At 41.2% G+C, this 117,873-nt stretch overlaps 6 protein-coding genes across 10 annotated transcripts; 4 read left to right on the top strand and 2 right to left on the bottom strand.

The window, feature by feature from the left end:
* The first annotated feature begins 1,167 nt into the window (after window positions 1-1,167).
* LOC101738534 (acyl-CoA Delta(11) desaturase-like) lies at window positions 1,168-7,535 on the top strand. 3 transcript variants are annotated; one of them, XM_038019616.2, is made up of 4 exons: window positions 1,168-1,715; window positions 2,262-2,460; window positions 3,001-3,337; window positions 6,064-7,535. In XM_038019616.2, the coding sequence occupies exons 1-4, from the start codon at window positions 1,713-1,715 to the stop codon at window positions 6,506-6,508; spliced, it is 984 nt and encodes a 327-aa protein (XP_037875544.1). In that variant the 5' UTR covers window positions 1,168-1,712; the 3' UTR covers window positions 6,509-7,535.
* On the top strand, window positions 6,982-9,388 carry LOC119630463 (uncharacterized). The gene is made up of 2 exons (XM_038019973.1): window positions 6,982-7,768; window positions 8,157-9,388. Exons 1-2 carry the CDS (start codon window positions 6,982-6,984, stop codon window positions 9,386-9,388), a joined length of 2,019 nt encoding a protein of 672 aa, XP_037875901.1.
* A 4,484-nt stretch (window positions 9,389-13,872) lies between these two features.
* LOC101735379 (glutamate receptor ionotropic, kainate 2) lies at window positions 13,873-53,148 on the bottom strand. Of its 2 annotated transcripts, XM_062675760.1 has the most exons (22): window positions 52,935-53,142; window positions 45,965-46,075; window positions 44,136-44,297; window positions 41,626-41,760; window positions 40,921-41,046; window positions 40,039-40,205; window positions 38,542-38,595; window positions 37,565-37,726; window positions 35,864-36,007; window positions 33,715-33,927; window positions 32,754-32,957; window positions 32,411-32,515; window positions 31,068-31,204; window positions 30,293-30,416; window positions 28,721-28,918; window positions 28,181-28,381; window positions 27,109-27,292; window positions 26,666-26,793; window positions 25,541-25,651; window positions 21,115-21,247; window positions 14,736-20,865; window positions 13,873-14,628 (listed from the first exon to the last, which is right to left on the bottom strand). In XM_062675760.1, the coding sequence occupies exons 2-20, from the start codon at window positions 46,035-46,037 to the stop codon at window positions 21,194-21,196; spliced, it is 2,682 nt and encodes an 893-aa protein (XP_062531744.1). In that variant the 5' UTR covers window positions 46,038-46,075; window positions 52,935-53,142; the 3' UTR covers window positions 13,873-14,628; window positions 14,736-20,865; window positions 21,115-21,193. The 2 variants fall into 2 exon arrangements, with proteins under 2 accessions (XP_062531744.1, XP_037875952.1); XM_038020024.2 differs by having other exon boundaries at window positions 13,873-20,865; window positions 52,935-53,148.
* A 3,339-nt stretch (window positions 53,149-56,487) lies between these two features.
* LOC101743932 (complex I assembly factor ACAD9, mitochondrial) lies at window positions 56,488-68,928 on the top strand. The gene is made up of 10 exons (XM_004926276.5): window positions 56,488-57,068; window positions 57,768-57,991; window positions 59,431-59,592; window positions 62,056-62,199; window positions 62,452-62,602; window positions 63,636-63,787; window positions 65,858-65,973; window positions 66,292-66,449; window positions 67,803-67,874; window positions 68,686-68,928. The coding sequence occupies exons 1-10, from the start codon at window positions 56,635-56,637 to the stop codon at window positions 68,897-68,899; spliced, it is 1,827 nt and encodes a 608-aa protein (XP_004926333.2). The 5' UTR covers window positions 56,488-56,634; the 3' UTR covers window positions 68,900-68,928.
* Window positions 68,929-70,119: 1,191 nt separating this feature from the next.
* Window positions 70,120-80,518, bottom strand: LOC110385213 (uncharacterized). 2 transcript variants are annotated; one of them, XR_009976469.1, is made up of 4 exons: window positions 80,435-80,518; window positions 72,070-72,103; window positions 70,691-70,844; window positions 70,120-70,234 (listed from the first exon to the last, which is right to left on the bottom strand). XR_009976469.1 is itself a non-coding variant. In XM_021348090.3 (4 exons), exons 1-4 carry the CDS (start codon window positions 73,118-73,120, stop codon window positions 70,142-70,144), a joined length of 330 nt encoding a protein of 109 aa, XP_021203765.1. In that variant the 5' UTR covers window positions 73,121-73,147; the 3' UTR covers window positions 70,120-70,141. The 2 variants fall into 2 exon arrangements, 1 of the variants encoding a protein (XP_021203765.1); XM_021348090.3 differs by lacking the exon at window positions 80,435-80,518 and adding an exon at window positions 73,072-73,147.
* Window positions 80,519-80,533: 15 nt separating this feature from the next.
* LOC101744175 (uncharacterized) lies at window positions 80,534-112,147 on the top strand. Its single transcript, XM_004926278.5, has 29 exons — window positions 80,534-80,674; window positions 82,249-82,360; window positions 83,755-83,957; window positions 84,577-84,651; window positions 84,829-84,951; window positions 87,117-87,257; window positions 88,602-88,726; window positions 90,686-90,842; window positions 92,289-92,380; window positions 93,175-93,343; window positions 94,071-94,317; window positions 95,931-96,097; window positions 96,628-96,851; window positions 97,686-97,890; window positions 98,644-98,787; window positions 99,824-99,917; window positions 100,701-100,799; window positions 101,546-101,654; window positions 102,480-102,623; window positions 103,170-103,296; window positions 103,728-103,828; window positions 104,559-104,771; window positions 105,040-105,181; window positions 106,188-106,409; window positions 106,946-107,053; window positions 108,535-108,661; window positions 109,933-110,050; window positions 110,746-110,865; window positions 111,947-112,147. Exons 2-29 carry the CDS (start codon window positions 82,330-82,332, stop codon window positions 112,098-112,100), a joined length of 3,981 nt encoding a protein of 1,326 aa, XP_004926335.2. The 5' UTR covers window positions 80,534-80,674; window positions 82,249-82,329; the 3' UTR covers window positions 112,101-112,147.
* The last annotated feature ends 5,726 nt before the right edge of the window (window positions 112,148-117,873 follow it).

Here is a 117,873-nt window from a genome sequence, read left to right as displayed (position 1 = left end):
CTCACAGCCCACCTGGTATTAAGTGGTTACTGGAGCCCATAGACATCTACAACGTAAATGCGCCACCCACTTTGAGACATAAGTTCTAAGATTACAGTTACAACGGCTGCCCTGTCCTTCGAACCGAAACGCATCACTGCTTCACGGCAGAAATAGGCAGGGTGGTGTCGTGGAACGTGACTGTTTGACGGGGGAGGGAGGAGAGGAATTAGGAGGGAGACCCAGTGAAAAGGTGTTCGCCGCCGCCCACTGGTCAGTAGGGGATCTGAACCCAGGTGTCACTACTAAACTCCGCCCCGGGAAGCTGTTCCTTCAACCGGTGTAAAATCCTGTCGTGCGGTCGTCGTGCCGGAGTCGGAGACCGGAGTGGATCGCGGTGATCGTACGCAGGGTGGACTGGGGGCCCTTCCAAAAGGGTTTCACAGGTGGATTCCCCATTCCACGTTTGATGTGGATTTCAGCAATGTCAGGCGCCTACATAGCAACCTTGATGCCGTACACCACCATCTTGAGGCGGCGCAGCCTGCCCTGCTTTTTTTAACGGTGTCGCAGATATCTGCTCCGGATGATACCTCGTATCTTGAATATCCCAGCTACGTATTGGAGCACAACTTCCTGCATAAAGCCTGTTGTCGCCGTCTACGGGGTCTCGAACAACGGGACATGTCCCTCTTGTGGCTGTGCGTAGATCACGGGAGTTGTACCCGAATCTACGCCTGCCTGTACAGGTCCCACAGCAGTGACACAGGTTCAGCTCTGATTGAGCACGTGCAAGAGGGGACTAACCGCGTGCTTAAGCAGTGCCCATTTGCGGAGGTGGTAGTTTTTGTAGGCTTTAACGCTTACCACCAAGAGCGGTTGGGGTCCAGAACCACTGACCTCCCGGGTCGGGTTGCCTACGATTTTGCCTTGGCCTACGGCTTCTTCCAGCTAGTGACACAGCCCACCATACCCATAGGGGCGGGTCTGCTCTTCCTCTGGTGATCCCGACGTTTGTGCGGACCGTTTTAAAGACGAGGTGTTCCCGGGGATGGAGTAGCCAGTAATAATGCCAGTAGGGATGCTGTACACCTCAAGTGGTCCGCATACGCGGCCTGGAGTGATGCCAGGAGACGTCGAAATCTGAACGTCTCAGAGGGAATGCGGAAATATAACGCCGCCTCCAGGTCCTACAAAAGGGCTATAGCCAAGACGAAGTTGGAACAAATTTCTAGAGTTGGCGAGAATGGGCTAGAGCGACTTAAGAGATATCCCTCCTTTCTTCTTTCTTTCTTTTTGGTCGCTCGCTAAAGCTGCAGAAAGTCGGTCTAGTTTCGCACCACTGCGCAAGTCCGATGACAGTCTGGCCCATAGTGCCAAAGAGAATCATTGTGGCCAGGGATGGCGTAAGGCGACTAAAGAATCCAACACAGAACGGACAAGACCTTGGCTGAGCTTTGTACTGACTTCTAGTGTTGGCGGAGCGAGTATTGTGATCAGTCACGTCGCGACATCACATTTAATATCTGGTGGAAAACAAGTGCAGCCGCGGGCGCCGCTAGTGCTTCCAACAATATGCTTCCAACAAACAAAAGTGGAATTTAAATATTGAATTTTTTTTATTGCATTCATTCAGCCAATAGCAAGCGATTCAATAACACGTAAATATCGAGTTTTATAATAAATTTAGAAGTGATTACAAAATTTTAAAACCACTTGTTTCGTGTTGTGCAATGGTGAGTTCGATGCGTGGATATAGTTTGAAGGGCATTCGCCTTATTGACACGCTTTTATTAGCTTGGTCGTTTGTGTGTAATGGAATCATTCAACATCATTTCCATCAACTCCAAGACGTCAGATTAACTTGACAATTCGCACGCGCGTCAAGGACCGACAACTGTACTATTTCATTGGAAAAATCGGTACCCGCCTGCGGGATTCGAACACCGGTGCATCGCTACACACGAATGCACCGGACGTCTTATCTTTTAGGCCTCGACGACTACAAATGCTTTCATAAGTCCTGATTTATTCGCATCGGGAATATCTGTAGGGCACTTCTTCAAAGGCACATATTTGAGTGGTGTTCAAGGATGCTCAATGATAGAACAGGAACCACCAACTTGCGCCAGTAGCTGCCAACATCAATAATTTGTAATTAGAAGGGTGGGGCAGCCGTGACATATACATATATATACATTCATAAGCATTCACATTGTCCACTTAGGGTCTCTAATAAATACTTAATATCCGGTGGATTGTAAGCGATGTCACGATTCCAGGCGCCCTCGAATGAAGACCGCGATGACGTTTTCTCTGAAGAGGAGACACGATTGGAGAAGCTGATCGCCCCTCAAGCAGAGCCCAGGGAGTTCAAAGTGGTGTATAGGAATATAATAGTGCTTCTTTACTACCACATGGCCGGAATATACGGCCTATACCTTGGACTGATCGCAGCTAAATGGGCCACAGTAATTTCAGGTATCAGTTTTGGTCTTAAAAATTTTGATGTTGCGTTTAGTAATGCGTCTGTGGTCAGACACCACCAGACTGAGCTATGTTGGGGGTAGGGTGCTCCTTTATTTGATAAAGCAGTAGAAATGGTCAACGCCACTAAAGATTTATTTTCCAAGTGATGCTAGCAAATCAATAGTTGTTAGAGTCCAAGGTATCTGAGTTACGTGTGCATTTCCTGATAACTGGATCGGTAGTGGCACTGTATGGACATGCGGCTAGATTCATGATCTTCCAGAAGCGATTAAAAGATCCAATAGACGCCTTCAGTATTTCTTGATGGCTTGGTCTATCGAAGAATGTGGCCGTTAACTGGCGACAGGGCGTCATGTGATCCTCCTACCTATTTCTGCCGTGAAGCAGTAATGTGTTTCGCTTGGGATAACCGTTGCACTATAAAACTGAGGCTTAGATCTCAAGGGGAGTGGAGGCATTTACGTTGTCGACAGCCCGTTAGCACGTAGACCGTGTACTTGCTGATCAGAAACTTCTCATGTCCTTTTACAGCATTCATTACTTACTGCATTAGTGGTATTGGAGTGACGGCAGGAAGTCACCGACTCTGGTCCCACAAGTCGTATAAAGCAACAAAACCACTGCAGCTATTCCTGATGCTGTGTCAGTCGGTGTCCAACCAACATTCGGTGGCGTATTGGGTCATGGTCCATAGACTACACCATAAATACAGCGATTCCGACGCTGATCCGCACAACGCGACCCGTGGGCTCTTTTACTCCCACATGGGATGGCTGATGGTGAGGAAGCACCCTGAAATAGAAAAAAGGGGGAAGCTGCTGGATTTGTCCGATATTTACGGAAATCCCTACCTCAAATTCCAGGACACGTATGTGAAGTTATGAATTAATTAAGATTGGTACAATCACTTGTTTGCCCATCAAATAAATAATAAAAATAGTGTAAGCAAAAATGGTTATATTATTAAAAAAAGCGTGGCGTGCATGGTATCAGTAGTTATAAATATTTTATGAACAGATATGAGTAGAATGATTATTTTGATAATATCCTGAAAAGCATCCCACGCTTTTTTACAATAAAATCATTTTTGTTCTTACACTATTTTTAATTCAAATTTATTAAAATTTATTTTCTACTTTTTAGTGGGATTTTCTATAAAAGCGTATTTTGTTAGTTTTTATTAACTATTATTTATTTTTCATTTTTTAGTTGAATTTTAATTTTTTCAAGAATTTTTTTATTCAATTTTTTTTTTTATATTGTATTGTCATCGGTCCTTATTAAATATACCAAAGGACAATGCCCATTTTCTATGGGCGTTTGGGCCCCTAAAAATTGTCGTGTGATGATGGTTTTAACTTGATTTGATAGACAAAGAAATATCGTTTCATATTCAGAAAACGATTTTGATATTCTCACCCAGGTTTAAGAGAAATCTGTTTTTTTCTGCAGCTAAAATTAAGTTGTTAATTGTTTTCTTCGAAATCAATAATTGCTCTCATCATTATTTACAGTATTAAATAAGTTAATTGTGGTTAATGTTGCTAGAAATAAGCCCTTACGTACATTTTATTATTATTATATCCTCATAATAATAATAAAATGAAATGAAATCTGGAAGCCGGCAACGATATTGTTGTTGTTGTTTTTAAATTCGCCAACAAGCAGGCAAAGAGCGTAGCCTATACAGCCTAATCTGTCGTAGTTATATATTTTTTATGTCAATAAAAAGCCGATGTATCTCTTTTTATTTCTTTTTGGGAGTTTTGACGTCAACTCGATAAATAGCACATTGAGTGAGCGTGAATTTCCGCAGACCTTTTGTCTTGAAAAAAAAAAAACAGTCACTGCTATGTTAGCCACAGTTTTATTCCAATGCCTATTGAGGCATTGGATTGATTGAATTGAATTTATTGAATCGTGAACAACGATTATTGACGTTTAATACACAAAACAACACCCAATTTGTATATTATACATCACAATAAACTATTAAAAAAACATTAAAATAAAACTTCAAGTGACGCTTCACTCGGGTTGCTGCCAAAACTCTCTGATCATATATAATAAGAATAGAGTAATGATAGGCCATTGAGATTTTTACTAATGGAATCATTAATATCTAAAAATATTAAATAATTCATGGTTTTAAGTAATAATTATTATTACAATACATAAATATTGAATTGAACAACAATAAACTAAAAAGTCTGTGAATTATAACCATTAGCTATTTTTTTAATTTGTTGTTCAAGTCACAGACATCTCTTTCGTTTGTCAGCATATAGGTTTACTATAAGGCTGTATGGGCTAATTTGCCCTTTGCCTATTGACCAATTTAAAAACTATGGCACACAGTTTTGGGATGTTATCAAATAAGTAATTAATTTTTTTGTAAAACAACGCCAGGGTGAAAGAAATGTTGATACATAAACTAAACAACATGAAAAAATAAGGCATAGTTTTTCAAGTACAAATAGTTTTGTCATGAAGTTGGCCCACTTTTGGGCATTGTCCTTGCGAGTAAATCCTACGTTTTGAAGGGGGTCAAAATCATGTTCAAAGATTCCGTTACAAACATATTTTAAATACGTCTGAAGCTAATAAAAGCGTATTAATAAAAAGATTATTCGTCATATTAAAATAAATGGATAGTATATTTTGTTCATGAATGATTTCGGTGATGAAGGCGTATCATGTGCCAAATAGCAAAGCTGGCTAATTATAATTTTACATGATACTTTTAGAGGGTTTTCCGTGCTATTATTTTTATGTTGGTAATGTCAATAGCTATGAATGAATGATTTATTTTATTTCAGACAACAACAAGTCCATATGTGTACATAGTATCATTGAAACATACTTTTAAAATTAACAAAACCGATCAAATAAAAAAGATACATTTATTAAAAATAATTATCAGTTGAATACATTTCAAATATTCCATTCAACTGATACTTACTTCGAAACAACCATTATTATTATTATTATGGGTTGTGGATATATTTTTTTTCTCAGCTAATGCTGGTAAGTGTGAACCTAGCACGGGCTTACGTCAAGTTAGTTGGTTCATTGTGTAGTGTTGTAGGGGTTTGAGTAGTGGATGTAAGGAATCGTCGCACTATGGTACAGGTGTCGATTATTACAGATTTTTGTAAAGCGATGTATGAATATTTTTATTAAGGTCAAGTTCTGAGAGCGATGTGTGTAATGATTTTGGAATGAGTCCGGTTGATGAAATTATTATGGGTATAATTTTAACGGTGTGTTGATGCCACATTAAATTTGTCGTATTTCATCTGCTAGTGGTATATATTTTTGTATTTTCTCAGTGTATTTTTTCCTTATATTTTCAGAATTAGGTATTGCAATATCTATTAAGTATGTAATTTTTCTATATTTTAGTGTTAGTGTAATATTGTTATTATTATTATTATTATTTAGTCCGCAAGTGAACCGCGGTACAATGGTTCAAGTACGGACAGTCATAACGGTCTGCTAATGCCTTCAGGATGTATGTCACCTATGTCACCATCAACTATCTAGAGGACTAGTAAACGATATGAAACCACTGTAAATCACATTTTGTTTCAGGCATTACTATTGGTTCCTTCCGCTAATGTCGTTTTTATTGCCGACGATCATTCCTATGTACTTCTGGGGGGAGACCTGCAGCGTCGCGTGGAACGTCAACATGTGCAGATACGTCATGAACCTTAACGCCATTTTTCTGGTGAACAGCGTGGCCCATATGTGGGGATACAAGCCTTACGACAAGAACATTGCCCCTTCACAGAACCTTTCGGTGTCTGTGCTGAGCCTGGGCGAGGGCTTTCACAACTACCACCACGTCTTCCCTTGGGACTATAAGTGCGATGAATTGAGCTCGTTCAGGACCAACCCTACCACTGTATTTATAGAGCTGTGCGCGAAATTGGGGCTGGCGTATGATCTGAGGAGCGCTTCGGATGACTTGATCGAGGGTAGAGCCAAGCGGACCGGCGATGGAAGTTATCTGACCCTAAAAAAAAGTAGATAGACAAGCGTTTTTAATCTCACACGATATATATATATTTTTTATTGCTTAGATGTGTGGACGAGCTCACAGCTTACCTGATGTTAAGGGATTACTGGAGCCCATAGACATCTACAACGTAAATGCGCCACACACCTTGAGATATAAGTTCTAAGGTCTCAAGTATAGTTACAACAGCTGCCCCACACTTCAAACCGAAACGCATTACTGCTTCATGGCAGAAATAAGCGGGGCGGTGGTACCTACCCGTACGGACTCACAATATACACACAAGGTAATTGCCCACTGAGTTTCTCGTCGGATCTTCTCAGTAGGTCGCGATTCCGATCCGGTAGTAGATTCTGCGAAGCAGTGCTCTTGCTAGGGCTAGTGTTAGCAAATTCTCTCAGGTTGAACCCGTGAGCTCATCTTATCATCCGGGTGTAGCTAAAATAGCCCCTTAGACGGAAAAATATTCCCATAACAATATAGTAATCATGGGAGACTTCAATGCTCAAGTGGGCGTTCGAAAAGCCGGAGAAGAACATATAATAGGGAAATACGGAAAGGGTAAAAGGAGCAAAAATGGAGAAAAACTGGTAGAATTTCTGCTTGAGAAAAATTTAACACTTCTCAATTCAATGTTCCAAAAAAACCCTAAAAACAAATGGACTTGGATATCTCCAGATGGAAATGTTAAAAATGAAATTGACTACATAATAACCAACAAAGTTAGGCTATTTAGTGACACAGGAATAGTACAAAACCTAAACTTCAATACTAACCATCGTATGGTGCGCAGCTGTCTCAGTGAAAGTGATATAAAAAATTCCAGGCCGAAAGCAATTCAAACAAAGTACTTGCAAATAAATAGTAAAAACAGGGAGCCAAACGACACTACGGAAGACCTGATGGAAGTTATTACTTCAGGTATAGACTTAAATGAGAAATACAAATTAGTGGAAAATAAACTCAAAGAACAAGCAATAATAGAAAAAAAGAAGGGTAAAGAATTCTATCTAAGTGAAAAAACTTTAAAACTAATTGAAGACCGAAGGAATCTGTTATCAAAAAGGGATAAGAAAGAAAATCAAAAAGAAATATCCAACCTTAGCAAACAGATTCGAGAAAATATGAGAAAAGACAGGAAAAATAGAAGAACAAAAACCCTAGAGAATCACATAAATAGAACGGGAGGCACTAGAAAAGCACTCAAAGAACTCAGAGAAAAGGGAAAAGAATGGATACCAAAGTTAAGAGACAAAGATCAGACTATTACTTCCCGTAGTACAATCCAAAACATAGCAACAAAATATTATCGTTCACTATATTCAAATCAGCAAAACATACAAGTTCCCAATAGAGAGTATATAGAAAAGTCTATAAAATAAAATACTGAAGTCGTACCAGAAATATTAATATCCGAAGTTGAAAAAGCTATAAAAAGTCAAAAGATGGAAAAAGCTCCCGGTCCAGATAAAGTTATAAACGAATTTATGAAAGGGACAATCAAAGAAATAAGCCCAATACTAACAAAGGTCTTTAATGAGATTCTATATACGGGCAGTATCCCAGGCCAGTGGGCAGAATCACACATAATACTCCTATATAAGAAAGGTTCAAAAGATGACATAGGAAATTACCATATGTCTCATCTCAAATGTATACAAAGTCTTCGCTAAAGTAATTTTAGACAGAATATCAATGAGGCTCGATGAAAATCAACCTGTGGAACAAGCAGGGTTTAGGAAAGGTTTTAGTACAATTGATCATATACATACAATTAAGCAGGTTATACAGAAATACAATGAATACAACAAAACTATTTACCTAGCTTTTATAGATTACTCCAAGGCTTTCGATAGCCTCAAACATGAATTTGTATGGCAAAGCTTGATAGAGCAGGGGATTCAAAACATTTATATAGACATCATCAAGAAGATCTACAGCCAAAGTAAAGCCAGTATTAGATTGGAATCTATGGGAGAGGTTTTTCCAATCGAAAGGGGCGTCCGGCAAGGTGACCCACTGTCACCAAAGCTGTTTACAGCAGTGCTAGAACAAATGTTCAGAAAATTGGAATGGGAACATCTGGGGCTAAATATTAACGGATCGAGATTGAACCATCTAAGATTTGCAGACGACCTAGTTCTATTAGAAGAGGATCCGCTACTATTGGAATTCATGGCACAAACCCTAGCAGAAAAAAGTAGAGAAGTGGGTCTAGAAATTAACTCGAGCAAAACTAAAATGATGACAAATTCAATACCCATAAATATAACCATAAATGGACAGAAACTCGAATATGTAGAGGAATATGTATATCTTGGACAGATAATATCACACAACGACCAAATGTCTAAAGAAATAGACAAAAGAATTGCAACCGGATGGAAACAATATTGGGCCTTGAAAGAAATTATGAAAAGCCAGGAATTGGGCATTAAGATCAAGAAGAAGAAATTTGATACCTGTATCCTACCCTGCATCACATATGGTTGTGAAACCTGGGCTTTGACGAAACATCATAGGGACAAACTAGCAAGATGTCAGAGGGGTATGGAAAGGAGCATGCTAGGCTTGAAACTAAAGGACAAAGTTAGAAGTGTAGACATCAAGCGCAAAACGAAACTAACAGACATCCTGTCACGTATTGATCAATTGAAATGGAGATGGGCAGGGCATATGCTCCGCTGCAAAAAGGAAAAATGGAGCAAACAGGTGACAGTATGGTACCCAAGGGATGGAGCGAGGAGCCGAGGTCGCAAACCAAGAAGATGGGAGGACGAACTTAAAATTACCTGTGGACCCCTTTGGGTTAGAATAGCAGCAGACAGAAAGCAGTGGAAAGAGTTGGAGGAGGCCTTTGCCGAAAGGCACACCGAGATAAGAGACATTTTGTAGTTTAAGTGTAGATTTTATTTTTATATTTTGTTTTAATTTGTTATATTGTTTTTAGTTTTTTTTTAGTCTACTTAAAATTATTAGCTTAAAATGTAAAATTTTCGGGAAATAAAGGCTTTATTATTATTATTATTATTATTATAAAGCATTATCTGTGAAGGTGTTTCTAGAAAGATGATATTCATCCTTATCCAAATAAATACGTTATTCTTTACAAGTATTAAATTTTTTTTAAAATTGCCCTTTACGTCATTTGATTTTATCTAATACTAGCTGACCCGGCAGACTTCGTAGTGCCTCAATCGAGAAATAAAAGACCTAAACTTTTGTATAAAATAAACTTAAAACAAACAAAAGGAATCCGTCGGACGCGAGGCACATCAAAGGAAAAACAAAATTGTTATTTTTATTCAATTCCGAGCATTTTCATATTTATCTACCTTTTAAACCTTCTCTGGACTTCCACAAATAATTTAAGACCAAAATTAGCCAAATCGGTCCAGCCGTTCTCGGGTTTAGCGAGATTAACGAAAAGCAATTCATTTTTATATACATAGTCTGGCCATAAATACTGTTACAAAGGAAAACAAAAAAAATCTATGGCAGATAACATTTATTACTTTTACAGTGTGTTAGTTTAATACATAAATATAAAACAATTTAAAGTATAAAAAGCTTATTCGAAGTGGCTGCAATACAGTCCTTTAAACGTTGAGGCCTGAGGTTGATCAATAGAAGTACGCATTCTTTCCACGGGAAAATTTTTCACTGCCAATCGTACGGATTGTTTTAGGGACTCCAAATTATTATGGCGTTTAGAGCAAGCCGTACTCTCTAAAACTGACCATAAATCATAATCCAGCGGATTAAGTCGGGACTAGACGACGACCAGTCTTCAGCTCTGATGAAGTCCGAAGCGTTCGTTTCCAACCAAGACTGCGTAGACCGAGCTTTATGACCTGGCGCCGAGTCTTACTGGAAGGACCATTCTTGATTATTGAACATGGTGTTGTTAAGGGGCTTCACTACCTTCTCAAGAATGGTATCTTGATACACTTGTGCTGATGTTTTGATACCTTTTTCACAAAAGTATGGCTCACTCACTCCTTCATAGCTAATACCCCACCAAACCATCACTGAAGTCAGATAGTGGCCACGTTGCACTCTGTCGACTAATTGGGAAGTTTCTTTAGAGCTTTGAGCATAAATACGGTCATTTTGTTTGTTAAAATGTTGCTCAATTGTAAGAATTTTCTCATCCGTAAATAAAAAATTTCTATGACCTCCCTTTGCGTGCCGCTTCAGTAGTTGTCTCGATTTTACCACCCTATTCTTTTTTAAATTATCAGTTAAAAAATGACCAGTACATCTTTTATAGGCTGCAAGTCCTAAGCCATCTTTTAAAATACAAAACATGGTTCTAGGTGCTATCTTCATCTCCCGAGATAAAATCTTTTGCTTTCGGACAGGATTTCCTCGAATTCTTTCCCTTACTGCTTTGACCACCTTTTTCGTATGAACACTAAGTACGTGGACGGCCAGATCTTTTTCTGTCAAACAGCCCGGTACACAAACATTTTACTAATACCAAGCGCATGGAGAGTTTTAAAAATTGCATTTGGCTCCATACCTACTTTGTGTATTGCAATCACAGCGATTCGGTTCTCTTTATCACTCCACTCCATTTTAATATCGCAAAATATTGTACAATGTATTGGCGCCAAAATGAGAAAACTCAATGAGCAATCATATAAAAATTACAGATTCCAAATTCAAATGTAATATTTTGTTTATTTTTAATTGTAACAGTATTTATGGCCACACTAAATATATATCGTCAGATTTGAGCTCCCGAATTCACCTACTAGTTAAGGCTATCAGCACAGGTAGGGAAAAAAAGCACCTAAATGCAGAACATGTTTATTCCATTCAGTCGTATACAAATCCTAAAAACGGCCAAGAAATTACGAAAGTAAATTCTCTACCTGTTTTTGCTCATTTCTCAGTGTTGCCTTCGTTGTATGGTGTCTGCATTCGGGTTATCAAATAACTTTCGTCAGCAATAATCATTTACAGCAACGGATAGTAAATAATTCTTTCAACCACCAAGATGGCGATATCATTTGATTGTAATGTGATGGTTGAATTGGCATACGGCATTGATACATCGAGTTACCAGATGTTCTACAGGAACAGATATTAATTAAAGTAATTTAAGATATGTATTTTCCAATAGACAACAGCCCACTGAGTTTCTGACCGGATCTTCTCAGTGGGTCGCGTTTCCGAGCCGGTGGTAGATTCGGTTTGAACCCCGAGAGCTCACCTACACGCTAGGGTAAAGCTGAAATAGCCTCTCAAGGCTATCAGCATAGGTAGGAAAAAAAAGTATGTAAGTATTCATATAGTACTCAAAGTGATTTTTTTCCCTACCTCTTTTAATAACCTTGAGGAGTTATTCTAGATTCACCGAATTAGTAGGTGAGCTCACGAGGCTCAAACCTGACGACGTTGCTAATACTAGCCCTAGCAAGAGCAACGCTTCGCAGAATCTACCACCGGATCGGAAACGTGAGCTACTGAGAAGATCCGGCGAGAAATTCAGGTGGTGACGCAATAAACTTTGAATTTATTTATTGCATAAGTTGGTGGACGAGCTCACAGCCCACCTGATGTTAAATGGTTACTAAAGCCTATAGACATCTACAACGTAAATGTGGCCACCCACATTGAGATATAAGTTCTAAGGTCTCTCAGTACAGTACAACGGCTGCCCCGGCCCTCAAACCGAAACACATTACTGGTTCACGGTAGAAATAGGCTACTCGTGTGGACTCACAAGAGGTCATTGTAAAACCTCCGATCCCATTCTAATTAAGCCCCAAGGCCCGATTAAGGGTTGGGGGCTTCCAAAAACACTTAAATCGTTTTCTTTTTAGCAATATTTTTTGTAGAAAAGACGCTAATACTAACTTACATGCTAGAGATTAAATATGAGGGATATAATATTGAAAACTTATGTCTAGACTACATTCTACGAACAGCTAAACTATTACGGGGACATTTAACCGTACTGGGAGAAAAGTGATAGCGCGATTCAGAAGAAATGTTCAGTGACATCTGTCGATGGCTTAGTTAAATTGATTTCACGATAGTATTAAATAAAATTTTTATAACAGCGCCATCTGTTGACTTTTAAATGGTATTTTAACGAGGTCTAGACGCCACGTTACAGCGCCATCTCGTAGTACTTGACCTGGTACCTAAGACCTTTAAGTCAGGTCTTATTTTAATTTATATTCTTATTTTTATGAAAAATCTAAAATGCAGTGAAATGAAATGAAATGAAGGTGATGAATTTGAGATTAAATGGGATGAAATTAAATGAAATGAGATATGATATGATATGGGATGAAATATAATCTCAGTATAATGGTGGTCATTTACTGAGATTTTTTTAGTGGACTTTTTGGAAGATACCGAGAAATTACGTCCAGCGGCTTTGTTTAATTTTCCCACATTTGTGCACTTTCACAGATATTAAACGGTTAATAAACCACCGTTACTACACATTTAAACCTGAAGGAACACTGTATAGACAAAATTAAAAAAAAATCATACATCTTCACTCCTCGCATTCCCGCCAAAAAGTCTTTTATCTTCACATGCAGATACACCAATAATACACGTAATCGTATACTAGTTATACATAAGCAACTCAAGCAGTCAGCAAAAATATTTACGGGCGTCCGCCACTAGATGGCTTCGCTTCGATTACTTTCTCATTGCTCCTGTAGATGGCAGTAACATATTACCTCTTATCCTATATTTGATTTTAATTTTTTTTTGTAAATATTCAGAAACCACTTAAATTTATAAAATTTAATCAATTTGTCTAGAACAAATAAAGGCTTGTAAGATTTATTATTTTATTTTCTGTGTTTAGTTACACAATAATTAAACGTCTTAACTTTACAAACATGTAAGTTTAGGGGCATCCGCTACAAGATGTCGCTACTTTCCATACATTTTTTTAAAATCTTAAAGTATCGCAGTTTCAGAGCCCTGGACACCATGGCCAGGAGGGAAAGATAGTACTGAAGCGTCCATTAAATTTGTAATATCGAAATAACACAGCTGGTGGCAAGTCTTAGTGGTCTTGCGAGCCGGTGCGGTAGCCTTTAATACTATCAAACCGATACTTAAGTATAATATCTCAAAGAGAGTATCGGCATTCACGTTGTTGTTGTCCACGGGCTTCGGTGACCACTTAACACTAGATCGGCCGTGCGTTCGTTTACTATTTATCTTCATTAAAATAGGCAGACATAGTTCAGTACCTACGTATTTCTCCTTTTGATTCTAGCTGTACTGTTATGAAAATCATAAATGAATTTAATTCTTGAGGTTTGAATGATTATGGTCGATTTTCGGCTGGACCAACCTTAGTTGATGTACTCTATACTAGTTCAATGAATCAACGCTTCTCAAAATTCGCTCATTTTTATTAAGAAAAAATTTATAAATAATACTTTTTATACAAACACACATAAAAGAAAATATCCCGACAAATTGGTGTACTATCGGAGACGAACGCAGATGTCTCTTTCGATGACAGGCTAGATAGACAGAGACAAAATACTGCGATGGTCTTAGAAACATTATACAGTGTGCTTAATGCGAATTTTTTAACGTTCTCGATAGCGTAAAAGTTAACTCAAATTTGTATTGAGTTGGAATGTTTACCTACGTTTGCCGCTAGGGGCGCTGTTCCAACTGCATACAATATTAAATATTACGCTATCGAGAACGAACGTTAAAAAACTCGCACTAAGCACAAAGGTAACCCACCTATAACGCGGTAGATACGTTCCTGCAAAGGCACGTGTTGTGCAAAACCGTGGTTTATAGGACTAGAAGCTAGTACAAAAGTGAGAGTAATTTTTCTGAACGAAACATCTTGACTTGTATGTTTTTTTTTCTCATTAAAAATAAAAAATAGGCAGTAAAATTTCAGTTATTCCCATATATTGCCTGTTCATAGTGAATAATGTAATGTTCTAAATAATTTAAAACAAAAATCTCGTTATCGCGTTGTAGAAGTACCGTGTTATATAAGTGGATTTTGAGGATTTTATATTTTCGTGTAATAGTGGAATCGTGTTGTAAAATACCGTGTTATATAGGAAGGTTACCGATACTATATGCACAAATTACGGTGTACCTTCATAACAGTGTAACTTCAATGCAGTTTTAAATGCCGGATACCGATTTAAAAGTTAAATGTTTATTTTATTGCTTATATGGGTGGACGAGCCCATAGACATCTACAAGGTAAATGCGCCACCCATCTCGGTATAGTTACAACGGCTGCCCCGCCCTTCAAACCGAAACGCATTACTGCTTCACAGCAGAAATAGGCAGGGTGGTGGCACCTACCCGCGTGGACTCACAAGAGGTCCCACCACCAATAAATTGCACATCCTCCGAGAAGTTCTCCTTCCAAATTCGGAGGTTTAACAACAATCAATCAAACATAACAACGCGTAACGATTCGAATGAAACAACAGTCAATATAAGTTTTTAATAAAATACAATTTTACATATTATCAACATTATTGAACAAAAGACAAAAAAAAAAAAAAAAAAATCAAGAGTCGAAAGTTTGGGAGCCGTTGCAATCGACTTTGAATGATGAGACATTGAGGGGCGAAAGGTTATTTGGTTTAGCGACATTTAGCTTAACACGCGACATTTATCTTTGTAATTGAATATGCAATTTCGAAAGGGGCACATTTCGCATATTTTTTGTCAAATACGTTTTTTCATACACATGTAGTTTTGAGGCTTACCTACACCCATTTTATAATATTTCCAGTAATTTTCAATTGCTAATTAACACTAAAATATATCTCAAAAATTAATAGTTTAAATTTTACACTGCTTTAGAAAATAACCAGTTTTTTTCATTTCCTGAACATTTTACATTTTCAGAGATGTGCCCTTTTCGAAATTGTATATTCAAATAAAGTTACGTTTTATTTAGTACTAGCTGACCCGACAGACTTCGTAGTGCCTCAATCGATAAATAAAAGACCTGAACTTTTGTATAAAATAAACTTAAAACAAACTAAAGGAATCCGTCCGACGGGGGACACATAAAAGGAAAAACAAAATTGTTATTTTTATTTAATTCCGAGCATTTTCATATTTATTTACTTTTAAACCTTCTCTGGACTTCGACAAATAATTCAAGACCAAAATTAGCCAAACGTTCTCGAGTTTTAGCGAGACTATCGAACAATAATTCATTTATATACTTAGTCTGGTCATAAATACTGTTACAATTAAAAATAAACAAAATATTACATTTGAATTTGGAATCTGTCATTTTTATATGATTGCTCATTGAGTTTCCTCATTTTGGCGCCAATACATTGTACAATATTTTGCGATATTAAAATGGAGTAGGGTGATACAAGAGAACCGAATCGCTGTGATTGCATTACACAAAGTAGGTATGGAGCCAAATGCAATTTTGAAAACTCTCCATACGCTTGGTATTAGTAAAATGTTTGTGTACCGGGCTATTAATAGGTGCAATGAGACCTCCTCTGTTTGTGACAGAAAAAGATCTGGTCGTCCACGTAGTGTTCGTACGAAAAAGGTGGTCAAAGCAGTAAGGGAAAGAATTCGAGGAAATCCTGTCCGAAAGCAAAAGATTTTATCTCGGGAGATGAAGATAGCACCTAGAACCATGTTGCGTATTTTAAAAGATGGCTTAGGACTTGCAGCCTATAAAAGATGTACTGGTAATTTTTTAACTGATAATTAAAAAAAGAATAGGGTGGTAAAATCGAGACAACTACTGAAGCGGTACGCAAAGGGAGGTCATAGAAAAATTTTGTTTACGGATGTGAAAATTTTTACAATTGAGCAACATTTTAACAAACAAAATGACCGTATTTATGTTCAAAGCTCTAAGGAAGCTTCCCAATTAGTCGACAGAGTGCAACGTGGGCACTACCCGACTTCAGTGATGGTTTGGTGGGGTATTAGCTATGAAGGAGTGACTGAGCCATACTTTTGTGAAAAAGGTACCATCAAAACATCGGCACAAGTGTATCAAGATACCATTCTTGAGAAGGTAGTGAAGCCCCTTAACAACACCATGTTCAATAATCAAGAATGGTCCTCACAGCAAGACTCGGCGCCAGGTCACAAAGCTCGGTCTACGCAGTCTTGGTTGGAAACGAACGTTTCGGACTTCATCAGAGCTAAAGACCCGATCTTAATCCGCTGGATTATGATTTATGGTCAGTTTTAGAGAGTACGGCTTGCTCTTAACGCCATGATAATTTGGAGTCCCTAAAACAATTCGTACGATTGGCAGTGAAAAATTTTCCCGTGGAAAGAGTGCGTACTTCTATTGATAACTGGCCTCAACGTTTAAAGGACTGTATTACAGCCAATGGAGACCACTTCGAATAAGCTTTTTATAATTTAAATTGTTTAATATTTATGTATTAAACTAGCACACTTTACAGTGTAACAAATGTTATTTGCCATAGTTTTTTTTTTGTTTTCCTTTGTAACAGTATTTATGGCCAGACTAAGTATAGATACATTAGCATCAACAATTCGATGTTTTTATTTGAACTTCAATTAAGTTTCCCCATTCAAATAGCCGAAGAAGTTTTTTGTCATGATACTTTTCTCAAATTTTATCCTGTAAAGTTGAAAAATGTCGCGTAAACCAAATACTTAGCCATAATGTGCGGAATTTACATTACGAAATTAGTGTTATGCATGTTGAACTCAGTTTCACGAAAGTAGCGTCGATATATGCGAAAGTAATTTCGTAAAAAAATTAGTGTCGCGAAATCCACAGTATCGCAGTAACCATGGCACCATCGGTCAAATTACATACCCGACCCAGTAGACCGAATGGTAAACCGTCGACGTCGCCCAAAGCACGTCATTACGGATCCTCCTGATCCATTAACGGTGCTTTTAGGCACCACAAGCACCGGTCACCGTCCTCGTCGAACCCGTCGCTTGCGACGAAGGGCTCGACGAGCGAACTAACCCATAGACACAGCCCACTGAGTTTCTCGCCGGATCTTCTCAGTGGGTCGCGTTTCCGATCCGGTGGTAGATTCAGCGAAGCACTGCTCTTGCTAGGGTCAGTGTTAGCAACTCTCCGGTTGAGCCCCGCGAGCTCACCTACTAACGTTAGGGTGAAGCTGAAATAGCCTCTCAAGGCTATCAGCATAGGTAGGAAAAAAAAAAAAAAAACCATCGGCATCAAAGCTATATTTTGCTATATTCAATGTATCTAAAGAAATGCTTATATATAAACTTAAAAAAGACTATCAAGAAAAAAAAAAGACGTTGGTAGATTCGAGGATGGTTAACAAGAAGGCACTTAGGTGCAATGAAGTTAGTTATAAAAATTGTTTTCGAATGAGTGAAGATAATTTTATTTTTTTACTGTATGTGTTTCGGGTCCCAGAGACACCCTTATTGCTGATATTTATTAATAAGATCTAACTTTTTTTTCTGTACTCCATCGTTAGTTTGCCATTTTCAAGGCTTGAAGCGCGTCCGACATAACAATACTCCGCTCAGCGCAGGCCCTTTCGCGACATTAGTTTCACGTCGCGTTTACACTATGAAATTAGTTGCATGACACTAATTTCACCAAAAAACCGCGCAGGTCACGAAACTTATTTGCATGTATGAAATTAATGCATGCATTACGAAAATATTAAATTACACGTGAAACTATTGGTAAAACTAATGTCACGAAATTAATTTCATGCCACTAATTTCGTAATGTAAATTCGCCCTTACGCTCTTTGTCGACACAAAATTATAGAACAAAAATATCAAACCAAGTTACCTGGACATGGTTCCATGCCAAATTACATATTATAATTCGTACTATTTAAACAACTTGATTTTTCTCGTTGATAAAAACTCAATTTATTCAGTCTTAGTTCGATCGCAAATTGTGGGAAATGAAAACATTTTTATATAATCAAAACAAACTAAAGATATTGCTGCCGGCAAATCTCACAATAAGCGACCGAACTTGTTAATTTAAAAATTATTTTGTCAAAATGTACATACACATAACCTTAAAATTCACTTTTGGCACTCTCTAGAAAATCGAAGTCAAAACAACATCTTACTTAATACGTACAATCTAAATATCACTATTACACTTATTATTTGTTCGTAAAAAATCTTAATTATTTTTAATATTATTATTAATAAAATATACGCGCGTGACTAGACTGTATATAAACTATAATATTATTAATAAACAGACAGTTGACAATGTAATGTAGTTGCATTAGTACAATTTGCCAAACAAAATTATTTTAGGCGCCATTTTGTACAAAATTTGGAACGCCGATTTTTTTTTAATTTCTTTTTGCCTACAAAGTTTACGAACATAGCGATTAATACAAATAATTGTTTAATACGAAATTTTAAGAAAAATAAAGTTTACCGACTTTTATAAAATAGAACGGGAGCTCCATCAATGTAGCCGAAGTTAATTAAAATATAATATGTATTATTAACGATAGCTCAGAAACTACTTCAAACTTAAATAATAAAGCAAGGAATAAATTCGTAATTGTATTTTTTTTTAATTAAACTGATTTCGTGATAAACCTTGATTCTTGTTATTTGGAAGCCATTGCATCTAGTGTGGTCCCTTTATGTTAATTTTGTAAAGATCCGACCGGTTGTTTCTAAGTTATCCTTAATAATGTATTATTAATTATCTATTTAATTAGCTGCGACTGTGGTGATGACACTGTCATATCGTTTAACAAAGGGTAAATCAACATAATTACTTCAGTGCGCCGCGTAGGGCACCGGTGACCTACACGGCAGTCAAAGGCTTAAGTCGGCCATTTTTCTTTTCAAATAATGCAGAGTAAACAATTTTACGAAATGGCAGTTTTTTTTTTTTATTTAAGTATTTTCAGTGAGATGAATGAAACGGCAGTATAGCTTTTAAAAAACCAACTAGAATATACATATATGGACAGAGCTTTTATTATTAACATGATCATTAGTGTACTAATGCCAATACGATGTCAGAGGTGAACAAAGGTCAATGTGTAAGGTCTGAGAGTAAAGTGCAATATGAACTAGCATGGAATGTAAAGAGTACAATTCTGGAATCCGAAAAGGGGAAAATGTATCTTATGGCATGCCCAATACAGCATTTATTTGCAAAGCATCCATTTAGGATTGATCAGCAACCTATGATCGAAGATATTTCGATGTTTTCTTAACTAGCCGAGCGCACGCCGCAAGTCCGCACGGGTAGGAACCACTATCCTGCCTATTTCTGCCAAGCAGTAACCCTTACCAGTTTGAAGGGTGGGGTAACTATAGAACAGACACTTAGAAATCTTGTTTCTGGCTGGCGTAATTTACGTTGTTTATGTCCGTGGGCTCCAGTAGCAACACCAGGCGGGTGATGGATAGCAAAAAGAGAGGATGGACCTCCGAGCCTGGTGTTCTAAGACCGCATAATCCTCCCGCGAAACCTTATAGGGGTGAGGAAGCCGTTGCCCAATATTAATTCCTTATCCTGCGGACCGAATGGTAAACAGTAAACAGTCGACGCCACCCTAAGCACGTCATTTCGGATCCTCCCGATCCACTAACGGTGCTTTTAGTTACCACAAGCATCGTTCAGCGTTCTCGTCAAGCCCGTCGCTTGCGACGAAGGGCTCGGTGAGAAAATTAACCCACAGACACAGCCCACTGAATTTCTCGCAGGATCTTCTCAGTGGATCGCGTTTCCGATCCGGTGGTAGATTTTGCGAAAAACGTCTCTTACTAGGTACTTCCATATTTTCTTACTTTCATATTTTCTGTACTATTTTTAATGAAAAATAATACGAAGAGAAATGAAATCAAGTTGATTAATATGAAATATTGCATGAAATTAAGTGTAATAAGATGATAAGAGACGAAATATAATCTCAGTAAAATGGTGGTTATCTATCGAGACTTTTTCATTGGACTTTTTTAACGTCTTCGTTTTGACGTCTTTGTTTCATTTTCCCACATTTGTACAATTTCACAGATACTAAACAGTTAATAAACCACTCTTACTTTTATACACATTTAAACCTGTAGAAACACTAAATAGACAAAATAAAATAATACACACAACGTCGCTTTTCACGTTCCTGCCAAAAACTTCCAAGAAGGCCTCGAGGCCCCTTTTTTAAATGACGGCTGTCAAATTTGACGTCTGTCATTTTTGGTTGATTTTTCTTTTCGCTACCGGACCTCGTGCTCCTGGATCTAACGCTAAATAGAGGACTAGTCGAATTATTTAGACAGAGACGGCTATATAACAATTTGAACGTGCTTTTTCGTTTCTCTCGGCTCTTTGAGTACGTAGGACATTGTCCTTCTCAAGCTGCCCGTCGGATCTGAAAGGGACAGCGATAATATTTATGTTCCGAAACTTGATACTTCGTTTTTGGAATTATTGAAAAAAAAAAACTATGAATTAACTGACTCGAAGGTGCAGTAGTTAGAGCCACTGACTGTCACGCCGAGGGTCGTGGGTTCGATTCCCGCGCCACCACTTAACCACTTAACACCAGGTGGGATGTGAGCTCGTCCACCAATCTAAGTAATAAAAAATAACAAATGTGATGACGTCAGAGGGTACTCACGGTGCGCGGGGGTACAGCGTGGGGGCGGGCGGGGCGCGGGGGTGGCGGGGGCCGAGGAGGCTCCCCGCCGCGACTTGTGCTACGACCACCGAAGCTCCTTCAACTCGACCGAGCTACTGCCTCCGTCTTGGATCTAAACAGGACAACTCGTTGTGAACAGTGGTGGATTTACACTAGGGCAGCGGTCGGGGAACCGGGGTAAATTACCCCAAATGGGGTAAAATGAAATTTTGGGGGGTAAAAATGAAACTTTTGTGAGTGAAAAGTATATATTGAAGTGAAACTTCTTTGGAACCGTTAAATTTATAGTTATTGTTTTCTTTTCAAAATTATTAAGGGGGCTATAATATGGAAGATGCTAAAAAGAAGCGAAGCGAAAGCGAAGGTAATATTAACTTACACAAAAATATTTTGGGGTAATAATTAAAAAAGATTGCGGCAACATTTTGAAAGTAAAAAAAATTTTTTTTTAGTCTTATCAAGATTGATAAATTTAATTAATTAATTCAATTCATTAATAATTTTCTGTTTAATTGATTATTTGACAAATTCAATTCATCCATTATTTGTGTGAATTATAATGTTGGCACTTTTGGTAAAAATTAATAGGTAATCAAAATGATTTAATTTAATCAATTAATTTGTTTGAACATTAAAAATAATAATCGATTTTTCTATTTTCTGGAATTAAAGAAATTTAATGTTTTTTTTATGTAATATAATAATGAGTCACCCTTTGTGCAAAATTTATAATTGTTAGAAAAAAAAACAAATATTTATTTATGTTTTTGGAATATTTATAACATAATATGATAAAGTTTCTGCAATAAATTAGTTATTTTAATTTTGAAAAATAAAATATATAAACTATGAGTTTAGGTAAAATTCCAGTATCGGGGCAGTCTTTTTTCCGGTGCCCAGGAGCGGCATTAAGTCTAAATCCGACCCTGATTGTGAACCACTAAGCTTCAACATATCGACGCTTGAAAGGCAAACGTGACTAAGCGACAATGCGTGAACTTTACAGTAGACTAATTTAAAGTTGAAATACCTGAATAAATATATATTTTAACGAATCTAGCTGTAGGATTGAAATGATTTTAATAGACCTAGAAATATATATTTTTTTTGCGCATCGAATATGGTTATTGCCTATCATTTATGTACAAAGCAGTTATTGTCGCTTAGTCACGTTTGCCTTTCAAATGCTATATTGGCACCACCACCCTGCCTACTGCTACCGCTGGAGCCGCTTCACACAGGGTGAGCCGCAAGCCAACGGTCGGGTGACGTTAGGTCATGCCGTTTCAAACAAATATTAATAAACTGCAGCTCTGATCTGTAACGTTCTTTTCTGCCACTGCTAGCCACTACACCCATTGACGGAAGGCGGTGCTAGCTACTCCTACCTACGACTAGTTGAGGATCCAGCTTACATCATACATACTTAAAGTCGTCGTGGCCTAACGGATAAGACGTCCGGTGCATTCGTGTGTAGCGATGCACCGGTGTTCGAATCCCGCAGGGGGGTACCAATTTTTATAATGAAAATACGTATCTTAACAAATGTTCACGATTGACTTCCACGGTGAATAACATCATGTAATAAAAATCAAACTAGCAAAATTATAATTTGCGTAATTACTGGTGGTAGGACTTCTTGTAAGTTCGCACGGGTAGGTACCACCGCCCTGCCTATTTCTGCCGTGAAGCAGTAATGCGTTTCGGTTTGAAGGGTGGGGCAGCCGTTGTAACTATAATTGAGACCTTAGAACTTATATCTCAAGGTGGGTGGCGCATTCACGTTCTAGATGTCTATGGGCTCCAGTAACCACTTAACACCAGGTGGGCTGTGAGCTTGTCTGCCCATCTAAGCAATAAAAAAAATACAGCTGGCGTCTCACAGCAGTCTACGCATACACTAATGACGAGTGGTCAAATTCCCCCACGGACGTCATCTGCTTCGCTACCGCTAAGTATGATGACCATCCCGCTCTTCAAGCCACTTGGAATCTCCCTGATCGGACTGGACGGTACCACCTTTGTATTTTGCTGTAATCGCGTCACAATAGGCCTCGAAGGCCATTGACCTCGAAGATCAGCTGTCTTATTCCATAGCGCCGTATTGCCCTAAACATGTCATTACGGATCCTCCCGATCCATCAACGGTGCTTTAAGGTACCTCAAGCACCGATCACCATCCTCGTCGAACCCGTCGCTTGCGACGAAGGGCTCGACGAGCGAATTAACCCTCAGACACAGCCCACTGAGTTTCTCGCCGGATCTTCTCAGCGGGTCGCGTTTCCGATCCGGTGGTAGATTCTGTGAAGGACGGCTATTGCTAGGGCGAGCGTTAGCAACGTCGTCAGAGCTCACCTATTTGTTAGGGTTACGCTGAAATGGGCTCTCAATACTATTAGCTTAGCAATATGTGGTGGTTTAGAATGACACCAGCAATCTAATTCCGCTCCGATGGGAAAGAGGTCGACCGAAGATGACATGGATGGAGTGTGTGAATGACGATATGAGAGAGAGAGAGAGAGAGAGAGAGAGAGAGAGACGAGTGAGTGTTGAGATGACGGCTGATAGAGGAGAATGGAAGAGAAAAATTCGCAAGTGCGGCCAGTGTTAGCAACAGCCCGGTTTGAGCCCCGTGAGCTCACTTACACGTAAAGCAGAAGCTGAAATTTATTTATTTTTTGCTTAGATGTGTGGACGAGCTCACAGCCCACCTGGTGTTAAGTGGTTACTGGAGCCCATAGACATCTACAACGCAACTGCGCCACACACCTTGACATATAGTTCTAAGGTCTCAGTATAGTCACAACGGCTGCCCCACCCTTCAAACCGAAGCCTCTCAAGGCTATCATCATCTGATGGATACCCTAAACCACAGGCGAAAGTTGCATCTACTCGTACATTATTGTTCTTTATTACAGAATAGAGTCAATAATCCCTTGGCACTACGGGAAATGACACTGTTCGTCCCGCAATAGTGTGCGCGGGCGGGAGTGCGTCGCCGCCGCGCCGCCACCATCACTTATTCGCGGCGTTGGCGGGGCTGAGGACCCGTCGAGCTAAGAACTGTCCAACGGCCGGGACAATTGCGCTGTTAAACGAATTTCTGTCCGAAATCCAGGATGCTGACGTATTTGCTGATAGTTGGGGAATACGTTTTTTCCAAAATAATGTTATTTTTAGCATAATAATAGTACTCAATAAATTTAACTAGATGATGACCGGTTTTTTTTGATAACGCCATCTTGTTGTGTCTTTAAAGCGGTTAGTTGCGCTCAATTAAGGAAAATAGTATTATTATTCGCCAATAGATGTCGGGAAGAGTTGATTATTGAAAACACGAATAAAACAACATTTTCTGAAAATAAATCGTAGCTATATCGATTTATCGCCCCCGAAATCCGCTGTATACTAAATTTTATGAAAATCGTTGGAGCCGTTTCCGAGATTCAGATTATATATATGTCGTGGATAACGACTTTTAGTAATATTAAGACGGTGGTTTTGATTATTATTTTAAATGAGGAAATGTTGTTTTGATAAATATCACAAAATGAAGGGTAGACTCCGTAACGCCACAGTATAAAATGGCGGTACGTGGACAGAGTCGTGGCCACGTCCTTACGGATCCATCAGATCCAATAACCTTTGCATTAGATGCCTTCAGCTCTAATACTAGGGGCAGGCTTAGGGACCCCGGTAACCGTACTCGTCGAACTCGACAAAGAGGTCGACGTGCAACCTAACCCATGCATCAGCCCGCTGAGTTTCTCGCCGGATCTTCTCAGCGGGTCGCGATTCCGATCCGGTAGTAGATTCATTCGCGAAACAATTGCTCTTGAGTTGTTAGGTCTCCTTCGGAGGCGCTCGGGCAGTTGTTAGCAAATCCCACCCCTCTTGGCTGAGCCTTTGCTCGCCCACCTGTCCTGGTGAAACTGGAAAGGCCTTCGGGCCACCAGTAAACTTTCAATCATAAAAAAAAAAAGTTAGTGAGTCTCAGTCAGTGAGTCTCTGGCAGTCAGTCAGTCAGTCGGTCTGTCGGTATGTGCAATGAAACTGTCGGTTTATCCTGTCATTGTGGAAGTTGTGTGTGTTGAGTTTCGATAATTATTATTCAAAAGGTTTTATTGACTTTTTATAAACTGAGTTCAACGAAATACGAGTGATGACGGAAACTACCGCTCAGCCATCCCTGACGTGAACCAACATATATATATATTAATAATATACAAGAATTACTCGTTTAAAGGTATAAGATAAGATAAGCTGATAATGTTTTTTGTCTGACTTTGTATTGAATGGAATAAATAAAATAAAATAAATCGGCACAGGAAGGAAAAACAAAGGATGTAGTATGGGTGACGTATGAGTGGACCTCGCTTCTCAATCGTAGCTGAGTAGCGCCTACCTCGTATCTGGAGGGCGCCGGGGGCACGTGCGTGTTGGGGGAGCATCGCGAGCACCCCGGCCTCAGCACGGTCCGGCTGGAGGAGCGTCCGCGCATCGCCGTGCGCAGCTCCTGGAACAAATTCCGGTTACAAGGAACGTCAGAGGTCCAGTTGCATCATAACTTATATTTTTATTTTACTGCATAAATCATTGGACGAGCTCACAGCCCAACTGGTATTAAGTGGTTACTGGTAAACGCCGCCACCCATCTTCAGATATTTAACAGTACAATTTACAATTTAACAGTCTCACTTTTAACAGTACAACGCCTGCCCCACCCTTTTTAGCATTACTGCTTCACGGCAGAAATGGGCGGGGTGGTGGCACCTACCAGTGCGGACTCACAAGAGGTTCTACCACTAGTGAAACCTCCTCCCATGTTGAGCACGTGAGCTCACCTAGCTGGAATATCCCCTTAGGCTGCCACCAAATTAGTGACTTCCAGTGCGATGATGATGCCAGGACTTGATTTTTATTACACGATGTTATATCCCTTCACCGTGGACGTCAAATGTAAGCATTTGTGAATTACGTTTTCGTTTAGAAAAATCAGTACCCGCCGGCGGGATTCGAACGGGTTTCTCACCAGTAAGACCACGCACGCTCGTGCAACAATAATAATATTTTTAATTGAGCACTAATTAGCTTCATCCATAACTTTGGAAAGTTTTCTACAAACCAGTCTAAATAGGAGTGGTCTCTACTTTTTTTTGTATTGCCCTTGTAGGCAGACGAGCACACGGCCCACTTGATGGTGATTGGTTATCGTCGCCCATGGACTTCAGCGATACCAGGGGCAGAGCCAAGCCGCTGCCTACCGTTGAGTACTCTCCACAAGCCTCGTTTGAGCAAGGACATTTCATGGCGCTCGGGAAACACCGTGGAGGGGGGCTCATTCTAAAGCCAACGAACGACCACCTTCAAAAACGTAGCCCGAAATAATCCTTGTTCCACCATCAGAACTGGAGTCTCGAACATTGCAATGCAACAGAACCTTTCTCTTACCATCAGGACCGGAACCGAGCATTGCTCTACAGCAGGATCAGTCCTATCACCTGGAAACGCTGCACTGATCTGAACTCACCTGTCCCATTTCGCTGCAGAGGGACTGCCTCCCCTGGGACGCGTTCTTCCTGGTGTTCCAGCAGAACTCCAGTATGGCCACCACTATGGAAAGCGCCAGACCACACAGTAAAGTAACGAAGACACCCCCTGAAATACATGAAACACATGACCTGGTGATGCAGCAGTTAGCGCCTCCAACTCCTGGGCCAAGGGACATGAGCTTTTTTTATTGCTTAGATGGGTGGACGAGCTCACAACACCCGGTGTTAAGTGGTTACTGGAGCCCGTAGACATCCACAACGTAAATGCGCCACCCACCTTGAGATATGTTCTAAAGTCTCAGTATAGTTACAACGGCTGCCCCACCCTTCAAGCCGAAACGCATTACTGCTTCACGGCAGAAATAGGCAGGGTGGTGAAAGTAGTAAAGTGGACCAGCCTGGGCTACTCTACCAAACCCACCGATGTTCTGCACACCGAGCGGATTGGCCTTGCTGTCCTTCCCGTCACGGTTGCAGACGTCCCCCGTGTTCTTCCACCACTTGTCGTACAGGATCTGGATGACGCCCTTCTCTTGGAGCTCGAGGATCGCTAGTGATATCTTGTCGCGCCACGGGCTGCCCTTCCAGGTTGCTATTCCGTAGCCCTGGAATACAGAGCGATTTTGAAGCTCCTCTCGGGACCTGAACCTTCTATGAGTTTCCAGTGTTTTAAGAGTATAAGGGACTTGACGGCCCAAAAAGTTAATAGGGTCCCAATCTACTAAAATACTTCTCAAGAACTCTTTCAACGACATCCGATCTTAGTCCGGGGTCAGAAGCCGGGCGAAGTAGGGGTCGTCCCGAAGCTCTCGAGGTTATAGTCCACGAGTCTTCAGTTCTCTTCAAGTCTTCAGTATCGATGATCAGACCGCACTGGCCAAGATATCTTACACATATATCGGCCTATGACAATAAATATCTTATAGGGAGGTGAAAGTCTGCACGGTTTAAGTACCTTGGCACTTAAGGTCATCATCAGCTTATAGCAGTCCATTACTGGACACAGGTCCCTCCAATTGCTCGCCAGTGAGTACGACCCTGGGCTTCCCTCATCCAGCTTTTGCCGAACACCATAGATCATCACTCCACCGTACTTGAAGTCTATGCTAGAGTTCAAATCATAGCTCTATAGTAAAACGGCTGCACCACCCTTCAAACAGGAACGCGTTAATGTTAAAACAAGGTGGTGATACCTACCCGCGCGGACTCACAAGAGACCATACCACCAGTAATTACGCATATCATAATTTTGCGGGTTTGATTTTATTACACGATATCATTCTATCACCGTGGAAGTCAATCGCGAACATTTGTTAAGTACATATTACATTAGAAAACTTGGTAATTGGATTCGAATATCGGCACAGTCGCATCGTTTTGGATAAATTTGCTAAAGATCACGGCTCCCAGTTATTTCTCGCCAGATTCCTCGGACCAGACGCGGCATTGGCGAACTGACCTAAGGATATAACTGACACAGCTAAATACCATACCTTGGAATCTAAAAGGCCTCCGATCTGCGTCAGATTACAGTCCCTCTGTACTCTGTGGTCCAGCATCGTGGACTCCATGAGGAACGCGTAGTTCTCGGTCAGGACCTTCCTGACGCCCTCCTCGTACGAGGAGACCAGGGCGGGCGGGGATGCTGTGGACATCTGTTGCCACATCCTCTTGTATATGTCGATATTTGAATCCTGGACGAAGAAAACGTGGAGAGGGAACTTAAAAAAATATTCAACTGCTTAAAGTTTGATTTATTTATTTATTGTCGACGAGGTAAGAGCTATTTGAGGTATGAGGTCGGATTTTGTGTTGTGTAATGTCTCACCCTTCACATAGACAGTTGACATCAACAACTTTAGTGACTTTGAAACACGAGTTCTAAGTCTTAATTTATAGTTGCCTCGCCCCATTTTTCAAACTGGAAAGTACTACCGCTTCGCGTCAGAATTAGATAGGACGATGATATCTACGGCTTTACAACTCTAATAACCAATACAAACATCCCATTTTCGGAGACCACCCCGGCTTACCCTGAAGAAGCTCATGGTGGAGCCGCCGTTTAGGGTCCCGTACTGGATGGTGCTCTGGGCGGCCAGGTCGGCAGCGCTCTGGATCGGCAGGACGGTCTTGTCGACCGTCAGGAACGCGGCCAGATTCGCCGTGTACGACGACAGAATTATTAACGTGAAGAACCACCATATTCCACCGACTATCCTCGTAGAAGTCGCCTGGAATTGTGTCAGTTCAAGGATCCTTGAAGCATAGGTGTAATTATTTTTTTTAAAATTATAATATGCACGTTGGAACATTGCGTACTTGAGTGGACGGGTTCATGGGAATAGCAAAGCGAAAGTCCTTCATCTTGAAACACAAGGTCCCAGTTTCTTTTTTTTTCATTTGCTACAACGGCTATCTCACTTTTCAAGTTAGAGGGTAGTATTGCAGAAATAGGCAGAACGGTCCCCAGCACCTATCTTTTGGGGGTCAGCCGTCTCATTTTATGTTCTTCAACAGCTATCCCACTTTTGTAGTCAAAAGGAAATGCCACAAAAATAGACAGGACGGTCCCCAGCACCTATCTTGTGGGGGGTCGGCCGTCTCATTTGTCATTCTACAAAAGCTATCCCACTTTTGAAGTCAAAAGGCAATGTCACAGAGATAGGCAGGATGGTCCCCAACACCTATTTGCGGGGACGAGTGAGAGTACACGGGATTCGCTTAGTGGGTGAGCCTGATTACCATCTTCGACCGTCGAGTCCTGCATGCTACACATACATGAGGATAGCTCGGAGATAGCTGGTCGGGTCTTGATGACATTGAAATGGGAGCACATTAGAATCGCCAGTCCTCGAATACAAAGTCGGTTCGTCTAGAATAACGTATCAATGTAACACACGAATAATAGTCGAATTGATAAACTTCCCGTTTCTGTTTTTAAAGACGGCTAAAACCTAAATTTATTCATTTTCAACCCTTTCCCGCGATCTCGCTTGTGTTGACATAGAAATAAACCTCCCGGAGCTAGCAATTGTCTGTTTCCCGGATGAAACATTGTACATTGTATTCAGTTGCTAATCCTTGATTTTCCCACCAAGTTTCTCGCTGGATCTTCTCAGTGGGTCGCGTTTCCGATCCGGTGGTAGATTCAGCGAAGCACTGCTCTTGCTAGGGCCAGTGTTAGCAACGTTTTTTTTTATTTTTTATTGCTTTGATGTGTGGACGAGCTCACAGCCCACCTGGTGTTAAATGGTTACTGGAGCCCATAGACATCTACGACGCAAATGCGCCACCCACATTGAGATATCAGTTCTAAGGTCTCAGTATAGTTACAATGGCTGCCCCTCCCTTCAAACCGAAACGCATTACTGCTTCACGGCAGAAATAGGCGGGGCGGTGGTACCTACCCGTGCGGACTCACAAGAGGTCCTACCACCAGTAAGACGTCCTCTCATGTTGAGCACGTGAGCTCACCTAGCTGGGATATCCCCTTAGGTTACCACCAAATTCTGTGACTTCCAGTGCGGTGATGATGCCAGGACCTGATTGGCCATCTACAAGTCGAATTCAACTGCAAGCGAGTCTCCAATTAAGCGCACGGTTACCTTGGGGTTAAGCCCGGAGCCCTGCCGCAGGAACGTGCCGGTGATGAACCAGAATGAGTTGCAGACGCTGAACTGGTTCGTGAGGAGTTTCGTCTCGTGACCGCACACGTGCGTGGTCGTGGACCTTAACGCGAGGGCGTAAAGCACAAAATTCAATTGTTTTTTACTTTGACGTTCACGGGGGAAACTGACTGGACTAATCCAATGAATTCTAGGACGAGGCTATACATATTACTGTTATTGATTAGATGTTAGCTCTGAGGGATTGTTTGAGATGAGTCCATCATCTCGTTGCCACTACGTTCATCCACAGTGCGTTTCCAGAGATCTTTTTTGCCACGCACCATCCGGCTTTGGAATGAGCTCCCCTCCACGGTGTTTCCCGAGCGCTATGACATGTCCTTCTTCAAACGAGGCTTGTGGAGAGTAGTTAAAAGTAGACAGCGGCTTGGCTCTGCCCGTGGCATTGACGAAGTCCATGGGCGACGGTAACCATTCACTATCAGGGCCGTATGCTCGTCTGCCCATAAGAGCAACAAATAAAAAATAGATAGGTGAACTAGTTCACGCACCAGCTGACGTCAACTGGTTACCAGGGTTCATGGACATCAATAAAGTTAGGCAGGGCGGTGGTACCTACCTATGTACCACCAGTCCTATGTCCTACCACCAGTAATACGGTATAAAACAACTGTCTGGGCACGTTTTAAAAGCCACTGTCACTGTTATTAACCGATCTTAAAAAGCCACTGTCACTGTTATTAGCCGAACTTACCACTCGTACGGCGAGAACCTAGCCATAACGAAGAGCGTGAAGGAGACCAGCACGTAAGCCGCCAGCACGTACAGCCATATCTCGATGGCGAGGGGGTTCAGGAAGCTAAAGAGTCTTGTGGGCTGCGAAGTCGGGACCTGGACAACAAGCGAAGCTGCACACGGAAATCGGAAGATCTGTTGTAGCGCTCGCGGGAGCCGTCAGAGTTGATCTTCTTCATAAGAGAAAAAGTGTGTGTGTGTGTGTGCAAGTCACACACGGTAGAAGTGAAACTTATAAATAAGACATAGATATACTGACTATCCCACTACATAGGAGCATACATATGGACAATGCTTAGTAGACGATAGTGGGGATGCTACGAAGAGCCGCACAAAGAGGCGGAACGTCTAATGTGTTCTATCTCATTCTCACGCCGGCGGAATCTTATACGTTTATGTGTTTGTGTCTCTATGGACTTATTTTTTCGTTTCATTGAGTTTGAAGTCACAACGATTCTAAAGAAGTTTCACTTTAAAAAGTATTGATGTATACCTTCCTTTGAACTAGTGTCTACATCTTTAAGCCAATCCTGATCGGTTGCCCCCTTCCATAATGACAATGAAGAAGTGTTCCTCCTACTACAACGGGAGTAGCAACCACCAGTTTTGCTAAAGACTATTGCACATTGATGTGCCGAGTATTTCAGGGTTCTATTCTCACTGGCAATTGAACGAGTTCACAGCCAACCCAACCATCGCTCATGGCTGTCAGCAATGCCGTGTGCTCACCGCAACCATAATTTAAAGAGTATCATAGCGATCAAGAGACATGCGGAAGAGAGTTCATTCCAAGCCGGACGGCTCGTGGCAGAAAAGATCTTTGGACAGTGTGGATGAACGCAGGGGTTCTAGTATGGTTGGACTCTGTTCATCCAGTGGTGGGCGGTGTGATGTTAAGTAGAAAATAGATCATAACTGAATGCTCAGAGCGCTCGCCATGGATTGTAGAGAACAGCAATTTCTTCTTAGTTCCAAACCAGTGGAAGCCGGTATTTAAGAGCTTCATCTTAGGTATGGGAGCAGAGTCCCAAACGCCTAAAAACTTGGCATTTTGACATTTTGCTGCGCCGTCCGAGCGACTCTGCTAATGGAAGCCCTTGGATAATCATTCGAAAACGCCCAAAAAGGCTACAGTTTTGTTCTGATATCGTGATCCCAGGGCCAGCGCAACCTTCAACGAGTCACCTCGCCAACTCAAATCTTCATTGCGACTTCAGATATAGACAAGTCTCCTAAAGAAAACTCTTAAATGTTGAAGCTTCTTCGGTTTTACCTTTAAACCACGCTACTCTGAATGCTCACCTTGAAAAGTATTCCGATCCCGAGGTTCATGAAAGGCTTCGTAAAATCTATGACCGCCTCCCGCGCATAGTTTATCGTCATGGACGCAACGGCAATGTCAGCTTTCTGGAAAGTAAATTGATAATGTTTATATCTAATCTACACTACTACAGACACAGTCTTCTGCAGCTCTGTACTGATCCCGAGCTCTTCTCGTACACAAACAGATACAGATCCGACCTACATCTAGCCTCTAGTCCTATACTACACTACTACAGACACAGTCCTCTGCAGCTCTGTACTGATCCCGAGCTCTTCTCGTACACCAAACAGACACAGATCCGACCTACATCTGGTTACTCACCCTGTCCATCAGTTCCCTCACGATGCCGTTCCACTGGCCCGTCTCCGGGTCCCTAGCTCCGTACATATTGTCCGGCACCAGACGAAGCCGGTAGTGAAAGCCAGCTCTGGCAGCCACCCTCGCCAGGAGATCGATACAGAACCCTTCGAAGCGGGCGTTCCCTTGTAAGTTCCAGCCTTCCTTAACCATCACGTACGGTTTTTCCTGGAACGAGACCGGTTTTTGGGAATTTTGTAAAGCGATATTCTTCTTCTTCTATATCGTTCCCTCGCTGCTGAGGATCGTGACCACATGTGACGTTCTTCCACTGTGTTCGATCATGGGTGGCATGGACCGAGTGGTACAGACTATCACCAAGTGCTTCTCTTACTAGATCTTACTAGATCTGACTATTTATATACCGACTCTTTATAAGAATCATTTATATATTAGCATATCGAGGGGTGCGACCACATCAGTCGTCCCACTGACAATCGGTGGGGCACAAAAATACCAGAATGGAGAATTTGTACTGGACGTCATAACGTTTGAAGACAGCCAACGAGGTGAACCGATGATCTGGTCAATGTGGCTGGTAAGGACTGAATGTGAATGGCAAGAGACCGAAGAGGATGGGGTGCTTTCGAAGAGTCCTACACTCAGCATTGGCTGGACACGGGTTGAAGAAGATATCGAGGGGTGAAACGCTATTTTTTTTATTGTCCTTGCAGGCAGACTACTATACGACTCACCTGATGGTGAGTGGTTACCGTCGCTCATGGGCTTCAGCAATGCCAGGGGCAGTTATTATTACCCCTCGATATTAATCTAGTGTGTAAATCGGCTAGTGCAGCTATTTAGTGTCTATGTATGTCTATCTATGAATTTAACATGAAATTGTATTTTATTGCGGACGAAACCGCGGGTGCAGCTAGTATATTATAGGTTAAAAGTTACTGTTTGTGCGTTTGTCTATACTCACTTCAACGGTGACCACAGTGAGCGTGACGTTAGGAGGAGGGTCCCGTCTGTAAGCCGCGGGATCAGTGATCACTAGACCCTCGCCGGGTCTCCATTCACCAGCCAGCACTGTCCCTCCCGTTTCCCCTCCGGATAACCTCATGAGCTGGAGGCTAAAGTTGGTCCGGATACCGTCCTTGAGCTGTATCGGTCCCGTCAGGCCGTGGGCTTGAACCTGAGCAAGAATATGAAGACTCCTGGTACTTCGTATCACCGCGGCAAAAAATTTATGGTTAGCAATAGTAAAATTGCTCGTGTTTTGGTAATGAAATTGCATAAATATTCGAAAAATATGGAAAAGCGAATCAGAGCACCCCACTTTCCACCTGGTCTTGTCTGCCCTACCCCTAGAGTGTATATAAAAAACCGGAGGCGCGGAGAGAGATCAGTCCTCGCCCGCTGTGACGGAGCACGGAAACAGTGCGAAGCGGAGCACCAGTGACCGTGCTTCGGCACGCAAGGGTGAAAGGGCTGCTCTTCCCGCAGCGTCGGAGATAAGGCGGATTCAAACTTAAGCTCAAAAATCAGCAAACAATAAGAAAACCAAAAGATAGGCTACTATATGAAAACATAAAGATTGCTTTTTATCGGCTTTTTAATAAAAATTTTGCCGCGGTGGCGTTAATACGTAAGTACCAGACTCCTTATTGACAACATAGGCAGACCAATCAATGAGGTGGAACGAGGTCCTGGTCATATTTTTCTATTTTTATTTATTGCATATATGGATGGAGATCTCACAGCCCATGGACGTCTACAACGTAAATGCTGGGGGCCCACCTTGAGATATGAGTTCTAAGATCTCAGTATAGTTACAACGGCTGCTGCGCCTTTCAAACCGCAACGCACTACTGCTTCACGACTGAAATAGGCAGGGTGGTGGTACCTACCCGCGCAGACTCACAAGGTCCTACCACCAGTAATTAATTACGAAAATTATAATTTTGCAGGTTTCATTTTTATTACACGATGTTATTCCTTCACCGTGGAAATCAATCGGGAACATCTGTTAAGTACGTATTTCATTAGAAAAATTGCCACCCGCCTGCGGGATTCGAACACCGGTGCATCGCTACACACGAATGCACTGGACGTCTTATCCTTTAGGCCACGACGACTATAGCATAATATATCTTTAATAGCTGGTAGGGGTCGAGAAAGGCAATATACCGAAAATAATGGAGTGCATTTGAGGAAACATAAACTTAGCATTGGGTGAATACGGGTTGAAGAGTAATAGTCGTCGTGGTCTAAGGGATAAGACGTCCGGTGCATTCATGTGTAGCAATGCAACGGTGTTCGAATCCTGCAGGCGGGTACCATTTTTTTAATGACATACGCACCTAACTAAATATTCTCAATTGACTTCCACGGTGAAGGGATAACATCGTGTAATAAAAATCTGTTGGCAGGACCCTTGTGAGTCTGCACAGGTAGGTACCACCACCCTGCCTGCTTTTGCCGTGAAGCAGTAATGCGTTTGAAGGGTGGGGCAGCCGTTATAACTATACTGAGACCTTAGAATTTATATCTCAAGGTTGGTTACGCATTTACGTTGTAGATGTCTATGGGCTTCAGTAACCACTAAACATCAGGTGAGCTTTGAGCTCGTCCACCCATCTAAGCAATAAAAAAAACATCTATTTCATCATTTAAAATTAGTTCAGTGCAATCAGACAACACCGAATGAACATTGACGGAGACCGCGCTACCGTGGACATTATTGTAGTCTCAAAGGATTCTATTTAGGGGAGAGCAAGCGCCCAAATTCGAGTGCAAAGGTTGTGAGTGCAGAGATGACTTAAGCCTGAATGGATAAAAAGCTATCCTGTGCCGATGAGGAGTGGGATAAGGCATGAAGGCTCTAAGTTCTAGAGGAAAAAGTTAGGTTGCAATAAGTCTAAGAGGTCGTTAAGTCAGGAGATGGAAAGATGACTTGAAACAGACAGGGGGACCATTCTGGCTGAGAGTAGCAAGGGACAGGACCCATTGGAAGGAATTGGAGGAGGCCTATGCCAAAAGGCACACCAAACTTAGGGATCTCTTGTAACCCTATGTTTAGGAATTAAAAAGCTATTATAGTTATAACGGACAAGTCATCCCTCACTGACCGTGTTGATGTTCTCCAGAAGGCCCCTTCCGTGCGGCCAGGGACTGTCCTTGTCGCAGGAGACGTTCTTCGTTTGCACCAGCTCCGTGGAAGACATCGCCAAGGCTAGAACCTGGACGGCGTCGTATAGCAGTGCTGGTGCTGTCTGGAACGTGTAAACGATAGGATCTCAGGGTTTTATTGCCCTTGTAGGGAACTGGTTACTGATGGTAGGACCTCTTCTGAGTCTGCGCGGGTAGGTACCGCCACCCTGCCTACTTTTGCCGTGAAGCAGTAATGCGTTTCGGTTTGAAGGGTGGGGCAGCAGTTTATGGGCTCCGGTAACCACTTAACATCAGGTGGGCTGTGAGCTCATCCACCCACCTAAGCAATAAAAAATAAATAAATAAAAGGCAGACGATCATAAGGTCCACCTGATGGTGACTAGTTAAAGTCGTCCATGGACTTCAGTAAGCCAGGGGCAGAGCCAAGCCGCTGCCTACCGTTAAGCCTTGTTTGAACAAAGACATGTCATAGCGCTCGGGAAACATTGTGGATGAATGCAGTGGCTCCTGGAATATTTGGTTAAGGATATATTTGAAGACCTCATGGCCTAATGGATAAGATGTCTGGTAGATCAGTATCGATGCGACTGTGTTGGTTTTCTCACCCCGACGCAAGTGCCAATTTTTCGAAGATAATCCATGATGCTTACACAGAAAGAAGAGATGAAACTTCTCGTGACGGAGCCAAAGGTACTAAGAAAGATACTAGAACCAGTTCAGAAAGATGACGATTCTGGCACGTCCCGAAAAACAAGGATGTGGAGAGGCTTTTTGGTGAGCCAAATATTCTGGAGATGTAGTTTATATGGAGCAAGGATCGGGTTGTGAAACGGGTGTACGCGAGTGCACCGGAGGGACGCTATCCCGTAGGGAGGCCCAAGTACCGCTGGACTGACGCTGTAGAGGGAATTTACGTGAGCTCCAAGTATCGGACTGACAAGGTGTTGCGCAGCGTCGGGATGAATGGCGACGTTTATTATCGGAGGCCAAGACCCAATTCGGAGACATAGCGCCAGCGCAGTAGTAGTAGTGTGAGGTTTTTGGAGAGAAAAGGAGGAGGCGTGTTTTGGTTGTCTTTTGGTTGTCTGTTGTGCGTTGTCCTCCGGAAACCTCATCGGAGCGGTCAATAAAACATTACATATGATTACATGTTTATTCGCGTCAGCGACCACGGTGGGTTGCTGGACGTTAACCACTGACTGACTAAGGTATGTTGCTCATTACTATAACTGCACAGTAAGCTAAGCGGAGCGGGGTATCATTCGCCTACAGTAGTAAAGATACTTTGTAATTACTGTAGACCGTATTGTGATTCACTAGGGTAAGTACTACCGTCCTCCCAATTTCTGAAGCGAAGCAATAACGCCCTCCGGCTTGAGGGGAGGGAGCACTCGTGTTACCATAGAAGTGAGACTTAGAGCTCATGTCGCAAGATGAGGGACATCGTTGGCGTTGTTGATGTCTATGGTCTTCGGTAAGCAATTATCATCAGGTGGGCCGTTAGCTCGTTCATCCAAATAAGCAATTTAAACAACCGTTACATATAGTTACGGTAAAAAGAAAGTCCCTAAGGTAGAGCCAACATTAAACACAAATGAGCATCTGTGAGCATTCTTGAGCACTCGTGAGCATCGACTTAAGAATCACTAATCGGTTACCCTGATGTGTCCTCCACTTAGTATTGAGGCTCCGATCGGATGAAACTTTTCCATGACCTGTAGAGCGTCCTTTACTTTATCTGAGTCCCGATCCACCAGCCTCCATCCGCTCATGTTCACTCTGTTGTAATAGAAGTCTTCGAGATCGAAGAGCTCCATGTCCTGGGATAGAAACGGTATCCTTATAAGGATGCTAGTCAAATGAAGCCCCTAGGTCTAGGAAGGGACTTCAGTTCTCTATGTATTCTGTACTGTATATTCCACGCGGAGTGTTTTTTTTTTATTGATGCACAGAACCAATTACAATCATTACAGTGCATATCAGCTAAATCGTACAAGTAGAACCTAGATCTAATCTGGATTGCAATCTAAATAGTATGTGCACTCGGCAAAACCATATTAATGTGCATAGCTTTGGCTATTGAAAACACAATTGAAATTACAAATATTGATATCTAGCCATTGTTAAATAGGATATCCCTCACGCATTTGACAAATCCCCTGAGTCTAAGTTCAAAGATATCAAGGTTACCGTGACATTTAGCCAAATCATTATACTGCCTAACCATTCTTGCCATAGGGTTATAGTATGATATATTATTTTTATATTGCCGTAACGCAAAGAGGTTTACCAAATGCGAATTCCGTGATTATTCGAGACGATATCTCTAACTCTAACTCCATTTTACGCCACCACTGAAGCAGGGTTCATACAAACTAAAGCCGCTGCGTTCACCCACAGTGCCTTTCCAGAGATCTTTTTGCCACGTACCATCCGGCTTTGGAATGAGCTCCCCTCCACGATGTTTCCCGAGCGCTATGACATGTCCTTCTTCAAACGAGGCTTGTGGAGAGTACTTAACGGTAGGCAGTAGTATCTGTGTGACTGTCGTTGCTTTCCGTGAGCGATCATTAGAAAAAGAAAGCTCCCAAAAAGCCGGTATTTTAATTTGAAAACAAATTTCGAATCTACTCACAAAGGACGTGAATATGTAGTGGTATTCTTCGCTGTTCATCTGCAATTGTAGGATCTGAAATACGATGACCATTTGAGTTCCACCACCAGTATTCGCTCGTTGCGAAAGCTGTTCTTGGAGGACTTTTTTGGCGTAGACCGTTAAAAAGGCTCGCGTTGAGCTTTAAGGCCAAATCTTGTGCTCGGGCTATATTGTGTAGCGGGCGACAATGGCACGTCTCAGTGGCAATTGGAACAGCCAAGCACGTGCCAATATGTCCTTAAAAATGCTACCTTCAGAACCATATTTGGGATACTTTAGGGCCCTAATTCATATTTCTTCGTTTTTTTTATTTTATTGCTTGAATAGGTGGACAAGATCACGGCCCATCTGATCTTAACTGGTTACCGGTGCCCATAGACATCTACAATGTAAATGGTTCCACCCATCTTGAGTTGTAAGGCCTCACTTTTAACAGTACAACGTCTGCCTCGCCCTTCAAACCGAAACGCATTACTGCTTCACGGCAGAAATAGACAGGGTGGTGGCAATATATAATAATTTTGCGGGTTTGATTCTTATTACACGATCCTTCACCGTGGAAGCTAATCGTTATCATTTGTTAAGTACGTATTTCATTAGAAAAATTGGTACCCACCTGCGGGATTCGAACACCAGTGCATCGCTACATTTGGTAGGCAGCGGCTTGGCTCTGCCCCTGGCATTGCTGACGTCCATGAGCGACGGTAACCACTTACCATCAGGTGGGCCGTATGCTCGTCTGCCTAAAAAGGCAATAAAAAAAAATATGCACCGGGCGTCTTATCCTTTAGGCCACTACGACTTCTGTTCAACTTCTGGTATTGCTATTACCACATACCATCACGTAGAATGATGTGTGTTGGCTTAGTTTCAATTAAACCTGCCCACTAAGGTAGTGGTATCAAGCCATAATAGCTTGACTGTTTGACGGAAACGCTAGGGGCGAATTTGTGTCGATTGTTTTATTTCGATAAGTTAGTATTACATTAGGATTCAAAGTTTAGTAATGGTGGTTCATTAATCATTTAGCGTCTGTGCGGTCATCGTTCTCGTCGAAACCGTCGCTTGCGACGAAGGGCCCGACGAGTAAAATAGCCCACAGACACAGCCCACTGAGTTTCTCGCCGGATCTTCTCAGTGGGTCGCGATCCCGATCCGGTGGTAGATTCTGCGAAGCACGGTTCTTGCTAGGGTTCGTGTTAGCAACGTCGTCAGGTTTGAGCCCCGTGGGCTCACCTACTTGTTAAGGTTACGCTGAAATAGATTCTCAAGGCTATCAGCTTAGGCAGGAAAAAAAAATGGCATCTATGAAAGTACACGAGTATGGGGGAATTGAAACTAAGCCGCTGGTCGTGGCTCCAAAAAGTCCTCTGTAGTTAGTAGACAGAGGCCTGGCTATATAAAAACCTATATCGCGGCGGGAATTTATCAGGACTCAGGACTTCGCATCAGCCTCAACGTCCTGCCCATACTCACGGCTCTTGCCAGCTGCCGAAACCTCGCGGGATCAGTGTCCACGATAACGTTCTTTATCCTTTGAGCCTTCAGTTGTATCAGGGACTTCCTGTAGTCCTTTGGGTCAACGCAGCGCACCGCATACATGTCGCGTCCGTCTTTTGCGATGTCCAGTATACTCAGATCCCCTGTTGCACAGTGTTATTTATTCGCGTTAGCTCGCTTATAAGTTGGCTGATCGGCTAAATGAGACAACACACCCTAAATGAGACCCACAAAAAGAGTCAGAGTGGCACTAATGAACCTTTGAATAAATAACTGGGTACTATTCACGCACAGTTATTCAGCCCCAAATTAGAATTCCCTGTGTTATGGTTACCAGAAACTGATGCACATATTTATATTTTTTATGGCATATATGGGTGGACGAGCTCACAGCCCACCTGGTGCTAAGTGGTTACCGGAGACCATAGGCATCTACAACCTAAATGCCGCCACCCACCTTGAGATATGAGTTCTAAGGTCTCAGTATAGTTACAACGGCTGCCCCACCCTTCAAACCGAAACGCATTACTGCATCACGGCAGAAATAGGCATGGGCGGTGGTACCTACCCGTGCGGACTGACAATACGTCCTACCACCAGTAATTACGCAATTTTTTCGGTTTTGATTTTCATACACCATGGAATCCATTAGTGAACATTTGTCAAGTACGTATTTCATAAAAAAAATCGATACCCGTCTGCGGGATTCGAATATCGGCCCAGCGGCGTCGTTCGATACGAATGCACCAGACGTCTTATCCTTTAGGCCGCGACGACTTCGGTTGTCAATTAAAAACCCTCTCTTGAGAGGAATACATAAAAGCCCATTGGTTGATAAATTTTATCCGTGGTTCTTACCGTAACCAAAATCTTCGTATAGAACCCCCATTCTGGTCCAATTCAGATATCCAATGAGGTCTCCGAAGGCTTCATTTAGCAAACCCCTCGGCGGATACAGGTTTATCGTAAATGATTCGTTGTTTACTGCAAATCGAGATAAAGACTAATAAATTAAAGACAAAATTGAATGTCGGGTCTCGAAAAGAAAAATTTAGTTTGGGACCACAATTGAAGCAACAGGCTTCGAATGAATGATTAACATCGACTTATATAGAATGAAAGTTTTGCATACTCATAAAAAAAACGATTAACAATCAAAGCTCTAAAGCTCCTCTTTTTCTTTTGAGTCTGTTAAAAATTAGACTGATACAAAATGCCTTAAACATTAAAACCGCCAGATCACGAATTAATTAATATCAATTGATTTTAATAAAACACTGGAATAGTTTAAGGACTTTTAAAGCCAATTGGAAGGAATTGGAGGAGGCATATGCCAAAAGGCACACCGAACTAGGGACCTCTTGTAATCCTATGCTTAGGAATAAAAAGGCTATTATTATTATAAAGCCAATTGTCACACGGTAGACAGACATTTTTTTTTATTTTTTACGGCCCACCTGATGGTGAGTGGTTACCGTCGCTCATAGACGTCAGCAATGCCAGGGGCAGAGCCAAACCGCTGCCTACCGTGTCCGTAATAAGTCCAGTAATAAAGATACTCACACGTAGGTCGTGTTTGCGGGGCGACCAGCATGTGGGGCGCGTGCAGAGACCTGCAGATGGCGTCCAGGGTCGAACCGAGAAGGTCGCCTCCGCTGCTAAATAAGGCCACCGCGCCAGACTTGACTTGCGAACACGCTGGAAAGAAACGCATGAATGAATTTGTTGAGTGAAATAACTAGTCAGGTCATAAGTATTGTCACACAGTAAAAACTTTTCTTTTAGAATGCTGGCCACAAAAAAGTTTATTGAATTCGAATTTCGAATTGTTCATGAATATAAAAATGTATACTTTTAGAATTTTACTCATTTTTAAATATGGAGTGGACGCTTAAAGAAGACTTACGATCAGGTGAGGCGTCTGCTCGTCCAATTAGAACAAAGCGACGCGTCTAAATATCTTAAAAAAGTACCAGGGTCACATAAATGTGGGAAGCTCTCTTTGAATTCGTTCTACCATTTAGTGTTAACGTTAAAATTCAATTTTCTCATAATAATATATTTCTCGTAAATAAATAAAAATATAAATTGATATTGTGGACGAGCAGATCAATCGATCTGGTGTTAAATGGTCACTTAAATTAAAAAACATTCCCAGAAAAACATGTAACTTCAAAAAGCTATACCTATATAAACGTAATAGCGACCCGCCCTCGCTTCGCTTCGGAAACTGTAATTTATTATTGATTTCTCCACTATTTAATGGATGTTGTTATACATATCGACGCTTGAAAGGCAAACGTGACTAAACGACAATAACTGCTTTGTACATAAATGAAAGGTAACAACCATATTCGATGCGCAAAAAAAATTTTTTTTAGGTCTATTAAAATTATTTCAATCCTACAGCTACATTCGTTAAAATAGAATTTTTTTCAGGCATTTCAACTTTAAATTAGTCTACTGTAAAGTTCACGCATTGTCGCTTAGTCACGTTTGCCTTTCAAGCGTCGATATAAACCTTCCTGTTCAATCACTCTATCTATTAAAAAAACCGCATCAAAATCCGTTGCGTAGTTTTAAAGATTTAAGCATACATAGGGACAGAGAAAGCGACTTTGTTTTATACTATGTAGTGATTTAGCCTGACAGTAGCGAAGCAATCTTCGTACCTCTTTAACCTTGAAGCGCGAACCGTCGATAGATCGACTCTCTATTAATGCGTATAAAGTTCGGAGCGTCGAAATAACGACTATCGTGCAGTTTGATTATTAGGAATCGACCTGTACACACGTATAGCGTTTTTAATAAGTCAACAACATTTATAAATGACTATTTAAAATTATTTTGCTGTGAATTTTGTATTGATGTTTGTACCATTATTTTTAAATTAAAAGACGCTTTTCTAAAATATTTTTTTTTTAAATAAAGCTCAGTACTGTATATATATAAGATGTGTATTTCAAGATCACTTCAAGACAAATTGTTGTTTTCTTCGTAAGCAGTAATGCGTTTCGGCTTGAAGGGCGGGGCAGCCGTTGTAACTATACTAGACCTTAGAACTTATATCTCAAGGTGCGTGGTAGCATTTACGTTGTAGATGTCTATGGGCTCCGGTAATCACTTAACACTAAGTGGGCTGTGAGCTCGTCCGCCTATTTAAGCAATAAAAATCATTTTTCATATTTTCCGAAAATATAATTCAGAAAAAACGCGTCGGAGAGTTTTTGAAAAATCGTTAAAAATTCATAGGCAATTATCCGGTTGTCCACAATGCGAGAACGAAAAGCCACTAGAAGCTTTTAATACAGGCTGAAAGCTCGCTTCAATGGTGCTTTAAAAGCGCAATAATTGTCTGAATATTGCAGTTTGTGAATACCGCCTACTCTACTAGGAAACTGTCGGAATATTTGATAGCACCGCGGTTAATGAATCCGACTAATGTACCATGCAGTGCAAGTTTGATTCCGAAGTCGTTAGTTTAAGCTTTTAGCATTAGCTGGTCTTATATCTATCTATATCTATACTAATATATAAATCTACAGTGGTTTTTACGGATGTTCCGTTATAACTACTGAATCATGCATCCGATTGACTTGAAACTTGGTATCCATGTAGAAAATACATGTGCTTAATGGATAGGCTAATACTTATATGAGCGTTGGACTCCCTAATAATAATGTTAATTTTAAAAGCGCAGCGAAGCGGGTGAATACGGCTAGTTCTTTAAATTAATACGTGAAGCAAAAACTTTGTAACCGCACCGCCCGCCACCGGAGCAGAGTTTATCCATAATACCTGGAGCCACTGCGGTCATCCACAGTGCGCTTCCAGAGATTTTTTTTGCCTTGTACCATCCGGCTATGGAATGAGCTCCCCTCCACGGTGTTTCCTGAGCGCTATGACATGTCCTTCTCCAAACGAGGCTTGTGGAGAGTATTAAGCGGTAGGCAGCGGCTTGGCTCTGCTCCTGGCATTGCTGAAGTCCATGGGCGACAGTTACCACTCACCACCAGGGCCATACGCTCGTCTACCTACGCGAGCAATAAAAAAAGAAGTTAATAATGCCTTACCTCGTTTGTAAGTCTTAAACGTATCCTTGGCCGGAGCGTATTGGATGTCGTATACCAAGGTGCTGTTAGCCAGGACGCTTCTCTCCTTATTGATCCTGTACACGGAGTACTTGAAGGCCAGCTCCTCGCTTCCGCCGCGCTCGTCCTCCGTGAATAACGCCCCTATGAAAGTACGAATCTTAGGAAGATTGTCATGTCATTGGAGAAAGCTCAACGCCTGTCTACCACCTATCTACGACGCATAATGCGCTACTTTGGTCACGTTGCCCGCTGAAGTGTAGACAACTCGGAACGTCTGATGGTCACTGGAAATTAGAAGGAAAACGTCCTTGAGGCCGGAGCCCCAAACGTTGGTCCGACCAGATCTCCGAGCAAACTAGCGGACCACTTAGCGCTGCACTACACCAGACAACTGACCGGAACCGATGGAGGCTGGCAGTCGACAAGCTGAAACGGAGTCACGATCCTCAGCAATGAGGAAGCGATGGAGAAGAAGAAGAAGAAGAAGAATCATGTTATTTTCGTCGAGAGGTCGTCCTCTTAGTGGAAAGTTTTCGTGACAAGAACAACCGTAATTATCCGCAACGTCGGTAAGTACCACCGCTTTGCCTATATCTGCCATGAGGCAGTAATGAGTTTCGGTTTGAAGGGCGAAGCAGCCGTTGCACTGTTAAAACTAAGACTTAGAAAGAGTTTTAAAGACTTAGAAAGAGTTCTAAAGACTTAGAAAGTGTTCTAAAGACTTAGGAAGAGTTCTAAAGACTTAGAAAAAGTTTTCAAGACTTACAAAGAGTTCTATAGACTTAGAAAGAGTTTTAAAGACTTAGAAAGAGTTCTATAGACTTAGAAAGAGTTCTAAAGATTTAGAAAGAGTTTTAAGTCTTAGCTTTAACAGTACAACGGCTGTTTCGCCCTTCAAACCGAAAGACATGACTGCTCCATGGCAGATATAGGCAGGGCGGTGGTCCCTACCAACTTTGCGGTTAGTTTAACGGTTATTGTTGTCTAGACTAGAGAGTCTCTAAGATGGGCGGGGTATTAACGTTGCTGTAGTCTATGGGCTCCGGTAGTCGCACCGGGTAAGCCGTGAGCTCCTCCCGTCTAAGCAATAAAAAAGGGACCAAAATATTTCAATTTATCCGTACGCAATCCACCGGCTTAATTATCCATGAAGCGTGGCACGAGGGTACTAATGAAGATCACGAAGACATTGGTATGTGAACGCACCTATCTTATTAGGGTACTAATGAAGACCGTGAGATCGTTAGTATGCGAACGTACCTATCTTAATAAGGGCGCTAATGAAGACCACGAAGACATTGGTATTCGAACGCACCTATCTTAATAAGGGTTCTAATGAAATCCGTGAGATCGTTGGTATGCGAACGTACCTATCTTAATAAGGGCGCTAATGAAGACCACGAAGACATTGGTATTCGAGCGCACCTATCTTAAAAAGGATGCTAATGAAGATTGTGAGATCGTTGGTATACGGACGTACTTATCTTAATAAGGGTGCTAATGAAAGCCGTGAGGTCGTTGGTATACGAACGTACCTATCTTAATAAGGGTGCTAAGGTACTAATGAAGACCGTGAGATCGTTGGTATGCGAACGTACCTATCTTAATAAGGGTACTAATGAAGACCACGAAGACATTGGTATTCGAACGTACCTATCTTAATAAGGGTGCTAATGAAGATCGCGAGGTCGTTGGTATTCGAACGCACCTATCTTAATAAGGGTGCTAATGAAGACCGTGAAGTCGTTGGTATACGAACGTACCTATCTTAATAAGGGCTCTAATGAACACCAAGAAGACATACGTACCTATCTTAATAACCGGAGACAGGGCTCCGACGACGTTTAAAACGACCACTATCCATCGCCATTCCGGTCTCATTTTGCCACCGCATCACCAGTCCCGACGTGCGTTCCACACTGTAACAAAAACCATACGTTAGGTCTTTGGGAGATTTTGTCTGGGTGCAGTGTTGATCGCGGTAACCCCCTACCTCATCTAGGTTCTGACCTCGGAGGGGATCGGACGCTTGGGCGAAGAGTGCAGGGAAGTCGTTTAGTAGGTAGGGCTTGGGCTTGCGGTCTACTCCCAACACCTTGCAGATCGTCAAGTCGCACATACCTCGTGAGTCCGCACGGGTAGCTACCACCGCCCTGCCTACTTCTGCCGTGAAGCAGTAATGCGTTTCGGTTTGAAATGCGGAGCAGCCGTTGTAACTTTTTATTTATCTTACCTATTCTAGTAACCTCGAGGGGTTATTCTAGATTCGCCGAATTAGTAGGTGAGCTCACGGGGCTCAAACTTGATGATGTTGCTAGCACGATCCCTAGCAAGAGCCGTGCTTCGCAGAATCTACCACCGGATCGGAAACGCGACCCACTGAGAAGATCCGGCAAGAATCTCAGTGGGTTGTGTCTGTGGATTAATTTACTCGCCGAGCCCTTCGTCGCAAGCGACGGGTTCGACGAGAACGATTACCGGTGCTTGGGGTACCTAAAAGCACCGTTAGTGGATCGGGAGGAACCGAGATGACGTGTTTTGGGCGTAGCTTTAGTAAGACCTTAGAACTTAAATCTCAAGGTGGGTGGCGCATTTACGTTGTCTATGGGATCCGGTGACCTCTTAACATCGGGTGGGCCGTGAGCTCGTCCACCAGCCTAAGCAATAAAATAAAATAAGAAACTCCTCACTGGGTCGCGATTCCGATCCGGTGTAGATTATGCAAAGCACTGCTCTTGCTAGGTTAGCAAGTTCTCTCAGGTTGAGCCCGCGAGCTCACCTACATGTTAGGGCGTAGCTGAAATAGCCACTTCGCCTACCAGTAGGTAGGGAAATAAAAACGGATAACTCGAAAGCTCCTAGTCAGATCTTGATACAATTTAAATGGAAACACACAGGAAGCGCCATCTTTCGAATAAAATAGAGGGCAGTACAGAAAAAAAAACAATGGTACCGACCTTTTATCTTTTGAAATCGGTTAAAAATAATCCCGAATAAAATTACAGGGATTCGAAGGGTTTTCGTAACGAATCCAAAGTAAATTTTCATTAATTACAGTCTTGTTTGTAACAGTAATGAATTCGACGAGGTCATGCAGAAGCGAGACAAGATTTAACAATAATACGATCGTAGAATAAATAATAGTTAAAAAAAAAACAAATAAAAAACGCTTTTTTATAGAAAATCCAACCAAAAAATAGAAAATAAATTTTAATAAATTTGCATTAAAAATAGTGTAAGAAAAAATGATTTTATTGTAAAAAAGCGTGGGGTTCATGGTATTAGTAGTTATAAATATTTTATGAACAGATATGAGTAGAAGGGTTATTTTGATAATATCCTGAAAAGCACCCCACGCTTTTCTACAATAAAATCATTTTTCATTTTTTTAGTTGAAATCAATTTTTCCAATTTTTTTTTAATTTTGAATTTTCATCGATCCTTAATAAGTATGCCTAATTTCAAATTAATCCGACGTGTTGGAGTAGGTCAAAATCATGTTCAAAGATTACGTTACATACAAACATACATACGTCTGTAGCCAATAAAAGCGTATTAAAAACGCGCGTGCTCTATATCCCACAATCAACCAACATCCACGAAAATAACGAAAGAGAAATACTAATAATTGTAAATAAAACCGACTTCAAATAGAAAAAATATATATTCCAAAACAAATTAATATACACTGAAAACAATAATCATCGAAATCGGTTAGCGTGATATCGAGTTATTGAGTTATTCATCTATTTGTCTCGCACGTACTTAATGCAAATTTAAGACTTATATGGTTTTCTCGTGGATACCATTATCAGAACTGAACCAAATTGTAATGGGACCACACGGGAAGCGTCAGCTTTCTAATAAAAAAAGAATCATCAAAATCGATTCACCCAGTCAATAATTAGGACTTCACGAACATAAAAAAAAATACAGTCGAATTGAGACCCTTTTTTGGACTCGGTTAAAAATGACGCTATCAGTACACATTCGTATTTATGCTTTTTTGAAGTCACAACTGGTGTAGGGAGTCCAACACTCATATAAATATTAGCCTATCTATTAAGCATATATATTTTCTACATGTCAATCGGATGCATGGTTCAGTAGTTATAACGGAACATCCGTAAAAACCGCTGTAGATTTATAATAATATATTAGTATAGGTATAGGTAGAGGCCATTGTCCTCCCTAATTCTGCTGTGAAGCAGTCTGGTCTTCTAGTTTGTTAGGCGGGACAGCCGTCAAACAAAACAATCTTAATTCAATCTTTAATCCTCTGTCTCAAAGATGATATCTATGGACTACCATAAACCCTTAAAGCCTAATCTGCCGTACAGTTAGTCTACGCGTCTGTACAAGAAAAAAAATCGTGACTCATTATTGTATTACAATGTTTTAATGTAAATTTTAATCTTTTGAAGTCGTTCTTCATTTTAATTCCCGGAATCGAAAACGCCCGTCGAGATTTGGCCTAAGCCAATTCCATGTTGACTTTGTTCACATCTAAATTTCCCCTAGTTGCTTCCGAGGATACCGTATGACTGTAGATAAACGACGAAAGGAAGATCTTAGACATAGCGGTCGATATTGCTCGGTAGACCGACGGTCCAAATGTTGTTCGGAACTTGTATATAAGCAAGCTGATCTTGAGAATGTCGTAAGCGAGATTCAGGCCTTCTGTCAAATCTTGCGTTGTATGATGGCTATCGCGACAACTAGGGGATTCACCGCAGAATTGGCCGCACCGTGCCTTGATTATTGTATCAGGATGCTATATTCGCCAACTGGTATTTACAATTGAGAGCAATAGTAGTCATATGGTATTCTGCTGGTACACAGGGCCTTAACAAATTGCGTTCACTCAAATTGTCTCTAAGGTGCGTCACCAAGTGTTTACAGATCGACCCGTGTGCTTAGTTCGAGTTTTTTAACATTCTCGATAGCGTAAAAGCGGTAAACGTAGGCAAACGTTCCAGCTCCATACAAATTTGAGTTAACTTTTACGCTATCGAGAACGTTAAGAAACTCATACTGAGCAAGGTCTTCGACAAGTGAGAGGGCATATACTTAATAATTTCGCGCGAACAGACACTACCAACCTCCCTATTCCCAATTACATAAATTTTTAGGTTTCATTTTTACTATACGATGCTATCCCTTCATCGTGAACAGCATTCCTGTTGTTTGTTTAAACTCCTAAAGCCCACAGATGGGACAGAAGTCTGCAAGAGTATTCCTCCATCGCTTTACTTCGGGCCAGATTAGCCAGATTCATCTCCGCTGCCAGTGTGCTGCCGGGTCAGTTAGGAATGGCCTACTTTCCGCTTGCTCTTGCCTTGCTTTGGGATGTGCAGAACTTCTCAAAGAGTAAGGTCTCTCTATGTCCATTTGCGACGCATGATCTGCTTGTAAAATGGTATCTCCCTACACGCCTCCCACAGGCGATGTGGATGAGATTAAGTGTTCGACCATAAAATCAGAGAAAGGGAAAGAAAAGAGCAAAAAAAAAAAACTTTCACTATGTTTTTACTGTAAACCCTAAACGACGTAAACGAACACTGAATAATATCGTGGTTGAACAGACTTCAAAACGATACTTATGCCTAGATTATATGGAGAAATCCGATAGCATTTGCACCGCGTTTCCCGCACGGGATTATCACCATGGATTTCCCCATAAAACTCGGGTAAGCGTTGTAGAGAAACCTTAGAGGTATGGTATCGATTTTTCGTCAAAGATTAAGCGGCGCCTAGTTTTTTTAAGAGTCTTTATGAAGCAATTGGTGGATGTCGGTCAGTCCGTCGTGAATTAGGCACACTGTCTCAGCGCAATCTGCACGGTGACGGTGCTATGAGAGAAACCAGGTCTGAAGTAACAAAACTACATCAAGTTTTTCCACAATCGCTTTCGGAGGGCTTAAAGGACAAACATGCAAAAAAATATTTGTTTTTATACTTTTTACTGATGGCATAGTTTAATAATTGGCACGGGTAGAAGCCACCAGCCTGTCTGTATCTGCCACGAAAGGGTCTAGTGCTCCGGTTTGAAGGGTAGGGCTGCCGTTGTACTGTAGAGCTGACACTGAGAGCTAATTTCTCAAGGTGGATGGTGGCAAATGCCAACGTAAATACGTTGGATTGATAATCTGGTCTTTAGTAAGCACGTAACATGAAAGGCGATTGCATGCAGCAGAGATGTGAGAGAGAGAAGTCTGAAAGTGGCACCTGTGACAGAGAAGCTAAGAAGTGCGCGTTTGGGATGGTATGGACATGTGATGAGACGAAATGAAAATGAGGTTGGTAAGAGAGTGCTAACTATGATTGTGGAAGGATATAGAGGAAGAGATAGACCTAAGAAGAAATGAATGGATTGCGTGAAAGACGATTTGTGTAAGAGGGGAGTGAGCGAAGAAATTGTATATGATAGAAGAGTATGGAAGGAGAAAACATATTGCGCCGACCCCAGGTGACTGGGAGAAGGGCAGGATAATGATGAATGAGTAAGCACGTAACATCAGGTGGGTCGTGAGTTCATTTACTCATAGAGGCAATAAAACAATTGGATATGGCTAAGCCAAAAAGGGGGGGGGGGGGTGCTAACAGCTCAACCGCAGCTGCTACACGAGTACGCTTACGTTATTGGTCAACTGCCATGCTGAACTCTTCGATGATATCAAAGAGCACGGTGTAGTTGCTATATCTGTTGCTGGAGCTATGACTTGGGAAAAGTGAATTCGAATAAGTCTAATTACTAATGGAAGGACGTCTTGAGTCCGCACGGGTAGCTACCACTGCAATGTTTGAAGAGTAGGGCAGACGTTGTATTACAGAATTTAGACTCAAAAGTGATGTCTCAAGGTGGGTGACGACATTTACATTGTCTATGGGCTCTAGTAACCACATCACATCATGTCAGCCGTGAGCACAGTCACTCAAATGACCAATAAAAACAAAAGCATCTATCTACCTACGTTGACAGGACATCAAGTGAATTCACTAGAATTGTCCACGACGTCAGGAGCTAGTTATGGTCATAATAAGGGTTGTTCGAAAAAACGGCACGATCCAATAACCCCCTTATTGAGCGCCTCTAATGACATACCCTACTATGATGGGAGAACCAAAAGCCGCGCCCCGCCCAAAGCACGTCCTATCGTCCCTTCCGATCCACTGTCGGTGTTTCTAGGCACATCTAACATCGGTCACCGTTACCATCGACTGCGACACAGAATACGACTTTGTCGCGATTTTGATCCTGTGGTAGATTCAGCGAAGCGCTGCTCCTGCTAGGGCCAGTTTTAGCAAGTTCTCCCAGGTTGAGGCCCGTGAGCTCACTTATCAAGCCGTGTCTAGTAGGAATACCTCCTTAGGCTACGATTAGGTAGGAAAATAATAATAAGGGCAGGTTTTCGTGTCAAGTCGCTTAACATATGGGTTGTTGTATGATGCTCTTGCATTGTATGATGGCTACCGCCACAATGACAACTAGGGGATTCACCGCAGAAGTGGCAGCAGCGTACCCTAATTATTGTATCAGGATGCTATATTCGCCAACTGGTATTTATAATTAAGAGAAAATTGCCTCCACTTCACCATCTTGCGAACTCTCTTAACATCACTCCAGGTCAGGCCGACAGTCCTCATCTGTGGCAATCATCAAAGCATCTACATCATTCGTATTCCTTCTACGGTATTTGTAACCACTCCGATTGGAGAGCAATATAGGAATTTTCAATCATGAAACCTCTTCCGTTTCGACAGGATAATATTACCGACTCCTCCTCCTTGCGTCGTGTTCCTCGGAGCTCAGGGTCGTGACCTTTACGGAGCAATTTTGTTTGGACTATGTTCCTCCATTTCTTTCTGTCCTCTGCGCAGTGAATAGCGACATTGATGCAGGATGTCATCTTAATTTGATTGGACCAGCGCATGGGACTAGGCCCCTAGCCCTCTTTCCTTCCACTTTGCCGGTTATGAGTAGTTTTTCGAATTTTTCATCCCTTTTCCTCGCAACGTGACCGAAAAACTCGAAAATCCTACGCAGGCAAGTGGTGCAGTTTTGTGGAGACGCCTAGTTCTTTCAGGATTGATGCGTTGGTCCGATGTGCCGTTCAGAGAATCCGCGGTATTTTCCTCCAGCACCATATCTCAAATACGTCGACCTGACTTTGATCAGCCTTTTTTCCATGTCTCCACTCCATTTAAGAAGATAGAAAACACAAGACTAGCTTGTCATCTCTTTGATGTTATATACTTACAGGGCCACATTGGCATGCTAATATCACCAGTTTATTTTTTTATTTTTAGATGGGCAGACGAGCTCACGGTCAACCTAGTGTAAAATGGTTAAGAGCCCATAGATATGAACAATGTAAATGCCATATTGATGCCACACGAGTTCTATTCTAGATGAATACGTATTCCCTCTCAAATTTTTACAAAGATTACTGGCTATGTTAAGTCGGCACAGATATGCACCCCCTCCCAGCCTACTTCTGCCGCGAAGCTAAGTCGAAACGGAGGTCTGGTAAATGATAAGAGGCTCGTGCCTCCCTCACGTAGATTGAACTGGAGAGAACTAATTATCGCGCAGATGTAATCCTCGAAAAAGTGCCATCATTACTGATTTTAATTTAAAACAAAAAAAATACGATACCACTTCTTAATTGAATTAGCGCGGTCGCGAATATTTAAGCAAGTTTGATACGACAAACGTGTTAGAAAACGTCAAATAACAAACACATTCTTATTGGAAAAAAAAACACACACACATACCATCAATCGCCTTCTGTCAAATACATTGATAATCCCGCCTTCTTTTCTAGAGAAAACGCAAATTAAAACTTATTATACATCGCGATAATCACTGAACAATATCTTTTAAGAGACTGAACACATTAAAAGGACGATATTAATGAATTTTTCGTTCTAAAAATCGCATTTCGTTTATACGCCGATATCGCGAACGAACTGTACGCGAACATGACCCCACTGATTATTTCATGGGAGAAATATTTAAGTACTTCGACTTGCTTAAACGAATTTTCACTTTAATACACCGAGATAAGGCTACAGTTTTATTTGAGGGTGTTCCGAAATGGCGCTCACCCCATCCCCTCGTGAAATAGTGATGGGGCGTAACTGGTTTTTGTTTTTTAAATCCGCTACTTATATATAGCACGAACTAATAATTTGAAGCATACACTTTTATCTCCGGTCTCACATCCTGAGTGAGACAGGAGAGTGACCGAGACACTCACGAGCCAAGTGCAGGTTTTTTTTTTTAACCAAATGCTTGAGGTCGTTGCTCCGCATATTCTGGCCAGTCACTATCTCTAGTAAAGACCTTTGGTCTAAATGTGACCAAAACCCCATCGCGCAAGACATAGCCCATCGGAAATGGCGTTGGATAGGACATACTCTACAGCGTAGCGGAGTCAACGCAGCATCAATCGCGTTTGAGTGGCAACCGCTTGACAGGAGAAGACCTGGTCGCCCTGTATACACTACACGTGACGCAACGTGGACAGTGAGATGAGGACTGTGACCTGGAGTGATGTCAAGGAGCAAGCGCAAGACAAGGTAAAGTGGAGACAACTTGTGAGGGCCCTATGTACCAGCGGTGTGCCCTAGGACTACAACAACAAATTTTATCGTCGATACTCACCGATAGTAGCGTAATAACAAAAGTGTTTCTTTGTATCATTTCCGACTATACGCTCTAGTCATCGTGGTGAAACTTGGTACAGGTTTGTACAGGACTTTAAGGAGGGGTTTTGTCATAATGCCATGAGCACAGAACAGGTCCTTCGTGTGTAGCTGACTTCATAATAATTATGTTAAGTGACAGTCAAAAGAGTTGAAGTCGTAGTGGCCTAAAATATTAGACGTCCGGTGCATTCGTATGTAGCGATGCACCGGTGTTCGAATCTCGCAGGCGGGTACCAATTTTTCTAATGAAATACGTACTTAACAAATGTTCACGATTGATTTCCACGGTGAAGGAATAACATCGTGTAATAAAATCAAACCCTGAGAATTATAATTTGTTGTAAATTAAAATTTCACAAAATATTCTGGTGCTTTGTACTTTACCTATAAACTAGACGTCAATGCTACTGCCCTTTTAATTGCCCTACAGTATTGTACAAGTGTTAAGGTTTGTTAAGGTCTCAGTTAGGACTTGTTGATAGACCAGACCAGGATACGTGGATAACTAAAACACTTTAGTTTACCACAATACAGATGTAGTTACGTAGGTAGTAGTTTGCCATAATACCAATATACGTAGGTAACTAAAACACTTTACCCCAATACAAATATTCGTATCGACTTAAAGCTTAGTAAGCAACATTCAGTTTTAACATTTAGCTATTTTCAAAGTGTTATCAGCTAGGATACGAACCTTCGAAAAAAATTTAATCCAAACATGTCGTTATTAACGATGAATGAAATAAATAGCTTCACGCTATTTTATATTCACATCCCTAAAATCAACACAACAATGTTGTCGAGGTAAAAAATGATTTGTTTCTAACCATACACTACCGTTTAGTAGTGCCAATATATTGTCGCGTAGCAAAAAATATCGCGCAAGTCACATAAGTATGTTTAAATTGTTTTGAATAAATAACCTTTACTGTTCTTTCCCCCGGTAAGCCCAAGAAACGCTGGTTGGATATGGTAAAGGCGGATATGGAGCAGTATAACCTCACCCAGAACGATGCCGAAGACTGTGGCAATTATGAGCTCAAACCTGATCGATGTTGCTAACACTAACCCTAGCAAGAGTAGTGCTTCGCAGAATCTACCACCGGATCGGAAATGCGACCCACCGAGAAGATCCTGCGAGAAACTCTGTGGGATGTGCCTGTGGTTTACTTGTCGAGCCCTTCGTTGCAAGCGGCAGGAACGATGACCGGTACTTGAGGTACTTGAAGTCGTCGTGGCCTAAAGGATAAAACGTCCGGTGCATTCGTATGTAGCGATGCACCGGTGTTCGAATCCCGCAGGCGGGTACCAATTTTTCTAATGAAATACGTACTCAACAAATGTTCACGATTGTCTTCCACGGTGAAGGAATAACATCGTGTAATAAAAAACAAACCCGCAAAATTATAATTTGCGTAATCACTGGTGGTAGGACCTTTTGGGAGTCCGCACGGGTAGGTACCACCACCCCGCCTATTTCCGCCGTGAAGCAGTAATGCGTTTCGGTTTGAAGGGTGGGGTAGCCGTTGTAACTATACTGAGACCTTAGAACATAAATCTCAAGATGGGTGGCGCATTTACGTTGTAGATGTCTATGGGCTCCAGTAACTACTTAACATCAGGTGGGCTGTGAGCTCGTCCATCAATCTAAGCAATAAATAAAAAAAACCTCAAATCTCCGTGGAGGAGCTTAAGTAGGAAAGTGGACCCTGGCAGCTAACCGGGAAAAGAAGGAAAAAGAAGCCTCTGGTGTTGTTGTTTTTTGTCTCTACAAAAAACTGAAGATGTTTTAAGCATTCTGACAGATTGAAAGATTTAGCAAGGCGGTTATCATGCCCCGGGTGCTACACAAAGGGGGCGCCCGATGGTCCACAAAACAAAAACAAAAAATAGATAATTTTTATCTTCATTTTTATTTGTGGAAAATATACGCTAAAAAGGTTTTGTGCTTCAGGTGCAAGTTAGGATCGCTACCCCACTAGCTCTTCTGTAAAGTTGCAAGAATGTCGCTTAACCCCAAAAAGCCTTTCACCCCTCGACATGTCTTAATAATTCCGAACACAATAAGAAATCGACGAACCAGAGTCCCAACCTTCGAACTGGAACTTGTCACTTGAAGGCAATTCGTTTAATATGGTCTTAAGTGTATCGCCTAGCGAAGATTTCCCACCTGATGGATGATATTGCCCAGTCTACCGACGCTCCGAATGTTGTTGTTCAAAACCCAGATCATACAACAATTCACTGCCACCGACGCCCTAAACACGTTATTTCTCGCTTCAATCTCGGAGCTTTTAGGCACTTATAAAAACCGGTCAGTATTCGTCACGAACTGGTCACTGACACTGAGTTTCTCGCCGGATCTTCTCAGTGTGTTGTGATTCCAATCCGGTCGGATCTGATCAGACAAAAAAAAATAAAGTTGATGAAGAAAGATCAGACAAAAAAGAATGATGTCCGTTCTCATGTTAATTAAGAAAAAAGATGAGGCTCTATGGAGTTTCTCCGATTGGACAATAATACTACTGATCTTCTGGATATTTATTAATAATTATAGAAACGTCTGGCTGAAAGACCCAACAGGCGCGGTATAAAATAAAAAAAAAGTTTATAATGTCAAATGTCAAACTGCAAACTGTCAAAGTTATCTAACCTAAACGATTTGTTATGATCATATATTTCCTGAATAATCCATTAAACATTAAGAATTACGTGAAATAATATAAACGATCACGATTTAAATAGACAGAAATACGCAGTAACAATGAATATCGCCCGTACGTTATGCGTGAAACAGTTAAACGGTATAAGTAGAACTATATCCAGGAAGATCGGTTTTACGGCCACAAATTACGAAGCTACCAACGCCGTTCAGCCTAAAATCCAAGAAGAAAAGTTCGACTTCGAGGACCTACAGGTAATCGAACGTACTGAGCAGAGGAAACCCAAAATACCACCATTTATGAAGGATGTCTTCGTGTCCGTATTCCAACGCGACTTACTCGCCTACCCGGAGATTTTGGACAAAGAGGAGACCGAAAGCATGGAGAAGAGAGCCGAAACGCTAGACAAAGTGTTCCAAGACAAAACGAAATCGAAAGAGGAACGTAGGAATGTTTTGAAAAGTACCAAAATGTATGCAGCACCCGTTAATTGGACTAGGAATGGCTTGGCAGCTAATCAAACGGAAAGCATAAGGTATATCCTATGTTTAGGGGTTTATCAACCGTCGATATATACGAAATCTGCCTCTGGGAGCTTTTGAGAGTTTGCAGAGGTCAAAAAATCAATTCCTAATAATTAGCACAAGTTTTGTTTGAAACTTACAAGATTTGTAACAAGATTTAGTGATATTTGATTAGGAAATATCAATGTTGAACTGTAAAAAAAGGTTATGTAGTCAATAAGTGTGCACAAGTCTGTATTATTTTTTATATTTTTTATGATAATTCATATCAATAATTATTATTAAAGATCACCACGTACTGTATTTGATGTATATATTGTTTAATTTGATGAGATAATAATGTCAATGTAACACTAAATTTTACTGATGCCATCAACATAATATCGACGCTTGAAAGGCAAACGTGACTAAGCAACAATGTGTGAACTTTACAGTAGACTAATTTAAAGTTGAAAAAAAACCTGAAAAAAAATCTATTCTAATGAATCTAGCCGTAGGATTGAAATGATTTTAATAGACCTAGAAATATATATTCTTTTGCATCAAATATGGTTATTGCCTATCATTTATGTAAAAGCAGTTATTGTTGCTTAGTCACTTTTGCCTTTCAAGCATTGATATAGTCATTGTATTTACTTAAAAAAAATTTTTATTGTTAAAATCCTGTGTTATATAAACCGTGTCGTAATGAAATCGGTGATAAATTACAGGTATTTAGAAACCGTATCCCCAGACTTCGAATTGGCTCATGAGCTCAGTGACCACTGGGTCGCGTTGCGTGCCCTTCAACACGGACTGACTGCGGAACAGTATGCGGCTGTAATTGATGAACTGTCGACGGGAGATGCAACAGTAACTTTATGCATCAAAGAGAGAATCGCTGAAAGATTGGCCCAGCCCGATTTTAGGACAACCGCTACTTTGGATGCCCAAGGTTCAGATATTGATGATTGTTTTTATTGCTATGGGTGGGTGAGCTCACGATCCACATGGTATTAAGTGGTTACTGGAGCCCATAGACATCTACAACCTTCCGCCACCCACCTTGAGATATGAGTTCTAAGGTCTCAGTATAGTTACAACAGCTGCCCCACCCTTCAAACCGAAACGCATTACTGCTTCACGACAGAAATAGGCAGGGTGGTGGTACCTACCCGTGCGGACTCACAAGAGGTCCTACCACCAGTAGGGAGAAGATTAGCTGGTGTCAGGGTGCAGTATTTACCCGTAAGGGTATGTACCAACTGTCTGATGTGATGCAGTCTAGCTTTTCAGTTTGAAGACATTTACATTATGATTGAGAAGTTCCGTCTCATACCTCAGAATGGATGGCAGCAGTAATTATGTCCATAGATTCTGATCGCCTTTAAGTTTTTCATTTAATTGTTTAAATATTGAATGCCAGTGTTACATTCTGCAATATTACCTGCAGCTTTAGTGATTCGTTGACATAATTAATACTAATGCTAATTTTGTGGCTTACAAATGGATAATAATATAAAAATAAATAAATGAATTGTCCTTAGTTAACACAATTCTCGAATGTCGATGAATAAGAAACAGTTTGTCTGTAACCATTTAAACGGTGAATTGTTTGAAGCTTGACTAATTATTTTGGCCTCCTGAGCTGCTTAAGGACTATTAAGCAGATATACATGTCTACATAATAATCATTTAATAATATAATGAAAAAAAAAAAGTTTAAAAAACAAAAAAAAATACGCTTTTATAGAAAATCCAACTAAAAAATAGAAAATAAATTATAATACATTTGAATTACAAGTAGTGTAAGAAAAAAGTGTGGGGTGCTTTTCAGGATATTTATTATCAAAATAACCCTTCTACTCATATCTGTTCATAAAATATTTATAACTACTGATACCATGCAATTTTATTATAATTCATTTTCAATTTTTTAGTTGAATTTTCTATAAAAGCGTATTTTTGTTTTTTTTAAACTATTATTTATTTTTCATTTTTTAGTTGAATTTAATTTTTTTAAATTTTTATTTAAAATATATTTTTTCTGTTGAATTGTTATCGGTCCTTAATAAGTATACCAAATTTCGAGTTAATCCGAAGTTTTGAAGGGGGTCAAAACCATGTTCAAAGATTCCGTTACATACTAACATACATACGTCTGAAGCTAATAAAAGCGTATTAAAAGTACATCTAACTATAATATATTTGACTATACTTGTAAATATACTTGAGACCTTAGAACTGATATCTCAAGGTGAGTGGCGCATTTACGTTGTAGATGTCTATGGGCTCTGGTAACCACTTAAAACCAGGTCGGCTGTGAGCTCGTCCACCAATCTAAGCAATAAATAAAAAAATGCCGAGCCCTAACTCGTCCTGTACTAATTACAGGTGTTTGGCGCATAACTGGCGAGAAAATGTGCACGAGGGGAGATGGCTTTATGCTTGTCCTGTGCAAAGTCGAAGCCGACCACCTGAAAGCTTTCCTCGTCCATCCGGGGGCTACCGGCGTGACCTTCGACGGAAACTTCGTTCATTTCCAGAAAACAACCGGTGAGCTTAGTATAGATCAGCGGTCGGGGAACTTTTTTAATTATTACCCCACAATGTTTTTGTATAAGTTGATATTACCCCATGGCGAAGAACAAAAATAAAACGAAATCGCTTCTTTTTAGCATCTTTCATATTATAGTCCCCGTGATAATTTTGAAAAGAAAACAATAACTAAAAATTTAATGTAAGCATCATTTATTCAATTTATCAATGTAATACCTAGTAATACATAACGGTAATAATAGTAATATATGTAATATACAGTTGAGGAAAAAAATCGCCCCCACAGAAAATATAAGTAAATGATAATTTCTTGTTTCTTGTGTTATTATATAATTCATATGATATTTTTATGAGTTTAAAATCACAACAATTCTAAAGAAGTTTCACTTCAAAATATACTTTATACTCACAAAATTTCATTTTTACCCCCCAAATTTTTAATTTTACCCCATTTGGGGTAATTTACCCCGGTTCCCCGACTGCTGGCATATATGTATGTATGGCGTACAGTGCCCGCCGATAATCATTACACATCGACTTTTCGACAGAGACAATTGCGGCTTCGTAGAGCGCTATCTCTGTCGCACGAGACACTAAGTCCGGTATCTATTAAGACCGCACTTGATGACGTCATATAGTGTGCGAGCGAGATAGTGCTCTACTATTTCGAAATAAGCCGATTTTTTTTACAAAGGTCTTTTTAAAGGTACTAGAGGTCCCGCAGTAGTCGAAATTCGACTATAATTAATTGGGATTGTATGTTTGTACACTATTATGATTGTATTTTATACTTATACTAGCGACCCGCCCTCGCTTCGCTTCGGAAACATTAAAACACACATGAAACCAAAAAAAATAAATAAAAAATAAAATAAAAAAAGTAGCCTATGTTCATCAGGTACAATGTCGGCTTCTAATAGAAAAAGAATTTTTCAAATCGGTCCAGTAGTTTCGGAGCCTTTTCGAAACAAACAAACAAACAAATCTTTCCTCTTTATAATATTAGTATAGATATCACAAATTTCGCCAAGACTACACTATAAAAAATATTAACAAATACAATGTTTAATCTATTCTCAATTTAACAACAGACGTCAAGAACAAAAGTTTGATAATAAATAGTATGCATGCGTGTTGCGTCAAAAACATGGTATGTAGTGCGTGTAATGTTTTCTTTATAGATTTAATGTATCTTTTATGCATTATTTAAAAAAAAAATTAGCGTTGTGCACTTCTTCTCTGTATTCTCTATAAGTGTAGAAAATTTCATACTCCTCCGTCCGCGCAATTTTGGTAAAAAAGAATACAAAGTTTTTGCTTCACGTATTAATATATAGATTTATCGCAGTCCACTGTACATTTTACCGTAGCTTGATTCATCATATGCCCTCTGTGAACAGAGAAACTCTTCACTGGTGGACGTTTTTTCACGGTATTTGCTATGTGGTTGAGAGATTCTATAAAATAGAAAAAAGAATTGACATTTTTTAAAGCTTCTTCTTTATTTTTTGGCTCCGGCAAGGTTCGTGCATTAGCCAGCGTCGTTAGCCGTTTAAATGATTTATATTACAATTTATGAGTAATAAAAAACGAAGGAAACTAATCGCGACATAACATAAGTGATTAAAAACGAATTAAATTTATAAAAAAATTAACATGGCACGAAATGAAATGAAATGAGATATGGAATGAAATATAATCTCAGTAAAATGGTGGTCACTTAATGAGATTTTTTTAGTGGACTTTTTGGAGGATCCCGAGAAGCTACGTCCAGCGGTTTTGTTTCATTTTCCCACATTTGTGCACTTTCACAGATACTAAACAGTTAATAACCTACGGTTACTACGTTTTTAAACCTGAAGAAACACTAAATAAATAATATAAAACAAATCACACAACTTCACTGCTCGCGTTCCCGCCAATAAGGATTTTTTTAAAATATTGATAGGTTTATGTCGCACTTTTCTTCTTTGCCAATAGATGTCGCTATTGGTAGAACACGGCTCAAACAAGCAAGTCAATTACCTTGAAAGATTTCAGTACTTCTAAATTAAGATAAGCTCTGTCAAAGTTTTTAATAAAAGCGATAATGTAATATCGGCTTCGCAACACGTCATTACGGATCTTCCCGACCCATTAACGGTGATTTTAGGTATTTCAAGCATCGGTCACCGTCGTCGCCGAACCCGTCGCTTGCGACGAAGGGCTCGATGAGTAAATTAACCCACAGACACAGCCCACTGAGTTTCTTGGCGGATCTTCTCAGTGGGTCGCGTTTTCGATCCGGTGGTAGATTCTGCGAAGCACTGTTCTTGCTAGGGTTTGTGTTAGCAACGTCGTCAGGCTTGAGACCCGTGAGCTCACCTACTATTTCGGCGAATCTAGAATAACCCCTTGAGGTTACTAGAATAGGTAGAAAAAAAGGAAGCCTGTCTATTTTAATATATGTAATCAATCCAGGTACACCCCTCTCGCAAATACCCAACGCTGATCTAGGCAAGATATTCGGTATCTCTCGTCTCCATGCCGCCACGCTGTGCCGCTGCCAACTCAAGTATGCAATCAGCAAGATTGTGGAGTACGTCAAGCCCAGGTCATTCTCCGGTAAGTTTTATAGCATTACGTAAAATTTCACTATTGTGTGCTTCACTTTTTACTGGTGGTAGGACCTCTTATGAGTCCGCGCGGGTAGGTACCACCGCCCTGCCTATTTCTGCCGTAAAGCAGTAATGCGTTTCGGTCTGAAGGGCGGGGCAGCCGTTTACTTGAGCTCGTCCATCCGAGCTATATAAAAAAAACCGCCAAATGAAGCCTGGAGAAGGTCTCAGGTGCTAAAACTCTGGTGTTTTTCTAAAGGTAAACCTCTTGCGGAGTTGTCGACGATACGAGCAATAGTTGGAGAGTCGTTGCTCCATGTGTACGCCAGTGAAAGTACCGAGTACTTCACAGCCGGACTCATAGACGGATACGTGGATCCGGACGCGGAATTGGAGATGGCCATGTGCAGGTCAGTGCGTAGGACCCTCGGCCAGATGTAGGTCGGATCTGTGTCTGTTTGTGTACGAGAAGAGCTCGGGATCAGTACAGAGCTGCAGAGGACTGTGTCTGTAGTAGTGTAGTATAGGACTAGAAGCTAGATGTAGGTCCGATCTGTGTCTGTGTACGAGAAGAGCTCGGGATCAGTACAGAGCTGCAGAGGACTGTGTCTGTAGTAGTGTAGTATAGGACTAGAGGCTAGATGTAGGTCGGATCTGTGTCTGTTTGTGTACGAGAAGAGCTCGGGATCCGTACAGAGCTGCAGAGGACTGTGTCTGTAGTAGTGTAGTATAGGACTAGAGGCTAGACGTAGGTCGGATCTGTGTCTATTTGTGTACGAGAAGAGCTCGGGATCAGTACAGAGCTGCAGAGGACTGTGTCTGTAGTAGTGTAGTATAGGACTAGAGGCTAGATGTAGGTCCGATCTGTGTCTATTTGTGTACGAGAAGAGCTCGGGATCAGTACAGAGCTGCAGAGGACTGTGTCTGTAGTAGTGTAGTATAGGACTAGAGGCTAGATGTAGGTCCGATCTGTGTCTATTTGTGTACGAGAAGAGCTCGGGATCAGTACAGAGCTGCAGAGGACTGTGTCTGTAGTAGTGTAGTATAGGACTAGAGGCTAGATGTAGGTCCGATCTGTGTCTATTTGTGTACGAGAAGAGCTCGGGATCAGTACAGAGCTGCAGAGGACTGTGTCTGTAGTAGTGTAGTATAGGACTAGAGGCTAGATGTAGGTCCGATCTGTGTCTATTTGTGTACGAGAAGAGCTCGGGATCAGTACAGAGCTGCAGAGGACTGTGTCTGTAGTAGTGTAGTATAGGACTAGAAGCTAGATGTAGGTCCGATCTGTGTCTATTTGTGTACGAGAAGAGCTCGGGATCAGTACAGAGCTGCAGAGGACTGTGTCTTTAGTAGTGTAGTATAGGACTAGAGGCTAGATGTAGGTCGGATCTGTGTCTGTTTGTCTACTCCAAAATTATCCTCAACTGTGGGTTTCTTTCTCAGGAATTACATCAACAGTCGTGGTCTATTTTCCCTGATCAATCTCCTGGAAATTCCTGCTCTAGAACAAGAGGAGGAGTGCAAGAAGATTTTTGATCGGATGAGGATCCTCGCGAGCGGGGGCGAAAGTTTAGATGGAATTAATACTTTTATAGGTAAGGGTTAGGTTAAGTCTCATCCCCTAGGTACAGGGTCTGGTTCTGGTGGCTGTCAGAGTCCTTAGACGTCATAAGTTGAATGACACCATGGATCTTGAGATTTGAGGTCGAATTCATGATCTCGCACGATAATATGCACTCTTGTCTCACTTTTTGTTGTATAGAATATGGTTTTGCGACAGAGATTAGCCGAAAAAAGTCGGCGTGGTCTAAAGGACGTCCGGTGCATTTGTATGTAGCGATGAACCGGTGTTCAAATCCTGCAGGCGGGTACCAATTTTTCTAATGAAATACGTACTTAACAAATGTTCACGATTGACTTCCACGGTGACGGAATAACATCGTGTAATAAAAATCAAACCCGCAAAATTATAATTTGCGTAATTACTGGTAGTAGGAGATCTTATGAGTCCGCGCGGGTAGGCACCACTAACCTGCCTATTTCTGCCGTGAAGGTATAATGCGATTCGGTTTGAAGAGCGGGGCAGCCGTCATATAGTTACAACTGAGACGTTAGAACTCATATCTCAAGGTGGCTGGCGGCATTTACGCTGTAGATGTCTATGGGCTTCGTTAACCACTTAACACCAGGTGCCAACACCTATATGCACTTTTTGTTATATACATAGGCGGCACTGAAAATTTCGGGAATTAACGAAGTGACACAACATTACTATTTAAAAATGTATTTATTGCTTTTCGAAGTATTCTCCGCGAAATTTGACAAATTTTTCCATTCGATGGAACCAATCATTGAAGCAACCATTCCATTCGGAAGTTGGGGTCTCTAAAATGGCCGTTTTGTAGGCGTCCACAGCTTCTTCAGGTGATGAAAATCTCTGTCCACGCAATTTATTCTTTATTTTAGGGAAAGTATAGAAATCATTAGGGCTTAGGTCGGGGCTGTACGGCGGATGGTCTAATAATTCTATGTTTTCTTGCTCTAAAAACTCTTTTGTTCTGTGCGCGGTGTGAGAACTCGCATTGTCGTAATGGAAGATGATGCGGCGGTTGCAGTTCTCTTTACGGAGTTCAGAAACGACCTGTGGCAAACAAATGCTAGCATACCATTCTGCATTAACCGTTCTTTGTCCCTCAAGAGGAATAGTCGTAACATGGCCGGTTTTGGAGACAGACGTGGCCACCATTTTTTTTGCAACACTCCGTGAACGAACAATTTTTGTTGGCTTTAACTCATTTTCGAACACCCAAACTCGTGACTGGTTTTTTGTTTCGAGTTCGTACGCGTATATCCAGGATTCGTCACCTGATACAATGTTGTATACAGCATTTGAGGATCCTGCGTGGAATCTTTCGAGAGTTCTGAAGCACCAAGTAACGCGAGCCGCTTTTTGCTCTTCACAGAGCGAATGCGGTATCCATCGGGAAAACAACTTTTTTACACCTAATTGTTCATGCCAGATTATTTGTATTTGACTCATGCCAATGTCTAAAGTTGCCTGAATTTAGCGGTATGTCACATGTCGATCTTCCTCAATCAGCTTACGCACAGCATCAACGTTTTCTTGGGTGACTGCAGTTTTTGGACGACCTTGACGGGGATCATCACTGAGCTTGACACGTCTACGTTGAAACTCAGCAAACCAGCGATAAATTGTGGTTTTGGATGGGGCTTCATCACCAAATGCAGAAATCATCCGGTCAACACACTGTTTTTGTGTTAAACCACTTCGAAAGTCATAATAAATCATCGCTCTTTAATTTTCTCGAGTCAATTCCATTTTCTCAACGACTAAACAAGTTTGACAAAACCTCGTGACAAGACCGAGAATCTTTTTTTAAATAAATAAATGGTATTCGATTTTTAAAACCAAGGAGTTTTTAATTAAAAAGATTTTAATATGACAGGAACAGTGGAAATATTCAATTCCCAATACTTTTAGTGCAGCCCTCGTAGAAAAATCAATTTTTGCATAGCTTTCTAACAAACAGGTCAAGACAAACATTATATGGTTTTGCGACAGAGATAAGCCGATATTGTGTGTAAGTTTCCACAATTTCGTGAATCCGCTCTAGAATACATGCTTTTATGCGGTTTTTTTTTAGCCTTAAACGGAATTCACCACGCCGGCAAGATTATGGCGGAAGAGATCAAACAAATAAGGAATCCTTTGATGCATCCCGCTTTCATCATCAAGAAGGCTCTGTCAAATAGACATCAAGTGAGTCTTTTTTTTTTATTGCTTAGGTGGGTGGACGAGCTCACAGCTCACCTGGTGTTAAGTGGTTACTGGAGCCCATAGACATCTACAACGTAAATGCGCCACCCCCTTGAGATATCAGTTATAAGGTCTCGAGTATAGTTACAACGACTGCCCCACCCTTCAAACCGAAACGCATTACTGCTTCACGGCAGAAATAGTCGGGGTGGTGGTACCTACCCATGCGGACTCACAAGAGGTCCTACCACCAGTAAAATGCACAAACTTCTCTTTGAAGTGGTCGTAACTGAACCGGTTGAACTTCGAATTCTCTCCCAGGTCAAGGATGACCCGAAACTGACTCTCCACTTGTCAGAGCACCTTCACCCGACCCTCAAGCCGGCGTCAGATCAGCTCGAGTACTGCGTCCTCAGGATGAGGTTCGCTTGCGAAACCCTAATGTCCAGGCACGGAATGGAAGTTTCTGTGGCGTACATGTAAGTATTGCTAATGCATATAGACGCTTTGGTCTTTTATTGGTATTACGAGTCCGCACGGGTAGGTACTGTTAAAATAGGTATAGCGTACCTATGAGCTGGCAGTTTGTTCAAGTTTGTTCGGGAACGGGCGAGCGTGCAGACCGTTACAAGAAAACTAACACGCTATAATATTTAATGACAATTTATTTATAAACCAATGCGAAGATGCTTTACATTTATTATGATTACCAATAGTTTACTAATAGTTTACTAACAATCACGCCACGTTAACTGGTCCCGTGATAAGTTCGTAAAGAACTTGTGATACAGGTACCAGATATCGGAAATAAATGTAAGATTTTTATTATACACATACATATATTTAATATACATCCATAACCCTGGAAAAGACATTTATATTTATCATACAAATATCTTCCCTTGGCGGGATTCGAACCCGCGACCCCCTAGTGTAGTGACCATGTCACTTACCACTAAACCAGACAGACGTTATCAATATAATTAAAGATTAGAAAAAACTCACACACCGAGCCACAAAACCACGGCGAAGGAAGTGACAGAGAGAATTGACAACCAGTGACAGCTATTCTCAATAAATTTAACATTATGTAAGGCTCATCATGCCTTTTAGCTCATACAGCCAATTTATACTTGTAATGGAATGAATAGAATAAATAATATTTCTAACAGGTACCACCGCCCCGACTATATCTGCCGCGATGCAGTAACGCGTACCAGTTTACAGGGTGGGACAACTATAGAACTGAGGACTTAGAAATCGTGACTGATGCTCGCTGGCGGCATTTGCTTTTTTTTGTGATTGAAAGATTATTGGTGGCCCGGAGGCCTTTCCAGTTTCACCAGAACAGGTGGGCGGGCAAAGGCTCAGATAGGAGGGGTGGGATTTGCTCACAGCTGCCCGAGCACCTCCGAAGGAGACCTAACGACTCAAGAGTACCTGCTCCGCGAATGAATCTACTACCGGATCGGAATCGCGACCCGCTGAGAAGATCCGGCGAGAAACTCAGCGGTCTGATGCATGGGTTAGGTTGTACGTCGACCTCTTTGTAGAGCTCGACGAGTACGGTTACCGTTCCTAGTCTTAGATCTGAAAACGTCTAATGCAATGGTTATTGGATCTGATGGATCCGCGGCATTTACTTTGTTGATGTCCACGGGCCCCAATAATCACTATACCAAATGGATGATGAGCTTTACCCATCTAAGCAATGAAAAAGGACATGAGTTCTAAAGTTGCAGCTTTTACCTAGACAGAACCTACCTTCCCTGTCAGAAGCGTATCCCGTAACAGGACTCGTGAAACTAAACTGTCTCCTCAATTTTCACCAGGGAACTGAAGAGATTAGCCGAAGCAGCCACGCTGATCTTGGCCATGACCTCGGTTCTGGCGAGGGCTTCAAGGTAATAGACAAATCCACCAACCTTAATATCCATCTAGGTGACGAGGATCGAATTAATTGTGGATCACAAAAGCCTTTGCTGGTGGTAGGACCGCTTGTGAGTCCGCGCGGGTAGGTACCACCACCCTGCCTATTTCTGCCGTGAAGCAGTAATGTGTTTCGGCTTGAAGGGCGGGGCAGCCGTTGTAACTATACTTGAGACCTTAGAACTTATATCTCAAGGTGGGGGTGGCGCATTTACGTTGTAGATGTCTATGGGCTCCAGTAACCACTTAACACCAGGTGGGCTGTGAGTTCGTCCACGCATCAATGCAATAAAAATATAAAACGAAATGAGTTAAGTTTAAAAGCTTCGTGGCGTGGCTTACAGTTCAGAACCGTATAGTTGTTTATTAAGTATAGAATCGTTCAATATGTGCATTCATTCATTGTCATTCCCGTTCATTCAATTCACTCCCAATCCCTCATGAGTAACCCGCTAAGGCTTAGTGCAAGTGATCCATGCCACCAGTAATGGCGACACATCAGTGATAGCCAACCGTCAACCGTTAACTGTTGAAAGAACACAATATTTCACATCATTCAAATGAAGCGAACCCTCCACAATTATGCTACGGCCTTTAACTATTACTTCAAGGTCGTCAACCAATATGCCGCGGTCGTCAACAATTATGCCTTTACAGCTAGGAACTACACTACGAACATTGACAACTATGCCGGGGCCGTCAACACAGTGCCACCGCCGTCAATATTTATGCCACGACGGTCAACGACTACACTACTACCATTAACACATGCTCGTTAACCTTCAGGGCATACTGCATAGGTCTTCGCAACGCGGAGATCGAAATGAAGCTGGCCACGTGCTTCGTGAGCAAAACGATATCCGAAGTTCGTCAGCTGATACTGGACATAGACAACGGGGAGTTTCTGAACCACGACCGGTTCAAGGTCGAGTTCGGCAGGAAGGTCCTCGACACTAACACCGTGCTGGTGGAGCGGCCCACTTCGAGGGTCTTCTGGTGATGCAGACCAATAAATGAATAGACCTTCGCTTCGTTTGTTTCATTGAATCCCCGCGATTGTTTCGTTGGAGCCGAGGGGTCTGAGGGAGGAGGCGGGCTGGTGGCGACTCCGGACGAGCATTCTAGTCTTGTTTACTTTTTATAGTCTGATAGATGTTGTAGGTTTTGTGTGAGTGTGTGCGTGTGTGTGTCTGTGTCTGTGTGTGAGAATGAGTTTGCGTGTGTGTGTTTGTGAATGAGTGTGTGATTGAGTGGGTGTGCGTGAGTGAGTGAGTACGTGTGTGTGTTTGAGTGTGCGTGCGTGAGTGAGTGAGTGAGTGCGTGTGTGTGGGAGTAAGCGCGCGTGATTGTGAGTGTGAGTGAGTGTGCGTGAGTGAGCGTATGTGTGCTTTTTTATTGCCATTAACTGGCCACTGTTGGTAATGTCCAGCAATGTCAGGGATATTCATTTCGCAGTTGAATAGTGCGTGGCAGCAAATGGTGACACTCTAGTTGTAGATAGTATGGATAAACTGCTACGGTGCCAGAGCGGTGGTAACAAGGAAATGATCAGGTTTTCTCGAACAGCTTCTCAGAGAAACTTGTGTAAGTTTAATTTGGTATATTTAGAAGTGTTGGCCTAAAGCAGCCTTTCTCAAAGTGGGCGATAACGCTCCCTCGTGGGCGCTGCAGGGATAAAGGGGGGCGGTAAGAGAGCCAGAAAAAAATGGGGGCTTTGTGTGGGCAAGGCTTGGGAGGCGATTTGTAATTTCATCTAGGAGGACACTAAGACACCGACTTAGCGCTCTCGCTATAGTGATTTTCAATTAGGTGAAAAAAAGGGGGGCGTTAAACAATGATTTATTCTCAAAGTGGGTCGTACACAAAATAGGTTTGGGAACCCCTGGTCAAAGGATAAGACGTCCGGTGCGTTCATATCGAGCAACGCGACTTGCCGGTTTTGGTGGTAGGATATCTTGTGAGTCCGTACGGGTAGGTACCACCACCCTGCCTATTTCTGCCGTGACTGATGCATTTTGTTTTGAAGGGCGAGACAGTCGTACTCTAAGACCTTAGAATTCTTGTCTCAAGATGGGTGAGGGCACTAACTTGATAAGCTTGATGAGCCCCGATGACCACTTAGCAAAACTTTAATAACGCCGTTAGCGCGATTTCGTTTCAAATATCTTCCTTTCCATCTTAAGCCGATCAGCACGAAGTCACGGGTTCAATAATTCGAAGTTTAGTTGTTCAATTATTTATTTTAAATGTTAAAATGTCGCTTCAGAGCCTTCTTGAACGAGAAGTCGTTGTTCCTTAAAGACATCGCCTGTTTCTTTAAGAACTCCGGAACGAACTGAAACAAGCGAAAACGTACTTTTTTTATTGCTTACACCTGGTGTTAAGTGATTGCTGGAGCCCATAGACATCTACAACGTAAATGCGCCACCCGCCTTGAGATATAAGTTCTCAGGTCTCAAGTATAGTTACAACGGGTACCGCACCCTTCAAACCGAAACGCATTACTGCTTCACGGCAGAAATAGGCGGGGTGGTGGTACCTACCCGCGCGGACTCACAAGAGGTTTTACCAGTAATTAAGCAAATTATAATTTTGCGGGTTTCATTTTTATTACACGATGTTATTCCTTCACCGTGGAAGTCAATCATGAACATTTGTTAAGTACGTATTTCATTAGAAAAATTGGTACCCGCCTGAGATTCGAACACCGGTGCATCGCTCGATACAAATGCACCGGAGGTCTTATCCTTTAGGCCACGACGAATTCAAAATTGACTAATAATTGACAAACCTCTATATCAAAATCTGGATTCCGTTTGTTCGTGAGCTTGCTGAGCCTCGGATTCTTGGAGCCGGGTCTGCGGTAGTCATCCTCGTCGGCGACCTCTTCTGCGTCAGCGGTCCCCCCGCCCCCTGGGCCGGACTGCCTCTGAACCACGATACATCTAAATAAACAGTACGGTCCTTTTACAAGTGGCCTCTGAAGTTAATAATTTCTAGTTCAGTAAAAGCTGTTGACTTCACTAAATTTTGAGGTAAGCATGAGTGGCTGGAGACGTGTCAAGTGTGCTGTGATTGGATATTTCAAGGACAAACTTATAATGCATCAAACCATACTGACGGGACCTATTTAAAATTGTTGATCGATAAATTTGGTAGGATGCTCTGGTTCATTGATTGATATTTTAATTTTATTATTAGTTATAAATAAAAAAATATCTGTGTTATTCGCGCGGTATATGTTCCGTAAATACGGCCCAAATACAGAAACACGTGAATGTGGATTGGGAATTAACATATACAGGATTATAGGTTCCGTACGTTGAAGTCGTCGTGGCCTAAAGGATAAGACGTCCGGTGCATTACCCGGGTACCGATTTTTCTAATGAAATACGTACTTAACTAAATATTCACGATTGACTTCCACGGTGAAGGGATAACGTCGTGTAATAAAAATCAAACCCGCAAAATTATAATTTGCGTCATTACTGGTTTTAGGACCTCTTGTGAGTCCGCACGGGTAGGGTGTGAGGCACCGCCGTGCCTATTTCTGCCGTGAAGCAATAATGCGTTTCGGTGTGAAGGGCGGGGTAGCCGTTGTTACTATACTGAGGCCTTAGAACTTATATCTCAAGGTGGGTGGCGCATTGTAGATGTCTATGGGCTCGCCGTAATTTATATATATTAAGATTTAAATCGGCGTGCCAATCTTGTGGAATAACGTCATGGGACACCTGCGCGTTCGGGAATTCCGATCGCGCCCTACGACACACGAATGCGACCCGATACGCCAATGTTGCACGCTACATCTTCAAATAATAATATGAAGTGCTTCTTCTCAGTCGCATGCACTCTTGGCAGAGTGGTCGTGGTCATCACTTTGGGTGGTGGTGCGCATCACCAGACGTCACCATTCCTCGCGTACCGCGGCCCTTCTTGTGCACTCGTTAACGGGACCGTTTAGAGCTGCCTTTATTTGGCCGGTCCATCGTAACGGTAATCTGCCGCGCGGTCTTGTACCCTCTATCATGCCCTGCACCACAAGGCGCTCAACTGAGTCGTCACCCCGCCGCGACACATGCCCGAAGAAAGTGAGAATGCGGCCCTGAACGATGGAGGATAGTCGCTCAAATGCTACATTCTCTAAAATTAATTTCAAAAACGTTTTACCTTTTTTGTCTTGACGACTTTTCATCGACGGCCACTGAAAAGTTAAATGTAGTTGATTATTTAAATAGCAGAGATACCTAACTGGAGCGAGCTGTCTTCAACTAATCGTGGCCTAAAGGATAAGAAGTCCGGTGCATTCGTATCGAGCGATGTAACGGTGTTCGAATCCCGCAGGCGGGTACCAATTTTTCTAATGAAATACGTACTTAACAAATGTTCACGATTGACTACCACGGTGAAGGAATAACGTCGTGTAATAAAAATCAAATCAGAAGAAAAACAAAATTGCAAGTTTTATTCCTACTTAACCTGATAATTAATTACCTACGCCGTCTGGTTGTAGTGTTGACCGCGGTAACCCCCTTGCCTCATCCGGGTTCTGATCTCGATGGGATTGGTCGCTGGGGCAAAGAGTGCAAGGGAGTCGTTTAGTTGGTAGGTAATTGGTTACCTAGAGGGTTATGTCAGCGTAACCTAACAAGTAGGTGAGCTCACGGGGCTCAAACCTGACGACGTTGCTAACACGAACCCTAGCAAGAGCCGTGCATCGCAGAATCTACCACCGGATCGGAAACGCGACCCACTGAGAAGATCCGGCGTGAAACTCAGTGGGCTGAATTTGCATTATCGCTGGTGGTAGGACGTCTTGTAAGCCCGCACGGGTAGGTACCACCGCCCTGCCTATTTCTGCCGTGAAGCAGTAGTGCGTTTCAGTTTAAAGGACGGGGTGGCCGTTGTGTTTTGAGTTGGGTGGGGCATTTACATTTTAGATGCCGTCCGTTAACCACTTAAGACTAGGGGGGGCGTGTAACGATTAAAAATAGAGCACTCCATTCAGATATCCTTAGTTTGAATATCTTAAAAGTGCTTTTTTAATTTTCGCAGCTTTTAATGTTTCCAAGCTCCGTCTTTATAGAAATCTATATAAAATTAATGTATTTGGCCTAAACGTCTCGTGGGCTCAGAATTGATTTGCTCATCGATGCTAACGAATGAACTCACCCGCGACTACGAAGAATAAAAAGCAGCACGCCGCAAAACGTACAAACATCTTGTTCGATTAACAAACGCTACTGTCTATTCAACTTTTTATATATATTTGAAGAATCGCTTCGTCCGTTGCAGCGTACGGGCTTATTAGCGAAGATGAAGCGATTAGCGATTTACTAAAAGCGTTTTTATTGTGGTCGCAAAAGATTATTTGGGGCCAGAACCGCCTACACATCGGACTTACATTTACTGGTGGTAGGACGTCTTGTGAGTGCACCAGTAATTATGCAAACTATAATTTTGCGGCTTTGATTTTTATTACACGATGTTATTCCTTCACTGTGGAAGTTAATCGTGAGCATTTGTTGAGTACGTATTTCATTGAAAAAATTAGTACCTACCTTGATGCATCACTACACACGAATGCACCGGACGTCTTAACCTTTAGGCCGCGACGACTTCAGGAAAAATTGGTTTATCAAAGTATTTTAACTCATTGAATTACTGACACTAACTCGCTGCCGCTTCTCGCTCAATTCGTCAATAAACAAGCGATACTTTTAAATCATTTATTTTACTATGCGGGTATAATATGCCCATATACTTGTTTCGCAAAATGGGATTTTAAATAATGACTTATCACAAAAAACTCTGTTTTGAATACTGTTAAAATACGCATTTTTTATTTGCTCCACGGCTGTGGGTCCATCTGCTGTCCATGGACATCAGCATCGTCGTCCGTCTTTAGACGTGAGGATAAGGCGATGCGTCATTGCTATTAGACCTGCGCAGCTCTGACACTAGGAGCAGGTCTTAGGGATCCTCATGGTCACCATGCTCGGGAAACCCAAGCCATATATCAGCCTGTCGAGCTCCTAGATTTTCTCAACGGGTCAGGGGAATCATATCCCTTGAACTGTTAAGTCACCTTTGGAGGCGCTCTGGTAGCTATAGCAGCAAATGCCACTCCTGGCTGAACCGATGCTCTCCCACCAGTCCTGATAAAACCTGTAATCCTTCTTAAAAAGCAGAAACGCAGAAAAAGCAGATCCTCACGTCCAATAAGACTTAATAATGCGGAACATACTTCATACTAATTCGTCTATACTCAACGGACTGTGCAAACATGGCGTCATCACTATGAGATAAGATTCAGAGAGAGCCACCTAATATTTCTCTCTCTTTCTACCTAACTTTAGAAACGCCATATTGGTTTATTTATTCCTAGCGGCTTATATTCGAAAAGTCAAAGTCAAAGTCATCGGTGGCCGCTTAACATCATTAGGGCAATGTCTATAATACAAAAACGTTAATTCGTTCAGACGGACATTAATTGCTAACCTTGAAAATTGATTAGGGAAATTCATTCTTAACGCCTGGATTATAACGACCAGTTCAGCTTGAGCTCTCCGACGTAATTACAATTTAATGCGTATTAAAAGGTAATGAAGTAAGTAAGTAAGTAGGTACATCATGAACGAGAGAGGTATTACTGGTGGTAGAACCTCTTGTGAGTCTGCACAGGTAGGTACCACCACCCTGCCTATTTCTGCCGTGAGGAGTTTCGGTTTGAAGGGTGGGGCAGCCGTTGTAACTATATTGAGACCTTAGAACTTATGTCTCAAGGTGGGAGGCGCATTTACGTTGTAAATGTCTATGGGCTCCAGTAACCACTTATCACCAGGTGGGCTGTGAGCTCGTTCACTCATCTATGTAAAAAAGCAATTCACTTCTTCCGCTTCGCTTCAGGCGATCAGTTCTCTGTTTCGCTTCGAGTTGTTTCGATTACTAATTGCCTTCGTGCCACCTCTGCAACGCTTTTATAGCCGATACCACATCCCTAGAATTATGGAGAACGTTCTTGACAAGTCGAGTAGTTTCGATATGTGTTCCCGCTATTTGATAATAGATGGCGTTGCTCGCTATTTGATAACGTCGTATTCATCGATGAGCCCCGACTGCACGCACGAAAAAGTGTCACGTTCCGCCTGAGCCAGAGCGTGCGAGCGAGAGCGCGGAACAAGCGACAGAGAGGCACGATCGCACCACGCGTTAGCTTGTGACACATTAATCTCTCTTCTCGCGTGACGTCAGAGCTAGCAGTTCGAATAGTTCCGCTACTGACGTTACACGTAAAACTAACGTCCGTAAACCGACCTTACAGACAACCAATTTTTTTTTGCCGTTTCAAATTAGTATATAAATCTAAAATTATGTTGACACTAGAAGAGCTACCTAGTTCTACTTATTTATGTAAAAATTAACAAACCTTTTAATAACTCATCCTGTATCTATATACTAATATCTATGTCACGGAATCTTGCAACATCATTTTCGCAGTCTTCAAAAACGTCCGGTCAACTTGACAATTCGCACACGCCTCAAGGACCAGACAAGGACCGATAAAATAACTATATTTATTTAACATTGCTAAGCATGGCTGCAGCCCAAAAGAACATGGATTACATCCAAGTTGATCTAGTGAAGGTTTTTTTCTATAGCCTTTGTAGACTTACTGATGGTAGGACCTCTTGTGAGTTAGCACGGGTAGGTACCACCAACCAGCCTACTTCTGGCGTGAAGCAGTAATGCGTTTCGGTTTGAAGGGTGGGGCAGCCGTTGTAACTATACTGAAACCTTAGAACTCATAACTCAAGGTGGGTGGCGTATTTACGTTGTAGATGTCTATTGGCTCCAGTAACCACTTAATACCAGGTGGGCTGTAAGCTCGTCCACCCATCTAAGAAATAAAAAAAAGACAAAAGAGCATACGGTCCACCTGATGGTGGATGTTCGTCAGCAATGCCAGGAGCAGAGCCAAGCCGCTGCCTACCGTTTAATACTCTCTACAAGCCATATCATAGCGCTCGGGAAACACCGTGGAGGGGAGCTCATTCCAAAGCCGGATGGTACGTGGTAGAAACTATCTCTGGAAACGCACTGTGGATGAACGCAGTGGCTCCAGGTAGTATGCCGAGGTGGTTGTGAGGCGAGTGCATGCGTGGAAGCCTTGGGGGATATGACATCGCCGACAAGACACAGGAGAGTCTGCTGAGATGGTATGGTCGCTTAAAAAAGAAACCACCAAATTATGTCGGAATATCGGCGCTGTAACTCGACCTCCTGGATGGGAGACCTGGAGGAAGACCGAAGATAAGGTGGGAAGATGTAGTGCTGGAGGCCAAGAGGGAATACAATGTTATTGACGATCATGTCCAAGACAGAGCGAAGCGGAGGAGAAAAATACCCCACAACCATCTGGGGTGAATAGCTAGGAATAGAGAAAGAGAAAGAAAGATTTAATGTTAATTTTAGGATGATTAATATGAGAAGATTCATCGCCGGATCTTTTTAGCGGGTTGCGATTACGATCCGGTAAGATTCATTCGCGAAACGGCTGCTCTTGAGTTGTTAGGTCTCCTTCGGAGGCGCTCGGGCAGCTGTTAGCAAATCCCACCCCTCCTGGCTGAGCCTTTGCTCGCCCACTTGTCCTGGTGAAACTGGAAGGCCACCGGGCCACCCATAAGCCCTCAATCATAAAAAAAGAATATTCATATTTTCATTTTTACTTCAAATTGTTTTTTTAAACTACCTATCCAATTTATTACAGTTGCTTTAATAAAATTTTATCGTGCTTATAAGAGTCACTCGCGCGATCTGTCTGTTCTGGCTGTTAGCGGTACTGTGAACTCTCCCTGCAGTGCCAATGTGTACCAAGATTCACCACGATTAAGGAGGCGTGAGACCACATCCTCTTCTCCTGCTCCTCATGTCTGAGAGTCCACCTCCATTCGTGACTTCCGCCATCGTGATATAATGCCATCTCATTCTGTCTTCAGTTACTCGGAGAGCATCCTAGACTTTATATTGTCCCCTCCTATTTAGCTTATTCGTCAACGATATTCCCCGGTCGCCGCCGACCCATTTAGCTTTATTCGCCGACGACACGACTGTTTACTATTCTAGTAAAAATAAGTCCCTAATCGCGAAGAAGCTTCAGAGCGCAGCCCTAGCCCTAGGACAGTGGTTCCGAAAATGGCGCATAGACATCAACCCAGCGAAAAGTACTGCGGTGCTATTTCAGAGGGGAAGCTCCACACGGATTTCCTCCCGTATTAGGAGGGGGAATCTCACACCCCCGATTACTCTCTTTAGACAACCCATACCCTGGGCCAGGAAGGTCAAGTACCTGGGCGTTACCCTGGATGCATCGATGACATTCCGCCCTCATATAAAATCAGTCCGTGACCGTGCCGCGTTTATTCTCGGTAGACTCTACCCCATGATCTGTAAGCGGAGTAAAATGTCCCTTCGGAACAAGGTGACACTTTACAAAACTTGCATAAGGCCCGTCATGACTTACGCGAGTGTGGTGTTCGCTCACGCGGCCCGCACACACATAGACACCCTCCAATCCCTACAATCCCGCTTTTGCAGGTTAGCTGTCGGGGCTCCGTGGTTCGTGAGGAACGTTGACCTACACGACGATCTGGGCCTCGAATCAATTCGGAAATACATGAAGTCAGCGTCGGAACGATACTTCGATAAGGCTATGCGTCATGATAATCGCCTTATCGTTGCCGCCGCTGACTACTCCCCGAATCCTGATCATGCAGGAGCCAGTCACCGTCGACGCCCTAGACACGTCCTTACGGATCCATCAGATCCAATAACCTTTGCATTAGATGCCTTCAGCTCTAATACTAGGGGCAGGCTTAGGGACCCCGGTAACCGTACTCGTCGAACTCGACAAAGAGGTCGACGTGCAACCTAACCCATGCATCAGCCCGCTGAGTTTCTCGCCGGATCTTCTCAGCGGGTCGCGATTCCGATCCGGTAGTAGATTCATTCGCGAAACAATTGGTCTTGAGTTGTTAGGTCTCCTTCGGAGGCGCTCGGGCAGTTGTTAGCAAATCCCACCCCTCTTGGCTGAGCCTTTGCTCGCCCACCTGTCCTGGTGAAACTGGAAAGGCCTTCGGGCCACCAGTAACCTTTCAATCATAAAAAAAAAAAAAAAAAAAAAAAAAAAAAAAAAAAAAAAAAAAAAAAAAAAAAAAAAAAAAAAAAAAAAAAAAAAAAAAAAAAACTTTATATTGTTACGCCGGTAAGAGTAACGCCATCTATCGCCGAATAATCGAATGAATATCGAAGGATCTAGTAGTACCTAGAACGCTCGAGAAGTACAACGCCATCTATTGTCAGATAGCGGAAACACAATACTCGAAATGTGTGGAATATTCTCGATAGTTCTAGGGATGTGGTATCGGCTATAAAAGCGTTGCACAGATGGCACGCAGTCAGACAGTAATCGGAACTACTCGAAGCAAAACAGCGAACGGATCACCTTAAGCGAGGCGGAACAAGCGAATTTAGAATTTTAAAGTGCTTGTGAAGTGTTTTAAGTATTTTAAGTGTTGAATACAGTTTTAAGTTGTACTTTGGTGGAACATTTATTTATCCCGAATAGTACGAAAAATACCGACAAGTTTAGTATAGTTAAAGTAATTTTCTAGTAGACCCTTTAAAAAACCGGTATTAATGATGTTATTAACAGTGGCAAAAAACAAAGGACTGTCGAACCTAGCCAGTGTTATCTTTACGCTTATACAAACAAAATGTGTAGTGTGTTATTGGTGGAACTGGCGGTTATATAAATAGGCAATCTCTTAATTATCTCGTAATATTTATGGACAGGGAGGGGCAAGCGTACCTACTGCCTATTCGGGGGGTTTGGGGGGTGGGGTGATTGGTAATTACTGAACATTAGGTGACACCGCCATTGTCAATGTTCCATGTCAATTTACGGAGGCCGAAAAATGTAGAGGGATCTATTTATAGTGGTCGTCCGCTCGGCCACTTTATTTAAAAGTTCACAGGTCGATGTCGTTATCGGCTGCCTTGATAGTGGAAGGAGTTAAAGTCGTGTAACTCTGAAATCGTATTTTTATTTATTACTAACTCTAAAGTGATATTTCTTAATGGTGCATTAAATAAATTGTTTTTTTGATTTAATAATGTATTTTTAAATCAAAACCAATGTAGATTAGTAAATATATTTTCTGAATATTGAGTTCGTATGTGACACGGCAGAGAAGTTCAACTTCTCATATCCACTTTTTTGTATAATCACAGAGGTGCCTTACTCGCTCTGAAAACATTGCTTTCACTGGTTTTCTTCACTCATTTCGTTTCTGTAGTGTTTCTTCCGCATAAAGATAGGGTGACATCGATGTGCATTATTCACAGTACAATGTACTCGGATACAGAAGCGTTTGAAGAATTGCATTTCAGTTAAACATTTGACATTCAAGTCTCGAAGTCAAACTAGAATCATTTTTTCTTGCTTGAACCGAGTGATCACCGCACCAGCACGTGTTAAGTGTTTAACCGGATCCCATAGACGCCAACAACGTAAATTCCACCACCATGAGTAGCAGTGGGATGACATATGCTGTACAGACGTCGATCGCTGGAGCAGACACGTTCTTGAGTGAAGACTGAGCAGCGGTAAGTATAATGTGGAATGTGCCCTGCTAGATGTCGCGATGACCTTCGAAGGGCAGAAGATCGGGCTCAATGGTGGGGGTTGGGAGTAGCCTGTGTCCAGCAGTTGCTGACTTAGGGCTGTCGATGATGCGTTCTATCCGATGATTCGCAAGCGAAGTAAATTGTCCCTTAGAAATAAGGTGACACTCCACAAAACTTGTATGCGCCGCGTCATGACCTATGCAAGTGTAGTGTTCGCTCACGCGGCCTGCACTAACTGGAAACCCCTTCAAATCATTCAATCCCGTTTTTGCACGATAGCCGTCGGAGCCCCGTGGTTCGTCAGGAACGTCGACCTCCATGACGACCTCGAGTCCATCAGTAAGTATTTACAGTCGGCATCAATGCGTCACTTCGATAAAGCGGCACGACACGAGAACCCTCTAACCGTGGCCGCCGATAACTAATTAGCCGATCGTGCGGTCCGAATGGTAAACAGTCGACGTCGCCCTAAACACGTCATTACGGATCCTCCCGATCCACTAACGGTGCTTTTAGGTACCTCAAGCACCGTTCACCGTCCTCGTTGAACCCGTCGCTTGCAACGAAGGGTTCAGCGAGTAAACTAACCCATAAACACAGCCCACTGAGCTTTTCGCCGGATCTCCTCAGTAGGTCGCGTTTCCGACCCGGTGGTAGATTCTGCGAAGCACTGCTCTTGCTAGGGCCAGTGTTAGCAACACCCCCTGGTTTGAGCCCCGAGAGCTCACCTACACGCTAAGTTAACGCTGATATAGCCTTTCAAGGCTATCAGAATAGGTAAGGAAAGTTATTATTATTATTACAGACAATATTTTTTTTGTGTTACAAAATCTAATTTCATAGTTACCTTGCTTTGTCTGCTGGCGTCGCAGTCAGAAGTCGGGTTTGTTACACGTCGCACCCGGCGGGCAGCCCGCAATACGCCTTCTTCTGAGTATTATAAACAATAAATAACTTATATAAATAAATTAATGTATTAACTAATACTAAAGCCAGTGAAAGTGCTTCGAAATTTCGTTTGGGTTCTATTGAGAGATCATTAACGGGTAAATTGTTTGAGTTTGCTTGCTGGAGACGGTGATTGAGGGTGAGTTTTGAGTTTTCTGAGTTTCGAGTTTCCATTAGTGTTCTCCTGGTTGAAGAACCGCCGACGTAGACCTTTGACAACGACGCCCTTTCTAGAAACATCATAGGTTCATACGACGTCATCTATACCCATCGTCGCGAAATGAAGATTTATCACATAGATTCTTTTTTCATTTACAGTTTGATATTGGGTTTTTACATTCACAATATTAATTCGTATCTTTAGCGACGACGTAAATCTTAAAGTATCCGATTACATCGGAAATAAAGTATTAAAAAGAAGAAATTAAACCGTGTGTTTAGAATTGTAAAATTTGTTTTTTAATTATATTATAGAGAGTTGAAAAGCTTTTTTGTTTAGGCGACATTCTTGCAACAGGAGCCATTTAAAGTTTATAATTTGGAAAAAATAGAATCTATACTAATATTATAAAGAGGAAAGATTTGTTTGTTTGTTTGTTTCGAATAGGCTCCGAAACTACTGGACCGATTTGAAAAATTATTTTTCCATTAGAAGCCGACATTGTCCCTGATGAACATAGGCTACTTTTTTTTTTTTTTTATTTTTTTTTTTTGGTTTCTTGTGTGTTTTAATGTTTCCGAAGCGAAGCGAGGGCGGGTCGCTAGTTAGTAATAAGTGTGTTATTATAAATTGTTGCTACTGCTAAATTTCAGGGATGCGGCAATTGAAAAATATCGTAAAGATTCAGTTTTATTTGCTTAGGTTAGGTTAGTTTTTGTTTTTTTTCTTTTCAAATACATTATACATGCAAGCGGACGCAATCATCAATATTCAAGATATTCCACATTATTTGAAGTTTTATTTTTATTTAATAATGATAATATAAGCCTTTTTATTTCTAGTTTCACAATCTTAAATGCATATAATATTACATTAAATAACAAATTTTATTTTTATAAGTAAGTTAGCTTAAATTATGTTAGTAATAATACGTAAATACGTGTATTATTATTGTAAATAGACATGATTCAACAAAAACTAACTTCAAATAGAAAAAAAAAAGATATTCCAAAACAAATTAATATACACTAAAAACAATAATCATCGAAATCGGTTGGCGTGATATTGAGTTATTGAGTTATTCATCTATTTGTCTCGCACGTACTTAATGCAAATTTAAGACTTATATGGTTTTCTCATGGATACCATTATCAGAACTAAACTAAATTGGGACCACACGGGAAGGGTCAGCTTTCTAATAAAAAAAGAATCATCAAAATCGATTCACCCAGTCAAAAGTAATGAAGTAAAAAATATTTAAAAAAAACAGTCGAATTGAGAAAAGACCTAAACTTTTGTATAAAATAAACTTAAAACAAACAAAAGGAATCCGCCCGACGGGGGACACATCAAAGGAAAAACAAAATTGTTTGTTTTTATATAATTCCGTGCATTTTCATATTTATTCACCTTTTAAACCTTCACTGGACTTCCACGAATAATTCAAGACCAAAATTAGCAAAATCGGTCCAGCCGTTCTCGAGTTTTAGCGAGACTAACGAATAGCAACTCATTTTTATTTATAGAGATATAGATAAATATGCATGTTTCAGATTCGTCTTCAAAGAGGGATGAGGTGAAATTGACACACTATTTGTATATCATTTGTATATAAAAAAACCGCAGCACGAAAAATGTTTATAAAACTCGCGCTAATATTGACTGGTGAGTGAGTAATCTTTATTTAATTTTGTCACCAATATTAGTGGTAAATTGTTTTAGTATAGCTTGCTAGTTCAAACCAAACATATTGTTGGAAACCCAACAAAATTGGTATAAAACCTTTTTTATTGTTGTGGTTGTGGTTTTTGACATTACGTTTAAATTTGAATTTTGGAATGTCTTAAGTTTTTGTCATTCTCTTTTTTTTCATCCGTGCTATTGTACGCGATTTATAAAATTTTAAAAATATACAAATTTTATACGTAAAAAATAAAGAGAATGACAAAACTAAGACATTCTAAAATTCAAATGTAATGTCAAAAACCACAACGACAACAATAAAAAAGGTTTTATACCATTTTGTTGGGTTTCCAACACATATAGGTATTATGTTTATATATCACTAGAGGATTGATAAATTGTGTTTTTTAGAAATTATATTTAAATACGAATTACGTATTGATATTATATTATATTATTTGTTATTTTCTTTCAATACAAAGAAAAAAGTTTATGTTTAAGTTGATTATCGATAAAGTTGATTATTGAAAACACGAATAAAACAACATTGTATCCGAAATCCCCTGTATACTAAATTTTATGAAAATCGTTGGAGCCGTTTCCGAGATTCAGATTATATACTGATCTGGTCAGCAAGTGATGCTGTGCCATAAAAAACATTATCCCATATCTTTAAACGAGCAATTCTTGTATAGTATATAATTGTACATAATATCAGGGGCTAGTATGAGAGTCAGGGTTAACTGCTTATAACCTTTAACGAATTCTTAGATCAGTGTGCTTAGTGCGAGCTTTTTAAGGTTCTCGATAGCGTAAAAGTTAACTCGCACTAAGCGCACTGTAATAGTGATTAAGAGAAATAAAAGTTCAATGCTTTAATTTTATAATTTTTTTATTGCATACATTGGTGGACGAGCTTACAGCCCACCTGGTCTTAAGTGGTTGCCGGATCCCATAGACATATACAACGTAAATGCGCCACCCACCTTGAGATATAAGTTCTAAGATCTCAAGTATAGATACAACGGCTGCCCCACCATTCAAACCGAAACGCATTACTGCTTCACGGCAGAAACAGGCAGGGCGGTAGTACTTGCCCGTGCGGACTCACAAGAGGTCCTACCACCAGTTCCAATTCAGGCCGGGAGACTACGCCTTGAGAAAGACGCGCGAGGTGCTGCGCAAGACTCTTCCCGCAAAACCGACTACCGACCAAACCCCCACGAGCTCCACCACTCTGGTTCTAGAGACCAACGGTACCGCACAGTGAGCGCCGAAAATGTCCTCGTCACCAGTCATGACCGATTTTCCTCGCGGACTTTTCCCTGGCGGCCTCTACAAACGCAAGCTTCAATATTCCTGATGTTTTCTTGCAGCGACGGTCGCATCAGCGCACGCCAGTGTCCAGCTCCTATTCCCGGAACCCAACAGGCAGTATATATATTTCATTAAAGCGAATGTCTCGAGCACCACCCTGGCACCGAAACGCAGCGGCTCCTACTGGACCTTAGAAGGAAAGCTTTACGTTAGGGCTTTCGATAACTTCACCAGATTAAGGCTTCAGCTGAGCGATCTGAAGGTAGGCACGGCTTAGCGAAATTATATATATGGCTTAAGCGGTGGTTGGCGCCTTCGAAAAAAAATACGCTTTTATAGAAAATCCAACTGAAAATTAGAAAATAAATTTTAATAAATTTAAATTAAAAGTAGTGTAAGAAAAAAATATTTTATTGTAAAAAAAGCGTGGGCTGCTTTTCAGGATATTATCAAGTTAACCCTTCTACTCATATCTGTTCATAAAATGTTTATAACTACTGATACCATGCAGCCCACGCTCTTTTTACGATAAAATCATTTTTTCTTACACTATTTTTAATTGAAATTTATAAAAATTTACTTTTGCTTAGATGTGTAAATAAGCTCATCATTCATCTGGTATAGTTATTACTGGGTATCAGTAGTTATAAATATTTTATGAACAGATAGTGTTGAGTTCTAAGGTCTCAATTTATAGAGTACAACGGCTGCCTCACCCTTCAAAGCGAAATGCATTACTGGTTCACGGCAGGAATAGTTGCTTATTAATTGGGGACTTACCAGACGTCCTACCACCAGTAATTCATAATCAATACCACAAGTAACTTCAGATAGATCGCGATAAAACAACACTAACAATTGGTATTTGTTATTCTTCACAGAAATCAGTTTCCGGTTACAACAATATAATTACAGAAGACAGCTACATAAAAGAGCCATGGGATTTGGATTATATGGTTGGTATATTAATATTACACTACTACAGACATAGTCCTCTGCAGCTCTGTACTGATCCCGAGCTCTTCTCGTACACAAACAGACACAGATCCGACCTACATCTAGCCTCTAGTCCTATACTACACTGTTACAAAAAAGTCCTCGTTAGTCTTGTGATATTTCTCTTTTTCTTCTAGGAAGGAGGCTTGATTAAGACAATCTCTGTTGGACAAGAGCCTGTATGGTGTACAAACTTGAAGAGAGCACTTTCCGTAAATTTTCAATTGAAAAAGGGCAAAGGAACGTATTACAGGGATGAGGTGAAGACGATTTCATTATTAGACATTTTGAATTATTATTATATAATTAATATTATATATATTATTATATAATTAATATTATATAATTAATATTATATAATTAATATTATATAGGGTAAAGCCGAGATAGATGCCCCACTTTTTGAAATAGTCATGTAATTTTGAAAATATTAATTTTATACGAATAATTTCCATTAATGTAGTTAGCTCAATCCTTTATGTTTAATTAGTATACATTTTTTTAAACCTATCAAATACAGATTTTGCAGAAACTCGTTTTTCGTAGAACTTTTTTTTGGAGGATAGATGCCTACCTGTATGGATAGTTGCCCCACCAAGAAAATACTGAGTAGGATAGATGCCTGCAGTGCAGGATAGATGCCCTTTATACCGTGTAAACGAAAAAACCAATCCAAATATTAAGAAGTTCTATTCCTAACAGAGCAATTGTCTCCAAGAAACATGGGTCATAATAATAAAAAATATTTTGTATTTTTTAAGTCTTTCAATGTTTATAATTAAAAGATAATTCTCATATCACACAAATGATCATAATTAAATTTTTAAAGCGTTAAGTAAGCGTAAGCTAAACTACAATTTTTTTAGTTTCAACATGCATTATCCTATTTTTTTATTAAATTAAATTTTACAAATATTTATTTAACAAAAATATAAATTCTTAATTGTTTATAAAATATTCACATTAAGTGTCAATGTGTACATTGCAAAATCATATTTTTTTAATTAAATTAACACAATACAGATATCTTTATTATTTTGTCAAATTGAAGTTTAACTGGATAGTGCTTTCAATTTTCCACATCTTCTACATCATTTCTGAAAAACACGTTTCATGTAGCTAGTTCTGAAACATTAAACATTGAATCCAGTCGGATTGCGACTTCGTATTTTTATAGTTTTCAAAACATTCAATGCAGATATATTTACATGCGTTTTAGGTTTATCCCTTAGATTTCTTTAGGGGCAAATCTATTGTTTTATTTCCTTTCATTTTATAGTTAAGTGGATTGTCTTCATATTCGCTGCTTGAACTGTAAATCATTTATTTGTGTTTTATGTTTTCGTGCCATATTTCAGCTATATTCTGAAATGGCAGAGTATAGAGGGATAGATGCCCCTAAAGGCACCTATACCCCAAAAAATCAGGGCAACTATCCTTTTTGATAAGGATAGATACCCAAATTTTTTGGAAATAAATTATAAACATAATAGCATTTATTTACACCTAGATGCAGACTCAATGAACCTATATATTCACGTAGTAAAAATATAATGGAATTTTACACTAATTATAAAGTTATACCACGCTAAATATTAACCTTTAAATCTTTGACGTGTTCGTGAAATTCCGCGCGGAAAAAATTACATGCACGAGGAAAACACTTCGTCACCACGCGATTCTCAAATGGTACATAAGGTATATGGTGACTGTGGTTCCTACTTCTTCAATAAATTTTTTGTTATGAGTGCGGGAAGTTAGGTTTTTAGAACATGAGGCATCTATCCCGCTGCGGCATCTATCCAGGTTTTACCCTAATTAATATTATATAATTAATATTATATAATATCATTATTTGATTTACTCGCCGAGCCCTTCGTCGCAAGCGACGGGTTCGACGAGAACGATGACCGGTGCTTGAGGTACCTAAAAGCACCGTTAGTGGATCGGGAGGATCCGAAATGACGTGTTTTGGGCGACGTCGACTGTTTACCATTTGGTCTGCAGGATCGGCTGTGTAGTTCCCGGCGGCCACGATAAAAGGATTCTCGTGTCGTGCCGCTTTATCGAAGTGGCTAGAGACCGAGCTAAACATTCTGATATTATTTGTACCTCGTGTCTAAAGGTGGTTTCTATGTGCTTCCGTAACTAAAAAACTCTAGGTGCGCTGTGAGGTCGTTCAAATGTGTTATAAATCAGTGCTAAGCACATGGAATCCTTAGATAAGTTTTAATGGGTCGCGATTCCGGTCAGTCCGGTGGTACATTTAGGGAAGTACTGCTCTTGCCAGGGTCAGTGTTAGAAAAGTCTTTTAGGCTGAGCACAGTGAATTCACTTATAAGTCAAAGTGAAGCCAGAATACCCCTCTGAAGTTAACGAAATTGCTTGTTACACCAAACAAGAAATAAATAATTGATTTCTTCAGCCTTGCCTTGACAGCGTCTGCATGATGATATACACGCCAAAAGGAAACAAAATCCAGAAGTTCACCAGCTATCGGCTCCCAACGACCAAGAGCTCCAGGTCCTGGTCGTCCCTGTCTGGTGACTACTCGGGAAAACCCAGCGTGAGTATGTTATAGTATCCACGCAGAGTTTCATCTATGAGTTGTGTTAATCTATACTCTATACTATAATATTATAAAGAGGAAAGATTTGTTTGTTTGTTTGTACTGAATAGGCTCCGAAACTACTGAACCGATTTAAAAAATTCTTCCACTGTTGGAAAGCTACGGTATCCCCGGGTGACATGGGCTATATTTATTATATTTTCAAAAAAATTGGGGATCCTTACTGAAACTCTAATAATGTAACCCAATGTGTAAAAAAATTACCTAAAATTCGTTACATTGCCTGCGCTACTTCCCAAGCGAAGCCGGGGCGGGCCACTAGTGTCATATAGAACTATCAATATGATATTGACAGCTGTATTTTAATCTGGTTAGGGTACATAATGAGGACATGATTGGTACATTTTATTTATTTATTGCTTAGATGGGTGGATGAGATTCCAACCAATCTGGTGTTAAGTGGTTACTGGAGCCCATAGACATTTACAACGTAAATGCCGCCATCAACCATAAGATATGTCCGCACGGGTAGGTACCACCACCCTGCCTATTTCTGCCGTGAAGAAGTAATTCGGTTTGAAGGGCAAGGCAGACGTTGTATTCTAAAAACGGAGACCTAAGAACTCGTGTCTCAAGGTGGGTGGCGGCATTTACGTTGTAGATATCTATGGGCTCCGGTAACTAATTAACACCAGGTGGGCCGTGAGTTCATCCACCCACCTAAGCAATAAAAAAATAAATAATAGTTTAAAAAACTAACAAAATACGCTTTTTTAGAAAATCCAATTAAAAAATAGAAAATAAATTTTAATAAATTTGAATTAAATATAGTCTAAGAAAAAATTATTTTATTGTAAAAGAAGCGTGGGGTGTCAGTAGTAATAAATATTTTACGAACAGATATGAGTAGAAGGGTTATTTTGATAATATCCTGAAAAGCTCCTCACGCTTTTTTACAATAGTTGAATTTTCTATAAAAGCGTATTTTGTTGGTTTTTTTAAACTATCATTTAACTACTTTTTTAGTTGAATTGTTGAATTTAAATTTGTTCTTCTTTGTTTTAATTTCTAATATTGAATTGTCATCGATCCTTAATAAGCATACAAATTTTCGAGTTAATCCGACGTTTTGAAGGGAACATGTTCAAAATCATGTTCAAAGATTCCGTTACAAACATACATACGTCTGAAGCTAATAAAAGCGTATTAAAAAATTTTATTAAAAAACATTTCAAAGGCCCGCTCTCCAAAGCTGCGATTGACTTTCTCATTGTACGGAAATGTTCTATGTGTGGAATGCAAAGTGGAATCTAAAGCTTATATATATGGTCTGGTCAACAGGTGGACACAATCAACACAGCGGAGAGGCTGTATGTGGTCGATGACCGTAAAGGACTACTCAGCTTGGACCTGCAAGGGTCATATGAATTTAGGACGCACGACCACATTCTGGCCGTAAACTCTGAGTGAGTATCCTTAATTTTTCCGCGTGGATCGACCGTCTATCGTTACGTCGGTCGATGTAGAAGACATCGCAGTGCCATTCGCTATGAGGCTCAAAGATTCAGCTGTACAACATCTGCCCCACTGTTCAAATCGGAACGCAATCGCGTGCTCTTTCACAGCACAAATACGAAGAAATAGTAGGGGAGCCCAAGCGGGGATTATGAGACAGCACGTCTAGGACATAAAGATGAACCATACATATCTTAATCTGACGCGATTGAGTATTTAAAAATGGCGATTTTTTTTCATATTATAATAATGACCGCGAGTTTGCGTAACATCAAAATCGTCAGATTACTGCATGAGAGCTTTACTTAAGTTTAACTTAAGACCCCTAAGAAAATCTGACGCGCTGGATTAATTATTTTTTTTTGCATTTTCAACCCTTACCTACGACCACCCCCATCATGCAAATGATCAGATTAACATACATACATTATTAAAAATACGTAAGACATTTTATGCTATCAATATCTGACGCGCTCGATTATGTCCATGCAACAGTTTTTTTTACATTTTTGAAAATCTATAGTCGCTTCCCCCACCTATGAAAAGGTATATACATTACATGACATTTTTTTCTTATGATCATCTAAGCTTTGAAACCCAATAGGTCTCTATGATGTTCGAGTAAATCCCCATTTAGGATCGTGGGCTCCCCTACTAAAAGACTATATGATATGTTGCACCTTTAGAATTGAAGCGGATTAATCTAAACGTCACGCTTTTTGGTAAACGTCAGAAATGTAATTGAAGAATTGTAGTTTTTCAGCTTCGAATTGAATACTTTAAGCCTTAAGGCTTCGTCAAACAGAACGCGTAGGTACTTAGCGCGCGTCAGAGCGTTAAACTGATGGCGCGCTATGACGCCGAGATGTGTTATACTACTATGGTAATATACTTTTTACAGTACGTTACCACAGTAGTACAACACATCTCGGCGTCATAGCTCGCCGTCAGTTTAGCGTTCTGACGCGCGCTAAGTACGCGTTCTGTTTGACGAAGCCTTAAGGCTTAAAGTTGACGAAGCCTTTAAAGCGCATACCTTAAAGTTTAAAGTATGCGTTTAATTTAAAAGAGACGATACGTGTACTTTGTCCTTTTATAGATTAAAAATTAAATTTAATTTAGATTAAAAAATAATAATTTTATAAACTGATAGAATAGGTGGTACATGTTTATAAGTCGTTCAAAGTATAAAAGTCATTTTGTTAAAATGTCCTCAATGCTGAGGGTCGTGGCCTCTTCTAATAAGTTGTTCCTGGATTATCCTGCGCTACTCTTGCCTATCCTAGGCTGTGTGGATAGCATGGTGGACTGAAGTGTTGAGATTTTTTTTTAGTTAACCCACTTCAATTCTAAAGGCGCGGTGTATCCGTGGTGGTCACAATATACCCCTCAACCATCAGCACTCGATCAAACTTACGAAATGCACGTCCTTATGGATCCACCAGATCCAATAACCTTTGCATTAGACGTCTTCAGCTCTAACACTAGGAGCAGGCTTAGGGACCCCGGTAACCGTACTCGTCGAACTCGACAAAGAGGTCGACGTGCAACCTAACCTGTGCATCAGCGCGCTGAGTTTCTCGCCGGATATTCTCAGCGGGTCGCGATTCCGATCCGGTATTAGATTCATTCGCGAAGCAATTGCTCTTGAGTTGTTAAGTCTCCTTCGGAGGCCCTCGGGTAATTGTTAGCAAATCCCACCCCTCCTGGCTGAAGTTTGCTCGGCCACCTGTCGTGGTGAAACTGGAAAGGCCTTCGGGCCACCAGTAATCCTTCAATCATAAAAAAAAAAAACTTACGAAATTTGACGGGCGAAAATCTTTCGCTAATACGTGCCAAGTACGTAGCGTACGGAAGATAATTGTCTGTCTGCGATCTCGTACAACCGAAAACTCTTTGTCCACTTTCAGGCTATCGATCAACTACGACAACGATATACCGGGGAAATCAGTGGAGAAATTGAACCTAACCGAATATACCGTCACTTATGTGGCCACAGATTTTTGCGATCCGACCAACGGAATCAGAAACGTCACGCAGAGTTTCCTGAAGAATCACACTCAAGAGGTACGTTCATTTTTGGCGTAGGCCTAGCTGCTGATCTCGCGTTGGAGAATCCAGGCTTCAAACCAGACTGAGAAGAGCCGCAGTAACGATCATATACAGCGGGTTGAGCGGTAGGCAGCGGCTTGGCTCTGCCCCTGGCATTGCTGAAGTCCATGGGCGACGGTAACCACTCACCATCAGGTGGGCCGTATGCTCGTCTGTCTACAAGGGCAATAAAAAAAAAAAGGAAAAGCTTGGTGAATTCACGAGCAGTTTTACGCTGTGGTCCTCCAGAAGATTTTGGTTTCTTCAGGTCTTTGTTCTGATTTGTGGTACTCTTGCTGTGTTACCACCGCGCGCGCAGTCACTGCTTAATAAATATCAGTCCTCTTAGGCAGCTTTTAGTGTCTGCTACATCCGCTGCTTCTCCGAGTGTTGTCTTAAAAAGGCAGTAGAATACGTTTCACGGAAACCAGCAGATTTGTCATTTATATTTTATTTGTTATTTTTGTTGTATTTGTTATTTTAGCTGTTCTACACACACTCATCACTTTTAATTATTATTCTCATAATCCTCTCGCAGGTATGCTGGAAGAGATTTCTTAAAGAAATAAGCAGTGTCTTTGTACATAATTTTCCTATTGCTCTGTACTATGTCTTCTTTTTTGTATGTACATAAATAAATAAATAGGTAAAATAGATTTTAATGTGCGATTCAGTCCAAATGGCGAGATTTACGGGAAAAACCAATTTTATTTATAATTGTGCTAATGGTGAAGGAGTTTCTTGATTATTTTCTTTGAGATATGAGTTCCAAGTTTCAGCTTTTCTAGTGTAAGAACTGCGTCAGCTTTCAAACCGAAACGCATTACTGTTTCACAGTAATGCGTCACATAAAGAGACAAGATGATGGTAACTACCCGAGCAGGGTCACAAGACACCCTACTGTCACTGATTATGCTCATTATTTTGTCGTGTATGATGATGTCCATTACACGATATTATTCCTTCACCATGGAAGTCATTCGTGAACGTGTGAAGTACGTATTTCAGTAGAAAAATCGGTACCCGCCTGCGGGATTCGAACACCGGCACATACGCGTCACTCGATACAAATATGCATCGGGCGCCTTATCCCTTAGGCCATTGGTTCCCAAACTTATTTTCTCTACTGCCCATTTTGAGAATAAATAATTTTTTAACACCCCCATTTTTTCACCTACTTAAAAACGACTATAGCGAGAGCTCAGTCGGTGTCTAAGAGTCCTTCTAGACGAAATTACAAATCGCCTCCCTTTACACAACACCCCCATTTTTTTCTGGGTCTATTAACGCCCCCCATTAGGCCTGCAACGCCCACAAAGGGGCGTTATGGCCCACTTTGGGAAAGGCTGCTTTAGGCCATAATGACTTCGAATAAAGCAGCTTAATTTGCTTCTCTTGTGATAACTTGTTTTTTCGTTTCAGCTACTCCTGAAAATAGCAAGAGGCATTGACGCAGATAATATAGTCAGGGACCCGTCATTGATACACAATTTGGACTTTATCGAGTTGTTGAAGTGAGTTGTTTAAGCCTTCATCCAAGGGTGATTTGGCTCTTTGTTCTTTTATTGCTAATTAACGATTACACACTGTTAACCACTTAGTGGTAACTGGTCTTCGGAGCTCTTAGATATCTCAATGTAAACCGCCACCCACTTTGAGACGTGTTTGCTAAGTTTCTAAATATCGAATAAAGTGGGTAAGATGGTGGTACCTACCCGTGTGAGCTCACGAGACGCCATACCATCATTAAAGTACAGATCGGCTTCATTACTATACAGCTTACTGGTGTAGGACGTAGGTGGTAAGGATGTAGGGTGAACGACTTGTGGCCCTGGTACCAAGCGGTTACAGGAGCCCATAGACATATACAACGTAATTGTAGCCACCTGCTTTGAGACATAAGGTCTAAGATCTTACAGTGTTTACAGTACAACGGCTGCTCCGCTTTTCAAACAGAAACGCATTACTGCTTCACGGCCGAAACAGGACGGGCGGTGGTACCTAACCGTGTGGTAGACATATTCACAAGACGTTCTAACATCAGTAAATATAAATTCCTGGGTTGCTCGTCACTCCCTCGCATTGTTTTGGTCGCCACTCCTCCGCATCGCTTCCAGAGATCGTTTAGGCCACGTGCCACCTGGCTGAACATTCCTCCAGGGTGTTTCCTAAGTACCATGTCTAGGGTTTGAAGAAAGTCCTCAGCATTGAACAGCCGATAAACTATGGTACCTATTATGGTTCCTATTAATCCTTTGAAGGCAATACATTCTCACTGATATTGTGATCATAATTTACGAAACTACAGCACTATAGCCCAGCTGAACTACACGACCATCATTAAACTGTTCGAAGACCTGGTCCTAGGCACCAGTTACGACATGGAGACATCCAGGAATATCTTCCTGGAGGCGCTCCCTCATGCCAGGAGCGAGGCCTGCGCTAGGTTCATCAAGTACCTGGTGATCGAAGAGAAGGTAAGCGGATTAAGCTATTAGAAGAATTATCTTTGAAATGCAACTTATAAATCGAGAACTTTCTTTTGAGGTCTGAATATCATATATGATTAACTATAATATCTCCGATCTCGAATAACAACAATAAAGAATTTCCATACCGGTCTCATTTCTTCATCGTCCTACCAGACTCGCTTCACTTCTTGCTTAACTTAATTAGCTCCTATCTTGGGTAATTGGGGTGGGACGTGTCGCCTTGGGAGATGAGGTTGTATTGGTAGTTCGAACGTCCAGTTCCGTGGCGTTTTTCAGAGGGATTGTGGTATATCATCTCAGTAACATATTGTAACAACTCTGGGGTAGCATGCACCCTAAAGCGGCCTATCTTCTGCATATATAAAAATGTATGGCCGATCGTTAGTCTCGCTAAAACTCGAGAACGGCTGGACCGATTTAGCTAATTTTGGTCTGGAATTAGTTGTGGAAGTCCCGAGGAGGCTTAAAAGATAGATAAATATGAAAATGCTCGGAATTAAATAAAAGTATTTATGTATTGAGGCACTACGAAGTCTGCCGGGTCAGCTAGTAGACCTATAAAAACATTGTAGAATAAGATTGAAAGGAACTCTGGTGCTCAGGCGCTGTGTCTTAATAAGCGTCTTACCCAAAAAGTCATGAAGCGTCAACCCAAAAGCTCCTTCAAAGTTGTGTGCGATCCGACCCACATCGAAATTTTTGTTAATTCTAGGATAAGATAGAAGATGCAGCTTTGCTCTCCCTCATCAGAAAGCTTCCATTCAACGTAGCCACCTTCGACCAGAGTTTGCTCGAAGAGCTGGAGGCCTTTACCAAGCTAGGCCCGGATTTTAGGGCGGAAATACGCCACGCCGGGATCTTGAGTTTCGCCAGCTTGCTGCATAAGACAATTGAATTTTCACTTATCAAACAGGACTACATTGACAATGTAGTCGTGAAATATTTCAGAATGTACAGTGGTGAGTTATTACTATGCTACCGATGGGTACCCTGTGATAGATACCACAATATAATTCAAGTTCAGCAGGAACAATTTTTTTTTCTTATTGTCCTTGAATCATCCGATCCAGAGTAGTTGTACTAAAATTCATCCATACTACCTATTGCATTCATCCACAGTGCCCTTCCAAAGATCTGTTTTGCCACGTTCTATCCGGCTTTGGAATGAGCTCCCCTCCACGGTGTTTCCCGAGCGCTATGACATGTCCGTCTTCAAACGAGGCTTGTGGAGAGTACGCAACGGTAGGCAGCAGCTTGGCTTTGCTCCTGGCATTGCTAACGTCCATGGGCGACGCTAACCATTCACTATCAGTCGCAGTATGCTCGTCAGCCTACAAGGGCAATAAAAAACCTGTTGATGAGTAAGCATCGCAGACTCAGACATCGGCAGAGTCAGGCCGCTACCTGCCACTCAGTACTCTCCGAAAACTAAGAAACACATATGGCATAGAGCTTAGTCAGTTAAAATAAGTACTGTTAGTTTAAAATTGCAAAATTCCATATCTTCCTTTATGAGTCGTAAAATGGCTAAAGTAACACTGGATCATGGGCAGCACCGTTCTTTCTGTGTTGTAGACCAGCGTTTTGCGGTTACAAACGAGTTTTTACTGGTGGTAGTAATGTGAATCTGCACTGATAAATACCACCGACCTATTTAATGGTGGGACAATTCATCTTCATATCACCCCCACTTCGATAAAGCGGCACGACACGAGAATCCTCTCATCGTGGCCGCTGGTAACTACATTCCCGATCCTGCGGACAGAATGGAAAGTAGTCGACGTCGCCCCAAACACGTCATTTCAGATCCTCCCGATCCCCTAACTTTTTTTTTTTTAAATGCTTAGATGAGTGGACGAGCTCACAGCCCACCTGATGTTAAGTGGTTTCTGGAGCCCATAGACATCTACAACGTAAATGCGCCACCCACCTTGAGATATAAGTTCTGAGGTCTCAATTATAGTTACAACGGCTGCCCCACCCTTCAAACCGAAACGCATTACTGCTTCACGGCAGAAATAGGCAGGGTGATGGTACCTACCCGTGCGGACTCACAAGAGGTCCTACCACCAGTAATTACGCAAATTATAATTTTGCGGGTTTGATTTTTATTACACGATGTTATTCCTTCACCGTGGAAATCAATCGTGAACATTTGTTGAGTACGTATTTCATTAGAAAAATTGGTACCCGCCTGCGGGATTCGAACATCGGTGCATCGCTCAACACGAATGCACCGGACGTCTTATCCGTTAGGCCACGACGACTTGCTTTTAGGTACCTCAAGCACCGGTCATCGTTCTCGTCGAACCCATTGCTTGCGACGAAGGGCTCGACGAGTAAATGAACCCTCAGACACAGCCCACTGAGTTTCTCGGCGGATCTTCTCAGGGGGTCGCGTTTCCGATCCAGTGGTAGATTCTGCGTAGCACGGGTTTGCCAGGGTTCGTGTTAGCAATGTCGTCAGGTTTGAGCCCCGTGAGCTCACCTACTAGTTAAGGTTACGCTGATATAGCCTTTCAAGGCTCTCAGCTTAGGTAGGAAAAGAAAAATAAAAATATATCACCCACAGATTGCCCTCAATACCTGGACAGGATGGTGTGGCTCCAGGGTCTGTGCAACATAGGCTATTCAGCCGAAGGCTACCTGCGGATCATTTATGCTGATAGTGGAAGGGACAGACACGAGAGGCTGTGGGCAGCCGTGGCAATCGACCCTAAGCACGAGGAGGCATTTAAGGTTATTTTCGTTAATTTCTTAATAACTGATAACACCCTTTTGTATTCAGCAGTCTTTGATTCTTACAATAAAATAGTTTTCCAATGAACAAAGAAAGTTTTATCTATGTTTGGTCTGGATTTAATATTGCATTTACTTATTAGGCTCGCGGCGAGAATTGTGTCATCCATGCATCCGTTATTGTGCGGACGTATACACCAAACTAGCAGGTGGTGTCAAGGATTTTATAAATTGACAAGATCCAAAATCTCACAAATTAATTCGACATATTGTAAGCAAGATCCGGCCCTAAATTAGGATTCCCTATGATACCGGAGACTAAGGGCTCTCAGGGTTTCTCAGTGGGTCGCGTTTTCGATCCGGTGGTAGTTTCTGCGAAGCACTGCTCTTGCTACGGCCAGTGGTAGCAACACTCCGGTTTGAGTCCCGAGAGCTCAACTACATGTTAGGGTGAAGCTGAAATAGCCTCTCAAGGCTATCAGCATAGGTAGGAAAAAAAATGTCTGGTCATTACATCCATTGTATTTTAGGTCCTGGAATCGACTCTATCGATACTGACCAATCAATCGGAGCACATTCAACTGAGGATAGCGTCGCTGCACATGTTCCTGACGTCACAGCAGATCAGAGAGAACGACTTTATATTCGTTCACAACTACATAAGCACGTGCAACAACAATCAATTGAAGAGGTTCTGGTATACGACCGTTAAGAACCTGATGACCAGCAAATCGTTCACTGACTACAGGGTCGCGTGAGTTATCCTTCGAAGGACTATTTGAAGGTCTTCTTTGAAGAGTTCTTTAGGTTTCCAGACAAAGGAGGCCAGAATCCACCCAGAACTTATGTTAATTCAGCTTCGCCAATTATTGTCTGCTCTTCATTTTGAAATACCATTGTTGGGGAATACCTCTGCTGTGTAAAGGCCTGTAGACATCCTGATACAGATATAATATATGCCCGAGGCATTATTATCATGTTTTATAGGACAATGTATGCAATGGATTTTTCGCTTCTTCCATGTGAGTAAAATCTGCAAATCACGTGGTCGGTTGCTGTCGAGTATCAAATATGATCAGCGGTTTTGGTAATTCGATGGATATTAGAGTATCGGAGGTTGTACAAAATACGCCTTATCGAATAAGATAATAATATGAATAAGATAAGAGATAGAGATAATAAGAGACTAACTGAGTACAAAATACATTAGTTACTTAAAACTACCCGCACGTCACCTGACGTTCGTTGACGACACTATGACAGAAACGACCTCTAGATCTCCAAAAACATCTGATTCATCACAATCAGACATACATACAAGACAAACAATTGGAAATATAAATACCTCTGCAAAGAATGCAGATATAGCTACCACAAGGCCGAAGAGCTTAATTATCCTTGAAATAAGTGGATTCGCCAACCCCTAACGGCCAACGGTGTCGTTTTAAGGCCAATAACCTTCATGTGCGGACTTTTAGGAGGGCATTTGAAGAGACCTACACTCAGCATTGGGTGGCACTAGTAAGTTGGCTTGGATCGAGATAAATTCTTTGCAACTCCTAAATTCGCGCTCTTATGAATTTTTCAGTTCTTACTACGTGCCGTTCATAGTCAATCAAGTATCCAACCCGGATCCGTTGTATCTCCTGACCAACAACTATATTATCAGCGGCGAAGAGGATGTCGGCTCTCCGTCGCTTCAGGTCATCAGCGTTGGGGACACCTTAGGAGTGATACCGCCATTTATTGCCGCGAAACTCAATACTGGAGGCAGGAGACCGTATAAAGTAGCCGTGAGTATCATATATACAATCACTTTTTTCTGTGGACGGGTGTGTTTACTGGTGGTAGGACCTCTTGTGCGTCCGCAAGGGTAGGTACGGCCACCCCGCCTACTTATGCCGTGAAGCAATAATGCTTTTCGGTTTGAAGGGTGGGGCAGCAGTTGTAACTATACTGAGACCTTAGAACTTATATCTCAAGGTGGGTGGCGCATTTACGTTGTAGATGTCTATGGGCTCCAGTAACCATTTAACACCAGGTGGGCTGTGAGCTCATCCACCCAACTAAGCAATAAAAAAAATGTAGAAAATTTACTGATGATAGGAAGTACGCATCTCCAAGAGTCGATAGTCACTGAAATATATGAATTTAGAATCTTTAAACACTAAAAATTCATAAATAAATAAATAAAGCTCGGTCTTTAAGCTCTAACGCTAACCGTTTAAGTGGTAAAACCATTTACCAATAGCTGACCCGGCAGACTTCGTGTGCCTCAAATCATTCACATAAATAAAAGACCTACACTTTTGTATAAAATAAACTTAAAGCAAACAAAAGGAATCCGTCCGACGGGGGACACATCAAAGGAATAACAAAATTGTAATTTTTATTTAATTCCGAGCATTTTCATATTTATTTAAACCTTTTAAACCTTCCACAAATAATTCAAGACCAAAATTAGCCAAATCGGTCCAGCCGTTTTCAAGTTTTAGCGAGACTAACGAACAGCAATTCATTTTTATATATATTTACCATATTTTCAGGTATATCTCATCATCGAAGGTGTAACAACAACCTTCTACAAAAAGGTCCTCAAGTCTCTATCGAGCACTCAAGTTCTCAATGTGGAGAAGCTGCTTCTAGTGCTAAAAAACATGAAAGCCTGGACGCTAAAGACTCCAGAGAAGGTGAGAATCAGATCTACATCAGCACCAATATTTAAAAAAAAATAGTTTAAAAAAAACTAACAAAATATGTACGCTTTTATAGAAAATCCAACTATAAAATAGAAAATAAATTTTAATAAATTTGAATTACAAAAATAGTGTAAGAAAAAAAATTACATTTGTGCACCTTCAAAAATCAAAATACAACTATCCTAAATGTCTAAGTATATGTAAAATTTTGTCATTAGTAAATAATAGTAAATCATTTTTTATAGTATGAGGTAGCGCCCTCTGTGAATTGATATTTTAACTTCACGTATAATCCTAAATTAAAATTCACTACAACAGATTTCATACACACGTTAGTATTAAAAATCTCATAGATGGCGCTGTATTACAAAAACACTACGGACTCATTTTTTCGTTTCATCAAGTTTGAAATCACAACGATTCTAAAGAAGTTTCACTTCAAAATAATTTTATTGTAAAAAAAAAGCTTTTCAGGATATTATCAAAATAACCCTTCTACTCATATCTGTTCATAAAATATTTATAACTACTGATACCATGCAGCCCACGCTTTTTTACAATAAAATCACTTTTCTTACACTTTTTTTAATTCAAATTTGTTAAAATTTATAAATTTATTTTGTATTTTTTTGTTGGATTTCAATTTTCAAAAAATTTCTTTTTTAAATTTTTTTTTAATAATGATTTGTCATCGGTCCTTAATAAGTATACTAAATTTCGAGTTAATCCGACATTTTGAAGGGGGTCAAAATCATGTTCAAAGCTTCCGTTACATACATACGTCTGAAGCTAATAATAGCGTATTAAAAATTAATCTTTGTTTATCAGCCGTGCGTCCTAAAGCTCCTAATTGTGGATTTATCTAATTTGATTGCATCAGAAAGTAACCAAACGCATTTCGTGGTCACGGATACTCACAGGCATCAACAGTGTCATGGACCTAACTGAGTCATGTCTATAGCTGTTATATATTATTCGACATTTAAGAAGATGTTCCTTATCATTTTAACCTTCCTTCCTCATACAGGTTCACATTGACATTGTCATTAAAACCCACGATAAGACGATTTTCGCTACGCATTTAAATCAATCCAGGATTGACAGTGTCAACATACAGGATTGTGAGTATTCTTTTGTTATTATTTCTACTGATGAAAAGGCGATTCCCTTTTTTTTTCTATCGAAGCTGATGGTCTAGGGAGACCATATCAGCGTCACCGGGATAGTAGGTGTGGTCACGGGACTCAAACCCGATGTTGTTGCTAACACGAACCCTAGCAAGAGCAGTGCTTCGCAGAATCTACCACTGGATCGGAAACGCGACCCACTGAGAAGATCCGGTAAGAAGCTCAGTGGGCTGTGTCTGTGGGTTAACTTGCTCGTCGAGCCCTTCGTCGCAAGCACTTGACACCAGGTGGGCTGTGAGCTCGTCCACCCATCTAAGCAATATAAAAAGAAAGGAAAACAAAATGTGTGCAATTCACACGTGGTAGAAGTGAAACCTTCCAAAATTAAAATACAATTATCCTAAACGTCTTAAGTAAAATTTTGTCATTAGTAAATAATTGTAAGGTAGCGCCCTCTGTGAATTGATATTTTAATTTCACGTATAATCCTAAATTAAAATTCACTACAAGAGCTTTCATACACACGTTAGTATTAAAAAATCTCACAGATGGCGCTGTATTAAATAGTATGTATATTTCTGTCTCATTCTTTGCTGGCTTCATCCTACACATTTTTGTATTTGTGTCTCTTACCTGTCGTTTTTTCCGTTGCATCCGGTTTGAAATCACAACGATTCTAAAGAAGTTTTCACTTCAAAAGAGCCTATTTAAGCATATTTGTTATTTACGAGAAATAAGGTTATGGGTGGAACTGAATTAGCACATTAAACTTTCCAGTGGCGTACATTGAAGATTTCTTGCGGTTCGGCAGTCATATAAACCAGCAAATGGTATACTACCCTTTTCAATCAGACATTCATGTCCCGAGCGAATTAGGTAAGCTTTAACTTAGTTAATAACTAATTAATATTAACAGTGGTTGTAGGACTTTTTGTGAGTCCGCTCGTGTAGATACTACCGACCTGCCTATTTCTGCCGTGAAGCAATAATAGTGTCGGTTCGAAGGGTGGGACAGCCGTTGTAACTATGCTGAGAGACATTAGAACTTATATCTCAAAGGTGGGCGGCGGCATTTACGTTATAGATGTCTATGGACTCCGGTCCTCGTAGCTCGTCCACTCGTCTTTTTTATTGTCCTTGTAGGCAGACTAGCATACGGCCCACCTGATGATGAGTGGTTACTGTCGCCCATGGAATTCAGTAATGCCAGGGACAAGGACAAGCCAAAACTATTAGATACCACAACTAACACAATCAAAAACTCAATAATAAAAATTTAGTTCATTTTTATTACACAACTAGCTGACGCGGCAGACTTCGTAGTGCCTCAATCGAGAAATAAACTTAAAAAAAACAAAAGGAATCCATCCTACGGGAGACACATCAAAGAAAAACAAAATTGTTATTTTTGTTTAAATATTTCCGAGCATTTTCATATTTATCTACATTTTAAACCTTCTCTGGACTTCCACAAATAATTCAAGATCAAAATTAGCCCAATCGGTTCAGCCGTTCTCGAGTTTTAGCGAGACTAACGAACAGCAATTCATTTATATATATATATAGATAGATAACGCGTCGTATAAATCTCACCTATAGATTCAAGTGTCGCGTTTCTTCAGGTACCCCAATAAGACTCCAATCGCTGATCGTGTCATTCACTTCAATCAGAGGTAATTTGACAGCTCCTTCCAGCAACGACATGACTTGGAGAAATGATTTGCACATCAGGTATGATCTATTTGTGGTTATCACAGAAAATTAAAAGGTTGGCAATACTGGTGGTAGGATGTCTTGTAGTCTACACGGGTATCACTACCCTGTCTATTTCTGCCGTGAAGCAGTAATGTGTTTCGGCTTAAAGGGTGGGGCAGCCTGAAAAACTGAGGTTTAGAAATCGTCTTTTAACACAAGTGCTAAGATGGGTGGTGGCATTTACGTGGCAGATGTCTTTGGACTCTAGTAACTATTATATAAGTAGTTAATATTAAGATATCAGGTGGGCCATAAATACATCCACTCCTCTTAAACAATCCAACGTTTAAAAAACCTAAGAAAAGTACTCTTTTTTTTCTCCGCCTGATCCCACTAGGTGGGGTCGGCACAGCGAATTTTTCTATTCCATTCTCTTTTATCAGTTGCCATCTGAACACTCACTCCTCTGTCTCTCATATATCGTCATTCACATACTCCATCCATGTCTTCTTCGGTCGACCTCTTCCCCCTCTACCTTGCACTACCATTTCCATACATCTCCTAGTCACATGCATCTTCTCTCTACGTATCACATGTCCATACCACGCTAACCGTCCGCTCTTTAATTTGTTAATTACCGGGGCCACTTTCACTCTTCCTCTGATATACCCATTCCTTATCTGGTCCATTCTTGTCACTCCCCAAATCCATCTCAACATTCGCATCTCTGCCTCATGCATTCCTCTTTCATGGTCATCTCTTTCACTCTCATTTCATCTCTCTAAGAAAACCACACCTCATTCATCTTATTACCAAATTCGACCCAGTGCTAATGTTTGAACTTAGTATGAATTCGTAAAGGTACCAAGGAACATCGGTGACTTCACTATCTACGGATGGTCCACTCATCCAAACAGCGCACAGGGCTAGAATCCAACAATCAATGGTCGCACATCTTCCTATGAAGTTCAATGTATCATTCTCAGGCTCTGATGGATCTCTGCAGTAAGTATAACAGCTACCCACTTCTGGTAATAGCAGACACGGACCTTCGAAGATACGACATACTTCTAACCTCTAGTCATACACTATACTCATATTCACAACACAAAGCAGGTTACAGACACAGATCCCGAGCTCTTCTCGTACACAAACAGACACAGATCCGACCTACATCTAGCATCTAGCCTCTAGTGCTATACTACACTACTATAGACACAGTCCACTGCAGCTCTGTACTGATCCCGAGTTCTTCTCGTACACAAACAGACACAGATCCGACCTACATCTAGCCTCTAGTCCTATACTACACTACTACAGACACAGTCCTCTGCAGCTCTATACTGATCCCGAGCTCTTCTCGTACACAAACAGACACAGATCCGACCTACATCTAGCCTCTAGTCCTATACTACACTACTACAGACACAGTCCACTGCAGCTCTGTACTGATCCCGAGCTCTTTTCGTACACAAACAAGCCCAGCTCCGACCTATGTAATAGTATGTACATCTAGCCAAGACTCGTTCTATACTTCATTCTATCTTTAAGGTTGACCTGGCCGAACCCTATGTCCCAACAAGGTGGAGTGGCAATGCATTCAAGGGTACAGGTGGCTATGGAAAGTGTCTCAAAGAAGTATAATTATACAGTGACCGTTGGAGACAGCAGTAGCGGGGTAAGATTTTTATCCTTGTAAATACCAGACTCATTGGCTAGAACACAAAATCGACAATCCATTCTTACCGAGCTCAAGATTCTGATGCGCCTGAGCCCTATATGAGGAGCTTCGAATTCAATGGACACATTGCCAGAAAAAGAGATGACAATTTACAGAAGCTGCCGGTAAGAGGCAAGGTAAGAGGCGGAAGAAGGCCTATAGGCAGAAGTCCAATGCGCTGGTCGGACCAGATACGCTCTACCCTCAGCACTTCTATCCACGTTGCTATCCACACAGCCGAGGATAGACAGGAGTGGCGCAGGATAATCCAGGAGAAAATTATTAGAGGAAGCCACGACCCTTAGCATTAAAGATTATCGACGCCTGGAGCAGAGACCAGACCGTGATTTCTAAAAGCATGAAAACTTAAAATCTCTTATCGCTTCCAGGCTGTCAATCAAACCCGTGGAATATTCTTCGACTGCGATAGACCTGTGACTGATGCTGAGTTACTTAATCGCCTGTTAACATACAAGGATAACAATTACGAGTAAGTGGATGTTTTTTATTGTTTATTTTTTTATTGTCCTTGCAGACGATCTTACGGTCCACCTGATGGTGAGTGCTTATCGTCGTCCATAGACTTCAGCAATACCAAGGCCAAGCCGCTGCCTATCGTTAAGTACTCTCTACAAGCCTAGTTTGAAGAAGGACATGTCATAGCGCTCGGGAAGCACCGTGGAGGGGACCTCATTTCAAAGCTGGATGGTACGTGACGGATAAGATCTTTAGAAACGCACTGTGGGTGAACGCAGTGGCTCCAGGTAGTATGGATAAACTCTGCTCCGGTGGCGGGCGATGCGATGGTAAAAACGAGATGTAGGGATCATCTCAAACAGTTCCTCAGAGCACTCCCCATGGAACATACGGTAGAAAATACAGAGAGAACTAAAGTCTCTCCGCAGACCTAGATGTTTCAAACGAGCCGTGAGAATGTGAACCATATTATATATCAAGGGCAAGTGAGACAGCCTTTTTACTGTAAAACTGAGACTTAGAACTCATGTCTCAAGTCGATGGCAGCATTTATGTTGTTGATGACCATGGTCTCCGAGCACCAATTAACACCAGGTGGCTTGTGAGCTTATCCACTCATCTAACCAATAAAAAAAGAAAGGAACCTTAATATAAAACCTTTTTTTTTTAAATAACTATTCTTGGACTTTCTTTTATGTAACAGCTTCTATAGATGTTTAATGTCCCTCAACTTTTTGTTTTAGCTTCCTAACCTCAGTCCAGCCTTCGCATTTGATCCTGAACACGATCCTTCTCTTCACCTTCCCGCCTTCAGGGTCATGTGGTCTCATCTTATCACCCCAGAAAGTGACGTCCTCCACGAACGATGTCCTCCAAGCCAAAATCCAAGCCCGCTACAGAACCGAAGACGATGGGGTAGTCAGAGGCGACTGCAAGTTCCAGTTGACTTATTTTAGGTAATCCATTTTGATCTATCGAAACTCCAAGCGAATCAATTCGAAGTTTGATAGTTAAACAATAAATACCCTGAGTTCTTTCAGAATGTTACATCTATCTAATGACACAACTAACTAACCACTAAATTTTAAAGCTCTAGTCATAGTCCTTGAATAGATTTAAAAGTGATTTCTTTAAAATCAGTATCAAGATTTCTATCGGTCACCAAGGTTTTCAAATTCCGTATTTTTCGTTTAACGAACTCAGACAATTCTATTTAATTTCAAGCTTGGAGAATCCGAAGGACGTGTTTTTAAATATGGAAGCTATCACTAATATGGAGCAAAATTCGGTTGGTAATACCGACGTTCTGGTCTCCGTACGGGGGCACCAACCTAACGCGAAGAACGACAGCACCAAAGACTGGACTGTAAGTGATTATAAGGATGATACGGTTTGCCATATACTGACTCTGGCATTGTTTTATATATTTCACAACCATTAGCCTATAGCCGCATATAAGACCGATTGCTTGCGTGGCGACCCATGCGGTGTCGACGCGTTGACGCGTTATATGAAAATATATTTATATACAGTCCATATATAGTAGTATGTACGATGTGGCGACGCGTCGCTATGTACAAGCGTCTGTTTCTTAATGTCGCCACATGAATCTCCCGCATTAACTAACCATTTACGAAATAATATCAATGTTTAACATCTGCCAGCCTTCCCGCGATACCTAATTTTTTATTGTTTAGATTAGGAGACCCAACGGACCTTTTTTGTGTAATGTGGCTACCAGAGCCCATAGACGTCCACAGCGTAAACGCTGCGACCTACATTGAGAAATGAGTTTTAATTCTCAGCTTCTCCAACCCTCAAATCGGAACGTATTACTGCTTCACATCAGAAGGACTAAATAAGGACCGTAAGACATATGATGTCTTGTAGTTATTCCTTTACCGTGGAAATCACTTGTGAACAGTTGTTGAGTACGTATTTTATTACAAAAATGTAGTATCTGCCTGTGGGATCCGAGCATCGGTACAGTGCTATCGAAATATTAAGTCGAATTAAGTTTAATTGGAGGACAACAGCGGCTATCCTACTTTATATGGGGTCGATTGATTGGTAAAATTCCCTGGTCACCGGCGTCGATGAACTTATCGATCACGATGAAGAGTTCTACGAGCGAACTATCCCACAGACACATCCCATTGAGTTTCTCGCTGGATCTTCTCAGTGGGTCGCGAATCCGATGCGCTGGTAGATTCTGCGAAGCACTGCTCTTGTTAGGGCTAGTGTTGGCAAATTCTCTTAAGTTGAGCCCGTGATCTTACCTGCCCGTCTGGGCATTGCTGGAATAGCCCCTTAGGCTACTAATGAATAGGTAAGGGAACAAAAAGAAGGAAAATCGCCTCTTCTCATTTCAGCTGTGCCTACGCAAGAAAGACGTTGACCACACTTCAAGCCAGGATATCTCCGCATTTCCGGCGTCTTATGAAGGCCACGTGACTTTAACGTATGGCTTAAACCACACGAAATGCTTCGAGAAAAGCTCGACTAGTGAGCTCATGCTGAAATACAAGGGAGTACCACAACATCATCAAGGCAAACTCGAACGCTATTTCGAGATTAATGTTTACGGGAAAAATGTTGGTATACTTTTTAGATTTAATGCGATTCCGTTTTGACGTTGAATATTGTATAAATGCGTAATTATTGCAATGCTAACGGTATCGGACGGTAAAGTTAGACCAACGCTGATTTGGGTGAAGTCTTTGGACCAGTCAAACTACGTCCTGTGACTTTTACAAGTCTAATGAGCTTTATAATCGACGAGTAGAGAATGCTAGATAAAAACCATAGAAGTATAGGAAGCCCTCCTATAACACGATTTTTTACAACACGGTTCAACTATAACACGAATATAAAAAAAAATCCAAAATTCTCTTATAATTTTTATTGCTTAGATGGGTGGACGAGCCCACAGCCCACCCGGTGTTAAGTGGTTACTGGTGCCCATAGTCGTCCACAACCATATTTTTTACCAAATTTTAAACTTTAAATGGCTTTCTTGTAAAGTTGCCAAAATGTCGCCTAAACCAAATAATCTTTCACTCGTCGATATAATTATATGGCAATAGCTATATCGGCAGTAAGCGTATGAATATCCCGTTGATTTTTACAGATATCAGAAATTGGGCTACTGAATTCCGATGTCATTAAACAGACCGCCCTTGGGCAGCTTCTAAGGAGTTACAGTAAAGAAGTTTTCAATATTACAATTATTATAAAGGTTAGTAAATTCATGTGTTTCTATTCTATTCTATTCTATTCTATTCTATTCTATTCTATTCTATTCTATTCTATTCTATTCTATTCTATTCTATCAGGCCACAGAAGTCCACTGATGGACATAGGACTTCACGTCGGACGGTCGGTCGATGGACGAGCAGACAGCCCACCTGGTGTTAAGTGGTTACTGGAGCCCATATACATCTACAACGTAAATGCGCCACCCACCTTGAGATATAAGTTCTAAGGTCTCGAGTATAGTTACAACGGCTTCTCCGCCCTTCAAACCGGAATGCATTACGGCTTACGGCAGAAATAGGTAGAGTGCCGGTACCTACTCGTGCGGACTCACAAGAGGTCCTACCACCAGTCCATCTTCTTCATGAGTCTTCGGTTCATCTTGTGGGAGGCCCACCATAATATGTACCAATTCATATATTAACAAACTATAACTATAATTGGCTTGGAACAAATCACGCACGGTTACTTGACCCCAAATTAGAATTCCCTGTGTTTTGGGTACCAGAGATTGACAGACATACTTATATCCCTTTGAATGTATTCATAATTTTTTTATTGCATGGCTGGACGAGCTCATAGCCCATCTGGTGTTAATTAGTTACCGAAGCCCATAGACATATATCTATAAGGTAAATGCCGCCACCCACCTTGAGATATGAGTTCTAAGGTGTTAGTATAGTTACAACGGCTGCCCCGCTCTTCGAACCGAAACGCATTACTGCTTACGGCAGAAATAGGCAGGGTGGTGGTACCTACCCGTGCGGACCCACAAGACGTCCTACCACCAGTAGTATATAGATAAAAACATCTAAGCAAAGAGCAAACAAACATGTTTATCCCACGAATGTTTGCCCGATGCGGGAATTGAACCCACGACCCTTGGTGCAGCAGTCAGGGGCGCTAGTTACTGTACCACCGAGTCAGTCTCATACTCCTTCCCGAGTATTATATTAGCACACAGATTCATCTACCGTCTTTATTAGACTTATTACGTTTACCCATAAAAGGAAGAGCATCTTGAGGTCTGGTAGTGAGAGTTAAGTTTTCATCTTCACCATAAAATACTGGTGGTAGGACCTCTTGTGAATCCGCACGGGTAGGTATCCCCAACCTGCCTGTTTCTGCCGTGAAGCAGTAATGCGTTTCGGTTTTAAGCGCGGGGCAACCGTTGTACTGTTAAAAGTGAGACCTTACAACTAGGTGGGTGGCGGCATTCACCTTGTAAATGTCTATGGGCTCCAGTAACCACTTAAGATCAGGTGGGCCGTGAGCTCATCCAGCCAACCAAGCAATAAAAAAAAGCCAAACATCTTCTTTATTGATCCTACGATTTCTTTTAAATGGTTCGGCACATCAAAAGTGAGATTGTCTTATTCTTTGCAATGAGAAGACATTTTATATTTCAGCTGGACCATACCCAATAAATGGCTAGGTTTGAAATAATTTACGTTTTTCATTTAGGAAAGAGACGGCCTGGCGTCTCTGAGTGTGAACAGAGGAGCCGAAATCCAGTTCAAATCCGACAATTTCGCTTGGCTTCTGGACGGTTGGACCGGTATGCAGGTGGTTCGAACCATAGGACTTTATCGTAAGTTCTATTTATTTATTTAACTCTATGCTAGTATTAACTTGTACAAGTTTTTTCAGTTCAGTTCAGTTTTATACAATGAGTACAGTACTGTATACATTTTTGTATGTATTAATTGTATAAAACTGAGACCTTCGAATTCATGTCTCGAGGTGGTTAGTAGTATTTTCTCCGGTAACCACTTAACACTTAACTTGAAGTCGTCGTGGCCTAAAGGATAAGACGTCCGGTGCATTCGTAGCGATGCAACGGTGTTCGAATCCCGCAGGCGGGTACCAATTTTTCTAATGAAATACATACTTAACAATTGTTCACGATTGACTTCCACGGTGAAGGAATAACATCGTGTAATAAAAATCAAACCCGCAAATTATAATTTTGATGGCATTTAACTGGTGGTAGGACCTCTTGTGAGTCCGCATGGGTAGGTACCACCGCCCCGCCTATTTCTGCCGTGAAGCAGTAATACGTTTCGGTTTGAAGGGTGGTGCAGCCGTTGTAACTATACTGAGACCTTAGAACTTCTATCTCAAGGTGTGTGGCGCATTTACGTTGTAGATGTCTATGGGTTCCAGTAACCACTTAACACCAGGTGGGCTATGAGCTCGTCCACACATCTAGGCAATAAAAAAAAACACTTTTAAGGTTTACTTATCTAAGTTATAAAAAAAATTGCACAAGAGTATAGTGGCGAATTTAATGCTAAAGGCATTCTCTGCCAGTCGACCGAGGATGGCATAGATAGTTATAAAATATAGAATCCACACATGGTTATCGAAACAGCAAACAACTCTAGTAAACGCCTTACATCAAGTTGTTTTGCTGTATATAGGACCCATAAGCCCATACGGGATTATTATTATTCCTACCTATCCTAGTAACATCGAGGGGCTATTTTGTTATTATTCCAACGTATTCTAGTAACCTCGAGGGGTTATTCTAGATTCACCGAACTAGTAGGTGAGCTCACGGGTCTCAAGCCTGACGACGTTGCTAACACAAACCCTAGCGAGAGCAGTGCTTTGTAGAATCTACCACCAGAACGCGACCCACTGAGAAGATCCGGCGAGAAACTCAGTGGCTGTGTCTGTGAGTTAATTTACTGGTCGAGCCCTTAGCGAGCGAGCGAGCCCGAGCGACGGGTTCGACGAGAACGATGACCATACGGCTTGATACCACAATGCTACCCATTTCTATCTCGAAGCAGAGCTTTTAAATTTCGGTATTCATAGCTATGCCGAAGCAACAATTGACTCTCTTCTAAATTACAGGTGAATGCCGCATTAAGGAGAATGAAATCAAAACTCTTTCTGGTACAACGGAAGATCTCCCGTCCATTGACTGTCAGGAGACACTCGCTCTTGCCGACTGCAGCGATAACTCGCCAAGGTATTGCGTCCAAATTGATAATCTAGTGTAGTAAATGATGCGACAAAAAAAACCAGCTGAGTAACGACAAGTTATTTTATTTGTGCGAGAAAGCAGAAACCGGGTAGAAATGGCTGGGAAGGCTTGTTTTATTAACACTATCCCCGCTTCGTTGGCTTTGGCTAGAGGCAGGGGCGGAGGGGGGCGTGTTAATACGTGGCTTGGCGGCATGGCAGGCTTCAGGTTATGGCAGCTGACGTCGCGTCCGTTACACTAGCGAAATATATCAGCGTATTGTTAAATCACATGAATCTACCAGTTTCTATCGTGAGGTCATGAATTCTGATTAAAAGTAATATTCAATTGCTCGACTCGTTTTCGTAAGTAATAAAAAAAAATGTACGTCTTGATGGACGTGATACCTTAAACTAATCTTATTTGAACTATTTGATATTGAAATTATTTAAGTTGAGAAAAAATTAGGTTATTACTTAAATTGTATGTAACTGTATTATTATGATAACGTAAGGAAAATTGTTACATAAATTGAAAAATATATATAAATAGTTAGTAGTCACATACGTTCTCATTAGTGCTGCCGTGTGCGTGAGAGAAAGGGAAGGCAGACAGACTGGCGTCGTAACGCGTTACGTAACGAAACGACTTATCATCCCATAAGAAGTTATTACTTCAAAAATTTGTAACATTCCTTTCAGGTTCGCAGTGATAAGGTACATAGATGGCATCAAAGTGTTCTCCGGTGGCTATTCTGTGTCCGTCAAGAAGAACCAGAGCGAAATATACGTGGATGACACTTACGCTGGTAACGATTTCTGGTGAGTAGCAATTCCTGGTATCTATTATCAAATTTTGGCCTTATATTTGGTCTGAATCGCCGAAAGGATATTTCCGGACTGGAGCCGTTTATTGTATGAATTATGACAGCTCCCCACAGATGGTGTGGGTACGCTCTGAAAAGCTCTTTGAATCTTTGGTATAATCACCCAAGTCACAATGGATCCACCTGATCTACTATCAGTGCTTTAGAAAATTATTAGTAGCAACATCTAAAGCTCGAGTTACCATACTTGTCGAACTAGCTGAGAAGTTTGACATGAAGAATCAGACCTATAGAATCTCAGTCTGCTGAATTTCTCGTCAGATCTTCGTGGGTCGTGATTTTGATTCAGTCCTAAATGTACTCGCGAACCAATTGCCTTTGAGCTGATAGTTCGTTCTAATAGGGCGTTCTTGACTATGCCCTGAAGTTCACTGGGCTAATCAAGGGGCAAGGACTATCCGTAATTCATCTACCGCTTAAGGATCTAGAATCCTTCCTTCTCGAAGATCTTCTCTTTCTTGTTTCTCCCAAACTGATGGCCGTGATGAAAAGACAAATATCATAATTAAAAGTGCTTCAAGGATTTCATTCCTATCCCTCAACTCCTATGCCTCGATATTTTCTGGTGAAGCAAGAAACCTATCAACCAGCAGCTATCCCCCCACTTAATAAAACGGTGGGATCATCCTATCTTGCCCAGTTGATCATATATCCTTTTACCAAGGCTTTAAAGATCCAATCTCACACTCACCCCCGTTTTACCACAAAATTCTAAATTACAGTACGTATGTACCTATTTTTTTGTATACTTTGATATAAAAAGATAATATCGTCAATATATATTATATTATATACTTTGTTTTGGTATATATTGACTATATTATCTTTTTAGGATTTCAATGAATAAAACAAAGATTACACAAGAGGTACGTATTGTCGATATTCTTTTCTGGGATATCAACGCAGAATAAAACAAAGATAATTGATTACCTAAGCTTTTTTGGTGTACACCCAATATAATAATATATTGACGATATTCTCTTTAAAGAATTTTATTGATGATATTCTTTTTTTAGGATTTCAGCGAAGAGTAAAACGAAGATTACCTCCAAAATGACAGCCCTTAAAGTGTATTACGATTTGAACGAGACCGTCATATTAGTGCCGCTTATGTATTTGAACAATGTCTGCGGCTTGTGTACAGAGCCCCTAGAGTATAATGTATGTTAAGTGTATGATAAAAATATGATAGTAAACTTTAAAATCCAATAACAAAATAGCATTTCATTTCCCCGATCACGAAATACTATTTGAAGTTAAATTAACGTCAGATTTCACTTATCAATCTTATATTGGCTTAAGTCAAAGACAAAAAATGTCAATGCACACGACTTTTTGGTTATTTTATTTAAAAAAAAATTATAAATACTCAGGCATTATATTGGTGCTTCTGAGCGTGGGCTGTGAGCTCGAAGATTCTATTTGTCTCAACCCTCAAAGCAGAGCTCACCTTGAATTCGGTAACCAGTGGATGCTAATACTTGCTAGCTCATTCAAGAAAATGATACCTTGATGTAGATATAGATTACCAAAAACCCCGCTGTGATAACAAACCGAAATAAAAATTAAAGTAAACAAAACTTTATTTATCCATATATTAATTGGTGGTATGGGATGAAATATATTCTCAGTTAACTGGCGGTTATTTATTGAAAGTTTATCAGTGGAATTTTTAGAAGTTCTCGAAAAGCTACGTCCCTGACGTCTTTGTTTCATTTTCCCTACACTTTCACAGATACTAAACAGTTAATAAACCACCGTTATTACACATATAAACCTGAAAAAACACTAATTAGACAAAATAAAACAATTCACGCAATCGCAATTCACTCCTCGTGTTCTCGTCAAAAAGTCTGTCAAAATGATATTGAAGGACTCCGTCAAATATGACGACGGGTTGAGCTCCTCCCTATCATCACACGGGTCCTCGTGGTCATTTATTTGATGGGCTGTGCTCGAAATAAGAACACAACTTGGTTTGATCATATTAGATTGTAACCATTAATTTATTTATTAATTTTTATTGCTTAGTTGGGTACACGAGCTCACAGCCCACCTGGTGTTAAGTGGTTACTGGAGCCCATAGACATTTACAACGTAAATGCGCCACCCACCTTGAGATACAAGTCATAAGGTCTCAGTATAGTTACAACGGCTGCCCCACCCTTCAAACTGAAACGCATTACTGCTCCACGGCTGACATAGGCGGGGTGGTGGTATCTACCCGTGCGGACTCACAAGAGGTCCTACCACCAGTAAGTTCAGCGCAATCGGACAATTATTGTGAATGAACATTGATTTTTTGGTTTTTAATCGCGTAGATGGTGTGTGAAATGGTTATAGCTACCCGAGCGGACTCAAAAAACGCTCTATCACCCATATAAGCTGCATACCTTCAATATGTGTGCTCTGAGGAATTGTTCGAGATGATACCAACATCTCGTTTTTACCATCGCACCGCCCGCCACCGGAGTAGAGTTCATCGGTTCATCCATACTACCTGGAGCCACTGCGGTTATCCACAGTGCGTTTCCAGAGGTCTTTTTTGCCACGTACCATCCGGCTATGGAATGAGCTCCCCTCCACGGTGTTTCCCGAGCGCTATGACATGTCCTTATTCAAACGAGGCTTGTGGAGAGTATTAAGCGGTAGGCAGCGGCTTGGCTCTGCTCCTGGCATTGCTGATGTCCATGGGCGACGGTAACCACTTACCATCAGGTAGGCCGTACGCTCGTCTGCCTACAAAGGCAATAAAAAAGACACCACCTCCACTGAAATTTGTTCCAGTCAATAAACACCTTTTAAAAAACAACCAACAGTATATTATGTATATATTTAGAGCCCACTTATAATCGCCCGATCTAACACACAAAGGTACACACGCTCCACATATCTAAGCTCATCTCGACGTTCCTTTGTGATGTTAAAAAGCCGACGAACTGTTAAAAGATCAAAGCGACCGCCCCTCAAGGTGATTAGTGACCAATCATGGACCGAGACGAAACGTTCGTATCTGTGTTCTAGCTAAGTTAAGCATTCATGTTAAATTTATAAGGTTCCGTAGGTATTTTTAAAGGTTATCAGCAATAGAGTGTATTTTGGGCCTAAAGGGCTAAAATTTTACTGGTGGTAGGACCTCTTGTGAGTCCGTGCGGGTAGGTACCACTGCCTTGCCTATTTTTGCCGTGAAGCAGTGATGCGTTTCGGTCTAAAGGGTAGGGCAGCCGTTGTAACTATACTGATATCTTAGAACTTATATCACAAGGTGTGTGACGCATTTACGTTGTAGATGTCTATGGGATCCGGTAACAACTTAACACCAGGTGGGCTGTGAGCTCGTTCATCCATCTAAGCAATAAAAAAAATAAAAAATAAAAAAACCACGAACCCGCCTATCCCTGGCGTGAAACACTAATTAATGCCTTTATCTTTGAAGGATGGGGCAGTCATAGAACTGTAACACATGAAGCCTTAGAACTCATGTCTTAAGGAGGACGGCGGCGTTTGCATTGTTAATGTCCATGGGCCAATATACCCTATACATATATCTTATTCCGGGTGGACTCGACCAAGGATCATAGCAGCATGTCCTCGTCAGCGTGACTCCTGACTCTATTGCAGCCATGATCTGAGGCGAGCATACGAAGCCATTATTGCCATAGATAATACACATAAATTAGTTATAGATAAGCAACTCACTCTAGCACTCAACAAAAATATTTACGGGCGTCGGCCACTAGATGGCTCCGCTTGGATTACTTTCTCATTGCTCATGTAGATGGCAGTAACATATTACCTATCCTATATTTTATTTTTAATGAAGGATTTTGTAAATTTTCAGAAACCACTAATTGATAAAATTTTGTCATTTTGTCTATAACAAATAAAGTGCAAAAATCACATGCATACTATTTGTTTATGTCAAACTTTTCTTATTGCTTATAGTTAGTCTGTGGTCAAATTGGGAAAAAAAATGTAATATGACTTTTTGGCGGGAACGCGAGGAGTGAAGTTGTGTGATTTGTTTTATTTTGTCTATTTAGTGTTTATTCAGGTTTAAATGTGTAATAATTAATAACGGTGGTTTATTAACTGTTTAATATCTGTGAAAGTACATAAATGTGTGAACATGAAACAAAGCCGCTGGACGTAACTTCACGGGATCCTACAAAAAGTCCAGTGAAAAAGTCTTAGTAAATGATCACTATTTTACTGAGATTATATTTCATACCATATCATCTTATTTCATTTTATTTCATTTCATTTCACTTCATATTATCATTTTTCATAAAAATAGGTAACGCTTACCCTTACCTCGCGAATGGACAGTCCACCCCCTTTGATCAGTGGTCCAAAAAACGCGGCCGTTTAAAAAATTACAAAGCGTAAACTTTTAAGTTAAGTAAGGCGAACGCTTTCCGCTCTAATTACCTAGTGGCTATTCTATTTGCGTTCAGTAATAACGCTCCGATTAAAACTCTGCGTTGTTAGAAACGAGGTTGTGCTTAATGCGGCGTGGGGTTTCCGCCAATCCTCGAGTCACTAGGTTATAATGGCAATAGACCGTGCGGAACACGTTACGTGAAGATAAAAGGGAAAATCATATGGGCCGGTTCCTGTGCCGGTCTTTGGATAGTTCACAGTTCACAGCCCAGAGAGCATCAATGGAGTTTCCCGATCCACTAACGGTGCTTTTAGGTACCACAAGCACCGATCACCGTCCTCGTCGAACCCGTCGCTTACGATGAAGGGCTCGACGAGCCAATTAACCCACAGACTTCACGATAGAAACTGGTCAATTCATATGATCTAACATTATGCTGATATAGTTCGCTAGACAATCAATTTAGACGCAATACCTTGGCGAGTTATCGCTGCAGTCGGCAAGAGTCAATGTCTCTTGACAGTCGATGGACGGGAGATCATCCGTTGTGCCAGATAGAGTTTTGATTTCATTCTCCTTGATGCGGCATTCACCTGTAATTTAGAAGAGAGTAAATTGCTGCTTCGGCACAGCCATGAATGCCGAAATTTAAATGTCGCCACCTATGTAACGTGTGGTTGAAAGCTCTGCTTCGAGATAGAAATGGGTAGTAGCATTGTGGTACCAACCCGTATGGTCATCGTTCTCGTTGAATCAGTCGCTTGCGACGAAGGGCTCGACGAGTAAGTTAACCCACAGACACAGCCCACTGAATTTCTCGCCGGATCTTCTCCGTGGGTCGCGTTTACGATCCGGTGGTAGATTCTGCGAAGCACTGCTCTTGCTATGGTCAGTGTTAGCCACACTCCGGTTTGAGCCCCGTGAGCTCACCTACATGTTAGGGCGAAGCTGAAATAGCCTCTCAAGGCTATATAGGTAGGTAAAAAAAATCAATGGCGTCCAAAAACATCTCGATGTGAATTGAAGAATGATTCGCAGTAGAAATCGGCTGTGCATCGGTACCTACCCGAGTGGATTCTTAACACGTTGAGCCCACCGTTGGGCTTAGCGTACTATTTATACCAATTGGCAATTTTTTACTGGTGGTAGGATCTCTTATGAGTCCGCACGGGTAGGTACGACCACCTTGCCTATTTCTGCCGTGAAGCAGTTCCCTCGGTTTGAAGGGTAGAGGCAGCCGTTGTAACTATACTGAGACCTTAGAACTTATATCTCAAGGTGGGTGGCGCATTTACGTTGTAGATGTCTATGGGTTCCAGTAACCACTTAATACCAGGTGGGCTGTGAGCTCGTCTATCCATCTAAGGTATAAAAAAAAACGCTACCTAGTTCTTCTAAGATTTACAAAAGCTTCCATGACTTCGAACGGACCGAGATGAAGTGCTTGTATTGAGATAGCAATCGACTGGGATGAAACTAAATCTTAACTAGATGAGATGAGACGAAATTAAATCTCTGTAAAATTGTGATTATTTACTGATACTTCTGTGGAAAAACTCCAAGTAAGTAAGTAAAAGTAAGTAAGGAGCTGGACATATGCTACGCCACCCTATTGACAAATGGAGCAAGCAGGTCACCCTCTGGCAACCAAGAAGAGACAAACCAAGTAGGGGTCATCAAGTCAGGAGATGGGAAGGTGACTTGTAACAGCGGGACCATTCTGGCTTAGAGTAGTAGTAAGGGACAGGACCCATTGGAAGGAATTGGAGGAGGCCTATGCCAAAAGGCATACCGAACTTAGGGACCTCTTGTAACCCTATGTTTAGGACAGGGGTCGGTAACGCGGCGCCCCCAATCGATTTTTAATGCGCCCTCGCTGGACTATTGTAAATGTATGACAGCCAGAGCGATTTACTTACTCTTGTCAAACGGCGATATACAGCAATCAGTCAGTTGAGTTTAGGATTGTGCATAGATTAGCAGTTTGCTAACCTTGAGCGTATCTAATAACACGCACGTATTTTTTGTTAGTGTGTGTTCGAATTTCCAATAGACCACGCGTAGACCGTGCATTTAAAACTAGCAAGTAACCCAAAATATTGTTTTCTTTCAATACCGAACAAAGCTTAATGACTCAAATTTAGATAATTTGTTTACGAACCGGGAACTCTAAATATATCCCCAATTTTAAGAAAAGAAATTAGCTGAAAATATGGACACCCAAGTTTCACACTGAATTATATATGTATCGTTAAGTATGACACCAACAAAAGAAAGTTATAAAAAATTTGGCTTTTTTAATGCCTATATATACCTGTTGATTATCTGTGAAATATGCGCCCTCGGTGATTTTCAAATTTAGTATTGCGCCCTTAAGGACAAACAGGTTGCCGACCCCTGGTTTAGGAATAAAAAGGCTATTATTATTATATACAAAGTTTTTATTCTCGAATTTCTATGAATTTCGGTATATACTGAAAAAGCACGGGCCTACGCCAAGTGGAGTTCATTTTCACTTTTAGTTTCGCCTGATGTTTCGTCCTGCAAAAATTCCGAACA

Source organism: Bombyx mori, chromosome 24, assembly GCF_030269925.1.
Source record: "Bombyx mori chromosome 24, ASM3026992v2".
NCBI classification, from domain to species: Eukaryota; Metazoa; Arthropoda; class Insecta; order Lepidoptera; family Bombycidae; genus Bombyx; species Bombyx mori.
Note: the sequence above shows the minus strand (reverse complement) of the source record. Positions and strands in the feature narration are given on the sequence as shown.

Bases quoted from the DNA above. Each gene is read 5' to 3' on its own strand.
- LOC119630463 (XM_038019973.1), top strand. From the start codon at position 6,982: ATGGGAGACTTCAATGCTCAAGTGGGCGTTCGAAAAGCCGGAGAAGAA. The intron at 7,769-8,156 runs GTAGTACAATCC...ATGTATACAAAG, and splicing joins AGATCAGACTATTACTTCCC to TCTTCGCTAAAGTAATTTTA.
- LOC101743932 (XM_004926276.5), top strand. From the start codon at position 56,635: ATGAATATCGCCCGTACGTTATGCGTGAAACAGTTAAACGGTATAAGT. The intron at 57,069-57,767 runs GTATATCCTATG...GATAAATTACAG, and splicing joins AATCAAACGGAAAGCATAAG to GTATTTAGAAACCGTATCCC. The intron at 57,992-59,430 runs GTTCAGATATTG...TACTAATTACAG, and splicing joins CGCTACTTTGGATGCCCAAG to GTGTTTGGCGCATAACTGGC.
- LOC101744175 (XM_004926278.5), top strand. From the start codon at position 82,330: ATGTTTATAAAACTCGCGCTAATATTGACTG. The intron at 97,891-98,643 runs GTGAGTATCATA...CCATATTTTCAG, and splicing joins GGAGACCGTATAAAGTAGCC to GTATATCTCATCATCGAAGG. The intron at 98,788-99,823 runs GTGAGAATCAGA...TTCCTCATACAG, and splicing joins CGCTAAAGACTCCAGAGAAG to GTTCACATTGACATTGTCAT.
- LOC101738534 (XM_062675515.1), top strand. From the start codon at position 2,247: ATGTCACGATTCCAGGCGCCCTCGAATGAAGACCGCGATGACGTTTTC. The intron at 2,461-3,000 runs GTATCAGTTTTG...GTCCTTTTACAG, and splicing joins ATGGGCCACAGTAATTTCAG to CATTCATTACTTACTGCATT. The intron at 3,338-6,063 runs GTATGTGAAGTT...ATTTTGTTTCAG, and splicing joins TACCTCAAATTCCAGGACAC to GCATTACTATTGGTTCCTTC.
- LOC110385213 (XM_021348090.3), bottom strand. From the start codon at position 73,120: ATGTTTGTACGTTTTGCGGCGTGCTGCTTTTTATTCTTCGTAGTCGCG. The intron at 70,845-72,069 runs GTAAAACGTTTT...CTGTTTATTTAG, and splicing joins AAGTCGTCAAGACAAAAAAG to ATGTATCGTGGTTCAGAGGC. The intron at 70,235-70,690 runs GTTTGTCAATTA...CGCTTGTTTCAG, and splicing joins ATCCAGATTTTGATATAGAG to TTCGTTCCGGAGTTCTTAAA.
- LOC101735379 (XM_038020024.2), bottom strand. From the start codon at position 46,037: ATGAGACCGGAATGGCGATGGATAGTGGTCGTTTTAAACGTCGTCGGA. The intron at 33,928-35,863 runs GTCAGTGAGGGA...ATTCTTGCTCAG, and splicing joins TTCTGGAGAACATCAACACG to GTTCAAGCCCACGGCCTGAC. The intron at 32,958-33,714 runs GTGAGTATAGAC...GTCTCGTTCCAG, and splicing joins TCACTGTGGTCACCGTTGAA to GAAAAACCGTACGTGATGGT.